Below are 122,770 nucleotides of genomic sequence, written 5' to 3' on the forward strand. Positions count from 1 at the left end.
CAGTTGGGGGCGACCAGTCCGCAGGGGAGGGCATTTGGGGGGGCCCAGCCCTGCAGGGGAGGGCAGTTAGGGGCAACCGGGCTGGCAGGGGAGGGCAGTTGGGGGTGACTGGGCCGGCAGGGGAGTGTTGTTGGTGGCGACCAGGCTGGCAGGGGAGGGCAGTTGGGGGCAATTGGGCTGGCAGGAGAGCAGTTACGCATGGATCAGGCTGACAGGGGAGTGGTTAGGGGGTGATAAGGCTCGCAGGCAGAAGCAGTTAGTGGCAATCAGGTAGGCAGGCAGGTGAGCGGTTGGGAGCCAGGAGTCCCAGATTGTGAGAGGGATGTATGACTGCCAGCAGTCGGACATCTCCCGAGGGGTCCCAGATTGGAGAGGGTGCAGGCTGGGCTGAGGGACCCCCCCCCCCGTGCACAAATTTCGTGCACCGGGCCTTTAGTTGGTGTATATGTTCCATGGGGGCAAGGGTTTTTTGTTTTGTTTTGATGTGAATGTTTTGTTTTCTAATGTTTCCCCATTATCTAGAATACAAATCAATAATCTTTTTCTCAAAAAGACCTGAAGTATGATCTTCAGTATATCTTCTGATTGTTTGTTGTTTATTTGTATGAGAGGTATTATTTTCTGTATATTGATTTTATAAACAGAAGTGTATTAAAATTCCCTATTATTTTAAGTTTTTTAGTTCATTCTGTTGGATTTTCTTTTTTCTTTTAATTGGGGTGACATTGGTTCTGTTGGGTTTTCCAGGAAAAATATCATTTTATCTATGAATAATAGCTTGCCTCCTCCTTCCCAATTTTTATGCCTTTTGATTTATTTCTCTGGTTTAATTATTTTTGCTAAAATTTAAAAAATATGAATGGTAATAGAACTATCCTTGTCTTGTCCTTGTTTTAATGGGGATACTTCTAGCATTTTCTCATAAATCATATTACTGACTTTTTGGTTTATATCCTATCATGATAAGGAAACAAATTAATCAATTCCTATTTTATTAACAGCTCATTTAAAATCATGAATAGATGTTGAATTTACCAAATACCTTCCCTGATTTTATAGAAAGCATTATCTGTCCTTTTCCTTTGATTTGTTAAACTTCCAATTTTCAACTTACTTGGTTTTCCAAATAAGTTTTACAGTTCCACACTTATAAGGTAGAATCAGTCATAGTCTCTAAGGAATTAGCTTCCAGACCCACAGTTGTTATAATCATAGTTTTAGCTATCACCTTAAGCATGATGCCCATGGTCTGTTTCACAGTTTAAATTCTCTTGGATAAAATTTTCCTGAGAAAGACTCATTTTATTTTTATTTACCACCCTCTAGAATTCTATTCTCTAACATTCACACTCCGAAGGCTACTGCCAGCTCCTCATTCACTGATTTCCACTAATTTCATGGTGGGAAATTCTGATCCATTGAGTATTTGTTCTTTCTTTGGAAAGCAGTGTGTTTGCAGCGCCTTTGAGTGGTGTTTCCCATAATTCCTTTCCCTTTATGCTTCCAGGTTGGGGTTAGCCACAAGCTAAAAAGATTTAAAAGTTTAGAAGTTAAGCAGCAGCTCTGTTTAGCAGCTGTATTTACAACTCAGTTACTGGAGTTCCAAGCAGGTTGTCCCTGACCCACTGGCTCACCTTGTCAGTAGAGGGCAGTACCTGGACACAAAGCTCATTCAACTCCTGACAGGTTCTCTCCTTAGACTTCTGTGGGACTAGTGCCAGTGCAATGCCATGGCAAAGCCAGCTTCTCCTGAAGATTACTCATGGCATTGAGGCTGGAATATGAGACAGATGCAGGATCCAGTGTGTCTTTACTTTCATCTATGCCCAGCTCACCTCCGATTGCCTTAATACTCAATATAGAATTAGTGACTTTTCCACTTTTATGGGAAGCAAATAGGACTGAAAATCGGGACATTTTCCCTTATACTTAACTAATTTCCACTGTGTGCATGTCCCCAAAGACAGTTTATATGCATTGCAATGAATGAAACATGTACTACTTAAATATTTCTGTGAAAGGTTCTTCTTAGCCCAGTGATGGTGCCAGCTTGCTGTAGTGATGTTATTTCTACATTAGAGAGGCACCTACCAATTAGACTTTCTTCTCATGAAGCAATAGAATTGCATTTGGTTCATACTGTAGCCCATATTTTCTGCCACCTATACCCTCTGAGGAATTCATCCTCTCATGGTCAAAACCCTCTGGGTTCAATTCCCAGCATGTCTTAACTTCAGTACTATGCACACTTGGGACCAATAATTCCTTGTTATGGGGAACTGTTTGGTAGCATCCCAGACCTTTACCCACTAGATCCCAGTAGCACTCCCCACTCTGAGTTGTGACAACCAAAACATTGCCAAATGTACCGTGTGGGTGGAGGGGGGGCAAAATCAGCCTTGGTTGAGAACCACTGAGCATTGTGATTCAGACGCACTTGGACATGGGTTTGGGGGAGGAGAAATATCACAAGTGGAGACCTTAAGTGATGGTGGGAACAATCTGAATACTAATTAATAATATTTGGGAAAGAGAATAAAGAAGCAATAAGGATTCCATAGGGGCCCCTATGCCAAGTCATTACTGCTAAGTGAGATAGGCAAAGATGGATTAGGATGCCATCTTTTCTTAAGTACTAAAATACATATGGATTCTCTCTGTTTCTTTGTCTTGGCTTCTCCAGGGGAATAAATAAGTTGAGGCTGAGTGTTACTAATTATGTTCATTGACTACATAATAAGTGTTACAATAGAAAAGTAACCAGTTGCAAAGTAATTATGCAAAAACAATATTGCTTTTGGACTTTGGTTTCCAGAAATAGGACAAAGATTCCAGATTGACCCTCCTGTTGAAAACAACTTAACATATGGAAAAGTCATCAACCTCATTAGTAAACAGGGAAGTGCAAACTACAACCCCAATGAGACATCACTACACATCAAATGGATTGGACAAAAATTAAAAAATGAAAAAGTATCAAATGTTGGTGAAAGATATAGATCAACATTCTCTCACTGTGATGAAGACTAGTACCACCACTTGGGAAAGAGTTAGATATCACCTAGTAAAGTTGAACATGTACAATGCCCTATGACCCACTAATTTTACTACTAGATATGACACTTAGAAAACCTCTTTCACAGGTGAAGCAGGAGATATGTACAAAAATTTTCATAAATACATTACACAGCTCAAATATTAACCAAAGTAAAGTGGATAAATCTATTGTGGTTTATTTATACATTGGAATTCTCATTGCTACACGGCAACAAGAATGAACAAACTAGAACCACATGGGTCAATAACATAATAGAAAACAGAGAAAGCAAGTCACAGATGATTACCTACAATATAGTTCCATTTATGTAAAATTCAAAAGCAGGCAAAACTGGACAAAGGATTAGATTGTTTAGGAATACATTTCAAGTTGGAAAAAAGAAAAGTAAGAAAACAATTAACACAAAATTCAGAATAGTGGTTAGTTCCGAGGTTGTGTCTTGGCTTGAATTGCTATAACAAATTGCCATAAACTGGGTGGCTTAAACAAAAAGTATTTATTTCTCATAGTTCTAGAGGCTGGGAGGTCCGAGATCAAGGTGCCTGCAGATTCCATTGTTGGTGAAGCCTCCCTTCCTGGCTCATTGATGGCTGTCTTCTCATTATGTCCTCACAAGATGGAGAGAGAGGGCCAGCTGTCACTAATCCCATCATGGGGGCTATACCCTTATGATGTAATTACCTCCCCAAAGACCTAACATCCAAATACTATGACATTAGGGCTTTAACATATAAATTTGGGGGGGACACAATCATTCAGTCCATAGCAGGTAGAAAGGGGTATACTTTGGGGGAAGGATTACTGAGGGTTACTGAGGTATCGGCAGTGTTCTATTTCTTAATTGACGTGTGGGTCCATAGGTGTTCACATAATTATGCTTCAAGCTCTACATACATATTTGACATGCTTTTTTGCATGCAGTATAGATTTCAGAGCAAAAAATGGAGAGGTGATATAAAAATCCGTCTGGATAATCTCAATGCATTGATGTCCTGAAATTTCTGACTCTGTTTATTATAAAAGAAACAAAATGAACATTAACCCAGAAAGGAAAGACCAACCTGATTTTGTCAAACTCCTGTTTTTCCCTGCTAGTCTTGTGATTAAGGATTCTCATTCCTTGGAGAATCTAAAGGCCCAAAGATACCAAAATACTTTATTCCTAACTTGTTGGCCCACACAAGAGGGGAACAATATCTTGTTCACCTGTCTATTGCCCATACACAAAGCCAACCTGCTTGGCTCCCTAATAAGTGCACAGAAAATTGAATAAAAGGGCCAAATTGTGGAGAGAGACTTTTTCTGCCCTAGAGGTCCTTCTCTCTCCTTCTCTACACCCAGCTCACAGAGCTGCTCACCCTTCTAAATTCATGGTCACAGCTTTGCCCTTCTACAAGTTCTTCTCAGATCTCTGTTTGAAACAAACTCTTCTTCCCCTGTTCTCCCAATCTTATTTCTCAGTTTCCATTTGCCCATTCTTGAGTATTAGGGTATACCGTTCAAAGCCACTTTTCTTTGCCACTTCTTTTGTGCATATCGGGTTGATTTATAGAGTGATATGATGAGTATCTCATTGGGAATGAAAAGAAATGTCATCATGTGTCTGTTTTACCTTGCTGCAAAAAGATGTCTTAAGGGAACTGCACTCTATCATATTGACATAAAAATATTCACATCAACCTGGGAGGAACTTGTCTCTTCCTCATCTTTACTCTTAGCAACTTCCTGTGTATGAGACATATACAGAAAGCAGGTGATGGTGCTCTCTGAGGCCCTTGGAGAGTGCTATGTAACTTGGCTTCATAGGGAATATGCCTGAAAGAAGGAGAGGACGAGGACAGGACTGCAGTGACCTGAGCAACCCTGACCCTGGTCCTCACCTTGAGGCATTTTTCACAGTTGTGGAGGTTACTCTTTTTACTGCAAGACATGATGACTGTGGTTAGGGACTGCAGGCAGGAGTGTGGCAGGAGGGCACATGATGTGGGGACCTAGAGGAGGACAAGAGGGTATGAGCCCCTTCACCAGGCCAGTGCTCTAGGATCACTCAAGATCAGCCTGTCCCCTGAACACCCTATGGAGGAAGTTATGGTGGGCCTTCGGCTGCAGCCCTGCTTGGGGCTGTCTGCAGTAACAGCAGGGGCTGGTCAGTGGGGATCCTCTCTTCTGGAGTGGCAGCCTCTCAGTTTACAGTCAGCACCATCATATCAACTGTTGGCAGGGCCTGGGCCCCTCCCCTCCACTGTGCTGAGGTTGACAACTAAAATCTGTCCTTTTCCTCCTTGGGGTCCCCTAAGACAGTGATGGCGAACCTATGACACGCGTGTCAGAGGTGACACGCGAACTCATTTTTTTGGTTGATTTTTCTTGGTTAAATGGCATTTAAATATATAAAATAAATATCAAAAATATAAATCTTTGTTTTACTATGGTTGCAAATATCAAAACATTTCTATATGTGACACGGCACCAGAGTTAAGTTAGGGTTTTTCAAAATGCTGACACGCCGAGCTCAAAAGGTTCGCCATCACTGCCCTAAGAGAAAGAGAAGGGCCACCTCACTCCACCACCCCTGCCTGAGGCCACCCAGGGCTGACAGTTCAGAGGGGGCGCTCTCTGTCCTGGGTCCACTGGGACTACCCTACTGAAGTGAGTTCACTAGTCTTCGAACAAGACCCTTACCTCCCTGCCTCCACAGGGGGAGAGTTTGGGGTGCACCACATCTGGCTACCCTTGCTTGCTCCTGGGACTGACAATAGGGGTTGGGCTCTGGACGCCCCTCCCCCTTTTGGAGACAGGCCCCCTGGTTAGCACTCAGGTTCTTCACCTGGGCTCCAGTTAGGACCCAGGTCTCCTCTCTTGGCAGAATTGGGACCACTCCCTTAGACCAAGGCCCTCCCCTTCATGAGACCTTCTGGGCACAAGTCAGGTCACAGCTCTGTCCACTCTCCCAGGGCTGAGAAAGGGTGTGGCACTGGGCAGTCCTCTTGGTGATGGGTAGAGTGATCTCTTCAGTCCACATTAAGTGTCCTTATCTAGACACCTGACCAGACCTGGAACTTCACTCTCCACTTTCTTTGAATGCTTGCCCTCAGACCAAGTTCCCACCTTCTGGATTCCCCAAAGAGAAAGTCAAGGTGAGTGTCTAAGGCTGTAGGGGCCTCTGAGGGTTATAGGGGCCTCCTAGGGCTGACAGCAGGGGATGGACTGCTTGGGACCCCACTGATATGGATCAAAGCCTGGGACTCCTCCCTCTACTCGTCTGGGTTCATCAGCTTCACACTAAGGTCCTCACCTCCCAGAGTCCCTAGGATGGCTACCCCTGCCTCAGACTTCCTATTTGGGGAAAAGTCATCTCTATTTTTTTAGAGAGACATTTTAAATTGAGATAAAATACAAATAACATGAAAGTCAACATATTAATTGTTTTAAACTGTACAATTAATTGATTATTGGTATATTCACATTGTTTTGCATTCATTATCTTTATCATCATCATTACCTAATTCCAGAAAAATTTTAAAACTCGAAAAAAGAAATCCTGTTTCTAGCTAGGATTCTAGACATTTATATAATCAGAAGCTTAAAATATGTGGCATTTTCTGTCTGGCTTCTTCCATTTAGTATGTTTTCAAGGTTTTTCCATGTTGTAGTATGTATCACTACTTTATTTTTAATTAATCAATTAATTAATTTAATCCTCACCTGAGGATATTTTTCCATTGATTTTTAGAGAGAGTGAAAGAGAGAGGGAAAGACAGAGAGAAACATCGATGTGAGAGAAACATCGATGTGAGAGAAACACATTGATTGGTTGTCTCCTGCACGAGCCCCGACCAGGGCCCAGGCTGAGGAGGAGCCTGCAACCGAGGTACGTGCCCTTGACCAGAATCAAACCTGGGACCCTTTGGTCTGCAGGCCAATGTTCTATCCACTGAGCCAAACTGGCTCGGGCCACTTTATTTATTTTTTAATGGAAAGGTCATCTCTTTAGTACTCAGAGCCCTCACTCGGACACCAATTAGGGCCAAAACTCCTCCCTCTTTGGGACTTGGCCACCTCTACACAAGGCCTACTGTCCCTGTGACTCTCCAGGCAAAAGTGAATGGCTCCTGAGCTGAGGGCTCTGCCCTGGACATTCTAGGAGTAAGAACACGTGAGGCTTTGTAAAAACCTCTCTGCTGGTGGGGGTCCCCTCATGTCAGTCAGAGTCCTAGCCTTGACTTCTGTTAGTTCCTGGGTCTCCACCTCTGCAGAACTGGGGCCACCCCAATTAGACCAAAGCTCTCCTCTCCCTGTGATGCTCCAGGTGGAAATGAGGGTGCTCCTCGACCTGACAACTCTCCTCTGGGCTTCCCAAGTTACCAGTGGGGGTGAGGGTATGTGTGGAGATTTGTGAATCCTGCTATGTTTTGGAGTGAGTGGTTTTCTCATTCATTCACCATTCTCACCTTGACACCTGAGCATTTTAGTGCCAGACTCAATCTTGGGATGCCACTCTCAGCTGCTCCCCTTAGATCAAGATCCTCACCTTCCTGGGACCACCAACTTGGAAGACAGGGCCATCCACAACTGTTCCAAATCTGCAAGAGTGGACACCAGGGCAGGACTCTATAGGACCCCATTGTTCTGGCTGGGTTCTTCCCTCATTCCAGATACTCCCTTTGAAGTCTATCAGAGGCTCACACTCCTCCCTTTATTGACATGAAGTCAACCTTCTTAGAACAAGGTTCTGTTCCTGAGAACCCTGAAGAACAAATGGATGATCAGTCCTACCTGGAGCCCTACAGGTCTGAGGGCAGTTGTGGGTTAGTCTCTTGAAACCATCTATATTCTAGGGTATTGATTTCACCAGTCCTCCTACATAGGGATCCACTTTTTGGCTCCTGCTTACATTCGAGGCTTCCTGGGAAATGTTATATTATTGCAAACTCAAGAAGTTTTCCTGCTAAAAACCTTGCAGATAGAATCGGTGTCACAGGAATGATGCCAGATGGGGGAAACTATAGTTCAGAGCAAGAGAAAAAGTGATCTCTTCCTTCTCTTCACCAACCAGATTTAGCCTTGTATAGAACTTTGGTTCTAATAGATTGATTTTTCTACAGGGCAGAAGTGGAGACCCATGATTTTGTGAGTCCCTATCTTTTCAGGTGATCTGACATTGCATATGTAGGTGACAAGTACTGTCATCAAATATTTTTCTCTTTCTTTCTTTATACTACCCATTTATTTTGCTATTTTTATTGTTCTGGCTGTGTAGTCCAAACAAGTAGTTAGTGCAGAGCCCTCTTTTTATTGCCTGAGAAACATCCCAAGTAGTAAAAGGACATATGAATTATGACATACAGTATCTGCGTTAGGCTGAGAGGAGTGGGGTAGTGTGGGCTCTAAGTGAATACAGACCACAGGTTTAGTACTGGCTCTGCCACTTACCAGCCATGTGAACTCAGGCACATTAGCAGAGTCCATGACCTTCAGGTTCTTCATGCGTGAAGCAAATTTGCTAGGTCCTGACTTTTAGGACTTGTGGGTATATGGAATGCATGTTGCGAACAGCACAGTGTCTGGCAGGTATTGAAATTTAAAAAAAATATATGGTAGTTATTACCACAATTATTTTGACATCACGTACCACACTGGAATTTTCTTTTTTCTAATTGAGGATGGGTCAGAGACTATGCAATATTCTAAGACTAAAAATAACCCCAAATCAGCTGCTTAGTAAATAAAACTAATTAATATTTCCCTATTATGACCAGTCATTTGATGTGGGCATGAGGTAGACTTCCTCAGTTAAGTGCACTGTGAAGCTGCTAAAGGTATGCAAAGGACCAACAATCTTCCTCCCCCATAGCTGCCCTTGCATTTAACCCATCTCCATTTTCATTCATTCCACCACCACCAAAGATCTAGACCTCACTTAGAGTTTGCCATATCACATAGAAGAGTGCCATACTTGGGTTCCCTTTTAATGGAATGGTCTAGGTCCCCCTCTCCCCCCCCCCCAACTCCCAGGCCCGGACAAAGTGGGCCAACCCAGTGATTGCTGAATATCACCCTTATTTTCAGAAACTCTGGACACAAAATACACAAAACACAGTTAGTGCACTGTGTCCACCTGCATGGGAACAGAGCACAGGAGTCCTTCCAATCCTGCCCCAGGTGAGTGAGGATTTCTCTTGGGTTCACCACGTCTGTGAGGAACTGTGAAGAGCAGTGTTCCAGTACAGGCATAGTTTCTAGACCAGCCGTGGGCAAACTACGGCCCGTGGGCCGGATCCGGCCCGTTTGAAATGAATAAAACTAAAAAAAAAAAAGACTGTACCCTTTTATGTAATGATGTTTACTTTGAATTTATATTAGTTCACACAAACACTCCATCCATGCTTTTGTTCCGGCCCTCCGGTCCAGTTTAAAAACCCATTGTGGCCCTCGAGTCAAAAAGTTTCTGCTCTAGACTCAGGCCCACCATATGAGAGATCTGAGAGCCTGGCCCTGCTCACCATTTTAATAACCTCATCTAACCGCTGGTGCAGCCAAACTTAAAATTCCCCCCATGGAGGACTGGCAGTTTCCTACCTTCCCAGCTGCCTTGTATTGGGGCATTTATGCTGGACTGCTCTTGTCTGGAACCTCCCCCCTCCTTATCCCTTCTGCTTATTGTCCTTCAAGGCTGAGTGTGGCTCACATCATGCTCCTTACATGACAGATCCCCCTGGGCTCTATAATGTTATTGGCATGGACTAAGTCTTCTTTGTCCACATATCCCCAAAACTAGCATGACACCTTCCAAAGAGCAGACATGTTTGGGGAACAAAAGAGACAGTGCACAAGATTTCTAATTTATGATGATTTAATTTCTCCCACACTCTTGAATAAGTTAAGCAGTACAGGTATATGTATCTTTTAATTTCACCAAAAGAAAGAATGAGGAAAATGAATTAATCACCTTTTACTTTTATTTTTCACTATCTCATTATCCCAACTATTTAACTGTGGGGTTCTTTCACATTTTTTTAAAGAAAATTCCTATCCAATGCTCTGTGTTCTGGTACTGAGTCACAATACAAGAAGCAAGGGTTTTTCAAAATACAAAACTATTACTCTCAAACAGGAATAAATGTGTGAGCCATATTATTCTAATCTTAGATTATGAGTCTAAATAAGCCTTTTTAAAGGGAACACATTGGAAAAACAAGGAAAGGTGAATCTGTAAGTTACTTATGAAAACAGAACACAAAGAAGAGATACATTGTGCTCTCTCGAGCTCCACCTTGCCCCCACTACTTAGAAGATTGACAGCCCTTCTCAACTTCAAGGTGAAGACTCTGCCTCAGACTTCACTAGCGCTGCTGGCAGGAGCTGCTGGTCATGGCTCTGGAGTGGGCCCTGGCTGCTGCTCTGACTCGGGCTCTCTCTTCCTCATCTCTCAAAGCCTCCTTATACTGGGTCTGGAAGCTGGTGGGGAGTATATTATTGATTTTAGCCCAAAACTCTAAGACTTTCATCTTGCTGGTTTCAGCGTAGGCTTTTGGGCCCCACAGGAATTCGTAGCGTGGAGGATCACTGTGGGGCACCTGACGGTACTCCAGGAACTTTTGCTGCACCAAATCTATGGTGATGAGCTTCCTGGGCTCCCCAAAGATGAAGTGCCTCCTCTCAGCATAGACGCCCATCATATTCAGGAATTCCCACACCTCTTCTTCAGTGGCATGATTGCCATTCAAGAAGATCATGCCCAAGAGAGGCATCAGGAGGCCATTTTTGGGAAGGACCATGCCGCCATCACTCCGACTCTCTTCGTTGTGAAGATCCAGTTGGCTGACAAGGATATAACAGTGACGACTGGGGTCAACTTCTTTCAGGTCGAGGCCAAAGGTCAGCTCCAAGCGCTCAGAGGCTCTCTGGAGGATTTCAGGAAAGTGCGCCTTGTACCTCTTGTTGATAACCTTCAGCATTTCTTCTTTTGTAATGGGCTCTTTCATTTCATACTTGTACAATAGAGCCTTCACTAACATGCTTACTTTATTGGCCAGAAGATCTTCCCTAGAGCTCTCTGAGGAGGGCGGGGCCTGGGAGGAACTTGGTCTTTCCTTCCTTTGGCTCTTGGCACCTTCACCAGAACTCTCACAGGAAATGGTTGCAGCAGAATTGGAGGCCAGGCCTCTCTGAGACTGCTGGGGAGTGCCTGCAGCAGGGGAGCTGGGAGGACTACCCTCCAACGTAAGTGAGGGGGACGAGGGAGACTCTTCTTCCCCTGCGGTGGTGGTGTGAGCAATCCTGTGACCCTGGTCTTCACTTTGGGCCTGGTGGTGGCGTTTCTCACGGGCACGAAGCTTACTTTTCTTACCACGAGGCATGGCTGTGGTTAGGGACAGAAGGCAGGGGCGTGACAGGCAGTTACGTCACACAATCACCTGGAGGAGGAGGAGGATAAGAGGGTGTGAGTACCTTCCACAGGGAGATGTCATGGTGGCTTTAAGAATGCCCCTCTGGAATAGCCTGTGGAAAGGTGTGGTAAGGAAGGAACTGAAAGCTCTCTCTAGTGGGAACATAGTGAGTGAGGCAGGAAGAGACATGAGGCTGGAGGGGTCACTGGGGGCCAAACCACAAGGGTTTTTTGGTAAATTATATTAAGGAATTTTGATTTTGCTCTAAGCTCTAAGGATACTTGAGAACCAGAAGAAATTTTGAGGACATTCTATAAAGATTAGAGAATTAGGAAAATGAATCAGGTGACTATCATTATAATTCAGGCAAGGGACAATTTTTGACCAGCAAAGAGGATTGGCAGTGGCATTTCTCCTGGGGGGTAGGACTTTGAGATCATTAGGGGGAGAGGGGAACTCAAGATGACATTTGGGAAAACTGGGCAAATGATGGAGTCATCTAAGAATTGAAAAGAGCAACAGAGAATTACCTAGGTGATGTGTATAATTTACAGAAAATTAAGTATAAAAACAGCAAAAGACCACTAAAAAAAAGAAGAATGGCCCCTAGCTTGTTAGGTTCGGTGGATAGAGCTTTGGCCTGTGGACTGAAGGGTCCCTGGTTGATTCTGGTCAAGGGCACATTCCTGGTTGCAGGCTGATCCCCAGTGTGGGGCGTGCAGGAAGCAGCCAATCAATGATTCTCTCTCATCATTGATGTTTCTCTCTCTCTCCCTCTCCCTTCCTCTCTGAAATCAATAAAAACGTGTTTTGTTTTTTTTTAAAAAAGAAAAAATGCCCCTCTGTAGGTATCCTCTATGTCACTGTTTTATAGGACCCCACAGGGCTCCTGTTCTCCTGGCCAGCCTGTCTCCTGAGGACCTTATGGAGGTGTTAGAGTGCACCTCAGGCTGGAAACTTACAAGCACAAGTCAGTCCCACAGCTCTGCTGGGATTTCTCAGAGCTGGAAAGAGGGGAGCCCTGTGTGGTTATGTGTCAGCTCATATTCGGAGTCTCCCCCATTATACTTTAGTCCTAGAAGTCTACCGTCAACTGACTGGAGTTTGTGCCCCACAGACCAAGATCCTCACCTTCTGGGCGAGAAAGTCAGATCCTGGCCAAGACTGCACAGGACCTCCAAGGGCTAACTGCCGAGGCTGTATAGGGTCTGCAAGTTCTAGCAGCAGTGGCGAGGCTGTTTGGGACCCCACTGACATGTGACAAAGCGTGGGACTCCTCCTTCTATTGATCTGGGTTCGTCAGCCTCAAACTGGAAGTCACTTCTTTTAGTCACTAGAGAAGGAGTACGGGAACACTACATTTGGCGATCCCTGCCTGTTACTCCCAGTCCTGGTCACCCCTTCTTTTGGAGGAGAGGGACCCTCCTTAGCACTTCAGGGTCCCCCCACCTGGAGTCCTGGTTTCTTTCTTCAGAACTGTAGCCGCCCCAGTTAGATTAAAGCCCTCCCCGCCATGATGCCGTCCCCACAGAAGTAAGCGCAATAATTGTGCTGGGGCCTCCCACTACTAAGGGTACGGCAGGGTTTTGTGGAGCTCCTTGGTGACGGGCAGGATGGTCACTTCAGTTCACATTCAGGGTCCTTATCTTGATACTGACCAGTCCTTGAATACCACTCCACCAACCAGGGGTTATGTCCGTCAGAGCAAGTTCCTGGGCTTCGGGAAATTTCCAAGGCGGAAGTCAGCGAGCCAAATCCGGTCAAGGCGGAAGTCAGCGAGCCACATCCGGTTAAGGCGGAAGTCAGCGAGTCACATCCGGTTAAGGCGAAGTCAGCGAGTCACATCCGGTTAAGGCAAAGTCAGCGAGTCACATCCGGTTAAGGCGGAAGTCAGCGAGTCACATCCGGTTAAGGTTGCTAGGAATCTCAAAGGTAACAATCCAAGCCTGGGAGTCCTCTCTCCACTGACTGGAGTTCACCGATCTCACACCCTCTCTGAGTCCCTACACCGATCTCACACCCTCTCTGAGTCCCTAGAAGGAAAAGACAGGGCTCATCATATCTGACTACTCCTGCATCAGCCTCCCACGCCTGATAGCAGGGGCCGAACTTTGAGCCGCCTACTCTTTAGCTGAGAGGTCTTCTCTTTAGTATTATGAGTCCCCACCTGAAAGCCAGTTAGGGCTCGAACTCCTCCCTCTGCATAACTGGGTTGGTCTCTTTCTACTCAGGCCCTCGACTACTAAGACTCTCTAGGCAGAAATGAGCCCCTGAGCTGAGTGCTCTGTTTGTCTTAGACTAATCACAGAGCATAGGGAATGTGTGAACCTCTCTGCTGGTGGAGTTCCTTCATGTCACTGGTTCCCCTCATTCTGAAGAATCGGGGCCCACACCCACTAGACCAAGGCTCTCCTCTCCCTGAAACCCTACAGGTGGAAATGAGGGGTCTCCTCAACTTGACAACTGTGCCTGGACCTCCCAGATCAAGAGGAGGGGGCAGAACTTTGTGGCCCCTCCTCTGTTTGATTATTGGTAATTTACTCATTCTTCCCTAAAAATTCATCACCTTTTTCACCTGACTGGTACCGGGATTCCACTCTCGGAGGACCTGAGGCTACACCCCTCAGATCAATGCCCTCACCCCCTGGGACTACAGAATGAAGTCAGTGTGAGCCAGATAGAGCCACAACTGTTCCATACATCCATTGGTGGACAGCAGGGGCAGGACGCTATAGGACCGCATTGTTCTGTCTGGGTCCTTCCCCCATTCTTTTTTTTTTCTAAAACAGAAATTTTGTTTTCTCACAATTCTGGAGACTAGAAGTCCAAGATCAGGGTGCCACTCTAGTTGGGTTCTGGTGAGAGCCTTCTCTGTCCTTACGTGGAGGAGAGAGGGAGCTCTGATGTCTCTTCCCCTTCTCAGAAGGGCACTAATCTCATCATGAGGGCCCCACCCTTCTGACTTCATTATCTAAATCTAATCACCTCCCAGAAGGCTCCATCCAGCTCCACTGGGGTTAGGGTTTGGGAGAAAACGTTCATTCCAGGACACCATTTAACCAGGTTAGCATATGGATGACATTTTTCCCTCTTGAACTTAAGGCTATGAGAGTCTTCATTAAGGTTCATGTTTCAATCCAGAGAATAACATGCCACTGATCCTCCAGTCTGGTGATCTTATTATTGAAGGAAATGATACCATTTCCTCTACTAAAAGCTTATAAGTTATGCATGTAGTAATCGTTTCAAAGGGTTTATCAAGGTCCAGGTCTGTTGGTCTTGGAAGCTACCTCTTTTTCCATATTTAAAGATTATGTTCAAACTTTGCTGGTCTCCTGGTGCCTCCTGCCTTCTGCAAGACTCCTCAAAGAGGGCCAAGCAGAGTTTGGAGACATTCTTCCCAGATTCTCTCCACGTTCTTATTTTTTTTCCAGTTTTTTTTTTTAATTTCAAGAAAAATGATTTTAAATATAATGTTACATGCAATAAACCTTAATATTTCAAGAAAAACTATCTTAAATATGATCATGTTATATGCAATAAAAATTAATATCTCAAGAAAAATGACTTTATATATATGATAATGTTACATGCAATAAACACCAACTGTTCAAGAAAAATGATCTTATCTACACTAATAAAAGAGAAACATGGTAATTAGCGTACGACCGCTACCCTTTTCATTGGCTAATCAGTGAGTATATGCAAATTTACTGTCAGCCAAGATGGCGGCCGGCAGCCAGGCACTGAAGCGAGCATGAGGCTTGCTTGCTGCAGACTCCAACATTCCCCACCTCACTTTCCGGCCTCTCAGCTGCAACTCTAAACAACTATGTACTATGTTGCAAATAAGAAGCTAAACAAAACACCAGAAACCAGTTGACTGAAAGCCAGCGGACTGAAACTTTGTATCGATGTTTTCAGCAGCGAGGCCTCAGAGCTAAAGCTGGCCCAGAATAAAAAAAAAAAAAAAAGAAAAAAGAAAACAAGGAGCGGTTGGAAGCTTCAGTCACTCGCTTCAGGAAAATAGCCCTCAGCCCCTCACCCAGACTGGCCAGGCACCCCAGTGGGGACCCCCACCCTGATCCAGGACACCCTTCAGGGCAAACCAGCCGGCCCCCACCCATGCACCAGGCCTCTATCCTATATAGTAAAAGGGTAATATGCCTCTCAGCACCGGGATCAGCATGACAGGGGGCAGCGCCCAAACCCCCTGATCGCCCTGCGGCTCTGTGTGTGACAGGGGGCAGGGCCACAACCTCCCTATCTGCCCTGCTCTGTTCATGACAGGGGAAGGCGCCCCAACCCCCTGATCAGCCCTGCTCTGTGCCTGATAGGGGGGAGCTCCCCAATCCCCTGATTGCCCTGTGGCTCTGTGTTTGACAGGGTAGCTCCTCAACCCCCTGATCGGCACTGCTCTGTGCATGACAGGGGGGAGCTCCCCAACCCCCTGATTGACCCTGCTCTGTGAGTGACAGGGTACAGACCCCCAACCCCCCTGATGGGCCCTGCTCTGTGAGTGACAGGGGGCAGCGCCCCAACCCCCTGATGGGCCCTGCTCTGTGAGTGACAGGGGGCAGCACCCCAACCCCCTGATTGGCCCTGCTCTGTGCATGACAGGGGACAGCGCCCAACCCCCTGATTGGCCCTGCTCTGTGAGTAACAGGGGGCAGCGCCCCAACCCCCTGATTGGCCCTGCTCTGTGCATGACAGGGGACAGCACCCAACCCACTGATTGGCCCTGCTCTGTGCATGACAGGGGGTGGCGCCGCAACCTCCCCATCGACCCTGCCTTGAGTGTGACAGGGGGCGGTGCCCCAACCCCCCAATCGGCCCTACCCTGAGCGTGACTGAGGGTGGCATCGCAACCTCCCGATCCGCCCTGCTCTGTGCATGACGGGGCGGTGCCCCGACTCCCCAATCGGCCCTGCTCTGAGCCTGACCAGGGGCTGCACTTAGGGATTGGGCCTGCCCTCTGCCACCTGGGAGCAGGCCTAAGCCAGCAGGTCGTTATCTCCCGAGGGGTCCCAGACTGTGAGAGGGCACAGGCCAGGCTGGGGGACCCCCCCCCCCCGCCCCCCGAGTGCACAAATTTTTGTGCACTGGGCCTCTAGTATATAATAATAGTACATGCAATAAACATTAGTATTTCCAGAATAAAAGGATTTTAAGTATATTAGTATTACCAAAACTGTACTAACATAGTAAGATATCACAAAAGTTGTAGGAAATATTAAAATCTGCAAATAATGGGATTACTTCTATTATATTCATATATATATATATATATTCCCTCTGGCTCTATTTTTGTTCATCAGTTTATGTTGCTCATTATATTCCACAAATGAGTGAGATCATATGATATTTATCTTTCTTTTTTTAAATTTAATTTTGTTTTATTTGTTAAAGTATTACAAAGAGTATTACACATGTATCTTCCCACCCCCCCTTGACATTTCCCCAGCCTCCCCCACCCCCCAGTGTCTTGTGTCCATTGGTTATTCTTATATGTATGCATACAAGTCCTTCGGTTGATCTCTTACCCCCCCTCCAGCCCAACCCTCCCCAGGCTTCCCACTGTAGTTTGACAGTCTGCTCAATGCTGCTCTGCCTCTGTATCCATTCCTGTTCATCAGTCCATAATGGTCCTTATTATCCATAAATGAGTGAGACCATGTGGTATTTTTCTTCGCTTCCCAGGGGCCGTCTCAGCCTCACAGGGGCCGTCTAAGCCTCACAGGGGCCGTCTAAGCCTCACAGGGGCAGTCTCAGTCTCACAGTGGCCATCCCAGCCTCACAGGGGCTATCTCAACCTCACCGGGGCTGTCTCAGCCTCACTGGGGCCGTCTCAGCAACACGAAGTTTGGCATTCTGTCTTCTTTTGTTGGGTGGGTCCTTGCTGGACAAAATCTCCAGGTGTTCCTGGTGGCTGAATATCTGGTATGCTTGCTTGGACTTCGTTTTCTACTAAGTGCACAGACTGCTTGTCTGCTGTCTCCCAGCGTCCCATGTGAGACTGGATCTGGTGGACCTGCCTGTGTGTTTGCTGGTACGGTGGTTCCACGTTGCCAGCCCAGCCGGGTCCGGCTCCGGCTTCTTCCGAACCTGATTCTGCTTCTTGAGTGTGTCCCTTATGTATGCAAGGAGTTGAAACCTGCAGTCTGCTGGGTTGGGCTGCAAAAGCGCAGGTGGTTCCTTTTGTGCCACTGGCACACCTTGGGTGGGGATGTAAATTGAGTAAGGCGGGGTCTCCGGGAATCACCAGGGTGGAGCAAGGGGCAATGGCATCTCCTCGACTCCTCGCCTCTCCGCGACTCCACTTCTCTGCGTCCCCGAGTGCCGGCGAGCCGCTCCGTGAGACAGCCACCCTCGCTCTCCGGCCTGTTGCAAGGCCATCCCGCCTCTCCCCGTAGGGGTCTGGGACCTCAGAATCCCACCCCAAACAAGCTCAGTGGACTCGAGAGTCTGCAGCCCCTTCCAATTGAAGAAAACCACGCATCCAGTTGCAGCCCGCCTGGCGAGCGACTCCGTACCTCTGTTCTTGGAGCCTCTGCACAACCTACTCAGTCTCAATGCTCTTCTTTCTTTCCTTCTAGTTGTAGAGCTTCCACTGGGCCAGCTTTCCCATGGTTCTGAATGATAGCTGTTTGTCTTATAGTTGGTAGTCTCTATGTTCTTGTGGGAGGCAGCACGCACAAGTCTGTACCTTACACCACCATCTTGGTTCTGATATTTATCTTTCTTCGACTGTGTTATTTTGCTTAGCATGATGCTTTTAAAGTCTATTTTGTTGGATGTGAGTATTGCCTCTTCAGCTTTTTATTTTCTTTTCCATTTGCATGGAAAATGTTTTTCCATCCGTTCACTTTCATTCTGTGTGTGTCTTTTGTTTTGAGGTGGGTCTCTTGTAGACAGCATATAGTTGGGTCATGTTTTTGTATCCATTCAGCTACCCTACACCTTTTGATTGGAGCATTTAATCCATTTACATTTAGGGTTATTATTGAGAGGTATTTATTTATAGCCATTTTAATTCTGTATGGCTAGATTTCTCTCTCTGTTTCTTCTTCTCATCAATTACTTATAGCAATCCCTTTAGCATTTCTTGTAATGCTGGCTTGGTGGTAATGAACTCCTTTAGCCCCCCCCCTTTTTTTTTTGGTCTGGGAAGCTCTTTATTTTGAATGATAGCTTTGCTGGACATAGTAATCTTGGTCTCAGATCCTTGCTTTCCATTACCTTGAGTATTTTGTGCCATTCCCTTTTGGCCTGTAGAGTTTCTGATGCGAAATCAGGTATCAGCCTTATGAACACTCCTTTGTATGTAACAGTTTTCTTTTTTCTTTTCTCTTGCTGCCTTTAAGATTCTCTCTTTGTCTTTAATTTTTGGCATTTTAATTATGATGTGTCTGGGCATAGGTCTGTTTGGGTTCTTCTTGTTTGGGGTTCTCTGTGCCTCCTGAACTTGTGTGACTTTTTCCTTTACCAGGTTAGGGAATTTTCTACCATTATTTCTTTGAACACCGTCTCTATTCTTTTCTCCCTTTCTGCCTCTTCTGGAACACCTACTATTCTAATACTGTTAGGTTTCACATTGTCCCACAGCTCCCTTAAGCTGTTCTCCTGTTTTTTCTCTCTAATTGAGTGATATTTTCAACTCTGTCTTCTAATTCACTGATTGGATCCTCAGCTTCCCCTAATCTGCTGTGTATTCCTTCCAATGTGTTCTTTATTTGTGTTATGTCATTCTTTATTTCAGACTGTTCTTTTTTCATAGTTAGTATATCTTTTTTCATGCTGTTGAGCATTTTTAACATCATTACTCTGAACTCTGTTTCAGATAAATTTCTTATCTCTGCTTCATTTATCTCTTCTTCTGGAGAATTCACTAGTTGTTTCATTTGGGGGTTTTTGTTTCCTCATTTTGGTTGTCTGGGTTTGTGACTATGTTTTAGGTGGATCCTCTGTACCTCTCAATCTCTTGTATTTCTGTGGGGTCTGTTGTTAATTCTCCTCTTTCATTTCTGATTTTGTTTATTTGGGTCCTCTCTCTTTGTTTCTTGGTGAGCCTGGCTAGAGGTTCATCAATCTTTTTTATCCTTTAGGGATTGGGCCTGCCCTCAATACTTTAGTGAGAATGCCAACCCCCTGATGGGCCCTGCTCTGTGAGTGACAGGGGGCAGCGCCGCAGGGCAATCAGGGGATTGGGGAGCTCCCCCCTATCAGTGCCCCAACCCTCCCCCCAGGGCCCATCAGGGGGTTGGGGCGCTGCCCCCTGCCAATCTTGTTGATCTTTTGTATTGTTTTTTTGGTCTCTATGTCGTTTATCTCCTCTCTGATCTTTATTATTTCCTTCCTTCTGCTTACCTCACCGGGGCCGTTCCGACCTCACCGGGGCCGTTTCAACCACAGTTGTAGGGTTAGGTAATTTATTATCATTGTTTCTGGTTTTTTGCAGTAGGCTTGTAGAGCTATGAACTTCCCTCTCAAGACTGCTTTCGCTGTGTCCCATAAGTTTTGGATTGTTGTGTTTTCATTGTCGTTTGTTGCCATGATGTTTTTTATTTCTTCTTTGATCTCTCTGGTAACCCAGTCATTGTTTAATAGCATGCTTTTTAGTCTCTATGTGTTTGATTTTTTTGGATTGTTTTTATTGTAGTTGATTTCCAGTTTTATGCCATTGTGATCTGAGAAGATGCTTGATATGATTTCTATCTTCTTGAATTTGAAGAGACTTTGCCTGTGACCCAATATATGGTCTATCTTTGAAAACGACCCATGTGCACTTGAGAAGAATGTATATTCTGTGGCTTTGGAGTGAAATGTTCTGAAGATGTCAATTAATTCCATCTGATCTAGTGAGTCATTTAGGATTGATGTTTCTTTGCTGATTTTTTGTTTAGAGGGTTTTTCCAATGGTGATAGTGGGGTATTAAAGTTCCCTACTATGATTGTATTGCTGTCAATCTCTCCCTTGATCTCCTCTAGAAGTTTTCTTATGTATTTGGGTGCTCCTATATTCGGTGCGTATATGTTTACCAGAGTTATTTCTTCTTGTTGGATTGCTCCCTTTAGTATTATGAAGTGGCCTTCCTTATCTCTTTTTATGTCCTTCACTTTGAGATCTAATTTGTCAGATATAAATATTGCTACCCCAGCTTTTTTTTTTCATTTCCATTTGCCTGAAAAACCTTTTCCCATCCCTTCACCATCAGTCTGTGTGGGTCTTTTTTTCTGAGGTGGGTTTCCTGTAGACAGCAGATATATGGGTCATGTTTTCTTATCCACTCAGTTATCCTATGTCTTTTGATTGGGGCATTTAATCCATTTACATTTAAAGTTATTATTGATAGATACTTGTTTGTCACCATTTTTATTCTTTACCCCTGTGTTCCTTCTTCGTTTCCTATTTTTTCTTTTTACAGCAGACCCTTTAGCATTTCTTGCATTGCTAGTTTGGTGGTAATAAACTCCCATAGTCCTTTTTTGTCTGTGAAGCTCCTGATTTCACCCTCTATTTTGATTGATAGCCTTGCTGGGTACAGTATTCTTGGATTCAGACCTTTCCTTTGCATGACTTTGTATATTTCATTCCATTCCTTTCTTGCCTGATGTGTTTCTGTTGAGAAATCACTCGCTAGTCTGATGAGGGATCCTTTGTAGGTAACTTTCTGTCTCTCTCTGGATGCTTTTAAGATTCTTGCTTTGTCATTGGTGTTTGCCAATTTAATTATAATGTGCCTTTGCGTCGGTCTTTTGGAGTTCATTTTGTTTGGGACTCTGTGAGCCTCTTGGATTTGTGTGAGTTTTTTTCCCGTATATCAGGGAAGTTTTCTGTCATTATTTTTTCAAACAGGTTTTCTATTCCTTGCTCAGTTTCCTCTCCTTCTGGCACCCCTATTATGCAGATGTTGTTTCGTTTCGTGTTGTCCCAAAGTTCTCTTAGGCTCTCCTCCTGCTTTTTAATTTTTTTTTTTCTAGAAGCTGCTCTGCTTGGGTATTTTTTCCTACCTTGTCTTCTAGCTCACTGATGAGGTCCTCTGCTTCTTCTAGTCTACTGTTGATGCTTTCTATTGTGTTCTTTATAGCAGTGATGTCATTTTTCATTTCTTCTTGGTTCTTCTTCATTTCCTCTTGGTTCTTACACATATTGTTGAATTTGTCTTCCATTCTTTTCATTCACCTTATGGCCATTTCTCTGAATTCTTTCTCTGACAGGTTGCTTGCCTCCATTGCCTCCATTTCGTTTACTTCCTTTTCTGGTGATGCCTGTTTATCTTTCATATGCGGGCTGTTTCTTTGTCTCCCCATGATCTCTCTTCTCCAGGTGTTTGGTTATGTAGTTCTCTCTCTGATTTCTGTGAGGAGGAGCAGGGCTCGTCTGAGTCCACGTATTCACCCTGCTTGAGATCCGGTGTTCCCGCGTTAGCAGCTAGTCCCTGGGTGCCGTGGTTGCAGGGTCCCTGGATGTATATGCTTCCGATAACAGCCACTCAAGATCCCTGTATATTATTCTTTATTTCAGTCAGTGTATGCTTAATTTCTGACTGGTCTTTTTCCATTTTTTTTTTTTTGGCATTCTCACTAAGATCCTTTAAAACCTCACTAAATCCCTTGGAGGTTTCTAGAAGATTCTTTTTTTTTTTTTTTAAATAATTTTTATTTCTTAAAGTATTACAAAGAGTATTACATATGTCTCCTTTTTCCCCCCCTTGACATTCCCCCGGCCCCTACCTCCCGCCCCCCCCCCCGCCCCGGGTCTTGGGTCCATTGGTTAATCTTATATGCATGCATATAAGTCCTTCGGTTGATCTCTTAATCCCCCCCCAACCCTCCCCAGGCTTCCCCCTGTAGTTTGACAGTCTGTTCAATGTTGCTCTGCCTCTGTATCTACCCCTGTTCATCAGTCTATACTGGTCCCCTTTATCTGTCCCAACCTCACTGGAGTAGTCTCAACCTCACCAGGGCCGTCTGAGCCTCACCAGGGCCGTTACAGCCTCACCGGAGCCGTCCTGACCTCACCGGGGCTGTTTCAACCTCACCGGGGCCGTCCCAACCTCACCGGGGCCGTCCCAACCTCACCGGGGCCATCCCGACCTCACCGAAGCCGTTTCAACCTCACCGGGGTCGTCCCTACCTCACGGGGGCCGTTTCAACCTCACCGGGGCCATCCCTACCTCACCGGGGCCGTTTCAACCTCACCGGGGTCGTCCCGACCCCACCGGGGCCGTTTCAACCTCACCGGGGTGGTCCTTACCACACCGGGGCCGTTTCAACCTCACCGGGGCCATCCCGACCTCACCGGGGGCCGTTTCAACCTCACCGGGGCTGTCCCTACCTCACGGGGGCCGTTTCAACCTCACCAGGGCCGTCCTGACCTCACCGGGGCCGTCCCGACCTCACCGGGGCCGTCCCGACCTCACCGGGGCCGTTTCAACCTCACTGGGGCCTAGAAGATTCTTAAGTAACATTATAACTATGTTTTGAACTCTATATCCAATAGTTTGCTTTCTTCCATTTCTTTATTTTTTTCTATGCATTTTGGCTGCTTCCCTTTGTTTGTTTCTATGTACTGGGTAGAGCTGCTATGTCTCCTTCAGTTGGTAGAGTGGCCTTGTATAGTAGGTGTCCTATGGGGCCCAGTGGCTCAGCCTTCCCAGTCACCTGAGCTGGGAACTCTAGGCACACCCCTTTGTGGGCTGTGAGCACAGTCTTGTTGTAGTTGAGCCTTGATTGCTGCTGGTATCACTGGGAGGAATTGACCTCCAGGCCAATTGGCTGTGAGAACCAGCTGTGACTACAGTGGGAGAGTTGCTATGCAGGAGACACCCTTATGGAGCAGGACTTGCTTCAGTGGGACTTTGGTGCTCACTGATTCTGCCCCTTGAATGTGTCACTTATGGATGTATAGCAGTGGTTCTCAACCTTCCTAATGCCGCGACCCTTTAATACAGTTCCTTATGTTGTGGTGACCCCCAACCATAAAATTATTTTCGTTGCTATTTCATAACTGTACTTTTGCTACTGTTATGAATTGTCATGTAAATATCTGATATGCAGAAAAATTGTAATTGTTACAAATTGAACATAATTAAAGCATAGTGATTAATCACAAAAACAATATGTAATTATATATGTTTTTCTGATGGTCTTAGGCGACCCCTTGAAAGTGTTGTTTGACCCCCAAAGGGGTTGTGACCCACAGTTTGAGAACCACTGATGTATAGACTTGTAATATGGTATGGCCTGACACTGACCACTGGGTACACTGGCTCTTGGGTCTTCAGGGAGGTGCAAAGTCAGCCACTGCCTGGAGCCACCCAGGAGGAGCTACAGAGATATCTGCAGATTCCTCATCTTTGTGTTGGGTTTGGAAGTGCCCAGACGAGGCCCAACTGTGAAGCAAGGCAGGATGGTGCTGGTGTTGGGTCTTGGGCCTTTTATTGATAGGTTTGGGGCTCTCTGACCCAGTTGCAGCTTGTTTGAGATTTGCAAGGACAAGCCGTTCATATGTAAAAGCCAATGCAAGCAGCTTGGGTAGGGTTGCAAATTGGATGAGGCAGGGTCTCAGGGAATCACCAGGGCAGAGCACAGAAATGACTGCCAATCAGCTCTGCAACCAGGGAGTTTCCAGCACAGGAACAATGATCCCTGGGAGCACCTCAGTCTGGGAGAAAGCGGCTCCCAAGTTTCTTCCCTGATGCCAGACAAATGTGTCTCCAATAGCCTCGACCTTGTGCTGGAGCTTAGAGGAAGCAGGACCTTGTAAGTTCAGTTTGTGGTGCTGGTCTTTTAAGAGAAACAGCTGGGTCTCCAGCAGCCTCTGTCTCACTGAGCTCTAATCTGCACTAATTTTTCCAGCCCATAGTTATGGAAATTTCTTTTCTCAGCTCTGGGACCCTGGGCTGGGGGTCTGGTGTGGGGCTGGGACCCCTTCCTCCTCTGGATGGGCTCCGCAGAGACGATCTCCTTCCCAATTAAAAAAAGCGGCACATCTCCTACCAGTCTCTGCATGCTTTCTTCTTTACTTCTCTAGTTGTAGGACTTCCATTCAGCCAGCTTTCCAGCAGCTCTGGATGGTGGTTGTTCTGTATTTTAGTTGTAATTTTGATGTGGTTGTCGGAGGTGATGAGTACAGGCATTTACCTATGCCACCATCTTCTGTGCCTGCATGTCTTTTAAAAAATATGTTTTTATTGATGTTTAGAGAGAGAGAGAGATAGGAACATTGATGAGAAAGATACATCATTGATCCACTGCCTTCTGCATGCCCACCACTGGAGATCAACTGCACAACGTGGGCATGTGCCCCGACCAGGAATCGAACCATGGTTTCTGGGTCAATGCTCAACCAGTGAGCCACACTGGCTTGGCTCTGCATGTCATTTACCAGCATATTCCCTAATTAAAATGAACCCTTATGCCATGGACTGAATGTTTGTGCCCCCTCCCTTATTCATATGTTGAAATCCTAGCTCTCAAGGTGATGATATTAGGTGGTGGGCTTTTGGGAGATGATTAGTTCATGAGGGTGAGGTCCTCATGAATGGGATTAATGTCCTTATAAAAACAGCCCCCAAAAGTTTCCTTGCCCCTTCTACTCTGTGAGACACAATGAGAAGGTGTCATCTCTGAACCAGGAAGTGGTCTCTTACCAGATACCAAATCTGCCTGTATCTTAATCTTGGACTTCCCAGCATCCAGAAATGTGAGAAATAAATATTTTTGTTTATAAACTACCCAGTTGATGGTATTTTTGTTATAGTAGTCTCAACAGACTAAGACACCTTAGATGAAGTTTGACCATCCACAGTAATGGATATACATTAAGGAGGTCTCAGAAGGCTCACCTGTCTATGATTATAGGTCTGGAAGCCATGTCTTTCATTCATGTCTAGAGAAGACATACTTTTTCAATAATGGTGAATTATGTCAACATAATTATGCCGGTGCTGCTAGTCAGGGTGAGAAAGCAGTTTGGGTTTGAAATTGGACAGCTGCCTCTTACAGAAACTGATCTCTATTCAGATGCTTGCACTTTATAAACCTTCCCAAGATGCTCACCAGCCCACATCATTGTAGAAGGGAATGCATTTCCAGTTGGAAAATTAGTGCTGGCACAGAATGCATTTTCATTGTTGGTGAGTGATTCTGTGTACTATAAATGGAAATTGTTTGACAATTCTACTCAGAATGACAAGTAAGGTAAATATTAATATACTAGAGGCCTGGTGCATGAATTTCATGCACTGAAAGGGGGTGTCCCTCAGCCCAGCCTGCACCTCTCCAATCTGGGACCCCTCAGGGAATGTCCAACTGCCAGCAGTCAGACATTCTTTTCACAATCCGGGACTGCTGGCTCCCAACTGCTCGCCTGCCTGCCTGCCTGATTGCCCCTAACTGCTTCTACCTGCCAGCCTGATCACCCCCTAACCACTCCCCTGCCAGCCTGATTGATGCCTAACTGCTCCCCTGCCGGCCCGATTACCCCCAACTGCCCTCCCTGCTAGCCTGGTCTCCCCCAACTGCCCTCCCCTGCTGGCCTGGTTGCCCCCAACTGCCCTCCCCTACCAGCGTGGTCACCCATAACTGCCCTCCCTTGCTGGCCTGGTTGCCCCCAATTGCCCTCCTCTGCAGGCCTGATCACCCCTAACTGCCCTCTCCTGCAGGCCTGGTCCCCCACAACTGCCCTCCCCTAAAGGCCTGGTTGCCCCCAACTGCCCTCCCCTGCCGGCCATCTTGTGGTGGCCATCTTGTTACCACATAGGGTCAGTCATCTTGTGCAAGGGTGTAACTGTCAATGTGCATATCACCGCTTTATTATATAGGATACCTAAAAGACAAAATTGATAACTCATCACTGAATACCTTTCTATGCTTTCAATTTTGAACCATGAGAATGGCTTACTTATTCAAAAGTTAAATATATATTTTTAAAGTTTAATTAAACAAAACTAGTGTTCTAAGGAATCACCTGAGGTGCTTGTTTTAAAATGCAAATTTTCAGGCCACACCCTCCAGATGTTCCAAGTCAATAAGGAATTGGGAAATCTGCATTTTGCAATAAGCAGCCTAGGTGATTCTGATGTAGATGGTTCCAGAACGAAGGAACTGTAGGGCAAATGACCACAGACTACATTTATGCAACAGATATATCTTTATTGAACACTGAATTCATGCATCTGTCCATTTCATAAATTATGCTTTATTATATTAAAATATAAAACACATTTCTCATTTACTATGACTTGAATATTCAGCTTACTACACTGGATTTGACTTAATGTCGACAAACCATGTACAATGTGATAGAAGCATTGGAAACATTTCTTGAAAACTAAGAATACAATTTATGAGCACACTTCACAGATAGAATTTTAGATGGTCACAGAGTTAAGTTTGCACATTTAAAAGGATCTGAATCATTCATATTAACATTGTGAATTTCTTATAAATTATTCATTAGTGTAAGTTGTCTAGGCAAAGCCAAGCCATGACATTATTTATACTAAGTACCACACCTGGAACTTGTTCTGAGTTATTTAACACAGAGCACATTTTTAACGCAATAAATATTTATAGTTAATAGTAACAAGTACAATGATAATTTACAAAATATGGGTCTAATATTTAAAACAGAACATGACATTAAACAACTTCATGCCATGTATTTTTACAACTCAATGAATTGATAATTTAAACAAATTTTATTACCTATAACCCTGCTGACTTGGGTGCAAGAAAGGTCATGCTTGAATCAGTTAAGTGAGGTTACAGAAAAAAAATTTTTTTACAGAAAATTAGTTTTATCTTCTTAATGTTGTACATTATCAATATTGATATGTCAATATCAATATCTAAAAATGAAGCAATGAAAATACTTGGATTCACAACATGCCCAAATTATATAATGTACCTTGAGCACTGAAATCCTGAGTTATACCAAAATTTTCAAGCTTGTCTGGGAATTAATGAGGTGTTGAATGTGTGAAGTTTTACTGTCTATTAAAATGATCCTTGTAAAAGACCATAAAATGATGTGTGTCCTTCCATGTCATTATGTGGCTCTGGGAATTAAAAAATAAAAAGGAAAATAATCTTATCGAGCATGAATATAGAGAGGGCAGAGAGATGATGGTGTCTGGGTTTATCATGGGGCACTTTGGGCTAGGCACTCAAACCTGAGCTCATGACTTGGTCCCTTAGACCAGGAGAGATTTTTCTGTTAGAAGCTATTCAGGTAGCTTGGGTCTCTAGGCTCTGGGAAATCATTCACTGTCATATCTTACTATTTGGGGGCGGGGGGGTGAGTAGGGGAGTGAATGTCTCCACCTCTTCCTTATCTCTTTTCTCCAACTAATCCTGATTCAAAGGATTGACTGTTCTCACTTGGGTCCTCTCTCTGCACAAGCTTTTTTTTCTCCTGGGTTAGTCATAACTGGGGGAACTTTTTCTCAGGGCTTCTGGTTGCCACTAAATTCTGTCTCTGGAGGCAACTGAGCTAAGGAATTTCTTTGCCCACCTACTTCGAGCCTCATTTCAGCCTCTGCCTTCAGTGAGTGCTTAGAAACATCTTTGATGCCCTTTGTATACATTCGTTGATTTTATCACTAATTCAAGCCTTATGACAAAATCTAGAGTAGGAAACAGGACTGTTAGGTATTGTAAACTTAACTTCTCACATGGGCTGGATTTGGGAAGCAATGCTGAGTAACGGAATGGGCTTAAGGTCCACATTAATGCTCTGCCATTCAACTGTGCCATGTAACCTTGAGCTCATGAAGTAACCTCCCTGAGCCTCAGCTTCATCATCTGAATACTCTTCAAGGTGTTTGTGAGGATGAATAGCAATGTGCTTAGTATTGCATTTGGCTTGTCGTTGGTGCTTGGTGAAACGGAGCCCCTTTCTTCCAGCATCTCTAGAGCCACAGAACTCCATTCCGGTTTCAGACAAATACCATATGTTTTGAAGCTTGTGTTTTTGCTCCCACGGACTCTACCCTTCTTATCTTAGCCTTCTACTTCATTGTGACGCAGAATGCTGTTCCAACTATTATGCCTCTCTTGGGGCAACCAGCAATGACACTGTTCACTCCTTTGTGCCAAGTTAAACAGACTTGCTTTGGGGATGACAGGCTATCCTGTAACTGGGAAAAGCAATTAGTTCTGTTCTTCACTATCACAGAAGGAGCCATGAGAATGAATGCAATCAGATTATGTTGAATCATATGAAATCACCTTTTTGTAGGTCAAATGTGGTTCAAATGCAGTTTCACATGTTTCAGCCTTATAGTTTGATAGGCCTTTTAATCTAATAGTAGATGGTCACTGGTAAATGTCATTTGCAAATTTCCATGATCAATGATGTAAAGCAGCTCTTTGGTCAGCAGGGCAGGCTTGGATTACATGAGGCAATGAGTATAAAAGTGCTGTATAGGCCATGAACACTAGTTAAATGCAAAGTATTTCCTGAATTAATTGTGGACACATAATATTTTAACTCGGGGTTGATAAACTTCTTAAAAATTTAGATAAATTTCAGCAACTGCATTTTTAACATGAAGTTTCACAAGAGAAAAAAGTCTGTTCCTGGTGTGCTATATGTTCATTGCTCTAGATATGTTCAACTGGAATATACCCAGAGGAATACACATCCAGGTGAGGGTTGAGAGGAAGGACCATCAGATACAAAATAAAGTAGAGCTTCTTGGGGCTTGGTTTCATTGAATAGCTCATACAAAGCTTGGTCCCAGGAGAGTAAATAATTCCATTGTCAGCTGTTAATCCATTGAGCCAAAAATTAGACAAATGTGCAAAATCTGTTCCATTCCTCCCAGGAACCCAGGGTTAATTCTAAGCTACCGTGGCTAACTCCTGGTATGGATGTGAAGGGCCCAAATGACAAGAAAGTTTGCATCCCTCCCAACTCATCACAACACAAGTGCATACTATTCATTCTACTCTCATATAGTCAGGTTCTTAGGGCGATCATCTCTATCTAACTTCTGGGAAAGGTGACTTAGCCATGTTTTAATCCACAGATTGAGGATGTCATTCAACTTGTAGTCCCCAAACAAAGCTAATCTCTATTACGGAAGCCATTTGGTGCATGAATCGACTTTGAAACCAATAACTGACTGCTACTTTTGGCATAAACAAAAAACTTAAGCAGTGTGCCCGTGCACTATGGACAAGTTCATTTATTTTTGTTCAATGTGCACTTTCATAACAAGCTGAGCTTGGCTCATGTGAGCAGCCTCTAAATTGTTTATTTACCTCCGTGTTCTCCATTCTTCAAGATAACACCAAATTGTTTACAGGGCAAAGCGGGAAATCCAGGACTTGTTAATGAGGCAGAAGGCCAGGTTCAGTGGGGGAGTGAGCACAGCCAGAACAACAGGGTTTAGTCATCCCCATTTGTGGGGAATCATCAAATCAACAACAGGGAGGAGCCTTGTCTTCACCAAGCTGGGAGGATCATCTTGCTGAGGAATATCACTCCTGCCAGCCGCTGTACCTTCCTTGCCAGCAGCAGCCATTGGTGGGAAGACTGCTTTGTTTATTGCTTAATCTATCACTATTGAGCTGCCTGCCTTAGGGAGGCTCAATTTAAGATAGATTGAAAGGTAGTGTCTGTCAATTGAATAAACACAGATGGTTTTCCACAGAAAAAAATTGATTTTTTTCCTTGCCAACGACATAAGCGCTAAATGTGATTATCTTTGGAAGCCAGGCGTGAAATGTCTTAGTTCCAAGCCTCTGCCACACTCCACCCTAGAAGAGAGGTGATATTACATGAGAGTGTGGGTCTATCTCACTGTTAATTTAAGTTCTTGAGGTGAAATAAAAATTTGACTTCCCTAGAGAAGAGTCTGATTAAGTCCACCCCAATTAGCTTTGAGTCAATCCAGCAGTTGATTCATACAATAGTTTTACCAGTCTTAGGTCACTGGCTGGCAAAGGCCCCCTCCAACCCTTTAAGTCTCAAAGAGGTTATAGGATTGCCTAAAGACACACAGCTAAACGTAGACTTCATTCTCCGCACTGTTTGGCCAAAAGCTGGGGAGGAGACCAGACACAATCCATGCCATGAGAGTAAGTAACTAAGGGAGACATTAAGGTAAGTATTACTTCCAAAATGTCTTTGGAAGCAGGTAGATCAAAGATGCTTGAACAAGTTATACCAGGTACCCAGAATGCTACATATACCTCCTTAACAACTACCTAGGAATGAAGTCACTTACACTCAAGAGTTTTGAAGAAAGCCAAGGGTAAAATTGTAGAGCAGTGGTTCAAGATAGCAGGCACATGGAGATTGAAGGGTGAATAGGAAGAGTACCCTTTGAATAATGAGGAGATTGAGCAATTTGTTTTCTTATGTCTCATTCAGCTCTAATTCTAAAACATAACAAGCTAATGGGACATCATTCATACAAATCATTCCAAGGAGTCCCAGAAAGTTATAAAACAGTGAGTCTCCTTTCATTTCATGAACGTGAACATGAATGTGGAGTGGCAGTTCAAGGATTTGCCAAGAGAAGTTGTTGCAAGGGTAGCAGAAGTGGGGAAACTGTGAGCATGTGGGTTCCATAAATGCTTTAGACACAGAACTAGAAATAATGATGAGACTCAGAGGCTTTTAGCGATAGAAGGGAACTTAACACTGTCCTCTCATTCTAGGGATGAAAAAATGAGTCTAGAGAAGGGATATTGATAGCTAAGGTCATTTAGCTAGAGACAAAATTGGAATGTCAAGCTAAAAATCTTGGTTCTTTCAGCTACACTACCTGTCTTGATTTTGAAATTGTTCAATGTAATTGTGGACTACCAGAAAAGCAGGCATGTCCAGTATAAAAGTTCATGCAGCAAACAGAAGTGAAGCAGTTTTACTCCAGCTAATATAACTGTAAACACACATCTTTGCAACTGTCTTGGTTCTAACTTCTAAAGATCCGCAGACAGTGAGGGCTTCCTTGTATCAAGAGACAAAAATCTTTTAATATGTGTCATGTGCAAAAGAGAGCTGATTGTTCTATCTCACCTGGATGGAGAAAACTAGAACTAAAATGATTTTGGGATGCAAGGGATATACATTAGGGCACATTTGCAGAATTTGGATTTATCATTAGCATGTTTGCAATCTGTCAAAATGGCCTGTCCTTGAATAAAAACAACAAAGCAAAACAAAAAAAAAACAAAAACAAAAAAACTTGATTCAGGTTTCTAGAGTAAGATGGTCAAATCATTTTACTCACTTAGAAAAAGAGAAATATTTAAAGCCACTATTTTAATGCACATGGGCTGTTTTGTGAATACTCTTAAGTAGAAACAATATATCTAATGTAGCTGTTTTTAATCAGTTCTTAAAGAGAAGTCCTCTGTAACTTTGTTGCACATATTCAGGTAGAAATAAATATTACTGAACTTGTATTAATTTCTTCCCGCAGACTACAGGTGAATCACTTGTTAAATGTAAACATGTTTCTACTTTCACTCAGATATGATCCTTTTTTCTCCTATGAAGCTACTGCTTCGATATAATCTAGGTAAGTACATTTGACTGAAAATCCTATATACCAAAAATAAACACTATAGTTTATGCACTTATAATGTTTGGTGAATTGATAGCATGATCAATTCCTCCCACCCCAAAAGGATTTCTCTTCTATAGTGGAACTGATTATAATTGGGCAACCACAAAAAGAACTTCCATCAACTTAGAATTCGGAATGTGAGATATTACTCCACAGTCACACATGGATCTTTACATATGTGTCTATGTGTTTGGTTGTGTTTTTGCCTTAAGTATTTCTCCTATGTCCTCAGTGATGTCCAACACTTAGATTTGTCTCGAACCGGTTTCTAGTGTTATCAATTTGGGGATTGTCCTTCATATATGGAACTCTTTCATAGGGCCAACTTTTCATATTAGTTTCAAAATTTTTTTTCTTGCTTTGTGATTATAAATATTCCTGAAATATGACTCAAATCATAGTTTCAAAGCACTAGCTCCTGCTTAAAGAAATGACAAAGTGAAGTCTTCCATGGAGTGGACATTCAATGTATAATTTCTCTGCTATATAAATTTGGTTCTTCATATAGTTTCTATGACTTAATTGGCCACACCTGCATATCAGGGTTTGATGCTTAAAATAATAATTTTCTATTTGGTATCTTTTCTTAAAAAAGTAAAGTTTTCTCTACATCAGAGGAAGTATTCACAAATTAAAATGGAAAAGGTACACCTTGATGGGCCTTTCAAATATAACAGAGATCCATTTAGGCCTCTCCCCAACCTGCCTGTATCACTCCTCAGCCTTACAAAGGGTCTTTAGAGGGTACAGAGATAACAACAGATGTGAGGGTTCTTTACCAGCCATAGAGCAAAACCAAGGGGCCCCAGCCGGGCAGGGTCAATGGTCAGTCTAGACATACCCCTCATGACAGATGTTTCCATTGATAAGACTGAAGGTGGCTGCAGAGGGGTTGGTACTCTTGAGGGAAGTCATGCAGGTGGTACTTCTGCCGGTGCTGTGAGACCGGGTTAATAGGCCAGGCTGGCAACAGAGGAGCTGGGTGTTGAACTGCTTCCTAAAACTCTTGCTCAGCAGGTAGAGGGCAAAAGGGTTGACACAGGAGTTGGTGAAGGCCAGGAGGCGGGCGCAGATACTGGTGACAAAGTGAAGCATGGAGGTGTCCACCTTGGAGTAGTGGTAGGAGCGGTACAGGTAGATGACATGGTTGGGGAGCCAGCAGAAGGCAAAGAGGCCCACAAACACTAGCACTGTCTTGGCAAGGCGCTTCCGGGATTCAATCTGAGGAGAGAGTCACACACACAGAGAGGACAGAGGGACCAAGGAACAGTGTGGGAGGATTTCAGAGAAACAAAGATTCAGAGAAAAAAAAAGACAGGGAAAAAGAATTAGGGAAAGAGACAAGCTCATAAAACCATAGAAAAAGAGTTTAATAGGAGAAAGGGGACAAGAGAGAATCAGATAAATGAGAGAAAAGCAACAGAAACAGACAGAAAAAGAAAAAAAAAAGTCAGAAACACAGAAATGGAAATTCCAGGAAGCAGAAATCCATGAAGTAGAATACAGTTAGACCATGCCACTAAGAACAGATTTTTAACCAAAGTTGATTGTATGCTTGAATGGACTGCATACTGAAATTCTAGTAAATGCTCTGCTTTTTCTCAGGAGGGCGTTGGTACAGTTTATCAGTCATATGACTTCATGTCTTTCTCCACAGTTAAAACCTCTAATTCCTCTGATGCTCAAAGAAGCAATTAGCTTTGTTCTTCCTCAATGGCCAAACCAAGATAATTAGCTATATTATTATTATTATTATTATTATTATTATTATTATTTCATTTCTGAACTATACTATACAGAAAGGGTCTTAGGTAAAATGGGCTGAGCATCTCCTTTGGCTCCCTACTCCTCTGCTATGGCAAGGGGAAGCATCTTTCTCATTAAAGAATTTGGGATACAATATACGTTCACTATTGAGAGGTCTTTCAAGTAGGGAGACAGTTTCACTAAGAACTGTCCCCCTCCTCTTAAAATTAAGGCCTCCCCCTCCCCCAGAAAGAAACTATAAAGGGTGAAACCTCCAACTGAGTCAGCTGTACATTGAAATGAATGGGGCATCTTTATGTTTCTCCATCATTAATACATAATCTACATTTGGAGTGGGAGGCAAGAACTGACAAAGAGGAGAAAGTGAGAGCCCCTGGTTTCTACAATTCTTACCTCAAGGATGAAATTATAGGGGTTTACATGGATGGGCAAGGGAGTCTAACATATATAGAGGGCATCCTGAATTCTGGGCAGTCTAAGGTGTACATATGCTCTCTTTTGCAATCCTCCAACAGCCTTACAATATAGGGGTTATTACCCTATGCCATGCATAAAGGAATTGAAGCTCAGATAAGTCATAAAACCTGGATTTGAACCTAAATCAGTGTAAGCCTGTCTTAATCAAACTACTTCTTTTTCTTCAACAAGCCTCATCTTCCTGCCCCCTCTGCTTTTCCCCCACATAGAAATCTTCTTCCTATCCAAACAATGTGATTGGAATTTAAATAAGTCACATTCTTGTGAGCCTCAATATTTTATTTTTTTAAACGATAAAACAGCACTTTTTCAGATATTTCTCAAAAAGAAACCCATACTCCAAATCCTGCGGGTTTTCAACACTTCCCTAGCTTAGGTCTTTAATAAGACAACAAGATTATAAAGGGCACCTGAATTCCTGGGGCTTCTGTGGCTAGGAGTTTCCATTTACCATCTGGAAACTTGATCACCCATCTTCTCTAATGGCAGAATCAGGTGACATGACCATGACAATACTGTACTTGTCAGTGGAGTCCAAAAGAAATGCAAGGGATCAAACCTCCAAGGAGGAAATTAATCAATCCTAAGCACCTACCTGCTTCTTGACATGTATATTCCCTTCCACAGGCAAATTGTAAGCACTCTGGATCAGATTTTTGGCAATGAAGTAGTAGTAGACAGAAATAATCGACAGTGGGATGATGTAGAAGATCAGAAAGGAAGCCATGGAGTGGATTTTGGGATGCAGCTCATTAGAGTGTGGGTATGGGGCACAGCTGATGAAGGTCTGATTGGTGCTTTCCTCGTGGAAAGGATGTAGATCAGAAAACACAGCTTCTGGAATGGCCAGAAGCATGGAGATGATCCAGATCAATGCGGCTTTGAGGCAGATCTTCATCAGGGCATGAGAGGCCTGGATATCCATTGGCCGGACAATGGCTTTGTACCTGGGGCAGGAAAGAGGAAATGTTCTGTGTAAGTTGCACAATATTATTATGGATACTAGGGCCAGGACTAGGGTGAGGCAAATGAGGCACTTGGGTGCAATATCTAAGGAGGTGCTTACTCTCAGGTTCATGCAAGTGCCCACTCAGTATACAACCCTGACAGTGAGTGGCTACTTTAATGTTGCACCCCAAGTACCTCACTCACCTTATTCTAGTCCAGGCCCTGAAAGATGCCTTCCTCTTTCTCTAGCAGTAATGTTCTGCCCACATTCTCTCTTGATTTTAAGATTAATTCTAAGGAAAGATAAAGCTTCTTTCATTTTTCTTCTTAAATTATAGGAATTAATAACAAAGCATGTTTAAAGGACACAGGGACAAGAAGGTTCACTTTTTTTTAAACAAAGCCTTCATTTTGAGTATTCAAATGCAGTGTAGGGAACCTTAAGTCATTGATTATTTACATATATATATATTTTTCAAAGTATATAGAATGAATAGTCTGCTGAAAACATTATACACAGGAGCATCCCTATAATTATAAAAGTAATCTTTCCCCAGCCCTCCTACTTTCAGCCTCATCTTCTCTTGTAGTATTTAGTCCTTCCTGGTTCCTGTGCCACATGTGTCCCTGTCTTAGATCAAGTGTCTTTGAAGCAGACACTAGGATGAAGTCAGGAGGACAAAGAGTTTATTGGGGAGTAATACCTGTGAAAGGAAAAAGGGAAGGAAACAGGATTGGGCAGAGGGAGCTGTCAGACTCTGATACAGACCTGACAAGGTCTATACCAGTCAAGGTGACTAACCATCTTAGCTTGCCTGAAAATTTCCCAGTTTTAGCATTGAAAGTCCTACATCCTGGAAAATCTGAGTCCCAGTAAATTGAAACTGTTGGTTACCCAACACCAGTTCAGTGGGAAGCTCAGGAGCAAAGATTGTCCAATGAAGGAGTCCTATCTTAGATAGAATCGCCAGGCCCTTTGTATCACCACCTTGCTTAGCTGAGGTCACACTCTTTTGGCCACCCAAAAAGAGTGTGACATCAGTTACTCTCTGGTTCAGTCACTGGGTAGGAACTGTCTGAGAAGAACATGACTATAGCTTGAAAGCTGAAGTGGGTCTTGGTTTAATTTCTTTTAACCAGTCTATGTCCTGTTTCTAAATTCTCCATTCCTTTCCTGTCTCCCTCCTTTCTTCATGCCCAATCCCAGAGTTTCCATTCATCTGAATTCTACCCTTCCAAATTCCAGCTTCTAAGTATCAACTTGATAAAGCTTTTGCCGGCCAATCTGCACTTCAATCATTCCTGTTCTTTCTCCTAACCTGTTTAATTTTATGACAGGATTATTGACTCTTCTCATTTTATGCTTACTATGCACTATCTTGAATTGTTTTCTAGATTTCCATGGATCTACTTGACTTTTTTTACTTGACTTTCTCATAACTTTCCTGAAGTCAGAAACTTATATTTTCTCCTCTTCTCTTCTGTCTATAATTCTAAAAATACTCCAGGTCCCTTGTCCTGCATACCACTTATTTCAAAGTAGAGGTTCAGCAAATACTTACTAATTGATCAATAATATGTGACTTGCAGATGCATCTCCTGTTTCAACTCCTCACAAATGAGAGAGAACAGATCCACTTTTACATATTTAGAAAGCATCATTCTTCCATAGAGTGACAAATTCACTCCTGTGATAATTTGGGGCTCATGACAATTGTTTCCCACTTTTGAAAACATCTGTGCTTCATTTTTTAAATGCAAACATTGAAAAGGTCAAAAATGTTCTTTGCAACAAGATTAATGTGTGAAAGCTATTCTTGGCAAGTAGCAGTAGCTGGCTCCCACACCCACAGTTGGAAGGAAACCTTTGTCCACAGAAAGGTTTGTCTTTTATTCAAATATGGGCAGTTTGTCTATTTTTAAGGATCCAGTATTTCAGCCCTTATTTGTCCATAATCACCTTCTGAAGTCCGTAGGAATTGTAGAACAACAATCCTTTTTAAATGTCCATTACAATTCTAATGCACACTACCTAGAGAAGACTGAGGTGGAGAGAAAACCAAATGAACTAAGTGAATCTCTAGGGTAAATGACAAATTGTCAACATTTAAATTAGAATTTTAATACCTAATAATAATATAACAATTGATGAAACTATTAAACATTGGCTTTATTTTCTCCTGAGGATAACACCAATAATGTTTCTGAAGAAATGTGAAGCAATTATTAGCTGGCTTATAAAATGACTATAATGCAGAGCAATGGAATCTTTTTTAAAATATATATTTTTATTGGTTTTGGAGAGGAAGGGAGAGGGAGAGAGAGAGAGATAGAAACATCAACGATGAGAGAAAATCACTGATCAGCTGCCTCCTATATGCCCCACATTAGGGATTGAGCCCACAACCAAGGCGTGTGCCCTGACCGGGAATCGAAGAGCGACCTCCTAGTTCATAGGTCGACACAACCACTGAGCCATGCCGGCCCGGCTAGAGCAATGTAATCTTATCTCCCTTTGTGCCATTACTCTCCAAATGGAGAACTTACTGATCCTGGGTACCCATGCAATCATTATCTTTAAGCATGTAACATATTACAGTCATTCTTTTCTGTTCTTCACTCCAGATCAAATAACTCCAATGTTGTTTATTGTGTTACTCTTTTTTAAAATACTCCAGTTTCCTATGGGATCTAATATGAACTTGGGACCACACAGATCTGATTCTTAATGGTGATGCTACCAACTAGCTTTATGGCCTTGAACAAATCACATACTCTTTGCACCTCAATATTTTTATCCCTGAACCTTCTTCAGTATAATTAATAACTGATTCAGGCAAAAATCATGAAACCAGCAAGGGAGAGATTTTAGGGAACACAATATTCACATAATCTCAGAGTCTCCCTGTAGATTACTATCTAATTGCAAAGGGGAAAATGTACCTTTATGATGGGGAAATCTGGAGGTCATCTCTTTTAATCAAATGGTCAAACCCAGGGTGAACTTCTCCATTAGCCAGAGTAGGCTTAAAGTCTGGGGCCCATGACATCTTTAGGAGCTCAGGAAAATGTTTTAATTTCTTTTAAAACCAGAAGAGCACTAGCTGGTTTTGCTCAGTGGATAGAGCATCAGCCTGCAGACTAAAAGGTCCCAGGTTCAATTCTGGTCAAGGGCACATCTTCAAGTTGCGGGCTCAATCCCCAGAAGGGGGTGTGCAGGAGGCAATTGATCAATGATTCTCTCTCATCATTGATGTTTCTACCTCTCTCTCCCTCTCCTTTCCTCTCTGAAATAAATAAAAATATATTTTAAAAAATAAGGAGAAAAATGAATTATATTAATCCCTATGCCAATACAATTATAAAATATAATTCTTAATATTTTTATGAAGAAAGGTTCTCATAAAGGTAAAGTGCCAATGACCCATGAAATTCATAAAATGGCCCTGATCAAATTGAGCATCATCAATAGTGGGACAATCTAAGATCTTGTACCTCCTGATGCAATGCAATAGGAACATAACATTGCTTATACAGTATTCTTGCTCCCAACTTTAAAATTTTTATTTTATTTATTTTTAAATTTAATTTATTTTTCCATCACCATTTATCTTCTCTATGCCCTCTTCTACCTCCCCCCTTTCCTCTCCCTCCCGCTATCACTCTCCACACACCTCAACACCCCACTCCCCCTGCCCCGCAACAGAGCTGTCTGCCTGCTCTCTATGAGTCTGTCTCTATTTTGTTTGGTAGTTCAGTTTGTTCATTAAATTCCACATATGAGTGAAATCACATGGTACTTGTCTTTCTCTGACTGGCTTATTTCACTTAGCATAATGTTCTCCAGGTCTATCCATGTTGTCACAAAGGGTAAAATTTTCTTCTTTTTTTATGGTAGAGTAGTATTCCATTGTGTAAATGTACCACATCTTTTTTTATCCACTCCCCAATTTTTTAAACTTTAATTTAACTAATGAGGAAACAGACAAATCCAATCCTGGCACATTCTACAAAATAACTCACTTGTTCTACAAAATAACTCACTTGTATTCATCAAAGCAAGTCAATATCATTTTAAAAAATTTAAACATCACCTGAGGATAAGAGAGAGAGAGAGAGAGAGAGAGAGAGAGAGAGAGAGAGGGAGAGAGAGAGAGAAGAGAGAGAGAGAGAGAGAGAGAGAGATATGAGAGAGAAACATCAACCGGTTGCCTCCCATAGGCATCCTGACCGGGGATGGAACCCACAACCTAGGCTACGGGACGATGCTCCCACCAATTGAGCCACCAGGCCAGGGCAGTCAACATCATTATTTTAGAAGAATTCGAGGGAGCTATTGTTTTATCTTAAAAAGATTTAAAAAATATAACAAGCAATCCTTTTGCCAATATATACTTATATCTAATCATCATGTTGTATACCTTAAACTTATCCAATGTTACTGGGGAAAAAAGAGAGATATAACAACCAAATGCAATGCATATGCTTTGATTTGATCCTAGATTTTTTTAAAAAGCTATAAAAGACATTTTCTGGGACAATGGGGGAAATTTGATTATAGTTGCCTATTAGATGGCATTAAGGAATTATTGTTAATTTCATTAGGTATGATAATGGCATTGGGATTATGTAGAAGAGTGTCCTTGTTCTTAGGAAATACACACTGAAATAAATACTTAGGAGTAAAAGGTCAGAGTGTTTGCTCCTTACTTTCCGTAGTTGAGCAAAACAAAAGAAAAACACACACACACACACACATGCTTTTTAGAAAAAGCATGAGAATAAAATTCACCTTCTTGTAAATTGCAATTTCCCTTCCATTGTGTTCTCTCCCTGTAGGCACCCATTATCTCTGTGAGAGCAACCCTGCTTTGGGAAGGTGAGTGCGTATCAGTCATTTGCTCTTTAGTATGGATCGAAGTCAATGTGATCACCTTCCTGTATGTAAAGTCCTACCTCTAATTACAATGTGCCAAATTGTGGGTGGCAAATTGTGCTCCCCTTTACTGATATTGGGATTAAGAAAGAAAACCAAATAAATAATCAGGATGCTTGTTTTTCACCTGCATTGGCCATGGTGAAAGTAGTGTGTTTCTAGGCAAACACAGAATTCCTGTTCTTCCTGGAGTATGTTATACTAAATCTCCTGTCTCTTTCATCCCCATATATGCACACTGAAGTTCAAATGTGGCCTCAGGCCTAGAGTGAGGTCTGGACTCTTTCATATATTCAGAGGCCTCAGGGCCTAACGAGGCCATGAGTGAGACCTTAGAGCCAAAGTGAAAAATGGCTTCTTGCAAGGGCTAGAAACCAGAGGCTGGACCGAGGCTAAGAAAAGAGCCATTGACATGGGGAAGGTATCAGAAATGCAGGTGCTGGTCCTGGGATATGAGGGATCTAGAAGCTTAGGTATAAAATGGGAAGAGAGATGCAAGCAATTGTTGGACATCTGATGGTGCTTTCGCAGAAGATGGCAACTATTGAACCTTGGGCCCAAAATGAGTTTCAGCAGGATGATCTAATTCTAAAGCTCAGTGTTAATCTTGTAAGGGAGCCATCAGGAAGGATCTAATCAGGATGAAATATTACAGTTGCCAGTGGGTATATTTAAAATGACAAAGGAGAGCAGTCACCCAGTTAAATTTCAGTAGATGTGCAAACAACCTGGCACAAGTTGTTCCTAGGCCATTCCTCAAAAATGTTATGAAGGGAAGAACATATATTTATAACTTGCTGGACTTTTTTAGCAATTTATGAGCCAAAAAGTTTGAAGAAGGTTTACAAATCCCATTTCCAAATTGTAGTTAGACATGGCCTGCATTTACTCTATTGCATAGCATAAAAGATACACAGAATGGGGAAAAATCACTCATGCTTTGGGGTGGAAGGTATAATAGCCTCTGAGTCATAAACTGTCTTTATAAATTGTCATTCAACCCCAAACAGACCCTGAGACAAGATTTGGGTGCAAGTAGTTTTTTGGGGGAGGGAATCCCAGAAAGCACAGCAAGAAAATAGAAGGCAATAAGGGTTACCAAACTGTGCAACTTGAACACAGGCCTTTTGGGCACCCCTCTCTGAGGCTGTGGTAAGCACATTCCAGAACTGTGCCATCAGCGGGTGAGGAGGCCGGGCTGTTTACCTATCAACTCCCATTGCTTTGGCCCAAAACTTCCCTTGGCCAGGTATGAACTCAGGTAAGAAAAACACAGGAAGCCCAGGTCCAATAGTGACCCCCGATGTGCAAGGGATATGAACAGACCACCAACAGCACCAACTATGTAAATTCTTCTCCCAGTCCAGTCAGTTAACCAAACATATCTATAGAAAATGAAATATCAGAGATAATTTTATTTTTTAAATGTATTTCAAATGATCAGGGATAAAAATAGAATTTCTGAATTATGTCAATGAAATGCATTTTTTTTCAAAATAAGAATCATTAAAGCTCAAAAATGCCATTATGTAATTATGCATAATTACTGTGTGTAATTATAAAAACGTAACAGCACTGTATTTAAATAACCTTTTGTGAGAGGCTTAATACATGGTGAAATCATGACTCAACTTTGTAGCTTATTGGGTCCTCTAGCCCAGGAGGTTCATCCTGACAGTGTTGGGGAGGTATCACTGACTGAATGGAGACTGGGAGCCATGCATTCTGCTCCTATTTCCATAATTAGCTATTTTTCATAGGCGTGCTGTCTTGATTTCTTTTTATTTTATATTTAACAAAAACTTATATAGCACTTAACTAAGTGCTTAGTACAGCTCTCTCAACACTTTTCAAGAAATAATTTTTTTAATCCTTTAGAACAATACTATGAAGTAGGCACAACTGTTGTCATCCTGTTCTTACAGATGAAGAAAAAGGCACAAAGAGGTTGCATAACTTTCCCAAGGTCACACAGCTACCAAGTGGCAGAGCTAGGGTTTGAACAGAGGTGGCCTGGCTCCTGTTGTCCAAAGTTCAACCACAAGACTTTAATGCCTTAATTTTCTTCATCTGTGAATCAGAACTAATGATATTAACCTTACTTGCTATGAAGACGAGCTAAATGAGGTGTTTCAAAAGTTTTTCAAAATCTAGGAAACACTATTTAAATAAAAGGTTATTATTGCTTTTCTTGAAAAGGAATGACTGTCCATTAGAATGTCAAGTGGTCAAGATTTCAACAGTAGCCTTTCAATTCCCTTATGAACATAAATAACAATTATGCTAATGGTGTACCCACTCTTTGACCAGGAATTCTAACATTTCATAAAGAATGTAACACACAAAGAAAGCCCACTGCATGGGAGAACATATTTACCAATGCTATTTCAGATAAGAGTTTAATCTCCAAAATTTACAGAGAACTCATACAACTTAACAAAAGGAAGATAAACAATCCAATCAAAAAATGGGCAAAGGACCTAAATAGACACTTTTCTAAAGAGGACATACGGAAGGCCGAGAAACATACAAAAACATGCTCAAAGTCACTAAGCATCTGAGAGATGCAAATCAAAACAACAACGAGGTACCATCTCACACCTGTCAGAATGGCTATCATCAACAAATCAACAAATGACAAGTGCTGGCGAGGATGTGGAGAAAAAGGAACCCTCGTGCACTGCTGGTGGGAATGCAGACTGCTGCAGCCACTGTGGAGAACAGTATGGAGTTTCCTCAAAAAACTAAAAATGGAACTCCCATTCCACCCAGTGATCCCACTTCTAGGAATATATCCCAAGAAACCAGAGACACCAATCAGAAAGGATATAAGCACCCCTATGTTCATAGCAGCACAATTTACAATAGCTAAGATCTGGAAACAACCTAAGTGCCCATCAGCAGATGAGTCGATTAAAAAACTGTGGTACATCTACACAATGGAATACTACGCCATTTTAAAAAAGAAGGAACTTTTACCATTTGCAACAGCATGGATGGAAGTGGAGAGCATTATGCTAAGTGAAATAAGCCAGTAGGAGAAAGATAAATATCACATGATCTCACTCATATGTGGGATATAATGATCAATATAAACTGATGAACAAAAATAGATCCAGAGACAAATGGCAGGGGAGGGGGGTTGTTAGAGCTCAACCAAAGGACTTATATGCATGCATATTAGCATAACCAATGGACACAGACACTGGGGCAGTGGGGGCTTGCCCTTGGGAGTGGGAGTGGCCTGGGGGGTGGCAATCGGGGAAAAAGGAGACATATGTAATACTTTAAACAATAAATAAAAATAAATAAGCGGGAAAAAAATGGTCAATGCCATTATATTCTAAGAAATTAAAATGATTTTCAAAATGCAAAAAAGAATGTAACACATTATTTCATCATTACAAAAATTACAACAGCATTATGATATATTAAATGTAAATACTCTTATTCCCATTTTACAGAGCAGAAAACTAAGGCTTGTAGGGTGATTTGCCTAAAGTCACACAGTTGATAATTAGAAGAATAAGGCTCAAATCAAATACCCCTTCAAATTGAATCCCTTCAAATTAAATGCCTCATTATAAATAGTGCTCTATTAAATGTCACCTTCAAAAATTGGTGAAAGAAGAAAGAAAGAAAGAAAGAAAGAAAGAAAGAAAGAAAGAAAGAAAGAAAGAAAGAAAGAAAGAAGAAAGAAAGAAAGAAAGAAAGAAAGAAAGAAAGAAAGAAAGAAAGAAAGAAAGAAAGGAAAGTTATTGTTCAGATTGGGAAGATGAAAAATATTTTGAGATGGATGTTGAGTGATTACTGTGCAACAATATGAATGTACTTAAATGCCACTGAATTATAAACTTAAAAATGATTCAAATGGTAAATTTTATGTTATGTATACTTTACCAGAATAAAATTGAGAGAGAGAGAGAGAGAGAGAGAGAGAGAGAGAAAAGAATGAAGGAATAGTTTGTAATTTTGTCACCATGCAACTCTGAGGGTATCTTAAGAACCAACTAAAAAAGTTTGCTTTGAGTCAGCAAAGGCATCCACAAGGAAGGCAGTTAATTTCTTTGACTTTTTTTTCCAGTTGAAAAATTTAGTATAAAAGTGCTATGTGAAATCTAAAGAACAATATAAACCAACAAAACAGAAACAGATTCACAGATACAGAGAACAGACTTATGGTTGCCAAAGAGAAGGGAGTTGGGAGGCTGGGTGAAAAAGATGAAGGGATTGAGAAGTACAGATGGGTAGTTACAAAATAGTCATGAGGATATAAAGTACAGCATAGGGGATATAGTAAATAATGTGGTAATAACTATGTATGATGTCAGGTGAATACTGGAAATATCAGGGAGAACATTTTGTAAAGTGTATGATTGTCTAACCACTATGCATACACCTGAAACTAATACAAAATAATATTGAATGCAAACTATAATTGAAAAAAAATCAGAAGAAATGCATAGAAATGGTAGACAACTGACATAATATAAGGAAACTATGCTCAGACTTACTACATTTACTAGTATATGTCAGTATTTTAGTGTGTTTTTTTAAAATATATTTTTATTTATTTCAGAGAGAAAAGGAGAGGAAGAGAGAGAGGTAGAAACATCAACATGATGAGAGAATCATTGATCGGCTGCCTCCTGCACACCCCCTACTTGGGATTGAGCCTGCAACCGGGCATGTGCCCCTGATTGGAATTGAACCTGGGACCCTTTAGTCTGCAGGCTGATGCTCTATCCACTGAGCAAAACCGGCTAGGACTTTAGTGGGGGTTTTTGTTTTTGTTTGTTTGGTTGGTTTTTTGTTGTTGTTGTTGTTTTTAGTTTAAAACAACCGAAGCATAATATGGAGTTAATTTAAACAAAAATAATATTTATTAAAAATATCTTGTAGTTCAAAAAAAGGTGCTAACAGCTCATTGTAAAAATGTAGACAGTAGAAAATTCTAAAAACAAAAGAAGCAAATCATCCATGTCTTACATGTGATGTTTTGATATGTTTCTTTCCAACTTTCCTTTGTCTTTTGTATCTTTTTAATGTTTTGTATCTTTTTTATAGGATCTGTAGTCTAAACATTTCCATCTCACACAGGTGCCCATGACCTTCTAGCCAGCAGGCGGCGGCAGGCGGTGCTCTGCAGATGCCAGCCGGCCTCTCTAGGCACCATGTCCATTCAAGAGCCCCGGTGGTCACTAGAGGGCAACGTCCGTGCGTTTACAGATTCTTCCTAGGATTAGCTCCAAACAACACATTATGCCTAAATGGAGCAAAGCACCCCAACCCCTCAAAAACTAGCACATCTAACAACCAAAAGCATGCCTTAAGCACCCACTTTTGTATGGTCCTGTACTAGGTACAAAAGAGGTCAAGTAGCATAAGCCCTGGACACTCAGCAACATCCCATCATCCTGGAAATTAAAAAGGTTCCTGCATCCTGGGTCACAGAACTCTGAGTTTCTTAAAAGTTGGGTCTATGGCTTATTCATTTTATGCCTATTTCCTTTATTGAACCAACATATAATAAAACTAGGAATCGAGAACTGTGCACCCAATTTGGCCTGTAGTGTCTTACTTTCAGATAACGAAAAGGGCTCAAGATGCTCAAGGTAACCCATTCCTCCCTGCCACCCTCCTAACCAAATACTGCTCTCATGCCTACTTACCCCAAATCACTCTGGACATCAGTCTTTGGCCTTTTCCTAAGAGATGTTCTATGGTCTAAACACTTTCTAGTTCTCTAACCATTTCAAGCCAGAATAATTCTTGGGGGTCCTGAGGAAATGATTCTTCCTGAGCACAATTACCCATTTTAACAATTTGAAGGCAAATTGCTTACATGAACCTACGATGAAAAGACCTGAGAAGAGGCAGCATTATGTGTGATGGTGAGACATGGGGAGGAGGTAATGGAAAGTGCAGTGTCTGTTTATATCTTTATTGCCCAAGAGCAGCAGGAAGGATCTGTTCCCATGCCCACCACCCATGGGAGCTGGAATCCGGCTAAGCCTTGATTTAAAACTCTCTCATTTTTTTTTCATCTAAACAACTGTTAGTATCACAGAGGACCCAGGGAATTCTGGAAGAACGTATTGCTTAAAGATGAGGACTTGACTCTCAATTTTTGCATGATCCTAAAGTTAATGTGCATGATATGACAGTGCCTCATATCCTAAAGGATCATACAGCTGAATGATTTGTATTGATCATATCCCCTAGGAAGTCTCTCTAGGCCAAGCATGTCAAACTCAAAGGCTAACATGAACCAAATAAACAAGGTTTATGTGTATGTGGCTGCAAAAAAACCCCAAAAGCTTCAATTTTCATAGAAACGTGGGTTTATTTCTATAGAGACATGCTGAATACAAAGGGCTGAAATAAATGAGTCATCATTAACATAAAATAATAGAACATTTTAATAAAAATTAACATTTTTCTTGAACATTAACTTACCAGACACTGAATAACTGCACAAATGAATGTGTCACACAAATAAACCTATTTTTCTTTTTCTCCGAAAGCAAAATATTTTCTGTTGCGCACACCAAATAAGTCAGACCAATACTAATGACGTGGTTATCGGCTCTAAAGTAGGACGTGGAGCGTCGGCCTGCGGACTCAAGGGTCCCAGGTTGGATTCCAGTCAAGGGCATGTACCTTGGTTGCGGGCACATACCCAGTGGGGAGTGTGCAGGAGGCAGCTGATCGATGTTTCTCTCTCATCGATGTTTCTAACTCTCCCTCTCCCTTCCTCTCTGTAAAAAATCAATAAAATATATTAAAAAAAGAATAATAATATTTTGTGCCATGTAGAAATTATATGAAATTTTCACATTTCAGTGCCCATAAATAAGGTTTTACTGGAACACAGCCATTCCCATTTGCTTATATAAAGTCTATGGCTGCTTTCACCCTGTAATGGTAGAGATAAGTGGCTGCAATAGAGACCTTAAGGACTATAAAATCAAAAATATTTCCTATATGTCCTTTTAAAGAAAAAGTTTATTAGCCTCAGACCTATGTGCACTGACTGTGTGAACATGGCTAACATTTCTGTTATCCTCTGCCTGTCCACACCAAAGCTGTTGATTCCTCCTTTAAGTGGAGGAAAGCCCATCTGCCATTTCACACAGTTCCACCTGTTAGTCTTACTAATTTGTGATAATGAAGATACTAGGCCACTGACATCTGCCACTGGACTTCCAGTATTAAACACTAATTGTTCAGGATCCTTAACCAATTTATCAGCACATTAAAGTGCAGTACTAATTTAGTATCTCAGGCTTTGCTTGACAGTATAAATATAAAAGGCCCTGGCCATTAAGGGTTTAAAATCTGATTGTGGGGGTGATATATACCTAGGTATATCCCTTAAAGAACCATAAAATGATACTTACATGTGTATGTTCCCCTTTGTGAAGTACTCTTAGAATAAATGATGCTAGGCCAGTATATGAATGGTTGTTAGCATGGTACAAACATATGAGTACATGTTTAATGATAAACCTACTTTATCTATAACTATGGAATATAAAACTTAGAAGTCATCAAGTCCCATTTCTTTCACTTAAAAAAAGGGAAACTGGTGCCCATAGAGGTCCCACAGCTGGTTAGCTGAGAACCAAGACTAGAACCTAGGTCCCTGGATCCTCACCTCAGTTATATTTGACTCTATCACTTCAGATTCCCAGGTCTTTTAAAAGAACAAGTAAATAATGCTGAAAACGAAATATTTGCTACATTTAAGCCATCTTTTGAACCTTCCATTTCACCTCTGTTGACAGTCTAGTAAAGAAAAGATACCAACTTCTGATTGTCCTGCTCTTCTGTGATGTTTCCAATCATTTAAAGTGGAAGCAGAAAAGAAAAGATAATGAAAATCTTCAAAATCTATTTTGATCACCATTTATTTAAAAAGAAATAAGCATTTTCCCATATGTTCTCATGGAGAAACTACTGTAATTTTGTTTTTATTTTATATTGTTCTTAAATTGTGTTTAAAGTATTTCTCATAACAGAGGCCTGACTGTGGTATGAAATTGCCTGACAATAAAACCACCACCAAAGGGAAAAAAGAAACCTTGAAAAGCTTAAAGTTGCCTATAGTTATTCTACTTATATATAGACAGCATAAAGAAATAAGTGAGTCACATGGACATATTATTATCACAGCAAATTCTTCTTAAACGGAAAGTACATTTTTTATGTGTTGCATTTTTCATTTCCCCCTATTGCTTGCCCATGTAACTTTTAACTATCACCGCGGGTCAATTGGTTCAGACCAATTGACAATACAATACAAAAAGAGTCATAAAGAAGTGAAGTTTAAAGAAGGGTACCTAAGAAACATTTTAGCTCTTCCCTTCCCATGAAATTTCAGCTGCTATCAATAACTGCATAACTAAGTGTCAGCTCTAGCTCCTGCTTATTGAGGCTAAGAGACCTGGCCTAGCTGAAAGATCCCAGAGCTTTGATGTACCTATAACACTTGGCAGTGTCCACTGCTACAGGCCTCAGCTGAGATTCCTGACTTACTCACTTTGAGGTTAGCCAGAGCTCAATTCTCTGAATCTAAATTGCTGAGATAATTTGAGGCTTTGAATGCTGATCCCACAGGTCTGACCAGGCAGTTCTGTCCTCTTTAAAGGAGCTGTGATGTGCATAGCTCCGAGGGCAGCAGGTCAGGTCTATACGAGAGTTGGTATAGGATTTTCCAGTTCTGATAATGGCAAACTAGCCTGTTGCTGATCAACTCTCCTGAAATGAAAAGCTCGAAAACCTCTTTGAAAACATCAGAGAAATACCAAGGCAGTAAGGATTTGAGGGGCCAAAATCCTGGAGCAAAGAGAAGTGCACAGAGGTGAAGTTGTTATTTAGTATCATTTTCCCCTCAAGGCATTTCCCAAATTTCAAGCAGCAGCACAGAAACTAAGAGCTGAGCACAGCTTCTAGCAGTTTTAGGAAAAAGTAGGACAATAAATGGAGGTCAGAGCCCACCAAGGAGAGGAGTCCAGGTAAACAATCCGGGCTTTCAGTTGAAATGCACAGAGGCACATCCTGGTAGTAAGGTGCAGAAATAGACCCATTCTCACAAAGACCCAAGCCCAACCTCCAATCTGCTCCATCCCTGATTGGTTTAGATATACGGTCACCTCCCAACTGCCTGAAAAAAGCCAAAGCTAATCTTTTCTGGAAGATAATATTATACAGAGCCTCAAATTATTTACAGTTCTTCGTATTCAACATCAGGTAGTCAAACAAAAATTGCCTCTGATACCAGGAGACAAAACTAAATGACCAAAAAACAAGGGAAGAAAATATATAATAGAAACAGACTTAGAGAGGTTCCATATTAAGGTTACCAGAGAGGAATTTTTTTAAATATATTTTTTATTGATTAAGATATTACATATGTGTCCTTATCCCCACGTTACCCCCTACCCCCCCCCCGCTCATGCCCTCAGCCCCCATTGTCTGTGTCCATTGGTTAGGCCTATATGCTTGCATATAAGTCCTTTGGTTGATCTCTCCCCCTTACCCCCACCCTCCCCTACCTTCCCTCCAAGGCCCGACAGTCCAATCAATGCCTCTCCATACCAGAGAGGAATTTTATAGTATATTAGAACCAATTCAAGAAATTATGGGGGTTGGGGGGACAATGGGGCAATAAGGACACATATGTAATACCTTAATCAGTAAAGAAAAAAAATTATTGAAAAAAGAGAAATTAAAAGACAAGATGGAATCAAATGGAAATTCTAGAATTGCAGTATACTATAACTGAAAATAAGAAGTAAATGGAAGCTTCAGAAGCAGAGTAGACACAGCTAAAGAGAGGATTAGAGATCTGAAAATGGCCAGACTGAATACAGTAAGGAAAAAGAATGGAAAATACAGAAAAGGGAGCAGGAAATTTGTGGGCTACAGTGAAATGGTGAAGTGAAATTGTGCTTAAAATAGTTTTCTGTAACAGAGGCCTGACCTTAGTATGAAATTTCCTGCCTCAATAAAGCAAAACAACCACATGGGGGAAAAGCTTAAAAAGCTGAAAGTTAACCTATTTATATGTAGACAGAATAAAGAAGAAGAAAAAAAGAATGGGGCAGAAGCAATATTTGAAGTTGTATGGTTGAGAATTTTCCAAAATTGACTAAATCTTCAAGCCACAGATTTTTTTTAAAAAACCATGAATCTCAAGCAGGAAAATATAAAGAAAACCATACCTAAATGCATTATAGTGATGCTGCTGAAAACCAAAATAAAATAGAAAAAATTTAAAGTCAGTCAAAGAGAAAAAAATCAATAATTTTAAAGGAGCAACAATAAAACTGACATCTGACTTCACAGCGGAAGTCAGAGGACAATACTTCAAAGTGTGAAAGATAAGAATGCCAGCTTAGAATTCTATGCTCAGTGAAAATATCTTCCCCTAAATTACACGAAATAAAGACATTTTCAGACAAAAACAGAAAATGTATCTCCCTTAGATGTACACTAAATGAAATACTGAAGGGCATTCTTTGGGCAGAAGTAAAATGATCTCAGATGGAGCCAGAGAAGCAGAAAGGAATGGAAAACAACAGAAAAGGTAAATACAGGAATAAGTCTAAATCTAAATGTAAATATGTAAATGTAAAGTATATAAAAACAATAAAGATTATATCCTGTGGGTTTTAAAATATAGAGAGAATTAAAATATAGAATAACAATAACCAATAAAAGAGCAGAAGAGAATGAAAATGAAATTAAAGTGTCCTATTATCCTTACACTAGAGGCCCCACACACGAAATTCGTGTGTGGGTATGGTCCTTAGGCCTGGCCTGTGATCAGGGCCATCTTCCCTGGCTTCCCACAACCAGCCCCGCTCCTCCCACCCCCCCATCCCCGGTTCCCTATTCGCCATTGGGCGATCGGAGCCTGATGGCCAGGGGAAGGGACCGAGAGATCGGCCTTTTCCGTCTGCTCGCCAGTCCCATCCCCACCGCGGGTTGCCCTCTGTGTGTGGGGTGACTTGGCCTGGCGCCACTCATGTCCCCCACCACCCACCCCTGGTTCCCCATTCACCATCAGGCGATCAGAGCCTGCCAGCCGGGGAAAGGGACCAAGAGATGGTCAGTGCGCCTCATAGTGACTAGTTGAGCGGTTGTTCTGGTCATTCTGCCATTAGGGTCAATTTGCATATTACCCTTTTATTATATAGGATTGTCTGGGAATTAGGAGCATTCCAATTTTTAGTAAATTCCAATTAATCAAGGATACATGTTGTAAACTCCAGGGAAGCTCCTAAAAGAATACTAATAAGAACTTGTATAATTAACAATCTCTGGGATGGGAAATAAAATAATTAAAATATTTAATTAATTTAAAAGAAGGGAGGGGAAAAAGGGATATGAAATAGGTGATAACAATAAAAACCAAATAAAAAGATGGTAGATTTAAATCCAAATATATCAGCAAAATTGAGTTTATTATGTCTGTGTTACAGGCCAAGAACCTGTAGCCAAATTACAAATAGCAAATACATTTGTGTAAAGTCACTTATGTTTTGTATACCCGCAAAAATACCAACATTGATAAAGATAACTTAAAACTCAATGTGGTGACATTCATGGCAAATAGGTTAAGGGCATCACCAATTAAATGAGTTTTTAAGATTACTCAAGGCACAAGAAAACTTGAAATGCTGTGAAATTTTATAGCTCATATAAGAAAGAAACTTGAGCCCTGGCAGGCATGGCTCAGTGATTAGAATGTTGGCCCATGCAGCGAAGGGTCTCAAGTTTGATTCCCAGTCAAGGGCACAAACCTGGGTTTCAGGTTCCATCCCTGGCCCCAGTGGAGGCAACCAATCAATGTGTCTGTCTCACATTGATGTTTCTCTCTTTATCTCTCTCCCTTTCTCTCTCTCTTCCCCCCTTCCCTTCCTCCCTTTCACTTTCTCTAAAAATCAATGGAAAAAATATCCTTGGGTGAGGATTAACATAAAAATATACCAAAAAACAAAAAAGAAAGAAACTTGATAATGACTTTCTAAAATAATCCTAAACATTTGATAATAATCCTAAACATTTACTAGTATATGACATTAATAATAATGAGTTATGAAACTGAAAGAAACTTTTCTAACCTGTCATTAGTAATAAGCTAATCTTAATCAAGCATGATAAAAACTGGCTTATCTTTCTAATTTCTCTATAGAAAAGGATATTTCCAAACCATTGTCATTTTAAGAGGAGACAAGTAAGTATGAAGCCAAAAATGTTTATGAAAACAAGTATGATAGATATATATTAGGCAGTTAATAGATATCATGTTATTTTTCTGGATGTTGCGATGTTTGTGGAATTTATCAAATTATTTAAATTTGTAATTTATTGTGATTTATAAATCCAATATATGATTTCTAAATATTTTAATACATTCACTTCTCTACCTAACTTTGCATTCATAATTTTATTTTTTTCTGAAAATAATTTCTTTTTATTTATTTTTTGTCTTCTTTTTTAAAAAAATAAATCTTTATTGTTGAAAGTATTACATATGTCCCTTTTTACCCCCATTGCCCTCTCCTACCCCTCTCTCCCCAAGCCTTCACCACCCACTGTCTGTGTCCTTGGGTTATACATATATGCATATGACTTCATTGGTTGATCTCTTCCCCGCTCCAACCTCCCCTGCCTTCCCTCTGAGGTTTAACAGTCTGTTCTATGTTTCTATGTCTCTGGGTCTATTTTTGTTCATCAGTTTATGTTGGTCATTAGATTCCACATATGAGTGAGATCAAGTGATACTTATCTTTCTCTGACTGGCTTATTTCGCTTAGTATAATGCTCTCTAAGTCCATCCATGCTGTTGCAAATGGTAAGAGTTCTTTCTTTTTTCCAGCTGCATAGTATTCCATTGTGCAGATGTACCATAGTTTTTTAATCCACTCATCTGCTGATGGGCACTTAGGCTGTTTCCCAAAAAAGCACTCCCCAGACCGTCCCAATGAAACCTGGATAAGGTCTTATCATCAAGAGTTGAAATCAGCCCTAGCCGACTTGGCTCAGTGGATAGAGCATCGGCCTGTGGACTGAAGGGCCCCAAGTTTGATTCCAGCCAAGGGCACATGCCTGGGATGCAGGCTTGATCCCAGTAGGGGGCGTGCAGGAGGCAGCCGGTCAATGATTCTCATCATTGATGTTTCTATCTCTCTCTCCTCCCTTCCTCTCTGAAATCAATAAAGAAATATATATATATTTTTAAAAAGTTGAAATCAATGTTCTTACTGTAGTCACTCTGTTAACTATCAAAGGAAATAAATATGATTTACAGACCTTAACCCAATATTACAGGTTTGCACAATAAGGCCTACCAGAATTCATTCATTTCTTTATTCCTTCTTTCATGTATCCATCCATTTGAGGCAGAATAGTAAGAAGCTAGGAAAATTCCTTGGCAAGTGATGATGAAACTCAGACAGACAGCTGATTCAGACTGGCCTAATCCAGCACCCAGACTCGCCTGCCTCCTTCTTCCTTGCATGACAAGTTGCTTACGTATAAAGGCTGCAGGACAATAAGGTTCTGATCAGCATCAAATAATCTTAGGAACAAAGCCTCGGGTTTATTGACCACAGCGACAGAGTTTTGGTCAAACTAGAAATAACATGAAGGCTTTAGTTGCATTTCAGCTCCAGGCCCAGAAAAGCAGCAAAACCAGATGAAGCAACGCCATGTTGGCATCAGGACCAGATGCAATGACCAATAACCCCTTACCCTAGCACTGACCAATTAGTAGAGATCACAAACCTCACCCTATATGCTCATTTTGGTGAATCAACATATTAAAGAAACACCTGGGAAGCTGATGATTATTCTATTGAGATCCTCCCCTAAAATTTTTGCCTTTAGAAAACAGATAAGAACTCTAAGACAAAGGACCCAGTACACACACTCTCTGGAGCACATCCATGCCTTCTTTCTTCAGGCATGTATCTTTGTTTTCTTTCTCCTAAGCTCTAAAGGTCTCCACGAGACTTGCAACCAGGGGAACAGCAGACAGTGGCAACTGGTCGTGGACTAACCCCCTGAACCTGTCTCCAAGGGTCCTTCTTTTGTTTCCTGAGTCCACGCAGCCCAGCTGGCTCACTTCTTCTGCCTTGTGACTTTCCTTCTAAAAGACCAAGGCAGCTCTCTGGAAAGCCCACTGGATTATTCTCTTCTTTTGCTTTGCATGCTAAATAAACTTCCTTGTGCTAGAATTTGTGGCTCTGAATCCTTTCTTTGCCAAACTCAAGAACCAAGAACCCACATCACTGGTAACACATTCATGTATGCCATGAACACTAACCAAGCACCTATTACAGGTTAGAAACTGTTCTAGTGCCAGATAAGTGATAATGAATGACATGCCCTCCTATTTGTGGAGAGCTTGTATTCTAGTGGTGGAAAACAGACAGTAAACAAGTGAACAAACAAATGAACAAAATAATTATCAAGAAAATAATACTGGATATTTACCTAGAGAAATAAAGATAAATATCCATATAAAATTGTATGTGAATGCTTATGACAGCTTTATTCATAATCATCCAAAACTGAAACAAACCCTAACGTCCATTACCTGAAGAATAGACAAACAAACTGTGGTGTAACCATTCAATGGAATACTACCCCGTGTTAAAAAAAGAACTACTTTCGACAAAGGAGGCATGAACATAAAATGGAGTCAAGACAGCCTCTTCAATAAATGCTGCTGGGAAAATTGGACAGGTACATGCAAAAAAAAAAGAAAAAAAAGAAACTAAACCACCAACTTACACCATACACAAAAATAAACTCAAAATGGATAAAGGACTTAAACATAAGACGAGAAACCATAAAAATACTAGAGGAATCCACAGGCAGCAAAATCTCAGACATACGGCGAAGCAATTTCTTCACTGATACTGCTCCTAGGGCAAGGGAAACTAAAGAGAAAATAAACAAATGGGACTACATCAAAATAAAAAGCTTCTGCACAGCAAAAGAAACCATCAACAAAACAACAAGAAAGCCCACTGCATGAGAGAACATATTTGCCAATGTTATCACCGATAAGGGTTTAATCTCCAACATTTACAAGGAACTCATAAAACTTAACAAAAGGAAGATAAACAACCCAATCAAAAAATGGGCAACAGACCTAAATAGATACTTTTCGAAAGAAGAAAGAAGGCCAAGAGACATATGGAAACATGCTCAAAGTCACTAATCATCCGAGAGATGTAAATCAAAATGACAATGTGGTACCATCTCACACCTGTCAGAATGGCTATCACCAACAAATCAACAAACGACAAGTGCTGGTGAGGATGTGGAGAAAAAGGAACCCTCGTGCACTGCTGGTGGGAATGCAGACTGCTGCAGCCACTGTGGAGAACAGTATGGAGTTTCCTCAAAAAACTAAAAATGGAACTCCAATTTGACGCAGTGATCCCACTTCTAGGAATATATCCCAAGAAACTAGAAACACAAATTAGAAAGGATATGCACCTCTATGTTCATAGCAGCACAATTTACCATAGCTAAGATTTGGAAACAGCCTAAGTGCCCATCAGTAGATGAGTGGATTAAAAAACTGTGGTACACCTACACAATGGAATACTACACTGCGGTAAAAAAGGAGTTCTTACCATTTGCAACAGCATGGATGGAACTGGAGAGCATTATGCTAAGTGAAATAAGCCAGTTGGAGAAAGACAAATATCACATGATCTCACTCATTTATGGAATATAATGAACAACATAATCTGATGAACAAAAACAGATCCAGAGACAGAGAAGCATCGATCAGACTGTCAAACCTCAGAGGGAAGGTAGGGGAGGGTGGGGGTAAGGGGGAGAGATCAACCAAAGGACTTATATGCATGCATATAGGCCTAATCAATGGGATACAGACAACAGGGGCGTGAGGGCATGAGTGGAGGGTATGGGGGGTAATGTGGGGATAAGGACACATATGTAATAACTTAATCAATAAAGAAATTTAAAAAAATAACTACTTATATGTGCAACAACGTGAGTTGAAAAAAGCCAAACTCAAATAACTACATACTGTATGATGTTATTCATATAACTAGGGGCCCGGTACACGAAATTCGTGCACGGGGTGGGGGGGGGGAGTCCCTCAGCCCAGCCTGCCCCCTCTTCACATACTGGGAGCCTTCAGGGGATGTTCTACTGATGGCTTAAGCCCGCTTCCTGCTCCTCTTGGAGTCGGCTCTGCCCCTGCCCAGGCCTGAGGCCTCTGGCCCAGGCTTCTGGCCTGGCAGGGGACCCCCAGCCCCCTCTGATCGCCGGCTCCGCCGCTGCCCCCTCCGATCATCAGCTCCGCTCCTGCCCAGGCTTGAGGCCTCTGGCCTGGGCAGGGGACCCCCAGCCCCCTCCGATCGCAGGCTCAGCCCTGCCCCCTCTGATTGCCGGCTCTGCCCCTGCCCCCTTTGATCACCGGCTCCCCCTGGGCAGGGGACCCCCCAGCCCCCTCCAATCACTGGCTCCGCCCCTTGGCCCCCCTCTCTGCCTCCCCCGCCACCTGCCTGGCCAACAGGCCTGGACACTTCAGCAGCGGGGCTGAGGGGACTGGGCACTGCCATCTCGTGGCTATGGGCGCCGCCATCTTTGTGATAGAGTGATGGAGTGATGGTTAATTTGCACATTACTCTTTTATTAGATAGGATATTCTAGAAATTATTAGAAGCTGGGGGTGGAGGAAGTGGATAGACAACCAAGGACATGAAAGAATTTGGGGGACAATGAAAATGTTCTGATTGTGGTAGTAGTGGTTTTATGACTGAATAAGTTTATCAAAATTCATAGAAATAAAGACCCAAAAATGTACTGAATGAAAATTACACTTCAATCAACCTAAAAAAAGAGAAATTGGGTGATAAAATAGTGTTGGTCATTCCTTTGGATTGAGTAGCCAATAAAGACTTCCTAAACAAGGTGACCTTTAATGTGTAAAGTGAACCAGCAGCTTCTTAGCAGTTTTGAGGAAGATCAAATCATTTTAAAAGATGACTGTGCCGAAACCGGTTTGGCTCAGTAGATGGAGCATCGGCCTGCGGACTGAGGGGTCCTGGGTTCGATTCCGGTCAGGGGCATGTACCTGGGTTGTGGGCGCATCCCCTGTAGGGGATGTGCAGGAGGCAGCTGATCGATGGTTCTCTCTCATTGATGTTTCTAACTCTCTATCTTTCTCCCTTCCTCTCTGTAAAAAATCAATAAAATATATTTTTAAAAAAATAAATAAAAAATAAAAAAATAAAAGATGACTGTAATAAAAAAAATATCTTGGGAGGTAGAAAAAGAGGAATGGAGAATTTTTTTCTCTTATTTTCCAAAACATGTTTTAAGAGAGAATTTCTGCAAACCCCACATACCAGGAGGATTTACAAGTGCAAATATGCAAATTTAGTCTCTTTTCAAAGGATGCTATTGACAAGCACAGTTCAAAAAAACCTCACCAGGGAGCCTTTTCAGGCTATGGTCTATGTCTCATGATCAAGTTTGTATTTTTTTTTGTTTTCTTCTATATATATTAAGTTACCAGAAATGATAATTAATCACATAAAAGTCTAACACTTTACAAGATAATGTGTGAGAAACAAGGTCAAAGTTCTTTGCTGCCCTTCTCTCCACAGAAAAATTGAAAAGGCTCCAATTAAAAGAGCCTTTCTGGGAAACCCCACTTCCATTGCACCTGCCCTCTGAACACTCTCAGAGTCTGCCAGCAGCTGTGACAGATCCATCACTATGGGGAGACAGGAGTTGACTTTCCTTCCAGAGAGGCAACATATGCTTCAGAAAAATCATAATATAGAGAAAGTATGAATCGGTAGCGCATATAATCTCTTCAACAGAGGGACAAGAACTTAAATTGTCTTCTCTCCCATCTGACTGTTTCTGAGTTATATCCTTTTATAATAAACTGGTAATCTAGTAATTAAAATGTTTCTCTGAGTTCTGTGAGTCATTCTCGCACATGAATCGAACCCAAGGAGCAAGGATTATGGGATCCTTTGATTTAGAGCCAGTTGCTCAGAAGTATAGGTAACAACCTGGACTTGTAACTGGAGTCTGATGTCAGGGGGAGGGGATGGGTGGGTGTTACAGCCTTATAGGACTGAGCCTTCAACCTATAGTATCTGATGCTATCTCTGGCCAGATTGTGTCAGAATTAAGTTGAATTCTCAGATAACCAGCTGGTGGTTTTAAAAAATATATTTTTATTGATTTAAGAGAGGAAGGGAGAGGGAAAGAGAGATAGAAACATCAATGATGAGAGAGAATTATTGATTGGCTGCCTCCTGCATGACCACCACTGGGGATTGAGCCTGTGTCATGACCTTTTGGTTCATAGGCTCAACCACTGAGTCACACCAGCCAGGCAACCAGCTGGTGTTTTGAGATGTTGGGACGCCCCCTCGCCCCCAATTGGAAATTGAGTCTCAGAACAACATTTTCAAGGGTTTGAACTTTATTTGTAGCCATTGGACTTTATCATTTAGTTACTGCTCAAGCATAAACCAAGCTGTATTTATTATCCTCTTACTAGATGTAAAGTGGGCCTGGGTGTCGTAGAAAACAGAGACCCCATGGAGCTTCCCATATGATTAAGGAAGTAGAAAACACATCTATAAAAGAGACCTAGTAATACAAGATAGGGTAGTTTGGTATTTAATGATCACGCAAAAACATCTTGGAATGGGGGAAAATTAGTGAAAGAAAAGATCAGGGAATGCTTCATAGAAGGGAAGGGATTTGGAGTAAGCCTTGAAGGATTGCTAGAATTTGGATAGATGGAGGAAATAGAGCCTGGCCATCAGGGAGGGGAAAATGAAGTCAGAGAGGGAAGAAGTCAGGTGGCACATATGTGAAACAATGAGAAGCAGACTTTAGCTAGAGCAGTGTTTGTTCTGGTGAGTCTTAGTATAGGAAGATAGAAAGACAGACTGGGAGGTGGAAGAGGACCTGGCCAAAGAGAATGGAAGGATCAGACAGAAGTTCATAATGCAGACCCAGAAAGTGAACTCCACATGTATTATTCAAAAGGTCTCCAAACCTCATCAATGGGATGCCTAAATTCTCCAAGCCTGTGGCTGGTGATTGTATTGGGCTGCCTGGTTTCTTCTCTCTTCGTTTTTGGGTATCTTCCAATAGAAAATATTTTTAAAGACTGGAAGAGCCTGTGCATCTGGGAGGCATTTAATATTTGCTTATTTGAGGAATTCCTGATATCCTCATGAGTGAGAGTAGCTAACACGGATCTTAAGAGATTCGGACCCAAAGGCATATAGCAAACTCTCTTCTGTAGTGTCCAATAGGACTTTCTGCAGTGATGGAAATGCTCTGTATCTGCACTGTCCAATAGAGTCACATATTGCTACTGAGCACTTAACATGTGCTTTGTGTGACTAGAGAACTGGCTTTTTAGTTTTATTTAAGTGAAATTTAAATAACTACAGTCCTAGCTGGTTTAGCTCAGTGAATAGAGCATCGGCCTATGGATTGAAGGGTCCCAGGTTCGATTCTGGTAAAGGTCACATGCCTGGGTTGCAGGCTCAATCCCCAATAGGGGGCGTGCAGGAGGCAGCTGGTCAACGATTCTCTCTCATCATTGATGTTTCTCTCTCTTTCTTCCTCTCCATTCCTCTTAAATCAATAAAAATATATTTAAAAAAATAACCACATGTAGTTAGTGGCTAGCATGTTGGACCATCCAGCTCTAGGTGTCAGTAAAGGCTGAAAACTACATTACCTCATAAATCCCTGGTATAAATTCAAAGAATCTGTACTTCAAGAAGTCTGCATAAATGTAACATTTTCCTATTCCTTTACACATTCCAAATCATAGCAAAGGGGGAGCTTATGAACAGTCTTCCATGGGATTGAATAAGGACCTCATCCCAATGGAACTGCTACATCTGTATGTCCTTAGGATTCATTCTGCCAGCTCCATTCTAGCAGAAATAACACTGCATAATAATACTGAAGCAGGCACAACATAACTTGGACATTATATGCTGACAACCTTACATCCAGCTTTAACCTTTACACTTACTGGAAAAGAAAACACAAACTCTACTTACCCTTTTCCTGCTGAGGGTCCAATTCAGGTCTTAAATTCCATTACACAATACTAAGGCACCTAGTACCGAGATGGGTATCTAGTAGGAAAGATCGTTATGTAAAAAATATATCCATCCATCCAACCATTCACCTATCTATCCAACCATCTGTCCACCACCTGCCCATCCACTTATCCACTCATCCACTCATCCATCCATCCATCTTCTCACCCTTCTACTTATCATTCCATCTATCCAATTATCTATTTATCCCCAGAATCTATTCACTGACCCGCAAAGAATAGCTTTTCTCTCATTTACCCAAATAATGAGAGCTTAATAGAGAGGAACAAATAAGAAGCAGGTGACTTCATGATGCATATTTAAGAGTATGCTTTCAGATAAATTCCTAAAAATGGAGAAGAATAATAAGAATGAGAAGAAAGAGTATGCACTAATGAACCATAATTTTAATTGATAAATATTTATTGACCATCCATTTAGTACAAGGAACTGCACAAGATATATAAGATATATACAAGATATATAAGAAATCCCTGTCCTCAACATTCTTAATCTACTTGAAAAATTAAAGCAATGAATATATAAGAGGCTAAAAAAAAGACAAATTAGTGAAATATTTCAAAACAGCAAGGTGAAAGATGTCACAAGATAATTTATGTCTCCGATAATAAGTCTCACATTTAGAAGAGGGTTAGGAAATCTGGGCTAGAATTGTCCAACTTAGGGCTTTAAGGAGGAGGCTTGAGCCATATTCCAAATGATAGGCAAAATGAAAGATTATAAAACCTCATAAGATTTTAAAACTTGGAGGAATCTTTGAAGTAATCTAGCTCAACTCTACTATTTTATGGCTAATTCAACTAAGGTCAGAGAGTTAAATGACTTGGTCTGACTCCCTCTTACAGGAAATAGTGGCAGAAAAAGGCCTAAAGTGCAGGGCTATCAATGCCCATTCCAAGCCATAATTTACATGGGATGGGGAGTGGAGTCTTCTATTTAGGAAAGGAGAACACATTCTGGAGAGTGGGTGAGACACAGCATAAGCAAGGAAGCAGAGCCAAGAATTCAGTATAACCACCGTGTATGAGGACATCAGTGTGTATGTAAAGGAAGGAAAGCATGGAAGGCGAGAGAAGGCAGGAACTAATATGAAGGAGTTTGAGTGCAAATCTGCAATTGGTTGGCCATACAAAAGCCAGAATTCTGGTTTCTGGGACTGCTTTGAAGTCTCTCTTTGACACAGTGGCAGCAGTATAAACTTTTCTAGAAAAATGTTACTCTTTTCATATTAACAAAGACTCAAGTTCATCTGGAGGACTGCAGAAGGGAGGTTGGGATAAAATTAATGACATTGCTGGTCAACCTACAGGGAGCAGGGATGGATGATTATTGCTGTGTCTGTTCACAACTCAGAAGGTCTGATTCAGTAGATTTAGGATGGGGGATAAGAACCTGTACATTTTTAAGCTCCCCAATGACTGTGATGATCATAAGGTTTGGAGGGTCTTCTGGTTCACCCATTTTACCAATCTATCCACTACAGACTACCACTTTAGAAAACTCTTTGACAATATTTACTAAGTATATGACTCTTATGATCTAGCTATTCCACTCTCAGGCATATACTCAAGAGAAATAAACACTGATGTACCTCAAAAGGCATGAATAAGAATATCCAGAGCAGGTTATTATCAACCCCAAACTGGAAACAGCCCAATGTCCATCAACATTAGAACGGATACATAGATTGGAATACTACATGATGATTAAAAAGAATAAACCACTGCTATGTGCACCAAGATTGATGACTATCACAAACATAATGATAAACATAAGAAGTATGATTCCATTTACATCAGATTGGAACTGGCAAAAATAATCTATGATAATTACACTCAGAATAGTGATTGTCTCTTTATAGGGATGGGTATTACCTGGAAAGGAGCATAAAAGAAACTCCTAGGGTGCTGGGACTGTTCCATATCTTCATCTGGGTGGTGGTTATGTTGTTATATATTACTAGACATGTGTAAAAATATATCGAACTGTACACTTGTTCAGTTTACTGTATGTTAATTATACCTTATTGAGAAAAAATAGATATTGTGTATGTGTGGATATATATATTTACCCTGCTAACCTCATGAGGTTGTTATAAAGCTCCAACATCTTTTAAAAATGAAATCAATTGCCCTAGCGGGTTTGGCTCAATGGATAGAACATTGGCCCTCAGACCAAAGGGTCCCGGGTTTGATTTAGGTCAAGGGCACATACCTCACCTCAGTTGCAAGCTCAATTCCAGCCCTGGTCAGGTTGTGTTCAGGAGGCAACCAGTCGATGTGTGTCTCTTACATCGATGTTTCTTTCTCTGTCTCTCTCCCTCCCTTTCACTCTCTCTAAAAATCAATGGAAAAATATCCTTGGTGAGCATTAACAACAACAACAACAAAAATGAAATCAATAGATAAGTACTCTCTTATATTATTTAAGTAGCTCAATCCCTATTCTTGTTGAATTAGGTTAGATGCACTACCTGTGATTCAGATGATCCATCAGCCTTTTTAAGCCTTAGAAAAACACAAAAAGTTAGTTATAGGAATGCTCATAGTAATTTCTGGATTTGGGAAGGACGCACAGTAACTAACTATAGACTCACTGAAAACACAATAGAGCTGACAAAGTGTGCAACCCAGCTTTGAAAGCGCTCTTTGCTGATGGTGAATTTGGTCTGCTTTGAAACTCTGGGGAGGGATTCTGTGCAGCTACATCTTTACATCCCATGCCCTCACTTTCCTCCCTACCCCCCTCCACCCCCACCTCAAGAAGACACTAAACATCATCTGTACCACTGCACTCACAACTCGGAAACAAAAATCTCATCTTCCCATCAAGAAAATTCCCCTCATCTTGAGGTGTCCTCGGCCATTGGTAACGAGCCCCAGACCTTCTGCCTGCTCCAAAGTTTGCCTGCCCTGAATCAACACTTGAAACTACCTGTGGTCATTAGCACCTTGTGGCAAATGTTCAGGGTCACAGAAGGCTGGAGGTGAGGAGCGGGAACGGAGAGACCCTGTCCAGCCGGTGCGATGTGCAAACCTCATTTCTGGGCTGTTAGTTTTCAATCTTTGAAAATGCCGTGTGTGCTGAGCAGTGTACTTCAGGCAGCTAAGTATAAACACATGTCTACAAATACTGATAACATTATCTTATTTGTCCATTACTCAAAGCCAGATCACCTGAGGACTATTTGTTCCTCTGCAAAATGAGAATCCAGCACCACATGTATTAAAATGTGAGACATTTTCTTAAGAGCATAAATTTTCAAGAGCTGTTTCTATGCCTTTCCTGGTACACTTTCAAATCCTTAGGTATCTTTAACACTATAACATACAGTTGATTTTTAAAATAGAAAGTTCTAGTCTTTGGTTCACTCTACCAATTTTTCTTCATTTGACCATCTGGTCTACGATGTGTCTGGAGTCTATTCATTAGTGTGTCCAGTTTCTAGAGCTCAGAAATACGTAAGATACATTCAGCAATTTATGTGAGCATCCTGCAGGTATTTCCTGACTGCTTAATTCAAGCAGGTATTCAAAGAGTGAGTATGAACTTTTAAGAATGAATAAATAGAAATTGTTAAGCAGTAGGTTCACACAAGCAATGCAGTTCACAAATATGTATATTTCCCAGAATAAAACATTGTACTGACTCCCCGCCCCAAACACTATAAAGATATTAAAATTCCCCCAAATCTGACTTGAATGGAGCTTTCTCAAGAAAAAAAATCCAATAATGCTTCATTTCACTTAAGAGATTGTTAGAAAAAACAGCACACAAGCTGTTCATTTACAGAGAGCCAAATACAAAATCAGCTGTGAGAAAAGTTCAACTGAGGAAAATGAATTTCAAGGAAATGCCACTTATTTTCTCCTGTTGGTCATTTCTGAAAGAATATTTTGCACTAGAAATGCAGTGGGGCTTTTCTAAAGATTTTAAATTGCTTCTAAGAAACATTTGCCTGGGGTTTAAACCCTATTAGTTGTGATCTTTTTTCTTAGTAGTCAATTAATTTTGCAGGGGGGAGAAGTTAGGGAAAAGCCATGCTAAATTGATTTGTGTCCAGAAAATGCCCCTCCATCTTATGCTAATTATTTTTCTTTCTTGCCCCCCCTTTTTTTGCCATCCATTCCCTTTTCTTTCTTAAACCAACAGGTAAAACTCCAGAAGTAATCCCCAGAACAAAATAACATGCCCGGAAGGGAATCTGAGTTTGAGTAAAACTTCCTTTTCTGCAAACAGCTCTGTCTGTCCCAATGTGGTAGCTCGTTTACTGAGGTATCCACCACCCTCAGAGAGAAGTAACTGTCCTCCTGTACTTACCTGTCTGCGGAGAGAGCCGTGAGTGTGAAGACGGACACCCCCACCGAGGTGAGCTGTATAAAGGGGATCAGTTTGCAGCCAATCCTGCCAAACAGCCATCTGTCAGCCAGGTACCGGCTGGCATCCACGGGAGCACAGGTTACCAGGAGGAGCAGATCTCCCAAAGCCAGACTGGAGATGAAGAGGTTTGGCACATTTCGCATGGACTTCACGGTACAAAAGATCTTGATCAGGGTGATGTTGCCAATGAGGCCTATCAGAATGATGACCCCATAAATTGCAGGGATGACATAGAGGATCCCTGGGTGGAACCAGTCCTCATTCATGGGGAGATCCATACTGTGATTAGAGATGTTGCAGGACACGCTCTGAAGCCAGCAATCATTGAGAGCCATCCTCTAGATTCTCTCCCACCTACAAAGTGTCCTCAGATGCTGTTCCTTAACTTTTGATTTTGCAGTTGGGTGCAGATGAGGACAAAAATCTCTGCTAGGCTCTTTATTTTCTTTAATAAAAATACTCTGAGTACATATAGACTATGGCATCAAAACTCTGTCACTATTTTGATGCTGGTACTGCTCTCATCTTCACATGAACAATGCAATGCAGTTCAAAATTCAGTCCAAAAAGGGCTCAGAATTAAACCCAGTCTGTATCAACTCTTTCTACCTCCATTCCAATCTGAGTCTCCCTCGCTGCAGTTAACTAAGAACTTTTGGTCTGCTATTTTCACACGGCATTTCCTGTCTTTCCTGATACTTAGACCCTGAAGGTTTAAAGTGGGTAGAAAAAAACGGCACTGAGAAAGCCTCACATCCTATAGGCAGGATGCCTTGCACGTCACTGGCTTCACTAGCAAACGGCAGCTCTGCTGAGCTGAGGCTCTGAAGAGGAACCGGGGCTACTTATAGACAGAGAATGCCAGCCCCCTGCTGGACACTTCAATCACTGCCCAGTCGCCTACTCTCCACCAGCAGACTGCGGGTCCAAGGCCCACGGGGCTTTAACAGATACCTTTGGCTTCTCACTTAAAATGCAGCACCTTCGGTAGGTATTTAATGTGTTGCTAGCAGTTTGCAACGGCATTACGAATCTTTCTGATGCTATGCTCACGAATCCAGATGGAACTCACATCTATTTTCTCATCTTTTCCAATACATTAGAATGACATGTTAAATAAGGTTGCTCTAAAATGAGGTCTGTCTCTAAATGAAATGCACACAGATGCACAGGGTGTCTATGTGTGAGCTGTCCCACTCAGCCTTCCCACTGCCTTTTTGAACGGGGATACCAGTGAGGAAAAATAGGCACGGGACTCATGCCTTAAACCTTCAGTAACTGCCTCTGGGAAAAACCAGAAGCAGAACACACACACATGTTCTTTCCTGTGGCTTTGCCAGGCCATCCTCGTTCCCTCTACCAGGAGAAATTAAATCAGGAGCCAGATGTATTCTTAACTCTGAGACCTTTTCCAGAAAAATGGATCTTTTCTCCTTGGACCTAAAAATGACATGAATTGCCATTTTGATGCAATTATTTACTGAATGCTTGCCACGTTTTATAGCAAATTTCCTCTGAAGTCCTGAGTGAGAAATGTACTGTCAGAATACTGAGGAATTAAGGTGTGGAAAAAATAACAGAGTGGACAGGGTGCCAGGAAAGGCTTTATTGAGGAGGTACTATTAGATTGGAGCTTAGACCTTTAGCCAACAATTTATAAATACATTACAAGGGTGTATCTTCAAGACTTATGTGGAACCAGCTCCATCGCAGGAACATCACAGGAAGCAGTTACTAGCAGATGTTGCCGTTGAAGGTTTGTTTGTTTTTTTCAGGTTCCATAGGAATAAAAGAACTTGCACTTATCACCATGCCAGGGCTCAGCAAGAAAGCCTCCAACTGCGTTGTCATGGAAATTTCCAGTGGGAGGTTACAATACTGAAATGGTCGATATGCTCCTTCCATAAGTCCAAAGGACCTGTGCTCCTCTCAGTCAGCAGTAGAGAGTTTGATGTTGCACTCCTGGAGGGGAAGAGCTTCTCAGGGGAGATCAGCATCACCAGTAATGAGTCAATAACCATGAGCCTAGTGGTGTTGATTAGTTGATAACAGTATATATTAATGCAGTATATGGACTCTGATTAAATCCTGGCTTCCTCATTTATTATCTTGGCAAGTTATTTGGCGTCTTAAGCTTCAAGCTCTTTATCTGTAAAGTGGGAATAATTTGTGAAGTTAAAATTATTCATGTTAAGACTTCATAATATTTGGCACATAGTAAGTGCTCAATTAGTATTAGCTGGTATTGCTATAACTATTATTGTTGCGACTGAGAGAAATTTTAATTTTATTGTGATTTTACTTTAGGAAAGCCCAATAAAGTCAGAAGAGCAATTGACCTTGGATCAATAGGCAAAAGGGCCTACTCACACAGGTGAATCAGCAACTCCCACATTTACTGGAAACACATTTATCAAACATTTGCCAGTTTTCAGGTACTGCAAAAGCTTGAGAAAAATAACCCGAAGATACATTTTATTATAAGATCCATCATGATCGCAACTACTCAGCTCATAGTCAGAGGACTCGGTCTCAAAAAATAACACAAAAAGGGTTCTCACATAGATTCTGCAAACGATTCTGTTTGCTCTATACTGGATTAACAATTTTGCTTCTCAAAATGGCTGTGGTGGCTCTCTTCTCTGATCATTTACCTTTCTTCCTCTCAATGACTATGATTGCTTCTGGCATTGTTTTTTTGTCGTCATTACTGGAGGGATAGCCTTATATGAATCATGTCAAAACTCAAAGGAGTTCTACTCAAACTAGAAGAATTAGCGAGGCATTGAACTGCCCAGGGTCATCCTGCGAATTTTGAAACAGCGGCAGCAACAGCAAGCACCTGGCTATGATATTATATTAAACCTGATATCGTTGAGCCTTTTAACCTTCTGAAAGCTCCTTGAGTATTATTTAAATAGAAATAAATGGGGCTTCTTAAAAAAAAAAGTCACGACTTAGACCCCATCCCCTCTCTAGGACGAAGCAACTACCTTTTCTCCAGAGAAGGTGACATTTGATCTTAAAGGTTATGTGTTTGGCAGAACCTTTTGAACAGAGAAAATAGAATGTTCCTAGAGCACAGGCATAAAAGAAAGAGCATGGCATTGAGCAGGGAACAGCAATAAGTCCAGAAAGGCCGTCCAGATTGGAAGAGAGGGGGTGGGGAAAGAGCAGTGTGAAATGCAGCTAGAGGCAGGTTTGGGTGAGATAGTGATGGATCTTGTTTTTGTGTTAAGAAGTTTGGTCCAGAGGGCATATTTTTGCTTCACAAAGACGACTTCTGGATGTTCTTTCTGTTATTTCTTTGGATACCCCTCTATGTTGAGTCAATCTCACTTCTTAAATCCAACTAGGCCATTCGTGTTTCTTCCCATGTAAGTTAAACTGATACTGATAGATATTAATTTGTCAGGGCTGGTGTTAGCCTTATGTGTTCCACAGCCCTAGAGACTTGTTCTAATGGTATTTTAGGAGTGAAGATATATTGAGGTTCAACACCTAATATTTTCTGGGAGCAAGGATGTTTCAAAAAACTAATTAGAGAATTTTTATGTCATTTCAACTAATTGGCTGTAATGGCTCTTTCCCTCCCCACTATTATGTGTCACCTTCCAGCAGATCACAAAAAATATTTAGACATTTACTTAGCTTTTTATTTAATAGTGATCATGAGATGCCTTTGACTTATGAAAATAACATAGAACAAATATAATACAAAGTCCCTGTCCTCAGGGATTCCATTTTCCGAATAGAATTGGAGTGTGACTCAGCATCCTTTCTTATGTGTCAGGGCAGGGGTGTCACTTCTCGTTCTATTTCCGTCAAGCAAGTCACATTTTCCATTCTTCCAGAAAAGTGGATTTTCTGTGGGACTTGAATATGAGGAGGCAATGACTTGGTAGAATTTGGGAGAATAGGCAGACTTGACAGGACCAAAGACAGTGGAGATAAAGTCTCTTCCCACCAGCTATGTGCACAGCACTGTGGCTTCCAGTAGTTAGTGTACTTGGTAGAGCAACAATGAGTGTATGTAGACATCACAAATTATTATAGAGTGGGTAGAATTTGTAAGTGGAACCAGAGTAAAGAGAAGGGGATGCTCTGCGTCTGTTTGAGAGACAGTCTGCCTTGAACAAGGGTTTGAAGGGGAGTAACAAATGAGATTGAGTCAGCTGGGGAAGACTTTACATCAAGGTTTGAGCTGAACTTTTTAGCCTGTATGACACTGACTTTTAAAAAATCATTAAGATTGCCTGGGGTGCTTCTTTAAAATACAGACCCGGAGGCCCTATCCCAGACCTACCGAATCAGAATCCTCAGGGATGGCACCCAAGAATCAGTATTATTCAGGAGGTCCCCAGGGGATTCCCTCACTCTTGTACAGTGGGAACCAGTGATGTAGACAGTATGCGATCCAGAGATCATGATAACATGATAGTGCCTGTGCTTTTCCTTCTGCAGAGGAAGAGAATGGGTAAGGAAGCACATCCAGAAGACAGCTGCTATGACCCCTTCCTACCCAAAGTATGGTCCTTGAGTCAGCAGCTTGGTCATCACCTGAGAGCTTGTTAGAAATACAGAACCTCAGACCCCACCCTATACCTCCTAAATCATAATCTGCATTTTAACAATATCCCCAGGAATTTACATGCGCATTAAAGTTTGAGAAGTGCTGGTGTACACATTAGGGAGATCTGGCAGAAAAGGTTAAGAAACCAGGGCAGGAACTGGGAACAGATAAGAGACTGGAATCTCAAGTTCAGAATGGAACCAGCAACTGGACCAACATGAAACGGAATGAAGAGCCACTTGGGGTTTTTTGATATCCCTGATAATGGCTGGGAATTGTCCCAGACAGCGTGGCACGTAAGCTGTTTTTGCCATGATACCGGTGCAAGAATCCCATTACAAGTGTAGGGAATATAAGCGATGCAGAAACCCAAGATGGTGAATTCTTTTTTTAGGCTCATGACACACAGAATCAAGAGCAAGGGCAAGAGGCAAGCCACTCTGGAGGGAAATGACGAATCCGGTGTTAGGCATATTGAGTTCACTAAATGAACAAGGCAAAGAAGTCAATGGAAATGAGAGCTGAAATCTGAAGGCAGAGAGGTAAATAATTAAGAGGAGTGCCTGAGAACCAGAAGGCTAAATGTTTAAATGTATAGGGAAAGGCTAACCAAGGATCACGTGATGTTAACCTTTGAGGAGAAGGTCATATGGTGAGAATCAGTGGGTACTGAGCATAATTTCAGTATTATATTTGTGACAGCACCATGGAGAAGCTGCTGAAAACATTGCAGCATCTCTTGCTTGAGAAGAATCACAGATGTTAAATTTTAGTGCTGCAGCAGGAACAAAAGAGATGGATGACTCTATCCAGATCCTACTAGTATAATGCTGGGATCATTTCAAATTCCCTTCTCTTTTCTTAACACTCTGTGACTTTTTATGGGCTTGGGAACTTAGGAAAGAGATGGGGGAGTCTACTGAGTCACGTTTCATTTTGAGCGTCGCCAAGCTGCAGGAGTAAACATAGATGCCCAGAAATAGCCTAGAGTGAAAGACAAACTCTGTCAGACCAAAGATGAAGAAAACACCTGGTATGGTGGTTTTTAAATATATCCATGAGCTCTTGATATTCTTTCCTTCAAGAGGTGGAAATAAATTTCCCTTCCCTTGGATGTGAGCTGCACTGAGTGACTGGCTCCTAACAAATACAATGAGACTACAGTGACCATGTGTAACTTTCAAGATTAGATGACAACGGACATTGCAACTTCCCCCATGCGTTCTCACTTAGATCACTTGCTTTGAGGAAAGTCAAACACTCACGTGACTCTAGGACAGGTCCACATGGTGAGAAACTGAGGCGTCCTCCTGTCCACAGCTAGTATGTCATTTTGGAAATGGATCCTCCAGCCTCAGTCAAGCTTTCAGATGCCCGAAGCGCCAGTCGACATCTTGAGTATAACCTCAAGAGACAGAACCACCAGTCAATCCATACCCAAACTGCTGACCCACAGAGACTGTGAGTTAATAAATGTTTTTTTGTCTCAATCTACTATTTTATGGTAATTTGTTATGCAGCAATAGATAACATCTGGCAAGTAGAATGATGGAGAGGGGAAGACGAGAAAACCACCAAAAGACATATAAAACAAAAAAGAAATAATAGAAAAGTGTTATAAGCCAGAGTTGAACCTTAAGTGGTCAGACAGGATGTGAGAGAAAGGAAAGTGTGGCCAAGTCTAGAACAGTTACAGAGGCTGAAATAAAATATATGTATTTTTAAAATATTATAAATGAGCTGAATTTTCTTGCCCAGCCACCATACACCTGAATTTGGGGGAGGAAAAACCATAGAGGTGAGGTGCTCTTCTCATCACATACCAAGGGGAATGTATTACTTGCTCCTGTAATGAATTGCCATAAATTTAATGGCTCACAACAACAGACATTTATTCTCTTACAATTCTGAAGGCCAGAAGTCTGAAATGAGTCTTACAGGGCTAACACCAAGGTGCTGGCAGACCTTGTTTCTTCTGGAGGCTCCAGGGAAAATTGTTCCTTGCTTCTTCCATTCCGTGGCTAGTGACCGCATCGCTCTAATCTCTGCTATTGTCATCACATTGGGCTCTCTTCTTCCAAAGTCAAATATCTCTCTGCCTCCCTCTCATATGGACTCTTGGAGTACACTGGGCCCAATCTCAACTGCATCTGTGACGTCCCTTTTGCCACATAAGGTTTGCCATATAACATAGTCACAGGTCCCAGGGATCAGGACGTGGATATCATTGGGAGCTATTATTTAGCCAAATGCAGGCTGCATGATATCCACATGGTTTATCAGTAGTGATGTTACTTCCATCACTTGGTTAAGGTGGTGTCTGCCAGGATTCTCCACTGTAATGCTGTTATTTGAGGGGAAAGCTTCCTTTTTAATTACTAGAGATATGACTGTGCTCACACCGCAAGTAATGATGTTAACATTATGTAATGACCATTTAACACCACTTATGTATATTAAGCGCCACTATCAGCCAGACCCAGTTTTAGGCTCTGGAAATACAAAAATTAACAAGCAATGGTACCATCCTCAAGGAGTTAATTGCCTAACTAGGAAACCAGTTTAAAGAAAGCCAGTTTATAAACATAAACAAGCTTTCCTTTTAAACAATCTGGACGCTACTTCAGAAACGACCTTTGATTGTGCAGACTTTCAGGTCATGTGAAAATGGAAACTAATTTTCTCATAGCTTCTGAAATACAATTGGATTTTCTGTGCCTATTTCTCACTTTTATATGCTCTCTTGGATTTTTATCCCCAAAGGTGGAGTATCATCTCTCGGGTAGACCAATAAAAATGCCATCAGGTTTCTCATGAGAAAGTCTGGCTTTTATTTTGTTTCCAGACAGTTTTATGGGACAAAAAAAGCTAGGATGCACTTCCAGACTCTGGGTACTTGTGTAACTGAAGTGCATCTCCACACCTCACATTTCACCTTTTTTTTCAGCCTATAAAATAATACACCATGTTCTTCTCTAAGGAAGATTCTAAGAAACTGGTTTACCAGTAAGTAGATTTTTCTCCAGATGCCACTAGAGCACTTCAAACTCTGAGTGGTTCCACGGGAACTCTCACTCAATATAAAAACTCTTATTTTTACTGCCTGAACAAGGCTCACCCTAAATTAACTCCAAGCCATGTCTGAAATATAGATCCCAAACCAGGTTCTTCAAGTCAAATACTCTTGAAATGGAACAACTGAGAAATATACAGGGAATTTGTTGTTCACATACTGTAGAATTCAAGCTTCTCCTTATCCTGCCACAATATAGTAGAGACAGAATTTTATTCAAATTGCTTATTAGTTGCCCGTCTTTGATGAAATCACTTTAAAACTTTCTATGCTTACATTTTTCTTTCTACTATAACAGGGATTTAAATGACATTAAGGTTTTCCTTAATGACATTGAGATTCAAGTGAGATAACAAATAAGAAGATATATTAAAAGGTATGAAGTCCTAAACAATTTTAAGTTACTATATAGTAAATTATTGTTAATTTTGGAGGTGTAATAATGCTATTTGTAGTTACATTTTTAAAAGTCCTTATCCTTTAGAGCAAGGGTCAGCAAACTTTTTCTTATAAGGCAAATAGTAAATATTTCAGGCCTTGTGGACCATAGGGTTTCTGTGGGAAGCAGCCAATAGACAATAGGTAAACAATTGGGCATGGCTGCATTGCAATAAACTTTGTTTATAAAACAGGAGGTTGATTCCTAGACCAGAGTTTGCCAACCTCTGTGTCAGAGAAACGTATTGAAGTACTTATGGATGAAATGATATGATAGAGAAGTAGATAGGGACAAATGAACCAAGCTTGGTCCTAAGTTGATAACTGTTGAAGAGAGGTGAAGGGTATGTAGGGGTTCATGTTATGCATCTATTTTGTATGTTTTAAATCCTCCACTATTAAAAGCTTAATTTATTATTAACAGAATTAATAATGCCAACCAAGATACACGTGTATCTTTGAGGCCTTGACTGGCTGGCATAAAGTGGAGCTTTCCAGAACGGTGGCACCATCATTCTAGCCATTCAAATATGCATTTCCTCTTCTCCATGTTAATCGGAGGCCCAAGTTAAAGTGCCATGGAGCCCAAATGAGTTGGGATGGAACCAATTTCACACTGGCCATTGGACTGTCAGTGTAGCAAAATGTCTCTTCGATGCAGTAAGGAAATGAACTGATTTGCTTTATTTTTTTTACTACCCTCTCTCTCATCCATTCTTATTTCTCTCCATGGCCATACTAGTATATTTTAAGTTCTGCTTCTGTCCTACAGAAGCTAAAACATCTGAGGTCAATTTTTAGTCCAAGTTCATTTTTAAGACTATGTGTGCTAAACGGGGCCCTTTATCACAGGTGTCAGAAAAATTAGAAACAGCTATGCTTATATCCTTAGTTTTCTGTATGTATTATATAGGCTCAAATAATGGTTCTAGAGCCTTACACAAAAATTCTAGAGAGGGCCTTCTTATACCTCAACAACAGCTAAATGTTCCCCCACGCATCAGAAAGCTACTATTAGCATTCACCATTCTGTTTCTATTAGCCAATTTTTCTTTCTTTTCTTTAAATTGCTAGATAAGTAGTACAGAATCCAGGGGAAGGGGTGAAGGCAAATGATATAATAATAGAAAGAGCCAATGTTGGTTTAGATGTTTTATATGTTTTCCCTCATGGGGTCCTTACAACCACCCTATGATATAGAACTATTTCATCTCTTTTATAGATGAAGAAATTAGGTACAGGGCAAGGAAGCAACTGGCCTGAATTTACACAGTTAATAGTGTGTTCTGGTAAGTGGGTGCTTAACCATTAGCCCACACTCTTCTCAGGGAACAAATGGTAGAAGTAGAGAGATACTCATACCTTGGTGTTTTCCTGGGAGGTGAAATGGACAAATAGGGAAGAGGGGGAAAAAACGTGTTGAAACACAAGTAAGTAGAAAGTAGGGATAAGTAATTAGGGGGCTGAAAAGCGAGTGGGAAAAAATCATGGGGAACCCAGCAGCTGTGATTCCTATTTCTTCCTTGGCAATGGTGTCCTGTGTTTTTTGTTTTTCTGGGTTTTTATTTGTTTTTTGCCTCTAGGGAAGTAAACAGGATGCTCAGTTCCTGTTTCATGTCTACAGTCACATTTCTTTAATATCAAAGTAATTTAAGATGCAGAATAGAGAGAACTCACTGGTTCCCAGTGGTGACAAGAGCTCAACTGTGCTTCCTTTTTTAATAAACAAGATGAAACATCCTCATGAAAACATGAGGCAAATTATGTGCTGTTTTTCTGAAAACACTGCTAGGCTTCAGTGTGACTCTTAAAAACAATGAACATGCCCCTGTTTCTGATCTCATAGCGAAGAGGCAACTCATAGAATCAGAGCAAGGCTTGATGCATTATATTTCATTTCCCTCATGTACTCCTTATTCCCTGTCCTAATTCCACTTCTGTATCCCTTTGCCAACAGTGAGGATGCCACCTTTCAAAATGAGCAGCTAAATTCTTCTGTTGGAATTAGAAAGACCTCACTCCAGTCATTCAAAAACATCCACTGCTCTTTGGGTTTTGTACCATTGGAATCAATTTCCAAAACGCATTCTCTTTCCTTAGCCAAAGGCTTGAAAATGTGGAAACCCTGAATTTGAGAAGAGATTAGTTAGACTCTCCCCATGCCTGCCTAGCTGGGAGGCTCACTTAAAGATAACACCTAATTATGGCTAGAGCAAAGAAAGCCTAGTTGTCAAACATCCAAAATAAATAAATAAAAGTAGGGAAGTTAATAACTCTGAGCAGGCTGTGACAGACGATGATGATTATGGACTTCTGAAGCATTTTGTTTGAGATTCAGTGACTTCAAATGGTCAGGGGAGCAGAACTCAATTAACAATTTTATAAAAACCTTCAATTAAAAAACATTGTTCAGGTGAAAACCATCAGATCATAAAAAGAATGAGGAGAGGCTCCTGTCACTAGGCAATTCAGAAGCAACGCCAACTGTACTCTAGAGAAAAATGCTTTTTACCCTTTCTCAGAAATGAGGATATACAAAAAGCAGGACTAATGTTTTTCTTTAGATATAACTGCTGCTGAGCCTAACCTGGACCCACTGGCCCCTTAAATTCTCACTCTCAGCTCCAGGTCCTTTCAGGAGTATTAATACGTGGGAACATGTGTAGGTAGGGGATAGGAGTTTTAACTAGCATTTGCTGAGTATTCACTATGTAGCAGGCACTATTCTAAATGCTATCTTCTCTTTCCATTTTTTTAAAAAATCACAAATAGGTTTTTTTTATTTGTTAGCATTACCTGTCTGAATTTTAAACAGATTCTGGGCTGGAGGCTCATATCCACCCGCTCATTCAACTTTAGCACCTGTCTCATCCCCAGTAGCTTTTCCAGAACTGCTACCTTCACCATGAAGCTCCATGAGTTTTCCCAATTCAAACTTGGGCTTCTTCAGCATTTTGACTTTTCTAACAAAGACATCATGGAGCGGATAAATAGATTGGCAAGCCTTTTCTATGTCCTTTCCAATGCTGTCTGGAATCAATTTATGGACCACTTCTTTCAAGTCATTTGTCTGTACCTCTCGGGTCATGATTTCCATCATCTTCTTCCGGATTTGGCAAACTTGCTGATGCTGAGCATAAGAGGTCTTCCGAATCTGATTGTTGCGCTTTTTAGTAAAATCAACACAGAAGAGACGAAGCAAATAACCATCGGTAGTCTTGACATCGACATGAGCTTCAATCATGGTCTGCCACTTCTTGACCATAGAGCACATTTTGTCACGGGTAAGGTCCATGCCATGGAAATTAGTCAGGCAGTTTTTGCCCTGAACATCCTCAGTAATTAGCTTGAATTTTCTAAATGCAACTTCATCATTCTGCAGATCAGCTAGGCTCACTTCAAAAACACTACCCTTGAGACCATCAGATGCAATTTTGGTTCCTTGAGTTCTCGTAACCAGTGTTTTTCCAATATTTCTTATATTGAACATAGCTGGTGCTTTCACATCATACCAATCTTTCTTAGAAAATGGATCAACCACTTTCTTCTTGGCTCCCTTTTTGCCGCCTTTCGTAAGGCGCTTGTTCTTGCCCACTGCCATGGTGCTGCTCAGAGAGCCAAAAGGCTTCTCTTTCCATTTTTAACCCTATTAGGTAAGTACTAGTAGCCATCTCATTTTAAAGATAAGGAAACCGTGGTCCAGAGAGATTTTATAATTCTCACAAGATTACACAATTAGTACTGAAGCAAACTCAGATTGCAAACTCAGGCAATCTGGCCCAGAGCCCATGCTCTTAATACCACTGTAGTTCCATGGGATTTCTAAATAAGAATTCTTGCTAACTAGATTCAAATAGTTCTCAGATTTCATTAGACCCACACCCCCACGACCACACATACCTTCTTAGCTGAGAAAGCTGAGACCCAGAGAGGTTGAGACTGTCACAGTAAACTAATGTTGCATGGGGGTGAGAAACCAGTCTTCTGTGAGCTTACCTATTCTCTTCTTCCATCTTTCATCAATGGCACTCTTTTAGGAGATATTTCATCAGAGGAACCATGGCAACATGGAGATGCACTTTTCAGATCTGCCTTCTAGAAAAAATGTGTTGTTCAGCTACACGGAGTATGTTTAGTTGAAAACCTGCAGTTGTTAAGTGCCTTCAAGATCTACCTTAACTTTCGAGCTGAGGCCATACTCTTCCTCAGCAGTCCCCAGCCAAAGACTCAGCATGGTGGGAACACTAGGGTCGTTGTTGCCCAATGGTATAGGAATATGATTTCTTCCTAGTTTTCATTGCTGGGTGCCCATGTATGCATCCCAACATGGCAAGGAGCAAAGAGCATGGGTCTGAGCAGTGTAAAAACATTGGTAAATTGATCAAAACAGTGCAACTGTCAATACTGTTTCCCCCATATATGAGACATGCAATCTAGGGCAAGATTCACAGCCTTTATGTATTTCTATCTTATCATTTATAAAATAGGAATAATCTCTAACTCACGAGGTAGTTGTGAGAATTAAATGATGCTCAATAAATAGTGGTTCCCTTTCCCAAGATCATAGTCAAATTTTGTGCTTGATATTCACAGTCAGCTCCATTATAGTCTCTTGTACCATCTATGTATATAAAACCCTAATATGCAAATAGACTGAACAGTGGAACAACTGAACAACCAGTTGTTATAATGTGCGCTGACCACCAAGGGGTGTGCACGGAACATGGCAGGCGTTGGCTGCAGTGGGATGGTGGAGCAGGTGACGCCAGACCAAGATGGGGCCGCCAGTCACTGTCATCAGGGCCAGCCTCTGGTGGTTACTGAACATTCTTTGCTCTCGTGCACCACTGTCCCACTCGGTGCTTTCACCTGCTGCCAGTACTAGCCCCACTCACACCTGCTGCCAGAACTGGAGCCACCGCTTGTACCTGCTGCCGGCGCCCAGCACCAGCCCTGATCACTCAGCACCGTCAGCAGGTGTGAGTGGTGGCTGCCAGCCCCCGATCGCCCTCACGGCTTCTCCACCTCCCCCCTGCTCCTGAGGGGACAATCAGGGCAGCAGCTGCCTCTCACAACCACTGCCAGCGACAGTCCCACTTGCACCTGCTGCTGGTGTCAGAGCCACTGCTCGCACCCACTTCCAGCATCGGCCCTGCTTGCACCTGCAGCTGGCGCCAGAGCCACCGCTCACACCTACTGCCGGTACTGGTGCCAGTCCTGATTGCTCGGTGCCATCAGCGAGTGTGAGTGGCAGTTGCCAGCCCCGATGGCCCCTGAGGGCTTCTCCATCTCCCCCTGCTTCTGAGGGATGATTGGGGCAGCAGCCGCTGCTCACACCTGCTGACAGCACCAGCTCTGCTTGCACCCACTGCTGGCACCAGCCCCAATCGCTCCATGCTGTTAGTGGGTGCTAGCGGGGCCAGCGCCATCAGTGCATGGGAGCAGTGGCGGCGAGAGCGGGACTGCTGGCAGAGAGGGGACTGGGGGTCGCGACAGGAGGGGCCAGATGGGGGCACAGAGGATGGGCTGAGACCCGCATCTGTGCCCACCACAGCCTCGCGGCCCACAGTTCCTTTCAAGGTGTACGAATTCGTGCACTGGGCCCCTAGTATTTGTATAAAATTTAGAGAATTTCCATCTTTTGATGAAAGACTTGGTTTTTTTTTATAAGCACACTGCCTTATGTGACTATATAATACCATATATAACATATAAAATAAAGTTATATGTCATAATCAATATGCTTATATATTTGGACAAATTTATTTGATAAGGAAGCTGGTATAAATTTTACTGGGAGAAGTAAATTTTGAGTGGGAGACATTTTGTTGTAATTCATGATATGATGACAAGAGATGTTAGAGTTCTAAAAAGGTATGGAATGGTAAAAGGACTGTTAATTGAATGGAACTCCTGGGTAATTTATGACTATAAACTATTGACTATATAATTGACTATATTAATTTATGACTATATATTACTGAAAATTCTTTCATTCACCAATCCATTCCACTGATCCACTCAAGGTAGTAACATTGCAGTACGTAGAAACATATATAAGAAATTATCTTTATCATGTGGGAACTTTGCATGTAGTAGGGGGAAAAAATAAAATAAGTGGAAATACGCGATAAATGCTCCTGAGAGTTGTATAATATGCCTACAGGTTTCCAAAGCATGTGAAATCAGACAGAAAAATCTTTCTCTGACCGAAGAGAAAGACACATTTCTTTAATGGAAGAGACAGAATTACTTTGGACTTTGAAGATTCATGAAGAATTGGCAGGATACCATAAACAAAAGAGAGTGCATTTTACGCTATGAAGTTGGAAAAGAGGGGAAGTGGTAACTCCGGGAATGGTGACTATTTTGGTTAGCTAGATGATGATGATAGAAGATTAAATCTAAAAGGTAGGTTGGAGGTTGATGGATGATGGAAGGTCTGCAATAATGGTCTGGGAAATTTAGTGGTTTTTTGGTAGACATGTGAAGACACAGGTTTTTAAGTAGTAGACTGATACACGCCAAGTATTTTTAATTAATTTAAACTTCCAATTAGCTATTTAATAGCTACAATATAATGAATCAGAGGCTCCAAAACTTCCTAAGTTCACAATACTCTGTGTCTCTGTAATTCTTTCATTGGATCCCTAGGCCAAATGAAACACCCAACAATTCCACTAAATAAGTGGTTAAGTCCAAACAACTTATTAAATATTTGTATCCTAAAAACTTAGTAGCCATTTGAATAAAATAATGCATATAAATAAAAGCATATATTTTTAAATTTCACTCATTAACCACAATTACTTCCCAATGGGATGTGTGCACCTGCTGGGCATTGTACAATTTCTCAAACCTTGGAATCAATTTCTTAAACCACCACCCTCATTTCCTGTTCTACATTGATTTTTCACTTGGTATTTGCTTTTTTACCACAGCAGCTGCTGAATACCCAGCTTCACAAAGATATCATGTAATCAAAAGTAATATCACCATATCTAATGCTGAAACTATGAACTACATCAAACTAGTAGTTTGCATAGTGTCCAAAATATGTTGCATAGCCCTGTTTCTCCCTCAAAAATTAAAAATATCCTACGGATCCCACTCCTGATTATATATCTAAAGAAAAAGAAATCAATCTCAAAGAGACATCTGCACTCTAATGTTCATTGCAGCATTATTCATAATAGTCAAGCTACAAAAGCAATCTAAATGTCCTTTGATGGATGAATGGATAAAGAAAACGTGGTATACATGCACAATGAAATATTATTCAGCCATAAAACAAAAGGAAATTCTGCTATTTGTGACATGGATGAACCTGGGGTGATTATGCTAAATGAAATAAATCAGACCAAGACAAACTGTATGGTATCACTTATATATAGAATATTTTTTTAAAGACTGATTTCTTAGAAGCAGAGAGTAGAATGGTGGTTACTAGGGGCTGAGGGGGAGGGGAAATGGAGATGTGTTAGTCAAAGGTTATAAACTTTCAGTTAGAAGATAAATACGACATGGTGACTATAGTTAACAAAGTGGTATTGTATACTTGAAATTTGCAGAAAGTGGATAGTAAGCATTCTCACCCCACACACACAAACATACACAAAAGAGTCAACAAAGTGATGGATTTCTTAATTATCTTGATCTTGGTAATCATTCTACAATGCATCTGTATATCAAGTCATCATGTTGTACACTTTAAATATATACAATTTTGACAATTATTCCTTAATAAAGTTGGAAATAGATAGATAGATAGATAGATAGATAGATAGATAGATAAAATATCCTACTGCACCCTTGTGAATTTACTGCAGTGTCCCAGGTTACCTCAGGATACATGAATTGGGAACTCAGTATTAAACCATTACTATTTGCCAGGTACTGTATAAGCATTTTTTATATATTGTTTCATTTAATCCTCACAATGGGAGTAATTACTATTATTTTCCACATTTTTCAGATGATGAAACTTAAGTTACAGCCCTGGAAAGTGATGGAACTGGCCAGAGACCCTATGCAGTACCTCTATTAATATATATCAAAGGACAATGTGCTCCCATGCTTCAACCCATCTTCCCCTACTCAATTCTGAAGAACATAAGAATAGGGACTGTATCCTACATATCTTTGTATTCCCAGTGTTCAGAGTATACTACTTGATGCTGTTATCAGGATGTGATGTATGTCTTGATTGTTTCTAATTGGTTTAATTTCACCAGAAGCAGACTCTGAGACACAAATTTTTGTGTCAATAATTTGTGAGGTAATATAGGAAGTTCTGTCAGATGAGTGATGAAGGGTGTCAGGGAAGGGAAGGAGCAAACAAAGGGTGCACTTTCCACAGTGAGCAACTAGAGCTCAATCATACCAAGAAGTCTGGGAACCAGTACAGAATCAATGGCTCAGAATACTCCTACTAGAAGGGCAAGGGAGCTGGGGTATTTACACACCAATTCCTATCTCACATTGGTTGAAGATTGCTGGGGGCAGGGAGGGTATTAATTTCTTGGCCTGTCTTGTCCATGGGCAGATAGGGCTTCAGTGGTCAGAGAATATCCCATGGAAAAGAAATGAGATTTTGACATCTACAAGTCATATCTGTCCACTAAAATAGTAAGGCCCAACTAGATATGGGTAGGTATACACAATAATTGCTTCACTGGTAAGGTCTAGGACAATGCTTATAAAAATGATTGGGGGAGAGCAATGCTTTTCTACAAAGGTGAATCAGAATATCTGGGAGGCATATATAGTTTGTAAAACCATGCTTAACAGAATATAATTTTTTTTTTTTTTTTTTTTATTTTATTTTTTTTTTTTTTATTGCTTAAATTATTACAAAGAGTATTACATATGTCTCCTTTTTTTTTTTTCCCCGCCCTTGACAATCCCCCGGCTTCCCCTACCCCCCAGGGTCTTATGTCCATTGGTTATGCTTATATGCATGCATACAAGTCCTTTGGTTGATTTCTTACCCCCCCCCCTCCAGCCCCCGACCCTCCCCAGCCTTCCTGGTGGAGTTTAACAGGCTGTTTGAGGCAACTCTGCCTCTGTATCTATTATTGTTCAAGAGTTTATAATGGTCTCTATTATCCATGAATGAGTGAGATCATGTGGCCTTTTTCCTTCATTGACTGGCTTATTTCACTTAGCATAATGCTCTCCAGTTCCATCCATGCTGTTGCAAATGGTAAGAGTTCCTTCTTTTTTACAGCAGCATAGTATTCCATCGTGTAGATGTACCACAGTTTTCTAATCCATTCATCTACTGATGGACACTTAGGCTGTTTCCAGATCTTAGCTATGGTGAATTGTGCTGCTATGAACATAGGGGTGCATATATCCTTTCTGATTGGTGTTTCTGGTTTCTTGGGATATATTCCTAGAAGTGGGATCACAGGGTCAAATGGGAGTTCCATTTCAGAATATAATTTTATAGTTTGAAAATAACAAATTTTTTGTTTTTATCTCTTTGGTTGGTAAATATAAAGAGAAGATAGTAATTTTCAGGAGAGTTCAGCATAAGAATGCAGTATTGGGACAGATGAAATCTCAGAAGAGTCTTGCGGTTTAAGATAACCAAGAAGGGCCAAGCCAGATCCTTCATGACAAAGTGGTATCTAAGGAGGAAAGCATTTGCTAATATGATCTTTCCATTTTGTTTTTCTAGCCAAAGGGAAGCAAGGTGCAGATCTCTCAACTGAAAAAGAAAGCTGAAATTACATCTACATCTTTAGGGCCATGTTGAGAGTTTATCTCAGCAGAGAAAAATGACCTTTGGGGATATGCACAAGCATTTAGCAGAAATATTCAAGTTCTAAATGCATTCTCAGCAAATTTAAATGGGTTTTCCATGCTCCAATTCAACTTAGCTATGCCCCATGAAACTGAGAAGTTTCCTATAAATTGCATTTTAGAAACTATTGAAAATGTCAAGTAATAATTTCTAAGGGGAAATAAGAGAAGTACAAATCAAGTCACTAAAATCAGTTATTCATCATTAATTTCTTTTTCCTAATGGAAATGACTGACTCACACCTTTGCTGAATTCCTTTTGGGCAACAGTATTTTTTTATGCTAATCTGAGAGTTCATCCTTCAAACGTGGTTCAAATATGTCTGGTGAACCCATATCTACAAACTGGTTTACATAAACATTCTTGGCTGAAGGACGAGAAATTTGCTTTATCACCTAGGGAAGAGTAAAAATGGTCTTTTGAATATAGGTCCCTGGCCTGGCCCTATATACTTATATATGAAATATCTGGAAAGATGGGTAAACTTAGGAACCCATTTTCATGAGAAATTCTGAATCTGCAGGTCCAGGCTTCATTGTACTATAGCTCTGCTGAGGCCTATGAATGAAGGCTGCAAGGAACACAATGTCACTTTGGCAACCGGAGGGTTCACAGTTCTGGGGTACCTGGGACATTAGCACTCTCCCAGAGGGGCTGCTTGTGGTAATGAACAGCACCAAGTAGCAGATATTCTTGAGATGTTCAAGGGGAATAAGATGAGAAGAGTTCTCATGAGCCACAAAAAAGGAATTTTGCAAAACCAGTGAAATCTTCCAGAGTGATATTTTAAATATATCTACTGTATGCTTCACTGAGCCCCTTGCTTCTTTAATGAGGAAAGCTGTGGATGCTCAAGGTGGGGGGGGATCAGGATTTAGTATCCTAATTGAGCCATCATGTAGCTTTTTGACCTTAGACAAATTCTGTATGAATGATTAATTTATTGGCCCCAGTCTTCATCTCATCCTCAATTCATACCTTTGGAAGGGCCTCATTGTGGGCAGAGAGTATTTCCCTATCCCTTGACTTTGGCGATATCATTTACTTTGGCCAATGACATGTGGGTGGAAATAACATTGTTTTAGTTCTAATCATAGGCCTTAAAGGTCTTCTATACAACTACTTGCTTCCTTGTTGCTCTACCATCACCATAAGTACAACCTACTCTATTTGGCTCACTAGTTGAAGGAAGATAAGAGGCATTTGGAGCAAACCCAAGGAACTAAAAGGTGAAATAGAACTTCCCTAGTCACAAAAACCTAGATCAGCCAAACCCAAATCAGCAAATGCCCGGAGATGCATTAGCTAAACACATGCTTATGATGAGCTCCTAAGATTCTGTAGATGTTTGTTATGCAGCAATAGCTGACCAATATATCTTGTTCTCTTTTTGGATCTAAGTTTCCTTATCTATAAGCTGAATAAGTTTACTATATAACCTCAAATCTCTTCTAGATTTAACCTATTTTTTCTAAAATAAACTTTTATTCATTTCTATGTAGCTATTTATTTTTTTCTTGTACTTTTAAAGCACAATGATTTTGGGAAGTGCTGCTCCTGTGAGTGGCTATGTCAAATCTGTATTTAATGACATTCACTGGGCAATATAAAGTTTTTCAACCAAAGCTAAAGAGCCACATGAACTGTGCAGAAATTGAGCCTCAGATAAACAGTATACATTTAATTTTTGACCTACCAAGTAAAAGTTTCAGAAAGAGACCCTTGTTTCTTTATTGACTAAAAATAAGTATGTCTCCTGGACAGACGATCATGAGGGAAAGAAGGGTCAGCATCTCCTAGACTCCCAGGAAGCATTTATATTTTTGGCTTACAGAATTCTAGCCAAAAGGGTTAAATCAAGTTTTACCTTTGGAGACCAGCTATCATTAGCTTCCTCCCTGGTACGGTAACTCGGTAGTCATTTTTTTTAAATTTTGTTTTATTGCTTAAAGTATTACAAAGAGTAGTACATATGTCTCCTTATTTTTCCCCTTGACCTTCCCCGGGCCTCCCCTACCCCCAGTGTCTTGTGTTCATTGGTTTTGCTTATATGCATGCATACAAGTCCTTCAGTTGATCTCTTACCCTGCCCCCAACCCTCCCTGGCCTTCCTGCTGTAGTTTGACAGTCTGTTCGATGCTGCTCTGCCTCTGTATCTATTTTTGTTCATCAGTTTATAATGGTCTTTATTATCCATAAATGAGTGAGATCATGTGGTATTTTCGGTAGTCACTTTTTATAACAACTTCTTGGATATATCATGATTTCTTCACAAAGCAAAATTACATTATTCAACCTCTTTCAATATGGAAAGTTAACTTTGTCTTTTTATTTTCTTAATTTTCTTTGCTGCATTGAAAGGTTCTACAAAAACCTACTTCATCAACAGCATTTCTACTACAGGTGGAAGGCAAAGACAGAGCTGAGCCCTCCAGGCTAAATATTTGGATCATCAAGATCTATTGAGAAAGAAAAGGAGGAAAGAGGAGACAGATAAAGAGGGAGAGAAGTGTGTCTGTGTGTGTGTGTGTGTGTGTGTGTGTGTGTGTAGATAAACAAGGTGTAGGGCTGAATCCTAGAAGGACTAGGGGTGGAACAAGATATGGAGTATGGTAGGCTTTAAAATACTCCCCAAATAGATCTGATCCCAATCTCTGGACCCTTAAATATTACCGTATATAAAAACAAGATCTTTGTAGATATTAAGGATCATAAGATAGAGAGATTATCCAGGATTTTCAGGTGGATACTAAATGAAATCTTATGTATCCTTATAAGAGGAAGGTAGAGGAAAATTTGACAGATGAAAGAGGAGAAGGCAATGTGACCACAGAAGCAGATACTGAAATAATATGGCCACAAACCAAGAAAGCCAGTAGCCACCAGCAGCTGGAAGAGGCAAAGAATGGACCATCCCTATTGTCTCCTAAGGAAATCCAACCCCACTGACACCTGGATTTCAGCCTGGTGATACTATCAAGATCCTTAGCCCGATAATATCTGTAAAGACCCTGCTTCTACATAAGGTAAAATTTTTCTCTCTCTTGTCTGATACCAAAACACATAACCAAACTGGGGGATGAGATAATGGTTTCTCCTCAATGTATGTTCTCCAACCTTAGAAATTATTTTATTCCTCCCTTTCACATTTCATGTAGCTTGTATATATATTCTGTATATATTATAGATATTTATTAAGTCATATTTTCTAAAACAAATTTGATAATATAGGCATATATGTTTATCAACTAGTGGAATTTTTTATGCAAAGATACATTTACACTTTTCTTTTTTGAAGACCCAATACTCATGTCCTAGCCTAAAGACATTCAGGGGATCTAGCATAATCTGTTTTTTCCCATTGTCCCAGTGGCTGTGAACATTTCCCAGAAGTCAGTTCAGTTCTGCATGGTTTGTTCAAGGCAGATTAGAGTTTAGGCTGGTCTCCTTTATCTCCCTAATTGTTGGAGAGCACAAGGAGTCCTGAGGCTGTCCCCAAATCTAGCAGTCTGCTTCATAATCATTCCTCCCCTGCTTCTGAGCACTTCTGAGGAAGGAAAATAGCAGTCTCTAACATAACTAATTACTGTGCTATTGATTTGTTATCTTAGTCCCTTCTAAGCACTCAACCGACCCTAAGATACAAAAAAAAAAAAAAAGATTTGTCAAGGGTTAGAGAAAAAGTTCTATAAGCTGTAAGTTGTCAATAAAATTCTACTGAATTCACTTTCTCATTCTTCTTCTGCTTGTCTTTAAAATTCCCAATTGATTTTTCCCCAAATTCACAGTGGCACCCAGATAGGGCTGTTTCTAGTTGTTGGCAGAGTTCTCAATGAAATACAAATTATTTGGTGCTGCTTTTGCAAATTCAGCAAGTATGTCACAAAAGGGAAACCCTTTCCAACACAGCTCTGTGTGTGTGTGCTTGGTCAAATTAATTTCTCTTGCTTACTCCCTTTTGATTGTGCACCTGCAATTTGATCATGCACTATATAACTCAATTTTGCTTATACTTGACTGAAAATAATATATTGAAAACTTTGTAAGGGGAAACTTTAAAATTTTAGCAGAATGTAATAGTTTAAATGCAGGGTTTCTTTGCCTTATCACCATTGACATTTTGAACTGGATAAGTCTCTGTTGTGGGAAGAATGTCCGATATGTTACAGAATGTTAGCAGCACCCCTTGGTTTCTACTCACTAGTTGCCAGTAGCAGCCCCTCCCCATTTGGAACAACCAAAAATTGACATTGCCCAATTTCTGGGGTGGGGAGGGTTGAAAACCACAAATTTAAACTGTAAATCCATTTGAGAGCAGTCTGAGAAGATTATGTTGAAAAGGTACATTAGAAAGTGTGTTAGCCAGCCTCCAAGATGGCTCCCAATGGTTCAGTTTTTGCTATTCATGACCTTAGGTAGTCCTACCCCACACTATGCAACCAATATGATACTGTGAACTGACAGAGTGTGATATTTTAAAGCTAGGTCATAAGAGACATTGCTTCCTTAGATTACTTACTCTTGGGAAACTGGCCACCATGTCATGAGGACACTCAATAGCCCTATGGAAAGGTGCACATGGCAAGAGTCTTATGAGTAAGACCTTGGAAGTGGATCCTCCAGCCCCTGTGCAGCCATGAGATGACTACAGCCCTAGTATGGTGAAGGCCTGGGGTGGAGGGGGGGCTGGGGTGGACTAGAAGGGGTCAATGGGGAAACAAGGGGGACATCTGTAATACTTTCAACAATAAAGATAAACTTTAAAAAAGAGTAGAGTACTATTGATCATAGCATAACTAGCAGAAGAAGGATAGAAGCATATCAAAAGAATAAATCTAGAGTTTTTGCTCAGAAGGAACAGAAAGCCTACTTTAACTGCCTCATTTAGGAGAATGCCTAATTCCTGAAATAATGGAATTAGGCAAATAGATAATTAATGGATAAAAACACCTTATCTTTACAAATCTTGGTTTTTTATTTATATTAAATAAATTGAGGTCCACTTAGAATGCCATTATAGGAAACAAAATGCTAAATTTTAAATAACCAGTTATTTTGTGAGATCATGCTGTCACGGTTTTGTAACAGTTAGCTATTGTCATACTAACACTGCACAAGAAACCCAATGATGTATAGTTACAGATATTTATTTCTTACTCATGCATCCTGGGGTCAGCTAGAGTTTGTCTGATCTTGGCTGGGCTTGGCTCCTGGATATGGATTGAGTTAATCTCTATTTCACATGTCCCTCATCCTTCTTAGGCCAGCAATTTACTCAAAGCATATTATTTTCATATTATGGCAGATGTGTAAGAGTGTAGAACAGAAACACATGATATCTCTTAAGGCTTAGACTCAGAACTAGCACACTATCACTTCTGCCCACATCCAATTGGCTAAAGCAAGTCATATGGCCAAGCTTAGGGGAGGGAAATATACCCTTGAAGTTCTGAAGAGGTGAGGTAGGAAGGAGTTAATATATGCTAAACAATAGTCTACACTGCAAGCAATGCTGTAACTTTTCTTTTTGTCTGTTTCTATACATTATTATTCATATGCTGCTATAGACAAAAACTTGTTTCACAATTTACAAAGCTGATTAAATTATTACAAGGCTTTACTTTCTATCACTTTTCTGACAGGTTCAATATTTTTTTCTTTGGTTCATCAGGCAATCATATTAAAACATTATGGGGGAGAGGGAGGCTTATGCCATGGAGGAGGTATCAATTGGGAATGCATCCAACTGTAAATATCATGAAACTCAATTTACAGTTGCTGAAACAAGCACCTATCTTGTGACCAGGCAATTCCACTTCTAGGCATTTACTCAAGAGGAACAAAACCATATCCAATGAAAGATTCATATAAAATATTTATTCTGCTTTATCCATAATAGCCAACAACTCAAATGTCTATCAACAGAAGAATGGATAAACTAATTGTTTTATATGCGTACAATGGAATACAACTCAGCAAAAAAAAAAAAAAAAAAAAAAAAAAGACGAACCACTGATACACACAACAACATGGATGAATCTCAAAATATTACATTAAGTGAAAGAAGCCAGAGCACATATTATATAGTTCCATTTATATGCAGTTCTAGACTGTGTGTTAATAGAAATCAGAGCAGTGATTTTCTATAGAGAGGGGATATGGATAGTAAAGGATTACAAAAAACGTTATGGGGGCCCTAACCGGTTTGGCTTAGTGGATAGAGCGTCGGCCTGTGGACTAAGGGGTCCCAGGTTCAATTCCGCTCAAGGGCATGTACCTCGGTAGCGGGCACATCCCCGGTGGGGGGTGTGCAGGAGGCAGCTGATCGATGTTTCTCTCTATCAATGTTTCTAACTCTCTATCCCTCTCCCGTCCTCTCTGTTAAAAAAATCAATAAAATATATATTTTTTAAAAAAACACGTTATGGGGTGATGAAAATGTTCTATGTATTGAATGGGGAGGAAATTACATAAGTGTATATCTTTGTCAAAATTCATCAAACACCATACACTTAATATCTGCGTCATTAGAAGTAAATTATTCTTTACTTTAAACAAGAATATTGAGAAAAAAACATAGTAGCATCCAAATTTACACCTGTAAAGGAACTTGAAGTTCATTTTATCTTAATCTCCTCTATTTCGATGACAGAAAATTCCATACAACAGTGGATGACCACTAAGCTTCAGCTAGGGGAAACACCAAGTTATAGTCTAGTCTATTTCATCATTAGGTTGAATCACACGGCTAGCTCATGTTGGGCTTGCAATTAACAAAATGTTTTGCCCCTACCTGGCAGGACTTTCTCATGAATTCCTGTCAACCCTGAATGCTCTCATCCTGTTGCTCATGTTAGCATAGTTAATCTTTACATTTAGCATCAACACTTCCTCCAGCGTCTTTAGAATTCCTCCTCTATAAACCACTCATGGCTCCTGCAATTGCCATTGTAAGTAGATTATCGTAGACAACTTTAGGAAATTTGTGGTAAAATCACCCAGAGACCTTTGAAAGATTAGTCTTATATAGACATGTTCTCTGAATATGCCAGGGGAAAAAAACTACATTACAACACAAGAGACACGCATCAGAACAAAAAAGCAGGCTGAGGATCTTGGTTACCTATGTAACTCATGTAGGAAGCCTTATAATTAGGCTGTCATATTTGATGAAACCAGGGCTGGGAGCAGAGATCCATTTGTGACTGATGTGGATGTTTCCTTCCTCTCATGCAAGGTTACAGCATTAGGTGACATCCAGACTGCTGCTGCAGGAATGAGAGAGAGCAATGACTTCCTCTCCACGACTGGACTTGAAGGTCCAGGAAAAGACAAACAATCCCACGAAGGGGGTGGAGGGAGCATTATTGTCCACAAGGAAAAAAATACGAATGTACTCCTGGGAAATAATACAATGTAATCAATCATCTCCTTCAGAAATATGAAATGTTTAACTTTTCTGATTTTTGTTTTGTTTTCAAATAAGATAGGGCAAAAGCTTTATTGGATACATACAAATAAATATTCAAATTCTATTAATTTCTCACTATGCCCCTTCTGGGTAAGGAAGAGAAAGAGAGGAAATGGTTGAAGAGATAGCCAAAAGGTGAACCACATACAAATGGGAAAGGTTTATGTGTTTCACACACACATACAATAATAACAGCACCCACTTATTAAATGCTTACTATTTGTCAAGTAACTCAGAAGAGCTCTGTTTGATAAGTTCTGCTATTATTCCCATTTTACATGTGACGAAACTGAAGCTTAGCGAGGTTTAAAAAATTCAAATATATGAAGGGAATAGTAGGGCAGGGCTGCGATTTGAACCCCACCCAGTTTTACCTAGGGAGCCTGGAACTTTTTCACCAACCATTTTTACCCCCCCCCCAACCAGGGGTCGGAAAATTTTGCCCCCAACCAAACGGGTCTTTGGCCCCTTGAGTGTGGCTCTTCCACAAAATACCATGTTCGGGCGCGGACGTATAGTGCGATTGAAACTTCGTGGTCCATGCGCAGAAGTCGGTATTTTGTGGAAGAGCCACATTCTAGGGGCCAAAGAGCTGCATGTGGCTCGCGAGCCGCAGTTTGCTGACCACTGCCCTAGGCCCTAAATTCCAACACATCTCCGCTATGGGGAACCGCCAATGTCTCTTCCAAAGATTTGCAAGGAAAAATACCACCCAAAACTGTCAAATCTCTCGGAGCAAAAGAAAGTAGTATCTCAAAGTAAATTGTAAACTGTAACACGTACTCATGAATACATGGCAAACAATGAAAGAAATCAAGAAGATTGTTGAAAATTAAAAGTTCTACTGAAAGCAAAATTAAAAAAGCAGTAGCATTTTCATCTTAATCCATTTTTCTGGGTTTCTATTAGGTTAGAAAAATTGTCAAGTAATAGTTTATTTTAAATCCAAAACTGACAAAGATTTTAATGTTAAATGAACCCAAATTGGGGGTGGGGGAGCACCTGGCTGATGAATCACTCACATCAGCTCTTTGTTATGCATTATTTCATTCCTAGTACATCTTTCTGACTATCACATTTGCATCATTCACAATGGCCCTGTCTGGACTCACTATCATTAGCAACTCCGGCTATTTATCTCTGGTTCTTTCAAACTACACAATGGAATACTATGCTGCGGTAAAAAAAAAAAGGAATTCTTACCATTTGCAACAGCATGGATGGAACTGGAGAGCATTATGCTAAGAGAAATAAGCCAGTCAGAGAAAGATAAATATCACATGATCTCACTCATTTATGGAATATAATGAACAACATAAACTGATGAACAAAAACAGATCTAGAGACAGAGAAGCATTGATCAGACTGTCAAACCTCAGAGGGAAGGTAGGAAGGTAGGGGAGGGTGGGGGTAAGGGGGAGAGATCAACCAAAGGACTTGTATGCATGCATATAAGCCTAACCAATGGACACAGATAACAGGGGGGGTGAGGGCATAAGTGGGGGGTTTGGGGGGTAATGGGGGGATGAGAACACATATGTAATAATAATAATAATAATATATAACAAAAAATTTAAAGAAAAAGAATAAGAAAGACTTTCACATTCAGCTTTTCACACTGAGTTCACACCAATACCTCTCCATAAAGATTCTGACTGTCAGATCAGGGTTTATCAAAGTACAATACTTTGAATGTTAAAAACGTGAGTTTCATACAAATATACAGTGAGTACATATCACAGATTTATTTATCTCATTAATAAGAGAAAAGCAAGGTAGTAAAGCTGGTTCAAAGGAAAATTTGAGGAACTGAAAGAAGGAATGCAGGAATAAGATGACTAAATTAGATACAAAAGTAACGTCCTACAGAGCAACAAAAATGCAACCTTTGGGGTTATCTGTTTTACTGAAGGAAATTATGTACATCTCAACCAAACCAAAAAAGGTTCAAGTTATCATTTAACCTCTCAGAGGGCGGGCCCTACTCAAGAGCAAATAGTAAATTCAACAAAGGTACGTTTCTCTCTACGATTAAATAATCCGTGGATGGGCCTGGTATGAAAAGCTCCCATATGTCATTGAAAGGACATGGAGTCATCCTTTAGTCTTATTGCCAAGTTTTAGATAATTTTTCTGAATAAATTTTATGTTTAAAATTATTTGATTAGTAATAGGCATAGACTTGCCGTTTCAATCTTCAAAATTCCTTCAAGCAAAAGCATTCTTTTTAAGACTGACTTTGATTTATGACTCTGGACTTTCAGCCCAACCCCTGGCAATCAGCTTATTCTAGATGGTCTCAGGTAAATTCACTCTAATCCTGTGACTCCATCATCAAATTTGTTATTATTAGTGGAATCTCAGTCTACTTCCAACCTCCCTCTTTGTCTTTTCTGGCACTAATTCCAAAGCCTGAAGGATACAGTAGAAAACTACAGCCAAGCATCTTCAGTGGGAGGATACAATCTACTTTTGAGTAACTCTGTCTTAAGTTCCTCTGTGTTCACTGTTGATGTCTTGTCATCTGTTCTTTCTGGAAGGACAATTGACCTTGGGGGCTCTAGAAGGCTGTGCATTCAGTTCCTGCTCACACAGTGCCTTCTCTCAATTCACCTTCACCCCTAAGCAGGCTTGTGTGGCTCAAAAATGCCTCATGAAGAACACCATACATAATCTAACCCTAGAAGTAGGTGTAGGTCTTGGGAGCATGGGAAGAATTGAGGGTATTCCATGCAGGAATAATAAGGTGAACAAAGGCATAGAGTGAGACCAAGAATGCAGTGACTGTGATTTGACTAGAATCAAGGTTTGGGGATGTGAAAATTAAGAATGACAAGCAGGGGTGTGGGTTATATGACATAAGTAGAAGGTGATATTTGTTGAATATCTACTACATGTGAGGCACTTTTGAGACTCATTTTGCAAAACCAACTGAAAATATTATTCCCTATTCTTCAAATCAACATGTTAGAGAGAGACCTTTCATGATTAAAATAGAGAAGCAAAGTATTTCTGTTCTTAAGGTTATGTGCCTTCCATTTCCTTTATCAATAAACTACTACCACATACCAACTGTTTAGATCATTTGGCCTCAGGATGGCCTCAGCTGAAAACTAAACACAGCCTATTCTCTGGTGCTTGGGTCTTACATGACAAATCATGCCTAAAATTGATAGAGGTATCACAATAATCACAACCCAGCTAATGTTTACTGAGCAATTATTACACGCCAGACATATTCTAATTAGTTTACATGCATTGTCCCCTTCAATCCCCAGGAGGTAAGCACTAAGATTAATTTCCATTTTGCAGGAAAGGAGCATGTGAAATGAGATAAGCAACAAAGGCAGGGTCACAGAGTGGTAAGTGGTGTCCCTAGGACCAGATTCCAGGCCTCTGGATTCCACATTAAAGAGCAATCTATGAAATAAAACATGCTTCCATGACTACATGATAACTGTGTCTCTTCCAGGACTTGTAGTCTAATGTGTACCTCTCTCACTGCAATCTTACACCATCTTACCTCCACCCTCCCAGTCTGACCAAAATCCAAGAACCAACATTATGATAAAATTGCTCTAGCTAAAATAATGGACTAATAACAGCATTACAAATGTCAGAACATCACAATCAAGTGTGGTGGTGAAACAGTCAAGGAATGAAGAGGCCAGAAAAGGGCAGTGGACACAGTGTTTAGGCTCAAATTCTGAAACTACACTTCCTGAATTTAAAACTTGGCTCCTTGACTTGCTAGTTGTCTGACACTAAGCAAGTTACTCTCAGAACTTTTGTTTCCCCCTCTGTAAAATGGAATTAATGATAAACCCACCTGGAGGCCCTTAGAAGGATTAAATGAGTGATTATTTGTAAAGCATGTGCAATAGTGCCCAGCATATATTAAGTATATAATAAATAAATAAACTGAATCAGGGAAATTGCAGGTGAGCAAATCATACTTCTTGTTCATGGCTAGAATCACACTGAAATATTTAAAAACATATAAAATAGAGAAACAAATACAAGACTAGATTAGCAGCTCCTATACAGGCAAGTAGATAGGGTTTCAAAAACTTTGTTTGCAAAACTACACCAAGGGTAACAATTGGCATGTGTTGGGGTAGACATAATTAACTTGCTTTGGTTCTAGTACAGCAGCATTGACATGTATCATAGTGCATGTCTTTAAAGTTCAATAACAGAAAAGCTTCTGAGTGCAAGTGTTCAATAAAGACAGATGAGCATCTCCCTAAAGTAATTCAATTTTCCTAGTGGGTGATCCATTCATTGTACTGACTGAAAATGGCTAGTCTGCTACATCAGATAATATTTCTTAGGAATGGGAATTATCCCTATTTGGATAACATCCCACAAAAACGATGTAGTAGCAGTCATAAAATTGCCAGATTGTATATATTTTATTAAATAATTGGACAGGGACAAGATTGGTGGGCTGAGTCTTGCCAGCTTATCCAGATCCTCCTATTTTTTTTTCTCCTGAAGATTTTTGCCTTTACCAGCTAGATTCTGCCCTTTCCATTTTAGTCCCCTCACCTTTTGTTCCATACACCTCACTACAGCATCATTTTATCCCAGAACAGACTTGACACATGTGACCATAACTGTGTGATAAAAGCACGTGTCCTCAGTCACCCTGTAGAGTCACTCTGGTGCTCCGCTTCTATTATTTATCTTTTATTTCCTCTCCAATGACTACTTCAACTGCTTTTCATCATCAATTCCTTTCTTCCCAGATCATTGCTAAAAACCAATACTTCTACCTCATGCAACGAAATAGGTTCTAACAGATATAGTAGTTTTAGAATGCTGGGGAAAGTAGGTAAATAGAAGCCAAATTAAATTTTACTTCCATGAAATTTGATTAGATTCAGTTTAACATTAAAATATTGTATTGATTGTTAGAGAGAGAGGAAGAGAGAGAGAGAGAGAGAGAGAGAGAGAGAGAGAGAGAGAGAGATATGAAATACTGATGGCTGCCTCCTGCATGCCCCCTACCAGGGACTGAGCCAGCAACCCAGGCATGGGCCCTGACCTGGAATCAAACAGGCAACCTATATCAATGCACTGGACGACACCCAATGAACTGAGCCACATTGGCCAGGGCTAGATTCAATTGAATAGTTTTATCAACATAATTGTTGTGCCAAACAAGCAAAATATTTTAGCAAAATTTGAAATTTATAGAAATATTAGCAATACTTTATCAAGTTACTCTTTTTTTTTCTTAAAACACAGATTTTGCTGTTAAGAATGTTTTCTATAACTTTCAATATGATATTCTTATCTTAGGGCTCAAATCATCTTCAGATATCTTAATTTTAAAATGTATCAACTGGCAAATGAAGGCAGATTCATTTTTCAAACTGGTTACCTATTAGAAATGCACCTACTTCTTCCCCAGGATGTGTTTTTCCCTAGCTTTCTTTCCCCTTTCCATTCATAGCTGGAGTATTTCCATAAAAGACCCCCTTTGCCAATGGCCCTTACTTTCCCTGAATATACACAAAACACTGAGGTTCCAAATTTGAGTATAAGCAAAGAATCCCAATAGGAAATTATGCAAAATTTCATATGTTACTGTCATTGGTGGAAGTGGAGTACCTGGGGTGCTGTGGGGAAAAGAATTTCCTGAGGCCCCATTGGAGGATGGGGTTTCATGGAAAGATTTATTGATGATATAAAATTGAGGGGATTCCTCTCCAAGGTCCCATCTCTGTCCATCTTGCCATGGAAGAAATCCAATCTTGTCTTTAGCAGGGCCAGAATTAAGGACACTGCCTATAGTTTCTGCTCCATACTAAAGCACAGTCCAGTCCATCACCAGCCTAGCTTAGCTTGTGTTCTCAGGTGCAGTCCAATGTGTGTGGGGTCTGCATGGCCATGGAACATGTGGCTGCTAAGGCCACATGACTATGGAGAGAGAACAGGTGAATGCACAGGTGAGTGAGTGTATCAGAGCAAGATAGAAAAGGGGAGAGGGAACTCTTCATTTGGGGATTTTAACTTTCCAAGATTTTGTGCATTTCTAGCTAATGATCTTTTACCCAGGCTAGACTGACAGGCAAGCATCTTCCCTACATCACCCCTACTTCATTGTGCATGTGCCCATCTCCCCCTTTGTTTGATCCCTTCCCCCTGTGATGTGCAGGGAATGAACTGGTGGTTCCCTTAAGAACATAAAACTGTAGGTCCCTGGTGAAGCTGCCCAGAAGACCATGCTTATAATGTCTGGCCTCCCCTTTGCTCTCTTCCTATTGTTAATATTAATAAACTAGCTAATTACGATGATAGCATTACTACTGATAAACATCAGGTGTTGCTTGTCTTTTGTTAAGGGAATATTTATACTTATGTTTTACCAAAATTACCCTATGTGACGTTATTTGGCTGCTAAGTCCCTTCTTAATATTATGCCATAAATATCCAAGACTATAATTATAGCCCATACAAAAGATATAATTCTTTGTTTTTTAATATCATGCTGTTGATTCATCATGTATTGGTATTGTCCTGTCAAATACCTACATGTTTCCATTTGTGATAAAGACATATAAATGTGCCTGTTAGCTAGTTAATGTCAGAGGAGTAGGCTGTGTCCATTTGCTGTATTCAAGAAAAGGCAAATGGTCTATAAAACTTTCTAACGTGGAACTTTTGTAATATCTAATATGTCAACTTAACTCAATGATTCCTAATCCTAGATATTCAAATCTTTCTATTTTTCTCCAACTGCCTCAAGGTGTGTCCTGAAAGCTTTTAAGAAATAAGCAAATGAAATTAAGTTTGGTTCAACTCAAACTTGCTTGGATGTGTTTACTTAGTAGATCTAATAAATAAAATAAAAATATGGTGGAAAGCCCTGACCTGTTTGGCTCAGTGGATAGAGCGTTGGCCGGCGGACTCAAGGGTCCCGGGTTCTATTCCAGTCAAGGGCATGTACCTTGGCTGCGGGCACATCCCCAGTGGGGATAACAAACAAACTTGATATATACATAACTGGGTGTTAAAAATTCTAACCCTATTTTAACCTCCATGAACTAGAATCTCTAAAACTGAGGCATGCTGTCGGAATCACATTAACTAATTAGAGGAAAGGAGCTTACAATGACATTGCAGTTGTCAAAAACCAAATAAGAATAGAAAAAGGTTGTTTTTTTAAAAAAATATATTTTATTGATTTTTCACAGAGAGGAAAGGAGAGGGACAGAGAGTTAGAAACATCGATGAGAGAGAAACATCGATCAGCTGCCTCCTGCACACCTCCTACTGGGGATGTGTCCACAACCAAGGTACATGCCCTTGGCCGGAATCGAACCTGGGACCTTTCAGTCCGCAGGCCGACGCTCTATCCACTGAGCCAAACCGGTTAGGGCAATAGGAAAAGGTTTTTAATCTATATATATAAAAGCCCAGCGACAATGGCGGAATGACCAGAATGACCAGTTGACCAGTTGCTATGATGCACACTGACCACCAGGGGGCAGACACTCAATGCAGGAGCTGTCCCCTGGTGGTCAGTGCGCTCCCACAGTGGGCCGAACAGCACTTCCACAGCAGACCGATCCCCTCAGGCCATGCCCCCCACAAATGCATGAATCCCTGCACCAGGCCTCTAGTATTAAATAATACTGCAAATGTTAAATATAAGAACAACAGTCTGGGCATGGTAGATTTTCCTTGGTCTCCCAGGTTCTAATGTAAACAAGTATTTGACTTAGCTTCAAAAGATCTTCCCTTTTACCCAGAGAGGTAAACGTTTCTCTTGAGCCTGCAGGGTCTTAATGGCCTTTAGTTCAAAATAATTCACATGCCAAAATGGCCACCTTGAGGAGGCCTGTTCTGAACTCCTTCAGCAGGTACCAGTATAGCTCCTGTAGACATGAGAGACTCAGGAAAACTGAGTAACTCTCCAAAATGGCCCAAGTCACCACCTTAAATACCATCCCCAGCTAAAGACAAAAGGAGATGTTGGCTATCAGGAAAAGCAAAGGTAAGGTTGTTACACAGATTTAAGTCCTTGCCATCTGTATTGATAAGCGTTTGTAGAGATTTGGTCATTTTTTTTTCTTCAAAATATAGTGTTTGCTTAATCCCTCCAATGCACACAAAAAAACACAACTCATAGACACAGACAACAGTATGGTGATTACCAGAAGGAAAGGGGGGCGGGAGGAGGTGGAAGAGGGGAAAGGGGGGACAAATGGTGATGGAAGGAGATGACTTGGGGTGGTGAACACACAATACAGTATACAGATAATGTGTTGTGGAATTGTGCACCTGAAACCTCTATAATTTTGTTAACCAGAGTCACCAATAAATTCAATAAAAGGAAAAAATATTAATATCAAGAAAAATAAATTTAAAAAATAAAATAAATATTATCTTTAATAATAAAAAACAAACAAACAAAAAATACAAAGAGCCTAGCAGGTGTTGCTCAGTATTTGAGCATCAACCCATGAACCAGGGCGTCACAGTTCGATTCCAGGTCAGGACATATCCCCGGGTTGCTGGCTTGCTCCCCAGTTGGGGGCATGCAGGATTCTCTCTCATCATTGATGTTTCTATCTTTCCCTCTCCCTTCCTCTCTCTGAAATCAATAAAAAAAAAATTTAAAAACTATAAAGAGGGAGACACCCCTACAAATGGAGGTTTCCCTTATAAGTGTGAATGTCTTACAAAAGGGTATTCTTGTGCCTACTGTTTATTGAAAATAATCAGCTAAAGATAATCCTTATGCCAAAAGGGCATATTTTGGAGGGGCAAATTTCATTCTCCTTCTTTGGTTTAATGAACTGTTGTTGTCTTGAAAGTCTTTAAAACAAGAGGCCCTGCATTTTCACAAATTATGTAGCTAGTCCTGCTCTTATATATCAGAAAGAAAAATTAACTTTTCATTTCATACTGTTGACAAAAGTACAACCAGCTTAAGAATCTTATGAGTTTATTTGAGCCAAACTGACAATAATTGACCAGATGCAAAATTTCAACAGATTGAGACAATGCTTCAGAAAATAAGTTTTACTCCTTATTTTATACATCACAATCAAAGGAGAAGACGTAAGTGGGGGGCAGTGGTGGTAGATTATGGAGGTGGAAAAAAGCAAAGCTGGGAAATCTCTGAGATTGTTTAAAAAGTAAAAAAATAGACACATACTGTTAGGTTAGGTGGCTCAGGAGGCGGCGAAGGAAATAGAGTTGATCAGAAAAGGAAGGAAGGAAGGAAAGTTTATTCTGCGTCCCCGGGGAGACCCACGTACCCCCAAGGACAGGGCATGTGGATTCATGCCAACAAGGAGGGGGGCGCTTTTTTTATACTGCAGTTGGGTGAGGGGCGGGGACATGAGCTGAGGTATTCAGCTGAGGAAGTTTCAGCTTCAGGGGGTCAGCAAGGTATTCAGGAAGGAGTCAGTATCTGTGTGGGGGTCGTGGAGAAGCCAGTATCTGTGTCTGGCATGCTGATCTGTTAGAAATTCCAGGGGAAGTCCATTGTCTCATCACATGCCTGCATGTATCCGATCCTGGGCTCTCTCCGACCTAACACATACTTCTTTGACATGGGTGGGTACAGGATAGTTAACAATTAACATTTATAGCACATAGCGATGTGGGGAACAAGATAACAAGTGAGGTATTCTGTGGTCTCAGGCTCTGGTGGGAGATTGTGCCCTGAGGGGTCTGGAAAAAAAAGGGATTACTTTGACATCCCAAAGGTATATTACAGATGCAAAAAGACAATAGACAGAGCTCAGTTAAGGTAAAGTTGACCTTTGTCAGGGAAGATTCTAGTCTAGGACATGACTACCTGCCATGACTCACTTTTAGTTAAGAAGTTTTAATTTTAGACCATCCTCTGTGGTTACTTTAGGTCTCTGAATTAGTAAGGCCACCATTCAGACCTCCCCTGAGCTTGTTCAGGTTTAGTATGTGGCCCCTTTTTCATCTACAAGATTTATAACACCATCAAGTCACACAAAATGTTTGACAGTAAGACGATTTAAATGAACTTTATTCCTATGTATAGCTCCACAGAAAAGTTTCCTACTGAAGGAAGGAGAGCAGAATAGGCTGACCCCAAATGTGCCACTTAGGCATGTGGATTATTTTGAACAGAAGAAAAAATCAAGGCCCCAAAGACCCAGAAAGACCTTTTTACCTCCCCCTTAACTGCCTAAAAGAATTTAGAAAGCTTGGTCTAGAAAGAGGGCTATCACATAATAACTACAAAGTGTATGGGCTAAGTGTAGTGGGCAGGGGGAGCTTGGTAGATCCTGTTTGTTCAAATTCCTCTCTGTGTCCCATTGTCTCTGCAGGACATGGCAAACATTTGCTCACCAAACATTCCTCTTTCTATCTTTCTGCTAATTGTCTTCCATCCATTTGAAGTCCCAGACTCCTACCCCCTTTCTCCTTAGCTCAGGATGGCTTACAAGCCTCAATTGTTTGGTTTTTACCTTGTCCTGTCTATGTAAGGCTCACATTCATTCAAAATTAAATTTGTTTTTCTCCTGTTAATCTGTCTCATGTTAATTTAATTAGTGGACCAGCCAAAAGAACCTAGCAGGGTAGGGGAAAATTTTAATCCCCTAACACTATATTCTTTCATCTCTTGAGTCTAGTTTGCCTGAAAAAAATTAAGAGGAGAAAAGCTCTTTAAATTATGTTAGGTTTATGGAATTCCCCCTCCCCCAATTGGCAGACATAAAATAACAGAGTTACAGATGTTCAACTATAAATATTAAAGGGTATTTTGTCCTGTAACTGGAAATATAAAAATACTTCATCCATAAAGCAATCTTAATATTTTTAGTGTTATGATAGCATTGAGAATTTAAAGCCAAGTCATAATTATATATTATTTGTTAGTTATAAATAACTTAGTTATTTTGTGGTCAAAATGAAATATATACTTTCAAAGTACTAAATTAAACAGTTCCTAGGAATTCACATAGATGGCAAGAATGTGCTTGTATGAATGTTTCGTTACTATATTGTCTGGCACACAGAGAAGGATCAGTGATTGTGTTTGCCCAGAAAGCAAGTGTGAACAATGATTGGCTCTATCTTAGAAGAAAAGAAGCTGCTGGTGGGACACAGGCATTGACTAAGCAGCAGCAAAGTTTCAGTGGTCTGCCTTTGATTTCCAAATCATGCTGGCCAGTTTCCAGCACTCTACAATTAGGTTTTCAAAAGTAAACAGACAATTGCATTGTTTTTTTAAAAAGGGGGTGGGGGTTACTCTTAGTCTTATTTACATAAAACACTTTTTTTAAAGAAAAGCATATTTAGATACAATGAACCAGTCCACTCTTTGTAGGTAAGAAGCTTACAAGTCAAGGGAAGACAAAACAATATGGCTTCAATAGTATTTTACTCAATAACAAAACTTTAAAGTTACGTTTCTACAGTCAGTTGGGCCAGTATTTGCTAGTGATGTAGCTCCAGAAATGTTACTCCAAGACTCACCTCTGCCTATTTATGTCCCAAAGAAAATAATGCTCTAACCTGATTATAGATATTATAGACACATATATACATAGGTATAAATTCACATATATGTCAGTGCCCCTGACCAAATAGTCAGGTATTGCATGGTTGTGGTTTTTAAAAAGTATTTTATATTGATTTCAGAGAGGAAGGAAGAGGGAGAGATAGAAACATCAATGATGAGAGAGAATCATTGACCAGCTGCCTCCTGCATGCCCCACACTGAGGATCGAGCCCACAACCCTGGCTGGGAATTGAACAGTGATCTCCTGGTTCATAGGTCGAAGCTCAAACACTCAGCCATGCTGACTGGGCATGTAGGACTTTTATCTTTCAGGAAAGAAGCAGATAAAATGAATAACTTTCATCCTGAGACTTTGTAGTGAGTCCTTGCTTTCTGAAAAGCCAGTTTTATGTGGCATTTTCTCATCTAAACTTTCCACTAATATCTATAGTGCACCATGTTTATTATAATGACATGTAACTTCTGAGTCTTCAAAAAATAAATTTTATATTATTGTTGTAGTGTTTAGTATTTTATTAGGTTCTAGGTTTTGAAAATTACTATTCCATGTATAATATACCAGAAGTTTTGATGATGTAGCATACATTTTCTAATCATGCCAATAATAAAGAAGTATTCTATTCCCATAAGGAATAACACAAGCACCCTAGCTGGTTTGGCTCAATGGCTACAGCGTTGGCCTCTGTGGACTGAAGGGTCCCAGGTTCAATTTCAGTCAAGGGCACACGCCCAGGTTGCGGGCTCGATCCCCAGTAGGGGGCATGCAGAGGGCAGCCGATCAATCAATGATTCTCTCTCATCATTGATGTTTCTATCTTTCTCTTCTCCCTTCCTCTCTCTGAAATCAATAAAAATATTTTTTAAAACAAGAAAGAAATAACACAATAACACAAGACAAACAGTCATTTTCATCATTTATTATCAAAGGTAAGTTAGACTTTTTTTTTTTGCCTGTGGCTCAAAATTAATTTTAATGGATAGGGAGCTGATCCATTTTTTAAAAAAAATATTTTTAACCTGTATGTAGCATAGGTGATGGGACCCAAGTCTCTGTGGATTTTTTTGTTGTTGTTGATTAATTTATATATATATATTTTAATACTCTCTGGGTGATTTGGATACATGGTTAGGCTTGAGAACAATTGCCATAAAATAAAACCTTTAGATTATTGCCCCATATCACAGTGAAAACTTTCTCATATATTCTTTATCAAGAGTGACCCATTTCCCACTTTTACTTTGCAACTGCCACACTGAACCCTCCTCTGGAAGAGGCTTGCTGCCTTTTTGGCATTCATAGGTCCTTTCCACTCTTGGAAGGTTAAAAATCTGTGTCCATCAGTAGAGATGCTGGCAGGAAACAGAAGGCATGCTCAAATTGGGTAATTTCAGAAGAGTTTAATAAAGAAATTACATACAGATGTACCAATCATATCTTGATTGCGAAGTGGTGATTACATAAATCTACACATGGAATAAAATGTTAAACATTTTATAAATGTTATTCACAAAAAAAGGAGTGAATGTGAAAACTGATGAATCTGAGTAAGGTCTATAGTGGAGTCAATAGTAAATTGTGCCATTGTAAATTCCCTTATTTTGGTACTCTTACATGTGTAAGATATTATCATTGGGGAAAGCTAGGGGAAGGAACACAGAATTTCTCTGTACTATTTTCACAAGAGTTTGTGAGTCTATAATTATTTTTTTAAGTCGAAAAAAGAGAGACTACATATGAAGATGTGCGTGAAAAGCAGGGCAATTACACAGGGGATGTTGTACAAACTCAAACTCAACAACTGGGACCAGTTTTCTACTCCTAGGCCTGAAATAACGAGAGGAGTTATTAGAAGAGAAAGAGAAAGAGTGAGTGTAGGCACATGCTGTATGGAAAGGACTATCTGATAGCTGCTGTGACCCTGAATACCAATTGAGGCAAGATATGTTCATTGAAACTGGGACCTGGCTCATTGTCTGAGATTGAGAGAAATTAGTTTGGGGGCCCAAGAGGAAGTGTAAAGTTTGGAACAGCCACTGGAAGGGAATTTAGGAGGCAGGGAAAGATGGTATAGCGAGTCAACCTGGGAAAAGTAAAATAAATACCAAACACATTTGTTATCACATTTTAATTTGTAATAAATCCCACCAGCATTACATGATTGCATTAGTAGGGAATCTCCACAGAACAGAACCAATAGGAGGTTGAGAAGTCCCAACATCTGTATCCAGCAAACTGGAGATTCAAGAGAACCAATATATAATTCCAGTCTGAATCCAAAAGCCTGAGAACCAGGAAAACAAATGGTGTAAGTCCCAGTCTAGAAGCTAGTTGACTTCAGATAAAAAAGAGCTGATGTTTCAATTTGAGTCTGACCTCTGGAAAAGACCTCCCAGCTCAAAAATCAGGCAAGAGGAGTTCCCTCTTATGCCGGAGAGTCAGCACCTTTGTTCTATTGTCTAGATGAGGCCCAACCCTATTAGGGAATGCAATCTGCTTTAGTTGGGTCTGTCAATTCAAATGTTAATCTCATCTATAAATACCTTCACGGACACACCCAGAATAACATTTGACCAAATATTTGGGCACCCTGTGGCCCAGTCAAATTGGCACATGCAATTAACCATTACAATTATAGACATACAAGTTTTTCTTACCAAGGAGTAACTCATCAGAATAAATAGTTGAAAGCCCCGTTAGTTTGTTTCACTCATTGTGGGATACTGTCCTATATAATAAAGCTATACTATGCAAATTAACCCTCATGCCCTCACAAGATGGCTGCCTATGACCAGGCCAGCAGGGGGGTTAGTGAGGGACGACCAAATGACTGAACAGCAGGCTGCATGGGGTAACCAGGCCGGTGGGGGGGCCGTGAGGGGTGACCAGGCTGGTGGGGGCGGGGGGGCAGTTGGGGGCGACCAGGCAGGCAGTAGGTGAGCGATTAGGACCCAGCAGTCTAGAATTGTGAGAGGGATGTCCGACTGCTGGTTTAGGCCCGATCCGGACATCCCCTGAGGGGTCCCAGATTGGAGAGGGTGCAGGCTGGGCTGAGGGGACCCCCCCACCCCCGTGCACGAATTTCCTGCATCAGGCCTCTAGTGAATAATAAAACCCTTGGGTAGTGTCAAGAAAGAGTCAGATGATACTTTAAGATAAAAATTTTTTTCTTTCACACATGCTGACCATCCTTTCCACAAGAGCTGAAAATTAATCAACTTCAAATATATTTTGTCATGAGTCTTGGAAATGTGTTCACTGAACTAAGAAGCTTATCTGTGCTTTGGGTTGATCCCAGTAGGATGTACTGATATGTGCACATTACGTTCCATAAGCAACCAACCTGATATAAACCACACAGAGTTCTTAATCCAAGAAGTGGTGGCTCAGAGGAGTAACACTCTGGGAACTTATATTGCCTATGCTTTTCTAAACCAAATGTTACTTACTCTTTTTAGAAGGGTGAATAGCTTACTGTGAAACCCAGTGAATGCCACAAACTATAGCCAAGATATAACTTTTGATGGTACTGTCACCTTCACATTTAAGAAGCTATTTGTTTACTCCTGGATCATCAGGGAAGCTAGACTGAGACCACACTACTTAGGATATTGTTCTTTGGTATAAAAAAGCCAGGTGTCTGCTATATGCATGGAAAATACCCCTTTTTATGCATGTGTTCATTTAGTCAACTTATATTTACTGAGCACCTACTATGTGCCTGGAACCATGGCATGCTGTTGTCTAATGTAAGTGCCCTTTCAGACAGAGGGAGCAGCAGGTACCAGGAAGCCAGATCATGTACCTCCGTGTAGCTAATGAATAGTCAGAGTGAGATAAGAAGCTATATTCATACTCAATGGACAAAAACTAACACCATTTCCCCTAAGAACAGGAACAAGACAGGGATGCCCACTCTCACCACTCCTGTTCAACATAGTCCTGGAAGTATTAGCCATTGCAATTAGACAAGAAGAAGAAATAAAAGGCATCCAAATTGGAAAAGAGGAAGTAAAACTGTCCTTATTTGCAGACGACATGATATTATACATACAAAACCCTAGAGACTCCGTCAAAAAACTACTAGACTTAATACATGAATTTGGCAAAGTAGCAGGATACAAAATTAATGCCAAGAAATCTGAGGCTTTTCTATACACCAATAGTGAACTTTCAGAAAGAGAGATTAGAAAAACAATCCCATTTACCATCGCACCAAAAAAATTAAGCTACCTAGGAATAAAATTAACTAAAGAGGTAAAAGACCTCTACTCAGAAAACTACAGGACATTGAAAAAAGAGATAGAGGAAGACATAAACAGATGGAAGAACATACCGTGTTCATGGATTGGTAGAATCAACATAATTAAAATGTCCATACTACCCAAAGCAATCTATAAATTCAACGCACTTCCCATTAAAATACCAACGGCATACTTCACAGATCTAGAACGAACTCTCCAAAAATTCATCTGGAATAAAAAAAGACCCCGAATAGCTGCAGCAATCCTGAGAAAGAACAAAGTAGGTGGGATCTCAATACCAGATATCAAGCTGTATTACAAAGCCACTGTTCTCAAAACTGCCTGGTACTGGCACAAGAACAGACATATAGATCAATGGAATAGAATAGAGACCCCAGAAATCGGCCCGAACCAATATGCTCAATTAATATTTGACAAAGGAGGCAAGAACATACAATGGAGCCAAGATAGTCTCTTCAATAAATGGTGTTGGGAAAATTGGACAGATATATGCAAGAAAATGAAACTAGACCACCAACTTACACCATACACAAGAATAAACTCAAAATGGATAAAGGACTTAAATGTATGACAGGAAACCATAAAAATTCTAGAAGAATCCAAGGGCAACAAAATCTCAGACATATGCCGAAGCAATTTCTTCACTGATACAGCTCCTAGAGCAGTTGAAACTAAAGAGAAAATGAACAAATGGGACTACATCAAAATAAAAAGCTTCTGCACAACAAAAGAAACCATCAACAAAACAACAAGAAAACCCATTGCGTGGGAAAACATATTTGCCGATGTCATATCTGATAAGGGCCTAATCTCCAAAATTTATAGGGAACTCATACAACTTAACAAAAAGAAGATTAACAATCCAATCAAAAAATGGGCAAAGGATCTAAATAGACACCTTTCAAAAGAGGACATTCAGAAAGCCAAGAGACATATGAAAACATGCTCAAAGTCACTAATCATCCGAGAAATGCAAATCAAAACAACAATGAGGTACCATCTCACACCTGTCAGACTGGCTATCATCAACAAATCAACAAACGACAAGTGCTGGAGAGGATGTGGAGAAAAAGGAACACTTGTGCACTGCTGGTGGGAATGCAGACTGGTGCAGCCACTATGGAAGACAGTATGGAGTTTCCTCAAAAAACTGGAAATGGAACTCCCATTTGACCCTGTGATCCCACTTCTAGGAATATATCCCAAGAAACCAGAAACACCAATAAGAAAGGATATATGCACCCATATGTTCATAGCAGCACAATTCACCATAGCTAAGATCTGGAAACAGCCTAAATGCCCATCAGTAGATGAATGGATTAGAAAACTGTGGTACATCTACACGATGGAATACTATGCTGCTGTAAGAAATAAGGAACTCTTACAATTTGCAACGGCATGGATGGAGCTGGAGAGCATTATGCTAAGTGAAATAAGCCAGTCAATGAAGGAAAAATACCACATGATCTCACTCATTCATGGATAATAGAGACCATTATAAACTTTTGAACAATAATAGTTACAGAGGCAGAGCTGCCTCACACAGATTGTCAAACTGCAGCGGGAAGGCCGGGGAGGGTTGGGGGACAGGAGGGAGGGGGGTAAGAGATCAACTGAAGGACTTGTATGCATGCATATGAGCATAACCAATGAACATAAGACACTGGGGGGTAGGGGAAGCCGGGGTATTGTCAAGGGTGGGGGAAGAAAAGGACACATATGTAATACCCTTTGTAATGCTTTAAGCAATAAAAAAAAATTAAAAAAAAGAAGCCATATTGAATTATCTTTTTACCAAAAAAGTTTTTAATTTAAAAACAAAACATTACAAGATTAAATTATTTTTAAGATAATAGATTTTTAGAGAAAGTTTTAAATGAAGTGAAAAAAAAAACTTATAATCACTTCCACCTGTGTCCAAAACATCCTAAAGTGACTCCCAATGAATCACACCCTTGTATAATCCTCCCTTCCCACTCCTGAATGCGAGTGGGAACTGTCACTTGTTTCTAACCAACTGATGGCAAAAGTGCTGGGATGTCACTCTTATGACTACTCATGTTACATAAGATTCCATCTTAGCAGACTAGGGAGAGATACTCTTCTGATTGCTTTGAAGAAGTAACCATGTTGTGAACTGCCTGTGGAGAGGGTCATGTAGCAGGAAAGTGTGGGAGGCGCCTAGGAACTGAAGACAGTGTCCAGCTGACAGCCACTAAGAAGCTGGGGACTTCATCCTTACAGTCACAAAGATCTGAATTTTGCCAACAATACATGAGCTTGGAATAGGACCCCAAATTCCAGAGAAGACTGCAGTGCTAGCTGACACAATTGCAGCCCAATGAGACTGAACAGAGGACCCAGAGAGGTAGGTCCCGGAAACTGACCCATGAATACTGTGAGATAACAAATGTGGGTTATTCTCAGCCCCTATATTTCTGGTATCTTGTCATCAGTAGAAAACTAATACACACTCTAACCTTGATCTTCTCCTTAAGCTTAAATAAAATGGTTTTTGTTCTTTTTTTTTAACTTTCCTGGAGCAAATTTTCTCTTGGGGCTTGTTCATGAGCTCAGGAATATAGGCTAGTTCAGCATCAAAAACCCTCTTGGCTTCTCATAACCTCAAGTTTCCTGGTGAATATTACTACTGTCACAGAAATATTGTCATCCGGGATATTGATGAGGGAAGTGGGAGACACAGTATCTAGGTTTCAGCATTCTCCCGAGAAAGTTTTTCTCTTTCCTACCTTCATGCTCTGTTTTTTATGACTCTTGGTTTTCTTAGAGAAAATAATGTCTGAAAACACTTATGTTGATACTAGGTAAATAGGCCTGTGCTATTCATTTTCATTGAAAACGGGAGTTTATCCAATACAGTGGGGCCTTGACTTACGAGTTTAATTCGTTCTGAGCTAGTTAAGGAGCTCGTTAACTCAAATTACTCTGTCAACTCAATGCAAAAAATCGGCTGAGAGACAGCTGGTATCTCAAAAAGCTCGTTAGTCGGGACACTCGTAAGTCAAGGCCCCACTGTACATTGACACAGAACAGGCACAAAATAGCTCCAGTGTGAAGCAGAGTTTTCAAAAAGGTAAAACACTGAGATAAATCAGATTGTCCATGAATCATGTGCTGGTGACAATCCCGCCAAAGTGAGAATGTGGGGAGGCTAAAGATCATAACGGAGGGGACATGAGGGCATGTAGTGGACACTGTTGGTGTCCTGCCCGGATCCTCGGTACTGGTGGAGGCATCATTGTCCAGCTATTGTGACTGCCAGCTGCTAATAGGTCACAGATGACCCTTCTAGAATTGATGTTGGTGAAAAGGAAGCTGATTTACCCAGGAGGTTTTACACACATGCATGTGCATACCCGTACGAAGGGGAGAAAGCTCATAGCCAAAGATTGTCTGTTGACTGACAAGGATATATTAAAAAAAACAACCCACCATCTCCCTTGCTTCTGTTTGGGAGCACACTGTGGTGCTATTCATGTTCCAGAGCTCCCCATTGGATTAGACTGAGGCTGGTCCAGACTTAGCTGAGACCACATTTAGCTTTTTGATGCTTTCCTCACTCATCTTCTCCTAAGGCAGGAGTTCCCAACCTTTTTTTGGCCATGCCCCACCTAAGCATCTCTAAAATCCTTCCCCCCCACCTCGTGACATATAATTCTTATTATTCAAAAAGTGAACTCCTATTCACGTGGAGGAAGCCTAAAAGGCCATTCACTTGGTCTAAACAAGCTTCCAAAAACATGGCATCCATGAAAGAGAAAAACAAAAGAATGAAAGGACAGTTGAAGTACTGAGGAAGAAATCACTAAGAAATTGTTAAAATAATAATAATAATAATATGAAGTGATATAAAAAAATAGCAAATAAAGTTTCAAAACATAATAGAGAACCAAAATGCATAAATATATCACAATATATATTTATATACTGTATATGAGGCCCCTAGAACCATACAAAATACACAAAATTCACTGTTAATAACTCATTCTCGAATTGTCCCCCTTAAAAATCAAATTGCCCCCCTGTGGGGCATGTGCCCCACGTTGGGAACCATTGTCCTAAGGGCATTCCCTAGGAAATCCCTTATATAAGAATCACCGTCTCTGGTTATGTTTCCAGGAAACCTAAACTAAAACAGAGGAGTTACTTGGATGTTGACAATGTTCCCTGTCTTTTTTTCTCATTTGACAGCTTTCTTGAGATATAATTCACATATGTACAAGTCACATATGTAAAGTGTATATATTATTCAGTATTTTTTATGGTTGTGCAACCGTTACCACATTTCACTTTAAAATATTTTCTTTGCCACTAAAAGAATTCTGGTACCCATTAGCTCTCACTCCTCATTCCACAACATCCCTCTCCATCCAGTTCTAAGCACCACTAACCCACTGTGTGTCTCTGTGGATTTACCTATTCTGGATATTTCATATAAATGTAAAAATATAATGTGTGATATTTTATGCCTAGCTGCTTTCACTTAGCATAATGTTGTCAAGGTTCACCCACATTGTAGGATGTATCAGCACTTCATTTCTTTATATTGCTGAATAATATTCTATTCTGTGCATATACCATATTTTATTTATCCATTCATCAGATAATAGACATTTGGGTTATTTCCACTTTGGGGTTATTATGAATAATGCAGCTATGAACATTCATGTACAAGTTTTTGTGTGTGGACATATGTTTTCATTTCTCTTGTATACACCTAGGAGTGGAATTGCTGAGTCACATGGTAACTTATGTTAAACTTTTTGAGGAACTCTCAAACTTCTTTCCAAAATGGTTACACCATTTTATATCACCAAGGTCTTTGAATGCTCAAATACTTCAGTGATGCACACTTGTGTGCCCCTGCCACTACAGTGTACCTCAATGATTTAGTGCAATTGTATTCAAACTTTTATTTAACACTGGATTCAGATAACAGAACTGCTCTGGTTGGAGCTAGAGTAGGGATTTAGAACCTCAACCATTCACCCACCCCACTCCTTTTAGTAGAAGCCTTTGGAAAAGTCTTCAAAGCCCAATTTGAAAATCACTAGAATATATTTTATATTTTACAGTTACCATGGACACAATATGTAGCAATGGCTTATACAAAATGACTGTGGATGGCCCAAAATAGGTAAAAATATTGTATGAAATATTTAGAGGAAAGATGTAGGTGAGGAGTAGGGTTATTTCAGTAGGAATATCAAGAATGCTGGATCCTAGCTCTCCCTCTATTTTGGCTGGCTATAGGTCTTTAAGAGCTTCTACAAAAAATATCTAGAACAGCAAAATTTACAAACATCCAAAATATCTAACAGCAGGGATTTAAAAATGTTCACTATAGATATGCATGTTAACTACATATTATTTTAAAAATTTACAATGAAGGTTTAGTGAAAGGGCAGATATGCAAATTTCATGTGCATTCTGAAGAATTGGCTTGTGTAAAATATATGCGGATAAATATGAACAAATACAAATAAAAAAATCACAAAGATGAACCAGATTGTTTTGTACCTATAATGATTTATGAGAAGCTATTTATTTTTAATATCATTTCCCTTAACATATTATTTTTTAATAAAAAAGTCTCAAAATTTTTTTTCTGAAAGATGTTATAAAACTAGAAAGACAAAAAGTAAAAAATAATGCTATAACAGCAAAAATGTTTTCTGAAGTGTCAAGGAAAGGAAAAGGTTCTTTCCCTCATTGTACCATCAGCATCATTAAGATGGAAAATCAAAAGTTGTCCCCAGGAACAACTGCTGGAGCCCTAGTGATCCAAATTGGAAATTTCATAATTGTTTTCCCAAGCCATTATACTGACGAATTGTGAGTATAAAAGACAACTTTGCAAATGATGTGTTCTGCATGTATCAGAATACTCATAGAGGTAGTTCCTTAAAGTACTACAGCTTGTATGGGAATTCGTACTCAAATATTCATGTTAATTTCTAACAGTGTTTTTAAAACTTCATTTAAAAACATTCTTAATTGGCTTATGAATTCTACTGAGTGTCTCCTTTTAGGATTCTATATATTACTTGCTGGGAATCTATCCAATGTTGAATAAAATTTTTATCTTATTTTTGGCTAGTAAGCAATAATCTTAAACTTGAGAGGGAGCCTTAGGAAAGTCAGCATGTTTCCAAAGATATAAGACAGCCACCAGATGGGCATTGTTCTGATTAATTTAGGATGAGGTAGAGCTCTTTGGTGGTGGTGGAGGGGGGGTTGAAAGATTAGAAGAACTAATATAACAACCTCAAATTACTAACACACTCAGTTTTGAAAATAAATAGGTTGTGTGTTTTTTAAACAATGGATCAATGGATTAACATCTAAACTAATTTGAGAGAAGAAAGGAACTTTTGCAAATCACCCCTCTTACCATAGTTCTGTTGTTAAGTATTTGTCAAAGCCAGGGTACCCAAAGCAAGAGCTAATGAACCAGGAATGATAAAAATATGATGAACAGATCCCATCAGGCAAATGAAAAGAGTCTGAAAGTCCAGATAGAGTAGTAGAATGCCATAGTTGGGTACTCCTATTTGATAAATAGCTTAATTGCCCATCAGCAGATGAGTGGATTGAAAAACTGTGGTACATATACACAATGGAATACTACACTGCTATAAATAAGAAAGAACTCTTACCATTTTCAAGAGCATGGATGGACCTGGAGAGTATTATGCTAAGCGAAATAAGCCAGTCAGAGAAAGATAAGTATCATATGATCTCACTCATTTGTGGACTATAATGAACAACATAAAATGATGAACAAAAATAGATTCATAGACATAGAATCATTGAACAGACCTTCAAACCTCAGAGGGAAGGCAGGGGAGGTTGGGTGGGGGTGGTAGGGGTGATAAGAGATCAACCAAAGAACTTGTATACATATAAGCATAACCAATGGACACAGACAGTGGGGGGTGTAGGCCAGGACTGGGGTTCAGGGGAAGGCTGGGAGATGATAATGGGGGGGGACACATCTAATACTTTCAACAATTAAGAATTTTTTTAAAAAAAGTAAAAAGAAAATAATAAGGGATGTATAAGTAGATACTTGATCATTTTCATTGACTTCACAAAATGACATAAAAAAACTACAGAACTTAAGGAATTGAGTGTATCAACAATACCAATAAATTCTTATTAATGAATCATTCTAGAGACAAGATCCCTCCTCTTCCTTATTTTTTAGACCCAGTGATGAGGTAATTCTATGAATGCATAAGTAGCCAAGTAGTGATGGCTAAACAAACTAGGCTCCTAATTGGTGGCTTACAGAAATGTTTTTGTTTCAGCCTCAGTTGTCTTGAGACCATTCATTGGTTAGTAGTCAAGACTCTTTTTGTTGCAAAAAACCCTAAAATCCAAATCAACCTACCACAAACAAAGAAATGGATTTATTAACTCACCCAGCTAAAGAAGGTTCTTAGGATAGCTCACAAAACTGACTGAGGAGATACAAAAGCCAACACCAAGGTGGGTCAGAACTACAGGATGTAAAACAACATTTGGGAATTACAGAGTCAAAGAATTAGGGATGATGAAATGAGAAGGAACATGTTCCAAAAGGCAAATGAGAAGAGTCTGCAAGAAGTCCAGAATCAGGGGCTGTAACCAGAAACGTAATGCCCTCTGGTTTTCCATCTATTCCTCATCTCTGCTAATCTGTGCTTCTACTCATGTATTGGCTTCATTCTCTCCTGGTAGAAGCAATCTTGCTATACATGGTAAACACCTTTGAACAGTTCCTGGCATACCATACATCCTAACACAAAATCCAAGAAGGGCCATCCCCTATGCACATACACTTTGAATCTAGAAAATTTACAGAGAACTCTAATTGGCCTAGTTTGGGTCACATGCTTATATCCTGGACCAATAACTGTGGCCACTATATCAAATGACCATTTCTGTGGCAAGGGAAGAAAAGGCACTGTGGTAGAAAATCCTACAGAATTCACAGAGTGATGGTGGTGGGGGAGAAATTCCCCAAAGGGAACAGCATGTTGAACTACAAGAGGAATATGAAAGGATCATAGGCACATGAGAATAATAACGCCTGAGTCCTTATACATCTTCCATTGTCCATATTATCAAAGAATGATTACTCCTGAGGGCAAGCCACACTCAACTACTGTCAACAATGGTATAAAACCACTTAACTAGTGATTTTATTTATTTACTAGAGGCCCAGTGCGTGATTGAAATCGTGCGAGGGGGCACCCTGCCTCCCGCCTCCTTGTGCAGCCACCCGCGCCTCACTGCGCATGCAGCCTCCTGCTGATCGGTCATTACGGCGTGATGGCATCATGACCATTAGCATATTAGCTCTTTATTATATAGGACAGTGATGGCAAACTTTTTGAGCTCGGCATGTCAGCATTTTGAAAAACCCTAACTTAACTCTGGTGCCGTGTCACATATAGAAATATTTTGATCTTTGCAACCATAGTAAAACAAAGACTTATATTTTTGATATTTATTTTATGTATTTAAATGCCATTTAACAAAGAAAAATCAACCAAAAAAATGAGTTCGCCTGTCACCTCTGACAAGCGTGTCATAGGTTTGCCATCACTGATATAGGATTTATTTATTTTTAAATATTCTTTATTGGTTTTAGAGAGAAAGGGAGAGAGAAAGAAACATCAATGATGAGAGAGAATCATGGATCGGCTGCCTCCTGCATGCCCCACACTGGGGATTGAGACCGCAACCCGGTCATGTGCCCTGACCAGGAATCAAACCCATGACCTCTTGGTTCCTAGGTTGAGGCTCAACCACTGAGCCACACCCGGCTGGGCGTAATGTTATTTATTTACAAACACAACCAAGCTCTAACATTTGAAAGAGAATAGATGATGGTATTAGTTAAAATGTAATAAAGCTTAGTATTTTCACAAAGTCATCGGAGTTACAGTGGTAGTGGTAGAAGTATTGAACTGCAGTTTCAAAGCTGATTGAGACCTCTCTTCCAACTCCTCATAATGCAAAAGAGGAAGATATGGCTCTGGGGTGCCTCCTGCATGTGCCCCAACTGGGGATGGAACCCGCAACCTGGGCATGTGCCCTGACCAGGAATGGAATCCGCCACCTTTTGGTGCAAAGGTCAATACTCCAACCAACTGAGACACACCAGGCAGGGCCACTGTATTTTTCATTTGCATTTTTTAGTAGTTCAATGAAACTAAAAACATCATTTTGGCACTATGTGGAAAGTAAACATTACAACATTGTGAATTTGGTACAGTTCTTTATCTCTCTACCCAAACTCCCTTCAATAGTTCTTCTTAATCCTAGAGAAATAAGAATTGAATGCTATATTAATTCAGTGCAATAAGAACTGTATTACTTTGGGAGGGGGCATCCCATAAATGCCACAATTAAAGACATTTACATTTTAGTACCAAATAATATTCAATCTAGCCTAGAAGGATAACCTGAATGTCATGGAGATGAGATTCATAATGTCTTCAAGTAGAAAGAATCTTAAAGATTTTTAAAATTAACCTCACTATCACCTGTCATTTTGCAGTGTATTACTTGAATCACTAAACTTTTATTCATGATAGGAAATATTATAAAAAGGGAGACTTTTTTAAGCTGTTATATAATTAATAAACTTCACATTAAAGAATACAGTAATATTATAAATTTATGAGATGAAAAATACCATAAAAGACTGTTCAGTATCAAAAGATATGCTGAGTGACAAAGAAGAAAATTATTAATAAGATTACATTATGTTCACTTTAGCACACAAAAAAAACCCTTCATAGATAAACTTTCTTTTTTCTTTCATCTCTGAAGAAAGAAAATTTAATATATTCAAGTGCATTTTGTTCTGTGTGCTGAAGATTATAAACTTAAGGCAAAAGGTATTTTAAAGGGGAGAAATTTGTATATGCAATTTAAAATTAATTCTGTATTTTTATTTATTTTTAAAATTTTTTATTGAATTTATTGGGGGCGACATTAGTTAACAAAATTATATATGTTTCACGTGTACAATAATATGATACATCATCTGTGTATTGTATTGTGTGTTCATCACCCCAAATCAAGTCTCCGGTCACCATTTATCCCCCAATTACACTCTTTCACCTCCCTCCAAGCCCTTTTCCCTCTGGTAATCACCATACTATTGTCTGTGTCTGTAAGGTTGTTTTTGTTTTTGTTTAATCCCTTCACCCTTTTCATCCCGCCCCTCAACACCCCACCCCTCTGACAGCTGCCAGTCTGTTTTTGGTTTCTATGAGTTTGTTTCTATTGTGTTTGTTTATTTTGTTCATTAGATTCAGATTATTTCCATATAGAATAACTAAGAGTAGACAAGAAAGTGAATTTAAACAAAATAGGTGTGATTAGATTTTACCTGCTTTTTGGAGGGGAAGTGAAATTGAGTGTGTAATCTCAGCAGGCCTGGGGCCATGGACATCTTAAAATGTATGCATATGAGTGTTGAGAAAAATTTTAAATTATTAAGTCTCTACTTTGAAACATTTCCCAAAAACTGAATTCTCATGCTGGGCATCAAACTTTATTTTTCATAGATACAAAAAGAAAATAGAGCTTTTTATAAAAGGCAAGGTGATTTATCCCTGAATTTGTAAAGGAAACACAAGAAGGGTTTTCTACTGCTTGTTCTGGCATACATTGACTCTGTGGTCTAGCAGGAGCCTCTGAGCCTTTCTCTGGGTTTCTGTTCCTTCATCCATTATAGGAGGATATTAAATTAGATTAAAAGAAAGGTCTAAGGGCCAACTTTCTTTAGACACTTTTATTTTATAAAATAAAAAATCAAGTGGCTTGAGGAAACTTTTACCTTTATTGGAAAATTTATGTATAATATTATTTAAATTCTTTAATAAATAGTTTTCATTTAGGCAAATTGGCACAATGACATTGTATAGGGTGTGTGTGTGTGTGTGTGTGTGTGTGTGTGTGTGTGTGTGTATAAATAACCACTTTATACATCCAATTATTCAGACCAAACCCTTGGGGTCATCCATGATTGGCCTCTTTGTTTTCCTCATCCCCACAATCAATTCTTCAATAATCATGGCAGCTCTACCTTCAAAGCAAATCTCACATCTGACCACTCCTCACTGCTACCACTGCCAACATCATTATCCAAGTTCATCTTTCTACTTTTCTTTTCCTACAGATCCTTGGTCTGTTCTTCACAGAGCAGCCTTAGATAACTTTGTAAAACCAGATCAGATCATGTCACTCTCCTGCTCATAACTCTCCAATGGCTTACCCTGTCATACTCAAAATAAAATCCAAACTCCTTCCCAAGGCTGGACAGTTTACATAATTTGACCCTTTCCTTTCTCTCTGACTCTTCCTCATTCTTCTCTTGCCACCCCACTGCACTCATTTTTATCCTGTCTCTGCTAATGCCAAGCATCATGCCTTCAGAGATGTTGTCCTTGACAACCTTACCAAAAACAGCCACCAGCTACCCACTCAGAGCCCATCTCTCCTGCTTTTTCTTTTCATAACACTTGTCATTACCTCACCTTATATATTTATGGTTGTTTTTCCTCCCATGATTTTCAAATATTACTATATTCTTTTGTAAAGTTTATTGTGTGACAGCTTAGAAAGCCTACCTGTTCACAATGTTTTCTAACATGATAAAGGCTTAATGGTTCCAATAAGAGTTTAAAATAGGTAATAGGTCTCAGTTTTATTTCATCTTCAAAATGGCAGTGGTGGTGGTGAGGTTGGCTTGAAAATCTTAGTTATCTGTCTGTCCTCACTAGAATGCAACTTGCATGGACATGGACTTTTCCCGCCTTGTTCACTGCTATATCCCCCACTGTTATATATCAGTGTCCAGCATGAAGAGAATGCTTAATAAGTATTAGTAGAAGTAATTAATTAATTAATAAGTGAATAAAATATGTATAATATATATATTCACATATGCATTTGACTCTGGGGCAGCTGGAAAACCTGGATTTACCCTCTGAACACATCCATTTACTCATGTTCCATATAAACATTTCCTAGTTTTATGTGATATGAAATGGCCTCTTCACAGGTACAGAAATCATTAAAACACGGCGGCAAGAGCCCTGTCATGGGAAGTATGCACTTGGATCTATGGGAACGTACATGGCAAATGCATAACCGGACTGTGCTGGTGTGGAAAAGAGAGATGAGGTCTGGGAATCCTCCGAGTGGAGATGGTGAACTCAGTGAGCCAGGTGAGGCAAAGTGGGAAGCAAATTCTAGCATATGAGAGAGAAAGCAGACAAGTTGACAATCCAGTTGGTCAGCTGGGCGGTGATGTCTTTCCCCAAACTGAGAGTACATGAAGAAAAACAGGTTTGAAAGGAAAGATAAGGAGTTCAATTTTGATCATTTTTTCCCTTCTTTTGCACAATGTATCAGTTCAATGGTATAATTGATCAGTGTTCTAACCAGCGACAGCTCTGGAGAATGAAACCCAACAAAAATATTTCTTAGTTCTTGCCCTGACCAGTTTGGCTCAGTGGATAGAGCGTCGGCCTGCGGACTCAAGGGTCCCAGGTTCGATTCCGGTCAAGGGCATGTACCTTGGTTGTGGGCACATCCCCAGTGGGGAGTGTGCAGGAGGCAGCTGATCGATGTTTCTCTCTCATCGATGTTTCTAACTCTCTATCCCTCTCCCTTCCTCTCTGTAAAAAAATCAATAAAATATATTTTAAAAAATATATTTCTTAGTTCTTCATGTGGTGGGCCCATGAGTCATCCATCTTGTAACCTCTGTGGCTTGGCACAATGCCTACTACATAATAATTGTTTAATTTATTTAATTTTATTATATTGAATCTTCTGATCTATGCACTTACATAGGCATTTTGGTAAAGTTTTGATTAATTCCAGGTTGACAACTCAATACTACTTTTCTCTCCATCCCTTTAGAGGCCTCTAATAACATTCTGAACTTTTCTTCAGTTTCTTCACATTTTCCCACACATTTTTTACCTTCCATGTCAACAAGGCCTTCTTTGCATAGCATATGCTCCATAAGTAGATTTTTAAAAAAATATATTTTATTGATTTTTTACAGAGAGGAAGGGAGAGGGATAGAGAGTTAGAAACATCGATGAGAGAGAAACATCAATCAGCTGCCTCCTGCACACTCCCTACTGGGGATGTGCCCGCAACCAAGGTACATGCCCTTGACCGGAATCGAACCTGGGACCCTTGAGTCCACAGGCCGACGCTCTATCCACTGAGCCAAACCGGTTCGGCCATAAGTAGATTTTTAATAAAAATATTTATCCTCTTGTGCTTTCTTTGGCAGCACATATACTAAAATTGGAACAATACAGAGGTTAGCATGGCCTCTGCACAAAGATGATATGTGAATTTATGAAGCATTAACAAAGTATACAACTAAAAAGCTTTTGCACTGCAAAGGAAGCCATCAACAAAACAAAAACAGAACCTACTGGAGGGGAGAAGATATTTACAAATGATATCTCTGGTAAGGGGTTAATATCGAAAATATATAAAGAACTCATGTAACGCCACATAAAAAAATCTGGTTAAAAAATGGGCAGAGGGCCTGAATAGATATTTCTCCAAAGAAGCCATATAGATGGCCAACAGACATATGAAAAGATGCTCAACATCACTAATAATCAGGGAAATGCAAATCAAAACCACAGAGCTATCACTTCACACTTATTAGAAAGGTTATTATCTAAAAGTCAACAAATAACAAATGTTGGTGAGAATGTGGAGAAAAGGGAATCCTTGTGCAATGTTGGTGGGATTGTAAAATGATGCAGTATGGAGGTTCCTCAGAAAATTAAAAATAGACCTACCATATGACATAGCAATTCCACTTTTGGGTACTTTTCTGAAGACAACAAAAGCACTAATTCGAAAAGATATATGCACTCTTATGTTCATTGCAGTTATCTACAATACCCAGGATATTGTAAGTGTCCATCCATAGATGAATGGATACAAATTATGCAGCAATAAAAAAAAGAATGAAATCTTGCCATTTGCAACAATATGGATGGACTTAGAGGGTATCATGCTAAGTAAAAGAAGTCAGACAGAGAAAGAAAAATACAGCATGATTTCACTTACAGGTGGAATCTAAAATGTGCAATAACTGAACAAACAAAACAAAACAGAAACAAACTCATTACAGAGAACAAACTGATAGCTGCCAGAAAGGATGGGGGAGGGAGAACGGGGGAAAAGGTGAAGGGGATTAAGAAATACAAACTGCCAGTAATAAAAATAGTTACGGGGATGTAAAGTACAGCACAGGCAGGTACTAGACTTACTGGGGTGATCACTTCATAAGTTATATAAATGTTTAATCACTATGTTGTATACCTGAAACTAATATAATATTGAGCTTCAGCTGTAATTAAATAAGTACATAAATAAATAACTAAGCAAAATAGCCAAAGCATCCAACTTCAAAAAATTAGAAGACAGAATAATAACCTACCCCCAAATATATAAAATGTTACATAATTGAAATATTTAAAACATGACAAAGCTTTAAAAAAGCAAATATTTCTTCTTTATTATTCCAGCATGTGCCAAGTAGAAAGGTCTGGCTCTAGAACAAGGATCAGTGGATGCTTTTCTGTAAAGGGCCATACAGTCTGTCAAACTTACTCAACTCTGTCACTGAAGCATGAAAAAAACCACAGACAATACATGAACGCATAAAACTATATGGCTATTTCAATAAAAATTTATTTACAAAAACAGGCATCAGACTGTATTTGACCCTCAGACCATAGTTTGCCAACCTTTGCTATAGAGTCATATACATACAGATATATATGTGCATACAAATATATACATGTAAATAATATATGGATATGTACAAGTTATAAAACTGATCTTCAGCAATTTTGAGGAAGAAAAAAGATCAAGATCACATTCTTACAAGATTGAATAAAATAAACTATACTAGATTCATTTCTAACTATAAAATAAACTATACTAGATTCATTTTCCAAACTATACTAGATTCATTTCTCTCATATTTAACATCAGATTCAAAGCACACCTCATGAGAAAAGATCAGGGGGTCATTTCTGTCCTTCTTCTCTGCTAGTGTTTTCTGACATTATTGACAAGTGTTCTGTTTCCAAAAGGCTGCAGCCCAAATAATTCTTTTTATCTTTATTTTCATAGAACAAGTTAGTAGCTAATAAAAATGCCAACTCTCAAATCAGTATTGACACCATTGGAAAAAAGCTAGCCTCTCAGTTATATGATCTTTATAGTTTTGAAAGAAAACAAAATCTAATATTGTCTGTGAAGTTACCCACTAACCAGGAAGACAGGACTGAGTCGCTTGGATCTCTCTCTCTCTCTCTCTCTCTCTCTCTCTCTCTCTCTCTCTCCTATAAAAAGGAGTTTAATGTTCTGGTCAGGAACCACTGAAACTTAGTATTGATTTTCCGTGCTCAATTTCTCTCCCAAGTGTTGGTCTTTCACTTAAAGATAATTTCATTGCTATCAGGAAGCTTGGGTAACATAGAATGAACAGCAGGAAACTAAGTTCTGTAAATGGATTCGACCTTTTACTTTCATTTGCCAGCCTAGCCAGGCTGGTTTCTTCATTTAGCACATGGTGCTTCACCCTCCTCCAGAGCACTATCCTTTTGATCATTTACAGTGCTTTGAAGAATTGAGAATTGCCTCTCATAGCAAATAATTAGCTGAATATCCATGGGCAAATTGATGAAATTTCAGATCTTGCTTTTCAGTTTTTAAGTCTCCTCTCTACTAGTACTTAAGCATTTTATTTGTTGATAATTGATGCTCTTTCCAATTATTGGCAGAAACTAATTGGTTCAATGACAATTCAATCCCCTGTTTTTTGTGCAGTGGCAACTCAAGCAATGATGCTCTTGATCACGTTTCTTCTGTACAAAGATTAGAATTAGATTGAACATTGTAAGGATGGCCCCCATAGGAGTGTGGGTTTTAGAAAAGAGACAGAAAAATCTCAGAACAGGAAACCAGACTTGCCCACTTACTTCTGGATTTTCAACATAACTTTATTAATTTTTTGGTAGTAATAGATATGAACTCCCAGGTCATTATACAAGCCAATATTAAAATAAGGATGCAAAAAAATCCCTAAAACCTGAATAACAGTTGAGAACCACTGCTATAAAATAAGCAAACAAATACTCTGGTTTTAGGACAGTATATAAGCCCTTAATAAAGCCATTTTTAAACAAAACCAAAAGAAGTTTACGAAAGAAAAATACAGGGTGTCCCAAAAAATGTATATACTCTTTGAATAATTATTAATTCCAATGGGTTAAATATGAAAAGAAAGAAACATCAATTGAGCTATCAGCTGTTAAAGTGTGTATACATTTTTTGGAACAGCCTATGGATACAGAAAAAGAAGAACTTGCTTAAAAATAAAAAAATAAAGGGACAATGCTAACATACTCAAAAAACGTGTTGTTTTTCTAATTTTTAATATAAAATACAGGCAAAGGACACATATACTTAAAACAAACCTCCGGAGCAGACACACAGTCCTGGAAACCCTTTAAGACCTAAATTTTACATATCATAGCCGCTGTATGAATCTGCATAGACAAAGAAAAACAAATGTTCCATTCACTCCACCACCTACCCGTGCCCCACACCAAGACTAGTCTTTATCTACTGTGATAATCCAAAATTGATTCGATTAACGCCTCCAAGACGCCACCTCTGAGCTCAAATACAAGAGGTTGAACAGGGCAGGGATTTGATAGAGCGTATGATCCCGAGTACCATTGAACACATCTGCGGAAGAACTAGCAGAAAAAATAGTAAGTATAA

General features: G+C 40.4%; 2 protein-coding genes, 1 non-coding gene and 1 pseudogene across 3 annotated transcripts; 1 reads left to right on the plus strand and 3 right to left on the minus strand.

Moving 5' to 3' along the window:
- Positions 1–10,401: 10,401 nt before the first annotated feature.
- MAGEB17 (MAGE family member B17) lies at positions 10,402–11,418 on the minus strand. Its single transcript, XM_006088620.1, has one exon. The coding sequence runs from the start codon at positions 11,416–11,418 to the stop codon at positions 10,402–10,404; it is 1,017 nt and encodes a 338-aa protein (XP_006088682.1).
- A 21,412-nt stretch (positions 11,419–32,830) lies between these two features.
- On the minus strand, positions 32,831–65,414 carry GRPR (gastrin releasing peptide receptor). Its single transcript, XM_006088570.3, has 3 exons — positions 64,677–65,414; positions 34,882–35,233; positions 32,831–33,263 (listed from the first exon to the last, which is right to left on the minus strand). Exons 1-3 carry the CDS (start codon positions 65,069–65,071, stop codon positions 32,874–32,876), a joined length of 1,137 nt encoding a protein of 378 aa, XP_006088632.1. The 5' UTR covers positions 65,072–65,414; the 3' UTR covers positions 32,831–32,873.
- A 10,232-nt stretch (positions 65,415–75,646) lies between these two features.
- Positions 75,647–76,440, minus strand: LOC102435414 (annotated as a pseudogene).
- A 42,781-nt stretch (positions 76,441–119,221) lies between these two features.
- On the plus strand, positions 119,222–119,325 carry LOC111825991. Its single transcript, XR_002829229.1, has one exon. It is a non-coding gene; the product is annotated as a U6 spliceosomal RNA (small nuclear RNA).
- The last annotated feature ends 3,445 nt before the right edge of the window (positions 119,326–122,770 follow it).

The sequence above is a fragment of the Myotis lucifugus genome, unplaced genomic scaffold (genome assembly GCF_000147115.1).
Source record: "Myotis lucifugus unplaced genomic scaffold, Myoluc2.0 scaffold_49, whole genome shotgun sequence".
Taxonomy (NCBI): Eukaryota; Metazoa; Chordata; class Mammalia; order Chiroptera; family Vespertilionidae; genus Myotis; species Myotis lucifugus.

What these genes read in the sequence shown, in the direction of transcription:
- MAGEB17 (XM_006088620.1), bottom strand. Translation starts at nt 11,418, where the DNA reads ATGCCTCGTGGTAAGAAAAGTAAGCTTCGTGCCCGTGAGAAACGCCAC.
- GRPR (XM_006088570.3), bottom strand. Translation starts at nt 65,071, where the DNA reads ATGGCTCTCAATGATTGCTGGCTTCAGAGCGTGTCCTGCAACATCTCT. An exon ending in ACGGCTCTCTCCGCAGACAG is followed by an intron (nt 35,234 to 64,676) that starts GTAAGTACAGGA and finishes TTCCTGCCCCAG; the next exon opens with GTACAAAGCCATTGTCCGGC. An exon ending in ATATACATGTCAAGAAGCAG is followed by an intron (nt 33,264 to 34,881) that starts GTAGGTGCTTAG and finishes CTCTCTCCTCAG; the next exon opens with ATTGAATCCCGGAAGCGCCT.